The sequence below is a fragment of the Zophobas morio genome, unplaced genomic scaffold (genome assembly GCF_036711695.1).
Source record: "Zophobas morio isolate AGI-343-1 ecotype UQ-CSIRO unplaced genomic scaffold, CSIRO_AGI_Zmor_V1 ptg000140l, whole genome shotgun sequence".
Classification (NCBI taxonomy): domain Eukaryota; kingdom Metazoa; phylum Arthropoda; class Insecta; order Coleoptera; family Tenebrionidae; genus Zophobas; species Zophobas morio.
In genome coordinates, this window is record NW_026972244.1 from 76,453 (window position 1) to 217,500 (window position 141,048).

At 33.7% G+C, this 141,048-nt stretch overlaps 8 protein-coding genes and 6 long non-coding RNA genes across 19 annotated transcripts; 5 read left to right on the forward strand and 9 right to left on the reverse strand.

The window, feature by feature from the left end:
* Window positions 1–6,370: 6,370 nt before the first annotated feature.
* On the reverse strand, window positions 6,371–8,985 carry LOC135145293 (elongation factor Ts, mitochondrial-like). Its single transcript, XM_064077415.1, has 9 exons — window positions 8,741–8,985; window positions 8,594–8,676; window positions 8,444–8,535; window positions 8,297–8,387; window positions 8,126–8,242; window positions 7,997–8,070; window positions 7,824–7,942; window positions 6,882–6,941; window positions 6,371–6,435 (listed from the first exon to the last, which is right to left on the reverse strand). Exons 1-9 carry the CDS (start codon window positions 8,980–8,982, stop codon window positions 6,387–6,389), a joined length of 927 nt encoding a protein of 308 aa, XP_063933485.1. The 5' UTR covers window positions 8,983–8,985; the 3' UTR covers window positions 6,371–6,386.
* A 4,025-nt stretch (window positions 8,986–13,010) lies between these two features.
* On the forward strand, window positions 13,011–15,251 carry LOC135145292 (myosin-M heavy chain-like). Its single transcript, XM_064077414.1, has 11 exons — window positions 13,011–13,067; window positions 13,120–13,453; window positions 13,515–13,648; window positions 13,883–13,966; window positions 14,018–14,057; window positions 14,120–14,299; window positions 14,352–14,437; window positions 14,490–14,573; window positions 14,631–14,748; window positions 14,813–14,974; window positions 15,032–15,251. Exons 2-11 carry the CDS (start codon window positions 13,146–13,148, stop codon window positions 15,222–15,224), a joined length of 1,389 nt encoding a protein of 462 aa, XP_063933484.1. The 5' UTR covers window positions 13,011–13,067; window positions 13,120–13,145; the 3' UTR covers window positions 15,225–15,251.
* Window positions 15,252–16,773: 1,522 nt separating this feature from the next.
* On the forward strand, window positions 16,774–19,992 carry LOC135145289 (bifunctional polynucleotide phosphatase/kinase-like). 6 transcript variants are annotated; one of them, XR_010283394.1, is made up of 17 exons: window positions 16,803–17,036; window positions 17,151–17,263; window positions 17,315–17,411; window positions 17,483–17,532; window positions 17,581–17,636; window positions 17,687–17,734; window positions 17,796–17,869; window positions 17,931–17,988; window positions 18,041–18,138; window positions 18,187–18,252; window positions 18,306–18,381; window positions 18,443–18,554; window positions 18,614–18,691; window positions 18,751–18,813; window positions 18,861–18,959; window positions 19,762–19,849; window positions 19,911–19,992. XR_010283394.1 is itself a non-coding variant. In XM_064077412.1 (16 exons), the coding sequence occupies exons 1-16, from the start codon at window positions 16,812–16,814 to the stop codon at window positions 18,916–18,918; spliced, it is 1,224 nt and encodes a 407-aa protein (XP_063933482.1). In that variant the 5' UTR covers window positions 16,774–16,811; the 3' UTR covers window positions 18,919–19,225. The 6 variants fall into 6 exon arrangements, 4 of the variants coding, with proteins under 4 accessions (XP_063933482.1, XP_063933479.1, XP_063933481.1 ...); XM_064077412.1 differs by lacking the exons at window positions 19,762–19,849; window positions 19,911–19,992 and having other exon boundaries at window positions 16,774–16,850; window positions 16,899–17,036; window positions 18,861–19,225; XM_064077409.1 differs by lacking the exons at window positions 19,762–19,849; window positions 19,911–19,992 and having other exon boundaries at window positions 18,861–19,225.
* Window positions 19,388–20,015, reverse strand: LOC135145291 (uncharacterized). The gene is made up of 4 exons (XR_010283396.1): window positions 19,923–20,015; window positions 19,765–19,864; window positions 19,628–19,711; window positions 19,388–19,447 (listed from the first exon to the last, which is right to left on the reverse strand). It is a non-coding gene; the product is annotated as an uncharacterized LOC135145291 (long non-coding RNA).
* Window positions 20,016–21,400: 1,385 nt separating this feature from the next.
* Window positions 21,401–26,229, reverse strand: LOC135145297 (endothelin-converting enzyme-like 1). Its single transcript, XM_064077418.1, has 19 exons — window positions 26,202–26,229; window positions 24,474–24,618; window positions 24,252–24,378; window positions 24,004–24,058; window positions 23,844–23,943; window positions 23,652–23,777; window positions 23,516–23,589; window positions 23,375–23,457; window positions 23,194–23,320; window positions 23,060–23,139; window positions 22,868–23,004; window positions 22,716–22,813; window positions 22,564–22,659; window positions 22,404–22,488; window positions 22,258–22,346; window positions 22,114–22,199; window positions 21,967–22,056; window positions 21,820–21,916; window positions 21,401–21,761 (listed from the first exon to the last, which is right to left on the reverse strand). The coding sequence occupies exons 1-19, from the start codon at window positions 26,227–26,229 to the stop codon at window positions 21,715–21,717; spliced, it is 1,770 nt and encodes a 589-aa protein (XP_063933488.1). The 3' UTR covers window positions 21,401–21,714.
* A 1,006-nt stretch (window positions 26,230–27,235) lies between these two features.
* Window positions 27,236–29,106, reverse strand: LOC135145304 (uncharacterized). The gene is made up of 7 exons (XR_010283399.1): window positions 28,939–29,106; window positions 28,255–28,353; window positions 28,085–28,167; window positions 27,913–28,026; window positions 27,527–27,689; window positions 27,369–27,466; window positions 27,236–27,299 (listed from the first exon to the last, which is right to left on the reverse strand). It is a non-coding gene; the product is annotated as an uncharacterized LOC135145304 (long non-coding RNA).
* A 421-nt stretch (window positions 29,107–29,527) lies between these two features.
* On the forward strand, window positions 29,528–31,315 carry LOC135145298 (mediator of RNA polymerase II transcription subunit 27-like). The gene is made up of 10 exons (XM_064077419.1): window positions 29,528–29,635; window positions 29,684–29,744; window positions 29,820–29,923; window positions 30,009–30,069; window positions 30,158–30,348; window positions 30,406–30,440; window positions 30,517–30,601; window positions 30,653–30,745; window positions 30,808–30,930; window positions 30,989–31,315. Exons 1-10 carry the CDS (start codon window positions 29,528–29,530, stop codon window positions 31,184–31,186), a joined length of 1,059 nt encoding a protein of 352 aa, XP_063933489.1. The 3' UTR covers window positions 31,187–31,315.
* Window positions 31,316–34,873: 3,558 nt separating this feature from the next.
* Window positions 34,874–35,161, reverse strand: LOC135145282 (uncharacterized). Its single transcript, XR_010283389.1, has 3 exons — window positions 35,096–35,161; window positions 34,968–35,039; window positions 34,874–34,915 (listed from the first exon to the last, which is right to left on the reverse strand). It is a non-coding gene; the product is annotated as an uncharacterized LOC135145282 (long non-coding RNA).
* An 8,662-nt stretch (window positions 35,162–43,823) lies between these two features.
* On the reverse strand, window positions 43,824–46,082 carry LOC135145300 (vacuolar protein sorting-associated protein 37A-like). The gene is made up of 9 exons (XM_064077420.1): window positions 45,978–46,082; window positions 45,622–45,719; window positions 45,305–45,368; window positions 45,054–45,172; window positions 44,861–44,920; window positions 44,669–44,796; window positions 44,419–44,546; window positions 44,294–44,362; window positions 43,824–43,961 (listed from the first exon to the last, which is right to left on the reverse strand). Exons 1-9 carry the CDS (start codon window positions 45,996–45,998, stop codon window positions 43,824–43,826), a joined length of 825 nt encoding a protein of 274 aa, XP_063933490.1. The 5' UTR covers window positions 45,999–46,082.
* A 2,465-nt stretch (window positions 46,083–48,547) lies between these two features.
* On the reverse strand, window positions 48,548–51,007 carry LOC135145303 (cyclin-Q-like). Its single transcript, XM_064077423.1, has 9 exons — window positions 50,930–51,007; window positions 50,786–50,867; window positions 50,423–50,508; window positions 49,583–49,622; window positions 49,260–49,389; window positions 49,053–49,116; window positions 48,868–48,980; window positions 48,749–48,811; window positions 48,548–48,677 (listed from the first exon to the last, which is right to left on the reverse strand). Exons 1-9 carry the CDS (start codon window positions 51,004–51,006, stop codon window positions 48,619–48,621), a joined length of 714 nt encoding a protein of 237 aa, XP_063933493.1. The 5' UTR covers window position 51,007; the 3' UTR covers window positions 48,548–48,618.
* Window positions 51,008–71,120: 20,113 nt separating this feature from the next.
* On the reverse strand, window positions 71,121–79,346 carry LOC135145301 (uncharacterized). Its single transcript, XM_064077421.1, has 19 exons — window positions 79,241–79,346; window positions 79,096–79,151; window positions 78,888–78,986; window positions 78,752–78,819; window positions 78,313–78,416; window positions 77,305–77,397; window positions 76,665–76,711; window positions 76,442–76,484; window positions 76,293–76,390; window positions 76,134–76,198; window positions 75,929–76,073; window positions 75,751–75,880; window positions 75,495–75,682; window positions 75,311–75,440; window positions 75,131–75,246; window positions 74,562–74,615; window positions 74,058–74,144; window positions 71,281–71,303; window positions 71,121–71,238 (listed from the first exon to the last, which is right to left on the reverse strand). Exons 1-19 carry the CDS (start codon window positions 79,323–79,325, stop codon window positions 71,121–71,123), a joined length of 1,749 nt encoding a protein of 582 aa, XP_063933491.1. The 5' UTR covers window positions 79,326–79,346.
* Window positions 79,347–99,757: 20,411 nt separating this feature from the next.
* Window positions 99,758–100,426, forward strand: LOC135145287 (uncharacterized). The gene is made up of 3 exons (XR_010283392.1): window positions 99,758–99,845; window positions 100,093–100,164; window positions 100,355–100,426. It is a non-coding gene; the product is annotated as an uncharacterized LOC135145287 (long non-coding RNA).
* A 939-nt stretch (window positions 100,427–101,365) lies between these two features.
* LOC135145294 (uncharacterized) lies at window positions 101,366–101,774 on the forward strand. The gene is made up of 3 exons (XR_010283397.1): window positions 101,366–101,437; window positions 101,555–101,626; window positions 101,709–101,774. It is a non-coding gene; the product is annotated as an uncharacterized LOC135145294 (long non-coding RNA).
* Window positions 101,775–126,079: 24,305 nt separating this feature from the next.
* On the reverse strand, window positions 126,080–127,216 carry LOC135145305 (uncharacterized). The gene is made up of 5 exons (XR_010283400.1): window positions 127,145–127,216; window positions 126,922–126,993; window positions 126,782–126,853; window positions 126,453–126,524; window positions 126,080–126,334 (listed from the first exon to the last, which is right to left on the reverse strand). It is a non-coding gene; the product is annotated as an uncharacterized LOC135145305 (long non-coding RNA).
* Between the last annotated feature and the right edge of the window lie 13,832 nt (window positions 127,217–141,048).

Consider the following 141,048-nt stretch of genomic DNA (forward strand, 5'->3'; position numbering starts at 1 on the left):
CAATTTGGGTTCGCGCATGTGCTGTAGTGTAGTGGATGTTTGCAATATAGGTGATCCAGAGATTTTTGTATATTAGCCTATCCTTATAATCTTTTGTGGAAAGGTTTCTAAGCGAAAAATATGCTAACCAACTCATTGTTTTGTTTTGGGTCTCAATTAACTTCTGCAGCCTCAAGACTGAAAAGTTTTTAATGTTCGAGAGGAAAAGTTCTTTGTCCTCATGGAATGGATAAGTGTAGTCCCGAAGAGATTAATACACGTATGCCATCTTTGACATCTGAAAATAAAACTTTTATTTTATCTTTTTTAACCAAGTTCACAATGTCTTTTCATTTGAATTTATAACGGTTGTATCAGAAGGCTTCCTTTCTTTATCATCCTTATTATTATTAATATTAATATTATATAGTTTAATCATTTTTAACACCGATGGTACCTTTAATATTATTAATAGTAGTGTTAATATTATTAAAGTCATAATTATAAATATTAATGTCGCCAGCATTTGTATTTCTCTTGTCATAATGCTCTGTTGCCTGGCACTATTAATGCTGTTTTCTTTGTTGTCATTTTTAATAGTATTTTGGCCCATACTTATGTCGTGTTTATATATTTGGACGAGTTATCATAGGGAAGCGTAGCGCACTTGAAGTATACCAGGGGATATAATAGTTTTGATTCTTCTTATAGTATTATCGTTAGCTAGAAGATGCTCACAAGGGTCTATTTCTTTAAAAATTCTTCAAGTTTGTTTGGACATATTTAAAGCTTTTCTTTTAATTCTTCAACAGAAACATTTTTACTTCAAAACTCGGAGCTGTATTTCCCAGGTAAATAATGTTTCGTTAAAAAAAATTGTTATAGACTCAAGGTTCGCAAACTAAAAATAAAATTAAGTAAAGTTTAAAAGAAGAAATAGTGGCAAAAATATTGTCGCACGAATTTACGCCTACGTTCTAAAAGAAAACGTTGCGTTCCGTGGGGCTGTTCCTAACCAAGACAGGTATGATAGTAAACAAATTTTTTTAGAGGTAACACAATTGATAATAAAAGTAGTGCAGTAGTAAGCGATTTTGATGTTAATAGTAATACTGGTGATAATTATAGTAATAGAGTTTATGATGGCGCTAGAAATTGTAGTAACATTAATAATGAATGTAATAAAAATAATAGTTGGAAGAATAGTGATGCCGAGCCATTCTACTAGAATTTTTGTTTGTAGGGAAGTTGTACACGTAACCTCCATACCAGAAAAAATGTGAGTGTCACCGACGGGAATGGAACCGTGACCTTGAGAGTACGCGACAATGCTCCAACCGCTGAGCTAAGTGACGAGGCACATTCTTCTAGTCTGGTGGTTACGTGTACAACTTTCCTGCAAACAAAAATCCTCATAGATTCAACAGTTCAAATAAAAAATGTATGAGATAGCTGCCCATATGTTGACGTAGGATCCTCTCGAGGCCGCTACAGGAAAAAAAAGACACCAAGAAAGTACTTCAAAAGAAGGAGCATGGATTTGAGATTGAGCGGGTGAAAGGTGAAATAGAAGTGGTTAAATGCAAATTTTTGTTAGATTCTGGTTCTAGTTTTAATTTATTTCTAAAAAACCCCTTCACAAATATGGCCTTATAAGTAAACTTATTTATCAAAAAGATAATTTTTCTGTATTTGGAGGTGGACCTGTATTTCATTAGGTGTCGTTACGGTTAACTTGTCATTGAATAGCGTTTTTCGAGATATTGTGTTAAAAGTTGTGGGTAATTCATTAGGGAACAGGACTGGGCATACTACTAGGAAAATACCGTTTTAAGAGTCTTTTGTTTCGGATAGTGGGTCTTAAATGATACAAACCGTAATGGTAAACGATGCATAGAGGAAGAAAGCAAGGAAGAGGTCTTTTTCGGTAAAAGGGCAGATGTTCTAGTGGTCGCAAATTTTGATGTGGAAAGGGTAAACAGCCAAAATGGGCTTAGAAGATGTAGAGCGAGAGCTAATGAGCTTGAGAATGCGAAAGAATTAAAATAAAAGTTATTTAAATTTTTGACCGGAGGATATACAATATAAGTGGAACTCCGAAGTTAAAAGTGGTATGAAACTGGCACCGTTGCAAGTTAAAATTAAAGAAAAACTCTTCGCTGGCCTGGTCTAAATAGGAATTAAGGATAAAATAAGGGTCAAGGTCATTATGCGGGCGTGCGAGAAGCTATTAAAAGCGGGAGGCTTAGAGGAAACATTTAACATGTCATGGAATCGCGTGCTAGTTGTGGTGGAAAAGTCAACTGTTAAAGATGCTACCCCAGAAGAAATTCGGCAAACACCGAGGAAGTCATGAGAATGTGTGCTGCTTTACAAGGATAAATGACAGGTGTACTAATATTTCGGTGAGGTAAAAAAATATTTAGCACCTTAGATAATGCTAAAGGATTTTATCAAAGAGAGATGCATCCATCAAGAAAATATTTTGCCTTTACTACCCCGGAAGGTAGGAGGGTGCAATAGACTGTGATACCTTTTTTGGTTATGTCAATGCACCTTGCGAATACCAGAAAAGTATGGATTTTTTATAATGACTGGCCTTATAGATACATATGTTTAAGTTGACGATTGCTTAGTGGCTAGCAATTCCAAAGTGGAACACTATGAAAGGCTGTGTGGCCTAATTAAAAGGTATGAAAAATTAACGTTAAAATTAGATTTGAAAAGAGTTGTTTTGCGAGATCTTCAGTTAAATGGTTAGGAAGAGAGCTTACGAATGCAGGTGTAAGGATGAGTGAGGATAAAGTTCAGGCGTTTAAACATATGCCGACACCGAAAAATAAGGAGTTAATAAGTTTTACACAAGCATTGACTTTTTTTCATTATGTACCCAACAATGCATTTGTAACTGAGCCCTAAAAAAAAGCAAAAATTAAATGGAACAGTGAACAAGAAACTTCATGGGGGATCATATTACGGCTCTTAGAGAAAAGATTGTGCTTGGAGCACGTAAATAGTACTTACGAGTTAATTTTACAAACATTTGCGAGCAATGTTGGTATGGGAGGGGAGGGGAAGGGGGGGGGGAGTATTTTAAAAGTACGATGGACGATTGCATTACAGAGCTTTTGTCAATTCTAAGTTTAGTGATGCCAAGAAAAGTATAGTGTCACCGACAGGGAAGCCTTAGCGGTGGCATGGCGCACAAATAAACATGGATTACATTAAACTTACTAGCAAGACTTTGGTTATAGAAATTGGCCATAAAAGCTTTCGACTTTTCAGTGGTACCAAAACAGATAACTTTAGAACGGCAATCTGTTTTTATAAGTAATGAACTAATGACTTCTTTAACGGGTACGGAGTTGAAGAAGCATTACATTACCACTGACTACCATCGGTCTAATGGTCTGTAGGAACGGACAATACAAACTATCAAAAAAGCGTTGTTAAAGCCTAGTAGCGAAAGAGAAATAGAATGGACTGCTTTAGAAGATGATTAAATTTACAAACATTGAAGAATTCCCAAAGTGTTGGGTGTCACTCCTATATTTATGATATCAAGCGAGGGTAATGATAACTTCTGGTATTATCACAAAGACGTGGGGACACATCTGACGATAACATTATAAATTGAAAGGGAGGTGGGAGGTCAGACAAATGACTGAATTGAAAGGATAATGAAAAGCAATACGGTAAGGGGGCCGTTAAAAAAGATGGTGTTACTGTAGGCAATCACGTGCACATCGAATTTCTGCAAAGCGGATTAAAAGGCGAAAATTGGAGGGCCTGCTAGGTTGCTAGAAATTTTGGATGAGAATTTGAAGTTTTTGGATATGAAGGGAAAATTTTACCGAGACATAAAAATAAGGTTAAGAAAACAAAAATAATTAGCCGAAACCATGTCCGAGCTCTGGGTCATCTGTATTGAGGGAAAGAGCCAGTTCATAAGTTTTAACGCAAATTACCATTTTAGGCAATTTTTATTATTTAGATTATTTCATCGCTTAGTTGTTACTATATAATGTAGATTCACGAAAAATAAACGGCAGTCGTGTTAATTTTTTTCAGTGCTTTTTTTGTTTTAGTCACGTCTGTACGTCTCCACTATATATATACATTAGTTTACAATTAATTTCAAAAAACTTAAAGGTTTGAAGACCCTAACAGTCTTGGTCTAAAATGTACGTTCATGCATTGTTTAATAAAGAAGACAAGTGAATTGGAGAAGAATTTCATGCAAAAACTTTTGTAGGGTTAAAGGGTAGAAACTGGTGGGGCAGGGTGGCAGCTAGTATGGAGATACCAACTGAAGACGAGCTATCAAAGTTCCTAGAATTTTTAGGGGACATCAAGGATATTTTAGGCACGAAGAAAAATCGAAAATTGCTAAATAATAGGAATTGTAGAGAGCCACCATGACATAGGCTATTACAAAATATTATTTTTACTATTTTGAATAGTTCGATAGTAAAAAAAAGAGAGTGTGTGTTAACTATGTGCATTTTTAGTTAAATGAGCTCTAATGGGGAGTTCCATATTAATGCGTACTTAATTAAAAGTTTGATTTAAAGATAGCATGCACTTAACGCGCAAGATCCCATTATGCTAGTTACAACCATGATAATTATATGCGAATGTGAGTAGCGTATAAAAAAACCTTAACACGGCCTACCCACCCCGGGGATTTTATTTGTCGGGTGTAGGGCGGAGTAATTTAATATAGGAGCCCTATTCCTGCTTTCCTTTTATTGTATAAATAAGGAGCTATAGTTAAATCGTAAGAACTACGCGAATATATGTAATTAGTAATATGTATGTAAATAAGGATATGGACCAAATCCGTAGTAAAAATGAGGTTTACAACCACTTTTAAAGAAAAGTTGGTTTGTTAAGTGCATTGCACTAAAAATGAGAACAATGTAGATGTCTTAATGCTTATTTTTAGTATAACATTAAAGTATTTCGTTTCAATAACGTATAATTAGTAAATAATATTAATTAAATTTGGAATTTTACATAAAAAAAGGTTTTAAAAATATTAAATACATCTTTCTTTTTCTACGCCAAGAACTTTCCTACTAAGGCAATAAGGTCACGCTTTCAAGCTATAACAGAAGCTGGACTTTAAAATTTATCATCGCTTTTTTACCTATAAACAGTTTTTCTAGGGCTTGCAAACTTTTGCACTGGAGTTTATGAGCAGATAAATTTTCCATATATAATATTTCCTAACTGGTTATTCACTACAGTTTTTACCAGGTTTCTTCTCAAATGCTTTCCCTTTCCTTCTGCAAACTGTTTCGTATTTGAACTCTTATACCTGGAGTTAGGCAGACATAAGTATAGTTGTTTCGTTAGTAAAATATATCAACTAGAGGTGAAACGTCCTTCCGAAGTTGTGTATATCTCTAGGGTTAGTAACATTAAGCTTTTTAAATGTTTTCGGTTTGGCAAGCATCGGTGGCTGTATTATAGTATGTTGTTTATAACGTTGTCAGGCTGGAGAGGGCATTAGAACTTAGGAGGGCGAAATTTAACTACGCAACCCATCAAAGAACAAAAAAATAAGTCGCTTTGAAGGCCAATCGACCTTACGGTCCTGAGTTCTCGAGTCAAATGCTACCAGCCGCTCAACTTCGACCACTCGGATCCCCAATAGGATGAATTCCTGAGGTAACTTGAGAAAGGGGGCCCCTTCTTCAAAGACCTAAGAAGCCTCATCTGCTATAACAGGTTTGAAATGTCGTTGTTGCTCGGCGATTTAAAGGTTTGGCGTGTAAATTAAACGACTTAAATCAATTAAGACCAACATATGCAATGCCACAAACCAGAAGGAAGATAGGCTCTTTTAGCTTTTTTACCTGGCAACCGCTGTGTTCTTAAATTAAAAGAGGGTGTTTGTTAGCTGTTATTTTACACAGGGTACGTTTTAAATACTTTTAGTTCACAAGATTTAAAATTTTTTTAAGCACATATATAAGCAAACGCTGCGAGAGGCATCAAAATAGTTCACTACCAATGTGTAAGTATAAACTTTTTAAGAAGTAAGAGTCGATAAAAGTTTTGTTGTTCTTTCGAACTGCAATATACCAAACTTCAAACCCAGATTCGCAGGTAAACTAGTACCCTTCACCTTTATAAACAATTGCTTCTTTATGAGAACAAGTTGGTCTTCAGGTGGCTGCAATGAATTTGTAACTCTACACACACTAATGGATTGTTTTCTCAAAACCCTTCAACATGCCAGTGTACCTGAGCCAAAAATTCGTTGTCTTGTGCATCTGACTGGTTTCTTAGTATAACTTACCGAACTAATTTTAGCCCTGCAAAATTTCCAAGGCAAACTTATGTTTCAAAGACATTAAACTGAAGATACAACTTAGATTTCCCTAAAGTGAACTTTATTAAAATTTTTTGTCTTCTGTTATTTTCAGCTCTTCGCCGCAAGAAATTCTATTAGTTTGTTAGTAAAACTTTAAAAGCAAAAAAAATCTATATTATTAGAAACTTTAAATTGATATATACATATATGAATAGTCAGAAAAAAAAAAGAGAACAAAACAAGGTTAATAATTTTAAATTTAAAAAATTTATACTAAACAAAAAAAATCAACTTTTAAGGTAGCAGATCTTATCAATATCCGATAAAATATTTTAATATCGTTTTAAAAACTAGTAGATTTTTTGAACCAAGTAAATTTTTTTATTAAATAAATTTGACCTATTCAAAATATAAATTATAATCTTCCATAAATAGTCAATTGTTATAGAAGGTATTTCTACATATCTAGTATACATATATATATAAAGCAAAAGCAAAAATTCACGAAGGCGTAGCTTACTCAGAATAGAGTATATTTTAACTTAAACAACAAAATAACTTCAAATAAAAAAGTAACCTCATAAAATCTTGAACTTTAATTTTTTCTAAATCAAGAAATTCCTTAACGGTTAACTTGCTTTTAAAAGATAATAAAAATAAAAATTATAAACGTGTGATATTATCAAAGAAGCATCAAAAGAAAAGTAAGCCAGAATAAATTTTTTAATATTGAGCTAAAAGATTCTTCATAGTAACAATTTTTCGAAGTACCGTTTGGTAGGTCTTCTATCACATAAAAATAAATATCATAAATAACGCAAAACTAGCGCGATATGGACGGGAAGAAGTTACCCTCCCACAAGATGAGACGTGAAAGTAGTAATAATATTTATTACAGTAACAATTAAAACCGGTATTTTCTTAGGAATACACAATATAAACAAGATACTGAGTTTGCTTCAACACAAGTAACTAAAAAAAAGTTCTTTAACGTTTTTATACCGCTTTAAAGAGTTTAGAGCACAAAATCTCAAGCTAAGAATAGCTCTGCTTAAGCAACGGTCAAGGTGGGCCCTCTTCTAAGCTTCCCAAAAGGTAAATTTTTCTAAACAAGTGCCAAAAAAAAAGAACTGTCTACTAACTCGCTTGCTCAGAGCCCTTCGTCCGTAATAGATTATGTTTTTGCACGAGCTCTATTACCCCGTCTTCACTAACTTTCAAGTACCAATACTTATAGTGTGGAGGTATATACCCGGACCTGAGCTCGTTACTATTTCGAATTTGGTCGTCCAATTCTTCTAATATAACTTGAACATTTAATAGAACAATCTTTAGAGCAATAAAGGCTGTTAGTTTGTAGGCAAGCAGATGACTAACTGTTTTTGGAATTTTTAGGAGACTCTATAGGATAAGAGTGACTATGGAATACATGAAAGGGCCCGCCCTGTCCACCACGTTAAGAAAGTTCAAAAGGGCGGAAGGCTCTACGTGGGAAGTAGGAGTCTGTAAATCGGAATACTTATCGTGTAGGAACGGCTGCGAGTGCAACTCTTCTACTGTTCGAGGCTTCAGTCCAATCACGTGGGAGGCCAGATGCCTTCCGATCCGCACGCGGTACCTTTTTTCTCGCTGGCCATCCTTGAATCGATTTAAGACCGCACCAAGACAACATAGAGAAGAAGTGAAAGACACCTGCCGATATACAACGACCGCTCCCAGTTTTCCTTCGTGAAGATAGTAACCGGCCATCTCCCCTTCTTCTATGTCCTACAGTTGTGAAAAAAATTAATTCCTTATATAGCCTGTTAGCTTAAAGCCGTCCCATTTTAATCGCTCGTTTTATAACAATTTTTTCTCCTAACTTCAAAACAGCTTCTGAGATTGCCCGAGAAATTTCGGGAGAGGTTTTTATTGTTTCGAGATCGTTGCATTGACCCTCTAAGTTAAACAACGTAAAATAAGGTAATTACATTTATGGATAATGCAAGAGACCATGCAATTTGTCCACTAGAGAAGTGGCAATACTCGAAGTCAAATTTATAAATAAAGAGTTCTTACTAACAAAATCAGACTCGCAACTCATCTGAGCAATATATACGTCAAAATTTTTCTTTAAAGAAAAAGAAATGGAAATTAAACCTCTATCATAACAGCGTATCTATCCGTTATACAAATATGGATTCTCCCTTCTCGAGCGGGTCGGTTTTCTACTTTCGAAACTTTTATTTTGCCTAAAAAATAAGCCTTATGTGATATCAGGATTGTGTAAAATAAAAATGTAAAACAGACCTATTTCATGCGAGTTAAGAATAAGCCAATTTTTTGCTGAATTATAATTGCTGTTAAACTGAGATAGAGCGTGACGACATAAACTTAAATATGGCAAGCGTAAATACGTAATAAATTACACAGAGAAATTTTAAATATATAAATAACCTTATGGGTAAAAGGGTTTCCTTCTTTAACCTTAATAAAAGATTTAAATCTACTTTTCCTTCTTTTTGAAGTTCAGTAGCTTGAGAATTGGAGCAAAAGAACCGTGAAAAGAGGCCTTTAAAGAAAGTTAAAGGAGAATTCATATGAAAAACCCTCTTGTCATTTAGACAATTGTGAAGTGATTTCAAATGACGAGCGGGTAAAAGCTGTCTGAGAGATGAGAGGCATCTCGCTCTTGTCATGACTAGAAACTCACACCCACTCTAAATACTAACCCACTAACAGTTATCTAAAAGTAGAACACCTCGACGGGCCCCACAAGGCAACCACGTGCGTCTCCGCCGCTGAAAGTCAAACTAGATGGTAGAGTATTGGTTGCAAGCAGTGTCCGTAATATTTGCTTATTACAACAATAAACAGTAGTGCATAATAATTAAATGCCCCAGAAAGGGCAAAGGGATAAAATTTTATTGGCATTTTTATGTGAACCTCCATCTTCATTGTTGAGGCTTCTAATCCCTTATGCGAGGCTCAAAAAATTGTAAAAATAGAGAATTAAACGTATTTCATACTTTATAAGTTAAAATAATGTGTGGAACCTTGACGATATTTTTTTTAAAGGAAATTATGTTTTATCACATGTACATTAGTCTTTTAATGACCTATTTTATAACGGAATCAAAAGAAGTATATGAAAATCTGATAATTATGTTGGTTAATGACACAGTTCTGCAATCATAAACTCCATAGGATTTTTTTACTGTTTCTTATGAATTTTTAATCACTAAAATTGGAAAAATAATAAAAAAGTTATACAGGTCAATTTTTTTTGCAAAATTCACATTTTTAGTTTAATTTTGCGTGAATTTCCTTTTCAACATTTAACCTGGTATCCTCTTTCTTATTCTAAGATCATGAGTGAATCTAAAAAAAAATACAAATAAATGGGCGGGATGGAGGAGCTGTGGAAGGGAAGTAGGGTGTGTTTTACAAGGTGGGAGCTCAGGCGATCATGTTCCTACACGTTTACTTTGTTTGAAGCGAAAGATGAGGAATCTCGGTTTAGAGAGCAGTAGGAATGAGTGTAAACAAGCCTGCAGACATGCTAAATAAGTGCTTGATGCATAAGGCACTCAGTTTACGTTTTGCATTAAACGTTCTTGTGCTTGTGTTTTAGCTCTGTACTATGACTCCAAGAGGTTGAGTTATTCCCCTGGACAACCTTTGAACTATTTGTGGTGAGTACATAGTTAAAAGTCGTCAAAGAAACATAAGTAATTTCTTGAAGAAAGTGTATCTTATCTCAATTTGAAATTTGGGAACCAAGATAAACCCTGCAGGAGGTGAGGATCTTTATTTGCGGTTAAGGGTAAGAAAAACTCATATTGTTCCTTTAGCATTCCTATGGGGTGGTGTGAACAGCGAAATTACACAACTGGGCGTTATTTTAGTTGGTAGAAGTGAAAGGCCTTTAAACAAAAAGGAAAACCTCAAACCTTAATTCAGCTATTCGTCAAGAGTCTCATGGATCTGAAATACTAGTTCTTCTCCGCCCTTCCAGTTTTGATGAAATCACAGAGTGATTCGGAGGACAAAACTATATTACCACCCCAAGATGAATCTAGCTCAGATTTTTTTGTTGTTAAGAAACCACAATCACACCTGGGACATTTCTCATGTTACAGGCACCGAGGGAAGGAATTCACTTAGTTTTTATGAAAAGAGGGGATTCTCGTTTGTTGTAATGCTATTCCCTCTGAGTGGCGCATTTTATTCGATAAGTCCAATAGAAGTCTCAAAGTAGTCTTACAGTATGTTTGAAATAACTCTGAATCTTTTCCGCTGGGACACTCGCTGCACTTAAAAAAATTCCTAAATACTTTTAAAATTTTACAAAACGAGAACTGTTTCTAAATATTAAACTTTAATGGTTGAGGTAGGTTTTCTGATCGCCTTGTTTAATACTTTATAAACTACTGATTTATCTACTTTCTTTCGTTCTTTCTAAAAAGTTTTTATAGCTTTAACTGAAGTTGAACTGTTGTTGTTTTTCTTTGATATTAAAAAAAGGTTTTGGGACCTTGTAACGTATGTATATCAAACGGTAATGTAATTACTGAGGGTCAAAAAGAGCACAACGGTTAATTAGTCCTCGAAACTTACCATTGCATTTCGCTTGCGGAGATTCAGCTACAAAAAATAGGTGTGCTCAATTTGCAAGAAGTAATAAGTTCAAGCGGTTTATTAATGAAACTTGAAGTAAAGTTAAATTAGAATTTTCTTTTTTATTAATTTTTACGGGTTGCCTACTAATACAACAGTATGTAATTAAGAAAAATTTTGTTAGAAGGCGTCGTCTTAGAGTTCTCAAAGCAGAAACTCTTGATCTCATCTGGGGCCATAAAGCTAGAAAGTTGGCGTGAGTTATCAGTAAGAGTTGTTCGGGTATTTTACCTGGCTACGGTTTCTGACTTCTTTGTTTAATCTCGCTCTATTACTTTCTTAGAAGAAAATCAATTTTTCGCGCACCCTTCTCACTACGCTATTTAAATGTAATCATATATATATATATATATATATATATATATATATATATGTTAATTGAGCTTAAGTTAAAGATTTGTCACAGTGTGCCCAAGTTGTAAAGATTCGTACAATTAATTAATTTGCATAGTATTCATTTATTTAGTTAAAAAACAGTTTAAAAGCAGGTCTTAATGTTCCCAAGCCATTTCCACTCATTATATATCAACCGCACTATTGACAAATATTTTGTTTGGTCTTCATGAAATGGTGAAGTTATTTAACTAAGTCCGCTCTTTTGCATTTAACCTTAGTAGAGTATTTAAGTTTAGAAGCAATTTTTTTACTAGCTAAGGTAGGTTCTATGATTAAGTGCGGTTCATTTATTATAAGTGTATTCAGGTCTAATTTACCGCTGACACCAATGAGAGCTTTATTGTCGCTGTATATTAAAGTCGGAATGCTTAAACCAAATATATAGTAAAGCTTAGGTTTATATAAATCAAGTTTTTAAAAAAATATTCTGTAATGCATATGAATACCTATAAAATTAACTTAACCTATGTGTAATCGACTAATTTCTTCAGGGACAGGTACGTCTAACTATGCTAGCGAAAGGCATCTGTGGTAAAACGGATTTCATTAGTTTTTTTTAAAGGGTATACCCCTTTATCTTCAAGATTAACAAGCGCTTCCTTTTTGTTAAGGATCGGGGAGGTTTATGTCTACCAATGCACCCTTTAATGGAGTATAATAGCTGTCTCGACAGACTGAGGGTAGTGGAGACATAATGGGCTCGGAATTCCACTTTTTGTCTATTGTTTCGCAGAAATACCACCACTGGGAGAGGAGACCATGGGCGCAAGACCACGACCCCTTGAAAACCGGCGAGTTTAGCTGTCGGTCACAAAATTGATACATTAGATTCAAAAGACTTTTTACTTTCCCAAAAGATCTTTGAATAAGTTAGCAGCTCTTTTTAATAATGTCATTGGGCTTTCTAATACATATAATAAATGACTATTAGAAAAGGGTTTTTAAAAGCACGCTATACAGTGCTTACCTTCACATTCTGAAGCTACTAAAATGATGCTTGGTCTTTTCTGCCTTAACAAACGGAGAACCAAGCTTATAAATCCAGCATAATTTTTGTAAAAGCCTAACTTTTTAAAGTTTTAAATCGCATTAATAAAATTTATTGATTTATATAGAACTCATTCCATTATCACCTACCACATAAATTATAAACCCCCTTTTGGAAATATATATATTTTTCTAATCTTGGGATCTACAACAGATAGAATAAGTGATATAATGTAAACAATTAAAATTAAAAAGAAGGGTGATACAAGATCTGTCTTTTAAGTTAAGTGGTTAATACGAGGTCATTAGTAGGTGCCCTTCAGCTGAAGATATAGTAAAGTTATTACAAAAAATTAGGATCTGCTTGCGTATTATGTTGATATATATGTTATCCAACTGTTAAGGAAACACGAATAAATGATATTTACCCATCACTATACTTTTGTAGAAATTAAAAAATATTTGGTTTAATTTTTTTATTAAAAATATATATTTAAAAAAAAAGAATTAATAAAATATTAAATTCTCGATTCCCCGGTGATAGCTATATAAGGTATAGTAATGCTACGTTAATAATAAGGTAGTGCATAGGCCAGATTTGAATCTTTCACTTTTGATTGCGTGACCAAAGATCAGCGTTGAAGTCTGCTTTCGCCTACCATAGGGCGTTTTATATCTACTGTAACTGTCTGCCTGTTACTGAGGTTACCTTTTTGATGAGGTATTTCTTTCTATGTAAGTGCGCTAGCCTTCTTTAACTCAATCTTATGTAGGATGTTACCACCTTCTTACTGTTTACATGACTTCTGAAAAAAAACCTATTGCTCAGTCTGGGGAAGATCAAGGAGTTCCATCTTTTTTTTTAAATTTATTTAACTCATCCAAAAGGAATACCGTAATTGTCAACGAATTTAACCAAGGAGAAAGACAAGTTTCTGCGACTCCCCAGCCCTCTGATTCCTCTATTAAATGTGCTCCTTCTTCTCTTTCCAGTCCTTCTAGTCCTGCGTTTACTTCGGGCTTGGCTGAACTCCATTCGAAGCTATGGAAGTTTCAACCAGGCGTTGAAGCCGTTCTACCTACTTTATCTAAAAAGGAAATTCAAAGGTTTTCGTTTTAGTGTTTGATCCGCACTTGGTGTGTTTAAGTCATAACGCGTCGTCTCAAGGCAAGAGTGCATCCATGAATTTATTACTAGTGAAAGACAATATGTGAAGGACTTAGAGTTTATAATAAAAAATATTTATAACAAGCTGAAGAAATTACAAGTGTTGACGTTGGAGGAGACAAACCAGATATTTGGTATATTTTTATATGTCAATATACTGTATAAAATAGTTGTTCACCGCAGCTTCGAAAATGTTTGAGGAGTGTGGTGTTTTAAGGAGTAGGAGCCGCCTTGCTTTCTAGAAAAACTATAGAAAACACTCATTCATAGTTGACTGCTAGTTGTGACAATAAGTCCTTTTCATAAATCATTCGTTATTCTACAATTTTTTTTTTCTTGCCCGTTTAAGTTTTCTTAAAATATTTTAGGCCGCATAACCGAAATTCATAAGTGTAATGAAAAGTTTTTAACTGAGTTGGATGACTTTCAAAAACAGGAATTCCCTCTCTACAGTAAATTTTTTTCTTAACTTTTTATTTATATTATAAACCGTCTTACATTAGATGATATAAGCGTTGTATGTTTTCCCTTCTTCGAAAAACTGTAAGAGTGCTATATATATATATATAAATTTCTATATATGCACTAAATGTTTCTGTTTGCAGCTATGATAATTACCACGAGCAAATAGAAACCATTAACGAGTCCAACATGAAGATCTTGGCCCTGAAAGAAAACGAAGTTTTTACGTCGTTCATGAACGCTTTGGCATACAGCCACAACAGCAGCGTAGACAAGCTGGGACTCAACGCTTACGTCATTCGCCCTCTTCAGCGGATCACGAAGTAGGTTTGCGATCCGTTCTGAGTCATATTTCTCGAGCTTTTTTTGGTCGAGGTATCCTTTGCTGATAAGAGAAATACTCCACTACACAGATGAAAGCCACAACAGCTACAAGAATATGCTGAAGCTGCAGGACGTCGGTTTTTTTTTATCGAGAGATTTCTTGTGTATTTTTCTCACACTGCGTTATAGTGAACGATGCTGTGAATGGCATTAACGCGTACTCCAAGAAAGTGGGAACCAACAAAGCTGCTTTAAAAAAGATCGACTTTAAAGGCATAGACGGCATTCCTGTGGTTATCGTGCCTTTCTCATGGCCTGTTCTTGCTGTAGATTGTCCGTTCAGCGTCACGGCTCCGAGAGATGCTGAATTGCTTCAAGAACAGTATATATTGGTTAAAACTGAAGTAAAGAAGCGCGAGAAAATTGTTTACTGTTTTCTCTTTGACAAGTACGTTACTTCGCTGTTATTTATCTCACGAATCTGCCAGCGGGCTTCTCATAATCGTCAAAAGATATATATTATTCGCGCAAGCCAAGAAGAAGACGGAATTCGTGCCTTCGCTTAAGAGAAGTAGCAGTTTGATGGGGACTTCACTGGCTGCTAGGAGGCGGCCCGATCCCACCACCACGACAAGGAGGAAGCGCTCCACTGCAGAAGACATTCACTTGAAATGGTCAATGCTGCGGTAGTTGCCGTTTTTTACGTATTGTATTAGTGTACTTTTCTGTAGGATGACCGCTTTAATTCCTTTTGACCAAACTGTGAATGCCTTTTTGGGCGAAAACGGTACAAAGCTGATATTTGAATTCACGTGCGAGGCATCACAGAGAAGCATAACACTTACAACTGATAAAGAAAATCACGTAAACCACGACATTTATTATCCCTTAAAGAATATATACGACGCTTATTACCGCCAATAAAATATATCGTTTTGGTAGGTTTCCATATTTACAGATAGCAACGGAATAAACTAACTTGTTATGATAAGCTAACTTGCTGTAAATATTAAAAATATTAGTAAACTTTGCCAATAATTTTGTGCCATAAAGTATGTGCGTAGGAATTATTTTTTAATTTGCGTGCAGAAGCCGTGACTTTTTTCCCTTGACTATTTCTAGTCTCTCTATTAAACGCATCCTGCGGGATGGATAGACGAGTTGAATGTAGAACAAATTGATTCTTCGCCTTTACCGTATTGAGCCACAACCCATTTATTAAATCAAAATAAACGAGGAATCAATAACCTTAAAGTAAAAGTTTTTTAACTCGCAAGCTGTATTTGTTTTACTTATTGGGCCATTCAATATTAGTTTTTAATTAGATTAATGGAATAAATTAGTTTATTTAAAACTGTGAGGCCTCTATAAAACTTATACTGCTTTTGATTTTTAAAGTTTGGGGAAATTGGAAGTAATAGGCCCTGAATTATGTAGTTTAAAAAGTCAAACTATAAAACTTATTCGTTGTAAGTTGCACGTATAGATAATTAAACGAACTTGAATATCGAGTTTACATTAAAAGACGGACTGTTACAAGTTGCGCGTAAGAAACTCACCTAAATATTAACTGTAAAACCTTCAAACAATTTGATTATTTACGAAGCTCAACTGAAAGTCCTTTCGCTTTTAAGTGAAAGAAAAGTGGTGGCTTCAGCTCTTTGCACTTGTAAGATTTTGTGGCTGTTCATAGTAACTTTTAAGTTTATGGAAAATAAGCCTTTCTCTACAGTATTTTCAAAGCTAAAAAGTTACTGACTAATATTTTTCCTTATTAAACTGGCCATGAGTTATTGCTATTGGTATTTCTGTATAAAAGTCAGTGTATAAATGCTTGTCGGCTCTTACGCTTATTAAAACTTGAGCTTTCCCAAACGGAAATACTCAGGTCACATGGTGCTTATAGCTCTAACAAAAGCCTATGTGGGGGTGCAGTGATTAGGAAAAATGAGCCTGACCGGGGACTACATAACTAAACAGCATCGACTTTGAAGAAGAAAAATTTATTGAAGAGATATACACAAAAATTATGCGAGGGTTGTTTCTCCTGTCTAAAGAAAAACTTTCATCCCGTTTATTTCTTAGATATCAGTATATATAATAAAGATTAATTGGTGTAATAGTTGAGTTATTACAACACTCTTGGAAAGGAAATCCACACCTCAAGGGTCTGTTAACCGTAAATTTAAAAATATTAGTTCTGCCTAATATTTAAAATTATCCACAACGCTCATACTTTTATAGTAATACAGGGCTAAAGCGAAGTTATTTTATCGAATTGCATTGCACTTGGAATAGCTGTGCCCTTAAGGAAAAACGCAGTCTCAAAAAGCTTACACCATTAAAAATTACCTTTTTTGGACTTGCTTAATCATTCTATTTTCTTCCTAATTACACTACGCGCGTGTAAAAAATTTAGTTTATTGTGTGATCAGCTCCTGCCGGGTCCATTGGGTAAGCGAGAATCCTACTACCTTTGAATTTGTTGTGCTGTATTAACTTTATTACCTGATGGGCTCCCGTAAGTCTGCTTTAGCGACTAAAGATAAAGTTATACAAAAAGAAGTTGTAAAAAATAAATCTAAAGTACCTTTAAAGATTGACCGAATTTTCAAAGTTATCAACCCTAGCGCATTTACGGCGGACCTTTTTAAGGTGACATGGTTCAAAGAAGAGACAGTACTTATAGGAACCTGTGACGAAAGTCAAAGAAATAAGATTGCAGCCTTTGATTTGGTTTCTCGATTCTGCTGTAAACTTAGTCATGTGTAAAAATTGTTTAACAAAATTAAAACAATTATTGATAGTTTAGTTTCGCAAGTTTTTTTTAGTTACCTTTATCTTTAACAGGACCATACGCTGGTAACCACTAAGAGCGGTAAAGCTTTTTCGGTAAACGAAAATGATTGGAAATTTACATTTCCAGTAGTTGTCGAAAAGCTAGATTTTCTATACAAAAACGGGTAAGTGGTGCAATGCTTGTAACTTTTATTCCACTTCTATTCTTTGAAAAGTTATAAAATAGTTGTTATATCAAATCAACTTGGAATAACCAAAAAAAAAGTCCCTGAATTTTTTTTGAAGAAAAAAGTTGCGCAAATTTTAAAGGCGGTATATTTTTATAAGTTATTGCACTTTTTAGTTTCTCTTTTTTTAAAACTGTTTGCTTATTTATTTGAAAGGTTGGCGTACCAGTTCAATGTTTTCTGGCCACGGCATTAGATAAATATAGGTCTTCTATCTTTGCTTTAATTTAAGTAAAATTTAATTTTTATTAAAGAAAACCACTACCTGGAATGTGGTCTCTTGTTCAACTGTATAACAAAGTGAACATTGGTTTCCTCTTTACTATACTATTTTATGGTATTCTCAAATAATACTTTTAGATTTATCTAAAAGCTTTTTCTGTGGAGATGCTGCTGGAAGACCTGCAGGTGTTTACGAATTTATATATATATATATATATACGGAAATATTCCCGGAGATATTAACCAGCAGGATGGGAAGTGGGAGCAAAAAAGGACTTTTCCGATTCGGATCGCAAGTTTGCTTTTAACGTTGGACTCACTGTGTGTGGGAAATAACTATAGCCTGAACCACCCTCTTATATTTATTTTCCATATACGCAAGTTCCACACCCCTGAGGAGTTCTTCTTGAACGCGCCCCCGCAGCCCTTCCAGTGGAAAGGCGTTACTCATTATCCTATTTTAGCCTTCCTGCGCTTAATAGTTTCTTAAAGGGCCCGACCCAAAGTTGCTTCCTCTCTCAACTAGCCGCGCTCCTCCTTTTGTCCTTGAAAAGGACTCTTGTGAACTTCTTATTAACGTTGGCTCCCCAGTATAACCTTGAATATTTTTCTTTTAAGAAATATTATTTTTTTGGAAGGGTGCAGGAAAAACTTTTTTTACTGAAAACTTTTTAGTGCCTTTTGGATACCGTCGAATCAACCAGGTAACGTGTAAAAGTACCGAGCTTGATTTCTGTTGGCGATGATTTTATGAAAGGACACACTGAGGAGCCTGCAGAGATGCCTGGATCTTTGTGATCGTCTTCTTGGGAACAGAGAGAAAGTCGTGATTGGTGGCCTTCATGGCTGAGCCGTTCAAGCTTAAACAGCTCACTTATTACGTGCGTCGTCCAGATAACACCAATGCGGAATCGAGCAAGCGGGGTCTCTTTCTTGCCCTCGCCCGGAAGCACGGCGTTGCAGCGCGGTGTCTGTACTTCAGCACGAGTCGCGACCTCTGCAGACAGTGGCGTTTCCCTTCTGCTCTGTTTCTAATCCAGTCCGCCTTACTCGTTTTACCGGCAGCAACGACATCTTTAGGGAGCTGACGGCGGGCGGGCGACCTCGCGTGGGTGACATCGCTTTAAATGTGTACCAGAGAAGGTCCTCCCTCCCGTTCCTTCCTGCCCTCCACCCCTTTTTAACTGCTCTACCGCCTCTAGATTTGAGATGCCCACCGCTGACGAGGGTTTCGAAGCAGTCATCGAAGTGCCCTTCGAAGTCAGGCAGGTTTTGCTTATACCAAGTCGGTCTGGCTGACTGTTTTTTGCAGATTCAAAGCGGATCAAGTGCGTGAATACGAGCTCTACTGTAAGTATTTGACAGCTTAATGGAAAGCGCAACTTCACGTGTGGATCATGAACTATAAACGGTCAATATCGATATATTTCTATGCTGTAAAGAGACGGCTGGTGAGTAAGTGTGCTTCAGGCGGTGTGTGAGGGCTGGACAGCTTAATAAATCCAGGCTCCGCAACGCCTTTATTCGTAGTAAACACACACCCCCACGCGCTCTCACTGCTTTGCAGCGCGTGGTAAATCTCATATCGGTAACTTTGGAGTTGCAGCGTCCCTTCAAGTGTCGGGTGTTCTGTTATTGCACGTAAGCAACACAATCCGCAGCACTATATATAAACGAAACGGCGGTGTGATCATTAGTTCTTTAAATAATAATCAAGTAGTTAGTAGAAATTAGTTTAATTAAGCCGTATGTATATTAAATTTTTCATAGTAATCCGGAAATTCATTTTGCTTTTTTTGAAAAATGCGCATAATTCCTTTTAGCTCGAGAATAGTAAGAGTATAAAGGGATGATAAAAAGAAAAACAAGTGCAAGAATTCCATAGATAAACCATTCGGCCTTTCCAAATAGAAACGGACACATAAATAGGATAATTAGAAATATGTTTAGCGGTGAAAGAAGTATAATATTAGAGTTGAATAATTATAAAAGACAGCCAAGCTCAAATGCCTAGAATTGAAAATGTTTTCACCAGAACATTTTCAGTACAAATTAGCTAATGCGTTTAATATAACTTACCAAGTGATTATTTAACTTATGCATAAAATAGTTTTCCGAAACAATTATTCGCTCTTGTGGTTTACTTGTTAAGGCGGTCACCGTCTTGTAAAATATTGGTCGCTATATAAATTATTTTTAAAACCTTTAAATAGAACCTCCTCTCCATTAAAGTATGTGAAAGAGGTGGCAGGGGGCCCTAATCTTCCTTCTTTGGCTTTCACAGTATATACTATTGCGTGGGTAAAGCTCTGACTTCTTTCGTTGAAATAGATTTTGTAGTTAAAACTAATACTGACGTGAGAAAAAGTGATACTTTCTTAATCTTGGGATCTCGAACGACTCTACGCCAAATTTAAGTTCAAAGTCCGGCTCTTGAAAAGATTCTTCATGGACTGTAATTTCCGTTGCATCTCTATATATTTTTTAACTTAAGAAGAGAAGGATGCCGAGGATCACATAAACTTACTTTGAGCCAACGTTATGAAAAGTGTAAAGCACAGTCATGTCCTTATTCTGTGCTACTAAATCATTAATAATATTTTTTGAGGCCAATAATATGGCAGGACTATCCCCTTCAAAGTTGCAAACAAAAGATTTGGAGAGAAAAAGTGTTACCAAAATATGATGAAAGTACGTCATTACCAAAACCTTTAAGTTTCTTATAAATATTAGAGTGATGTATTAATATTGGCAATTTAAAAGTAATTTAGGTTGATAAGCTTGAAAATGATTACGCGGTAGACCTTTTCAGCAGCTAAAGAAAATGCTATCGACTAACATATCACTACAGAAATTTATAACAAAGCTAAGCTAAGCGTGATCGTAAAAGGGGGTGAGGGTGTATTGAGGGCAAACTAAGAAAAAATTTCTGGAAACACGAGCATATCGGGTAGAAAGTACATTTGAAAAAAAGTACGACGGGACTTTATTTGCTTAGGACCAAAGCTAGTTGCTAAAGGCAGTTCAGGAAATTTTTTAAGATTCAACTAAAGTACCGAAATTCTAGTTGCTTGACCTACTAGTGATTTTTAAGCCAATGTGTATTTAAACCTGCGGTTACTCGAGATTATACCGAGTTTGCAATGGCCAGCGGGTTATTTTCGGCGGCAACTCTTAACCTTCGTGATGATTAAAGTATAAAGCCTGTTACGTAACTTTCTTTGGACCAAACCTTAGAAGCATTAATAATATTTTATGCTGCTTATTAGCACGGAATTTCTAAAAGTGTTCTTCACTTTAAGTTTTGTTAAAGATTTCTATAAGCTCCTTGCGAACTATATATTTTCTCATGAATCCCTGGAGCTGCATTCTACATAAAATAGGCTATAGTAAATGCTTCTATAAAATACGCTTAAGCGAAAAAATCCTGTTAATACCTGTATATACTAAAAGAATTAGTATAACACTGCTTCATTTTTTTGGGTAACTCTTATTAATGCGGAAAAATAACTTACTCTACTTACACCAAAAAATACTTTAATTATTTTAGGATAACCATAAGGGAACTTTAAATAGTTAACCTTTATTAAAAAAATATAAGGGATATAGCAGTTGAAAGTAAATTTACAGAAGAAGGTAAGGTATGTCTTGAATCTTTAACAAAGTAAAACTAATAAAAAAGCTTTTTTTTGCATATATCACAACTTTAATATAGTTGTTTTTAGGGTAGTTTTTTACAAAATTTAAAAGGTTTACTATTTTAATTCCCGAATAGTTAATACACGTTATATATTTGTGTATATATAAATTCTCACTACAGTTGATAATAGGCAACTTGAAAGAATTGGAGAGTAAACATAGTTTAAGCTTTTACCTAAAGATAAAACCAATTTTTCCGCCTGCGAGTAGAACACTGGGTAATTCAAAATTTATGGGGGCGAGTTAAATGTAAAACCAGCAAAGACCGAAAAGAAAGTCGGGTTGGTGGGGATGGAATCCCCAGCCACGAGTATGCGCGGCAATGCTACTAGTCACTAGGCTACTACAAACCCTAAACCCGGGAGAAGGACAAATCTCGCTCTTTAATGATTAGCTAAAGAGTAAAAGTAGCTTTCTAGATTTCCAGATAAGGAAATCCGCCTCATTATGTTGTTGTGCTTAATAGTTTAGTAAATATTAACTCTTAGATCCTCCTCAAGAAACATTTCATCTCCTTTCAAGATAGGAAAAGTTATAAAAAGAAACTGTTGCATAACATGAAAATTAGGCACCTTCTTTAACGTTAAAAGCCTGGTAAAATTCCTCCAAGTTTTTCAGTGGCTGAGTTGCCCGTATTCTTAAGGGTGAATGCTGACTTACATTGAGCCCCTACTCATCAGACTCAGACAAAGTAAAAGGTAATATCTAGTTAACCAAACGTGAATTAAGAAAGCTTCCCGAGACTTTTCTCTGGCAAGCTGGCACCATGAGACGAAAAACCGTTGCTCAGGAGTAAAATTATCTAGAATCTATGCGATATCTATTTAAAAGAAAGGAAAAGCGAAAAGTGGACTAAAGGACACTACTCTGTTCGCCTCCGGGTGCTTTTTAAGAGCAGTCTGCATAGCGTGGTAGGCGCATTTGAGTCCTCCAATGTCGGCAATGTTCTCACCTAAACATATAGAATATTATGGATGATGGGGGTTTATAAGAAACTTCGTTCTGCGTACCCACAGTGAGTTGGCCGTTTATAAAGTGGTTCTCAGTAACTTCTATCGAGGAATACTGCTCTACAATTAATTGCACACGCCTTTTATACCTTTGGGGTGTTAGAAATAATGAGCTGTTAAGAAAATATTAAAAGTGTCGGTATTACCTTATAGTATCTGCGTAGGACCACCAATTAACCATATTTCCTCTAGAGTTTACCTCCTTTCCACTCTCATCATATCCGTGTATGCCTATTATAGGATGTTGAACTTGAGGAATGGAAGAACATAAGGGAAGAATAACTGTCAAAAAATTATTTCCAGTACATTCGTGGCCGATCACCGCTCCAATAGCTCCGTAGTTGGCGCAAAGGTCTCTATCCGGGTCGTAAAAAAAGCCTTGCAGAATACCCGCGGGAAGAACTGCACGTGCGTATCTTATGTGGTTACTGTTTAAAATATTTGTTATACTGCTGTACTGAGCTCGTTCCTAAAGATGTGGTAAAAGCCATCGGCTTCTTGAGGCGCCACCAACCATTTTTCTCGATCCGTGGGTTTATTTGCAAGAAGTAAGTTCCTTTAAATATTGTGATTTACTTATATTCGCTTATTATAATAATAAAACAGAGACGTTTTCATGTTGAACACAGAAAGCTGGCGAATGATGGCTACAAAACTGTCTTTTTTAGAGGGTGTGAAGGTGCTGTAGTCTTCATAATTATCTGGGCAACCAACTTTTAGCAAAAGGTTATTCAACTTCTCGTGAGCCTATAAAAAATGAGTTATCCATAGAAAATTGAGGGAATGAATAATAGAGTCCAACATGGGCCTTAGTGTTGTCTTCCATCCACTCAACTTCAGAAATTAATTTTTTCTGCTCCTCGATGACGGTCCTTGCTATTTCTTTAGCAACGCATTCAATTCTTTATCAGTAAACATATAATAGTAGCAAGTCACCCATCACGTGCTCCTTGGAGGACGAGGGAAAGCACGCATCACAGTACAGTTTCCCAAGTAGATGGCCAGCGTGCTGATTTAAATAACCTAGTAACCACACCCAGCGTTCCTCGGGCTCCGGTTGACCCTGGTTGAAACAGAAGGTCGAAAGCGCCACTTAGAGAGTTAAAAAATCAATTACCCTTAGTTTTTCCCCAAAAAACCGGAAATGCGCAGCAGAAAAAGCCTTCGTGAGAAAAGGGGAGAAAGTAAGAAGTATCTTCCCTGCAAAAAGGGCCAAAGTTCCATGTCGCTTTAATGCACGATCAGGAAAGCATGGTACATTTAGCGTATTTCTGAATCAACTCTAAGCGATTAAGCTTCTCCCCCAGAAGGCCGCTAACAAACTCCAGAAATCTTAAGAAAAAAAAAACAAATTAAAAATAGGGACAGCAGTAAACTAAAGTATGGTGAATTACGTTGGATTTATGACACACAGTGCACTAATCCTACTGTACTCAAGGTAGCCCTCACCTAAAGTTTCAAAGTATTCTTGCCACAACCAACTGGAAGGGAGCTGGTCAAGCGTTTTTAAATGAAAGTTCCTGAGCCACGGATAAAAGTTAAGTTGCGCAGATTATTTTATAATCATTGCCAGAAGAGATACCAACTTTTTAAATTGCTGTTTCTCGAGTTTTGATAGCGTATAATTAGCAATTTCTGTTTCCAGCTGTATTATCTCTTGTGCAACCGAATCGCCATTCCTCAGTTCTATTTAACGACAAAAGACAAATTTCTTTGTATATATATATAGTTATATAGTAAGTGAACCAGCCAAGCTAAGAACCTCACTAATGTAGGCGACATAAGCGTTGCGGATCTCCTTCTATAGTATATAGTCTTGATGAGTTTTTAGAATGCTTAATATTCATAGGAAAGATGACTTTTGTTAACTAAACTAAGTTGTCATCACTTTTTCTAGGGCTACGTTAAACATATATCTTTTCCGCTATAGTTGAGTAAGAGTCTTTTTTGTAACAGCCATCTCCTTCGGAGCTTTAGAAAGTTATAAGGCATACGTGGTCTGGATCGAGGTAGTAGTCTTTTGGTAAACTGAGCTTCCCTTCGTGGATCCACGGAATGGTTGTTTGACTATCGTGGGGATTCGTGTCAGCCGTGCACCTAAAAAATATTTCGACGCCGTTTCTACATAAAAACACATCAATTTTAGTATATTAGTTTAATAAGTATCTCCTAAATAGTCAACTATAAATAACACAAGGGCATAAAAGAAGATTTGCCTGTGTGCTTTGGCTACAAATTTTACGAAATCAGTGAGAGAGGAAATGCTATCGAGATCTTCAAATAAGTCCGTTATCGAGGTCAACCCATCTAACTCAATATTAGTAACGTTCATCGCACGTGTCCAGATTAAGGCGATTTTTCCTTTAACGGATAAAAGCAAAGATAGTGATCATATCTTTAACACATCCAAAAAATTAAAATTTTTTCACATCTAAGCCTCATTTTATTATAGAGCATTCACCTAAATCAGAAGAGGGGTCAGTATGTCCCTCATTGCTGAGATTACCTATTATATTTCTTAAGTTATGAAGAGTATTTAATCGTGCAAGTTCAAGAGCATTCTATAGTTTAAAGTATAGTATTATTTTTGGATTAAAAATTTATATTTTACAGAATGTAAATTAACTATTAATTTTCTATGAAATAGCAGATACTATAAGTAGATGAAAAAATAGAGAAATTAAAAAAATTTACCCAGGTAAAGCTAGCCTCTGGAATTTCATCTTTCCAGTTGCCATTACAAAATTGGCTTAAAAAGGAGATTATTACAGAAAAAGGTTTTTTAGGTGAGAAAAATACTTTTCCTCAAAAGAATATTGACTTTTTAACTTAAAGTTAAGTCAGTTTATATAGAAGAAACAGTATAACCATAATTTTTATATAAGCAAAATGTAAAAGCTACAAAATTTAGAGAACTTACTAAAAATTATTTTGTGGTCGACTGGAGAGGTCTAAAGAAGCTAGGTTCAAACCACTTTCTGAGCTCTTGTCTGTAAAAATATTGGAGCAGCTTTGCAATGTAATATCAATAAAGCTTAGGCATGGTAGTGGTAGCCCAACTACACAAATAACTACAAAAGAGTAAGCAAGGAATTAAAAAATTTTGTATTACAAGAAATAAAAAAGTCTACCTAATTTCCATAATGAAAAATGTGTAAAAATCATTAGAAATAATTAAGAGTGAACCAACTATAATATTGCTAAACTTGCTATTGCATTTTAAATAATATTATTATTTTAAGAAAGGTGACTACATAATACTTATATATGCTTAAAACTTTGCTACAGGTCAACATTATAAAATGTAAGTTTGATATGGTTTATTAACATTCAATTACCGGTATATTACAAGTTATTATTAGTCATTTATTAATAATGACGAAATGGCCAGTTTCCTTTTGTAAAACTAACAGAACTCTATTTAATTTTAATTAGAGTTTTCTTTTAGTAACTCTCTGTGATTTTGAAAAAAATTAATACCTTAATTTTACGAAGCATAACTTTAATTTTGTAGCTTAATTTTTGTTTTCAACACGACCTTAATAGTTGGACTAGTCATAAATAAAGCGACAATTGATATTACTTAGAAAAGATATAATAAACTTGCTCTGTGGAGTATAACGTTACCAAAAAAACAAAGTAATATTTTTAGTGAGGTCATAACCCTTGTTTACTTAGCATTTCTGACGATATATTAGTTAAAAACTAAGAAAGACCTACAGAATGTTTTAGCGCTCCCCTGAGTAAAATTTATAACAAAATTAATAGCGTCAATAGAACCACGCTTTCGTTAAAAATAATTAATAACAATTTCATGACATAATTAAATGAACTTTGTCTTCAAAAACACCTAAAACCGCTTTGAAAGTGTATACAATTTTAAAGATTTCATAAAGTTTCATTAATTTATTAATCTGTGCTTTCATAATCATTAGTCTCCTTACCTATTTTTGCAGCTCTTGAACCTACCATTATTATCAAGTACAGTACAGTTTGGTTGGTAACAAAGGCACATAAGCCCAACAGGATATATGTGGAGTACTTGATCATGTATACCAGTATTAATACACCCTTAGGAATATAAAGAAAGGTGTAAATTCGCAAACGCTTAATATGATATCAGATATCTTCTATTCTGGTCTTTTCTTAATCCTATTTAATTATAGAGTATAGCATAAGGTAAAATATATAATTTCTTCACAGAAACCTTTAAAGCAAAATTTTTAAGGCCTAATATAAGTAATTCATAAACTGATAGGGCCCTCTCCCTGTGATATACATTTACGTTCAGGATCATTTTTTATTGATGAGCTGGAAATTGGTGTTTTCAGTGAGTTTATTCTCATAAAAGTGGAATGTTTACACCTCGTGGTTCTGTTCTGTTTTAATCGTGTTCTTGTTATGATTAAATAAAGTTGTATATAATGTTTAACCACGTGCTCTTACTACATAATTTAGTCACTTGAGAGAGCACATAATTTCTTTTCTTGTCCCATTTTGTGGTACTTCTTTCCACTTCGGGACAATAAATTTAAATACTCTTTTTTTCCCGTCAAAATTTACTTCACCTTTTTACTTTTAGTTGAAGTAACGTCGTATTCAGTCCGCCATAGTATAACTCTATAAGCTAAATTTTGGTCTTTTAATATTAAAAATTCTCTGTTAAATAATATGTATCTCCTAAGTTCATTTATTAAAAATTAGGTATTTCTTGTCAATAAAAAGGCTTTTACGACGTAACTATCTACTATAATATAAAAATTATCGGTTCAGTTAATATTAGTATTACATTAAACCGGTAAAATCACTGGTAATACTTAGTCTCTTTTCAAAAGCTTAACTACATGAAAGTTTTGCTCATACTACTATATTTAAAATACTATTTAAAAATCTACACTGCCGCGCTTAAAATCTTGTAACAGCCCATGAATAGAATAATAGAGTGTTCATGAATAAGTGGTTAAATTCAAATTTAGACCTAAGTTTTGCACGGATATGTTGGGGTAATGAAGTTCAGCTAAAAAATTTCATATGAAAAATACCTGTAGTGACAGACAACAGAAGTAAAAACTAGATGTCGAACCTATGTACTCTTATAATGGATTAATCACCTCCAACTGGCGGCGCTTTTTTTTGAAGTTGCAATCGATCATGACAGAACAAGGGTCCATCGCTTGCGAGGGGAAGGACGCGTTTAATTTCCCGAAGGCTGAGAAGTTCAAAAAGTTTCTAAATCTAGAGGGGTTCAAAGAGAAACCAACTCCTGTACCTTTGAGCTCATCTAAGACCTAAGTCCAAAGGGATCTAGTGGTCCACAGGGTCTCCGAAAAAAAAGTAAGGGTCCGGGCCCTCAAACCTCCGAGCTATCCTAGTTAAAAGGTCAAAAGTTTCCTGTACTTTAAGGTGGGCTCCCACTTAGCGTGGTGGGAAATCTAAGAATTTTTTAAATTAGTGAATTTAAAGCAATTTTTTTAGATTAACCAATGCCAGTCTTATTTATCCTTTTAAGTTTAATATACCATAAACAATCTAAAATTTTAAAATTTCTAGTTTGGTTTCATATATCACTGTTGACTGAATATGGAATGAATACTTTTTTTTAAAAAAAAAGATTAAGAAAAAAGAAATGCTCAACTACTGAACAGAGGAGAGAACCATTTTTTTATTATTATAAAAGACTGTTTCATTAGCTGTCATGTTCCCTTTTATATTCCTTTTAAGGGAGAGAGTTAAATTTAAACACTTGCATTATGCTCTACGAGATTACATCTATAAAAAATTATTGAGGAAATCGCTAGGTAAACTGGTTAAACTAATAAATGAAGACCTTATAGAGAAAGAAATGTTATTGAGTAACGAGTCCTAACATAGCAGAAAGCAGAATAAAGTTTCTAAAATTCGCCATATAATCTAATTATAGCGAACCACAAAAATTAATTAGAAGCGTTCAGAGTTAGCCGACAAGGATTGCCCGCGTATACTGACTCGGTACTCGACCTAGTAGGCAGCTTTCAAGTAGTTTTCTATAACATCGGCAAGAATTAAGTTTTTAGCTAATCCTTCCTTTTCCGCAAAACCCACTGCGGGAATCCATGCCTGGGATTTACAAAAAAAAAGTTAGAAAGTAAACATATTTAATATGTCCGATCCTATTATTGTGACAAAAAAATCAGCGCACTGTTTAAATACCCAAATATTGATATTTACTTGAAAAATATTTTAAAAATGAATGAATTAACATCACATTCAGCTAGTGGTGCAATTTTAGATTAATAAAGTCATACATGTGGTTAAATTAAAATAAGTTTTAAGTCCACAAAGTTAATTAAGTTTTTACCACATTTTGTTAGGAGAGGATAACTTCAATGAGTGTTAACAAAATTTTTATTTTACATAAAAATTGTATTGTAATTTATCAACATATTTTAGGCAACTTAGTAAATAGTTGTTGGAGGCCGTTTTTCTAATAAAAAGATATCTATTGTACAAAAATTATAAAGGCTGATACTTATTTATATAAAAGCAGAAAAAATTTGATTTGGAGGAGGTACAATAACAATGGACAACTTTATATATAATAAACGATCGAAGGTTAATCAACAATAAACAATGGGGGCAATTAAGAGTGGCTAAAGAGCCCAGATCTGAGAATTTAATTTGGGAGTGGGACAGGTTATATACCTAAGTCTATTCTCACCAGGACTGAAAGTTGGTTCAGCGCTAAGAGCATTTGTTTCCCGACTACATGATTTCATTTTGGGTCTTTAATGGATTTTGCATAAAGTCTCGCCCTCAAAAATACCAACGTAGTTCTCTAGCCAAGAGTTTCCCAGCACAACGGTTAGGTGAAATTTTTTTTGTAGAGAATAATACGTATTATAAATTATAAGTATCAAAATAAATAATTTTAATTATATTTCGAAATGAATGACCTTCTATAATTTGTTATTCGGTGTTGGTCGTAGGAGGTTCTGACTTTTGACACTACTACACCTAATATCAGAGGATTTGTAACTAGCCCAATTGAAAGGGAATTAAAAACAGGCTGAAATAAATTAAAGAACATTAAATTAATTTAAGAAGAATAAAAAAAAGAGTATGAACATAGGCGCTCTAAATTTACAATAACGGTTCACGGTGGGAGTCCATGAGCCTGGCAACTTACATTGCTTGAGGTCCTGAAAAGAATTTTGAAATGACTGGGGTTAACTTCGCATGTAAAAGCCTGCTGATAAAAGGTTAATCTTAACGCTTGCAAATTGGGTAAATTATGTTTGAGTACGATTTTTTCTCGAGTCCAAGTCTTACTTTCGGGGATTCTTTCGATAGTGATTCTATTCAGGGCACCGGTTCCACTCCACGTGATATAAACTCAGAAGTAGGTCATAATAACGTTGTTCTTAAGACCAATTATGAACAATTTCAGTACGTTTCAGTTTTAGAAAAAATAAATGACTCCTTAAAATTAATCGGTGACTTGAGAAAAGGTTATGTCTTATTTATACTGTAGGTAGTTTTATATCTTAGTCTTAACTTTTTTAGTTACGTTTTTATAATAACAGGAGTAGCCGCCGTTTTTTTTGAGCTGGATCCTTTCAAACTGTCTTCAAACACATTAAACACGTTAACAGAGAATTTTACTGAATCTATTAATATGAATCAAGAAGTATATTACTAATCTTTTTTTCTTCTCTTTTTTTATAAATGTTTGAGAATCGACTAAGAGTAGTTTGGAGTTTATATAAAATTAGCTACTTAGGAGGCTGCTGTTTTCGTTAATAAGCATTACAGAGCTACTTAAAGGCATGAAAGGTATTATGCGTAATTAACTTATTATTCAGTACTCTTCCTTTCCCTTTTTGAAGCTTTTAATATTTAGAATTATGTTACTAAATACAAGGTCTCAATTCCAAAGGAAAAAAGAAGAGTGAGTTTGTGCACCAACTTTTGCTGAGCAAAATCACAGAGTCTTATGAATTTAAAAACCTTCTCGAGTTTACTACAAACATTAAACGGACTGAATCTTTGGCGACCTTTGCTTTAGATTCCCTAAGAAACTCGTTGGATGACTATTTTCCTTCTGCTATTAAGGTTAGACTGAATCTTCCGGGTTTATTGTTATTTATGTTTATTTCTGCAAACTATTAGCTTTTAAATCATCACGAGAACGCCGATACTTCGAGGTTTTCTAACATTGTCTTTCAACAAAGCCTGTACATCCACGCGATACAGGCTCTTCTTTTTTAATCTTTCGTTTAGGGATGAACTTCTATGGGATGTACTTTCCTCAACTTCGAAGATTAAAATTGAAAAGAAAATGTTTGCAGCATCGTGCGTCCTTGTGGTTTACTACTGCGCTTTCGTACTTTTCAGTTGTTGAGTATTTATATTTCAGGTGCTAGTCGATAGTTTGTGGAGAGCGCATCTTCTTCTTCGACCGGGAGCTACTACTGTCAAGAGGGTCACGGTGTGCGCCTGGGAAGAGTCGGTAGTGGCCACCTCAACCCGCAACTTCCACCCGCTTTTGCCTTGCAAGTTCTTCTCTTATAGAATGTCGGGCTCCGGGGCTCCTCAAGGTTTTTGGTGTTTCAGCGGCTCTCGGATATCTGGACTGCAGCGGTTTGGTCTTACCGCGATGGTTGCAAGGATAGCTCCCCGTTGAAGCTTTTTCTGGTTTTGGTGTAACTTCGCTCCCTGTTGACCTCATTACTATTATTATTACTGCAAACAGAACTGGATCCAAAGCTATGAAAATTTATTCGAGAGTGTCTGTGTGGTGTGCCAACGTTGCCTGGGCTTCGACTCTGCCGATCATAAACTGCTGCCGCCCCTTCAGCGTTCATATGTCGCTCCATTCAAACCTTACCACACACATTGCTTGAACTCTACACACTCCACCCCTTCCTTGGTTGGGTCTCACTATAGTTAGTAGGGGCTGTCCCAATCAACTTCTCCTTCTCACTAAAATCTGCCTGAAGGTGGACTTCTAAATCGCGCCACGTCGGTTTTACATTCGGTGTCTTTGTGTATGTAGACTGAAAATTAGAAAATAAATTATCGTGAGCACAAAACTGTCTTCATTTTTATAAACTTAAGGATATGCGAGCCTTTTAATAACTTGGAAATAAATTAAAAAAAACTAATAATTTTTTTTGACAGCTTTTTTCAGGTGTATTTCCTTTACTTAAACTTTGGGGTGAGAGCTTGCGGCCCTTTAGTAGCGCGTTCAACCCTTCGACAAGTTTATTAATTAAAATTTGAGGGTGTCTGTGTTTACCATACTTTTGTTATAATTCCAACACTTCCTGCTCTTAATTTTATTGGTAAATAGAACATCAGTATAAATAGCGTTGCTGTTGGTAATGACTTCGTATACATCTTGAATAACTATAAAACTTTTGTTTACACATTTTAAGAGTTTTATTATCGGTAAGCCTATAAGAGCTCTCACAAAAGCACTGGCAGGGAACAACCCTCTTACAAGGTAAGAAAGTGAAATAGTAATCAGAAAGATGCCAGTTTACAAGGATGATAAGGTGGAGGAAGGATACATACAGAAAATACAGAAAATTTAATTTTTCCGATAAATTTTAGTTTAATCCGCTCAAGTCCAGATTTTTAATAAGTTAGCTTGCCATAGTTTCATAACAAAGTCAATATTTACCTTTCAAAGCTCAAAAATCTTTTGCGCAAGTGTTGAAAGCAGTTTTTACTGAAATTACATATCTTTGTAAGCTATACACTACTTATCAAACAAGTATCCCTGGTATCTCAACAAATTTGATCTTTTATAGTAAATATATTCGTTATGTTATTAATAACAACTTGTTACTTAATTTAAACAACGTCTTGTTATAATATAAATAATTGAAGCATTATATATATATATATATAAAAAAGCGCTTGACTTCGCTATTGGAGTAAACTCTTATTTAAATTGGACACACACCTCCTCTACTTGACTTGCTTTTTTTTGAATGCTATTTACATGCGAGGGGGATCGCCCAGACCCTTGTAAGAGTAGCGAGAAAAAGAAAACCTTAAATGATAAGTCTATATAAATAAAGTCGAGGAACAACTCCTAGCTAATTTTCGGAAGGAGTTCTGCACGTCCTAGCATAAACTATAGAAAGTAGTATTTCATTCACGCAGGCGTAAACTCAAAATGTTGGGAAACTCATAAGTTGTTATCAACTCCATATGTTCGGGGAATCAAATACGTTGCCTTAATTTTAAATATGCATATACAATCCAAACAAACTATAAGCAAAAGTTCATACCATTTATAACATCGGCGTTCTACGTAATCAAGTCGGGCAGACTTTGCGTTGGAAACAATCTTAAAAGCAATGGTAGTTGGAAAACCCAAAACAAATAGGTGAGACACGTTAACTGCAAAGCGGCCCGCTCTTCACTCTGTGGCGACTTCAATTCTAAGTGCGTTGTGTAGCACGTCGAGTAAAAAGTTCAAGTAGAATAATACATGAGAACTCGGGCCTACGCATCTTACGAGTCTAGTCAGTTGATTCACAAGGCAAAATGGGCAATTTAGTTTGTTTAAGATAGTCGTTATAATAACCGATTGTCCGTCGGAAGAAATCAAAGCATTAGAGAATCTTTTATTGGGTCACTTGCCCCCTGCTAGAGTTAAGCCAAGAATACAGAAAAGTTTCGGGCGCATACAATCTAGAGGGAAAAGTGTATAGCTATACTCAAAGCAACGCCTTCTTTAAGCTGTCTTCTCTTCTAAGAAAAGCACTACTGTCGATGCAGTCAAAATTTTTAAGTGGGCGCTAACAGCCATTCATTCTTTTACCAAGTGGTGCATTGCCCTGCCTTTTAACGATATACTTATTGGGCCTCTTTCCACTTGATTACCAACTGATGCTAAACCCTCTTCATAAAAGCTTTAAAAAAGAGCTAATTACTCTGTACAACGGCCATTAAGAAGTGGTACTGCAGAAGTCAACTACGCCACTAACGAGAGGCAGGCGTCTGTTCAAAAAAATAGCGTGACGGGGGCTGAGCGGTGAAGGTAAGGTTACATTCTTGGCCAAGTAACTCGCTGCTCCGTGCGCTCCTTCAGCTGAGGCTGCTGCTGGAGATAAAGGCAGAGACAAGGTATCCCGGTTCTTTCATTAACCCGAAACCTATTAAATCGAGCTAGTGTATGTACTTATTTGGCAGAAAATATCCGGCCTCGACGTCTACATCAACGTGGAACCAAAAAAAAGTTAGTTAGTGGCGATAAACTAGGTAACCCGGCTTGAGATGCTGTATTGCCGCGTGAACCCACTTTAAGAAAAAACTGTAGTCTGTTGCGCTGCGTTACCTGAAGCGTTTCTAGAATTGCGGAATATGTATTGCTGGGAATCCAGTTTAAATTTAAAAACGCTTATATAACACAGCAGCTATTGCGTCTTTTTAAGTGATTATTCATAAAGCTGCGAGAGCCGTAATTTAAGATGTTGAAAAGGCGTTCAAGCTCTGGGTACACGCAGTCTTGCTGTATAAAACTACGTGTACTGGATTCACAGGGTCTTCTACTACGTCCTTGAGTCGTTTGTTATAGGCCAATCCTTTTCCTGTCTTATCCACCCTCCCAAGCCGCAGGGACACATAAAGACCTCTGCTATCCTCACAACGTTCAGGCTATACATATAAGGCAACCCATTCACTGCGATCAGTAAACACTCCTCGCTCCATACACCGACACAGCAGTCTACGTGCCGTCGAAACTCTGAGGCTTATACGTCCGCGCCTGCCGCGTAATTTGCAAGTACTCGCTTTGCCATGAAAGGAGTATGGTAATAATTAAAGTGGTAGAGAGCAGGGAAGCTCATATTTCATAAAAAAGTTGCGAGTGAGGAGGTTTAAGGATCGTTATATACGTTAATGCTTATCTTAACTGGTAAAAAGACTAACTTAACATCTCAATAAGTCTTCCTTGGCCACACTAAAGGTAACTGCTATCCGATTAGGAATAGGACCTTTGTCTCTGTGGACGTTGTCTTGTATGTATAGAATGGCGTGTGAGCAGGGGAACACCGAAAAAGCTGCCCCGTGAAACGAAACGTTTATTAGCAACAGTCGTACTCATTTAGTGTGTTAGCCCACCACGTGCCAAAAGGAGGTAGTTTGTTTTCTTCGTATCCATCAATCCTCTGCTTGTAGGCGTACTGATAGTGCATAGGGGTCCCCTTGAAAGTGCACAGGCTGTACTTCACCTTAAACTTTGCAAATAATTTCTCGTGTACTCCCAGTGACTCACATAAAAAGTTCTTTGACACCGTGAGATGCCTGTTATTCAAAGTTATTGCAATATTTTAATATAATAAGAGGAGAAAAACAATGCAAAAAACTTACAAAGAGTTTAAATTTAATAAATTAGTAAAAACTTCCTTCTCTATAAATAATAGCTTATTCCTCTTCAAATTTCTAAATAATGATACAAATATTTAAGTATAGTGTACTATATTTTTATAATTAATACGCGATGAAAAGTTGCCAGAAAAATTTTTAAAGCGTAAAAAAAAATTTATGGACTTATTTTTATAGAAAGCGAATTAAGAAACATAAAAATTACAGTATTTTCAAATTTAATAAGTTTTTAAAATGGGAGTTATTCAAGGATGTCAGTTCGTTTCCTTCAAAATTTCTAATAAATAAAACTTAGTAAATAACTGAAGCAGTAGATAGCCATTTTTTACAAGTATGTGAGACTGGTTAGCGCATCAAACGCATTTGACTCGATAACTCTAATGTTGTTCTCGGCTAAGTTCCTAAAAAGTTTATAATAAAAATAGTGCAATGCAAAGAAATAAAGTTTCCAGCTTACAAGGTTTTTAAATTAGTCAGGCCAACAAAGTTGGAGGCTTCAACGGAGGTTAACGTGTTTTCACGCAGATCTCTTCAAAAAACATTACCAATTTCAAAGTTATTAATAGCAAAAAATTAAACGTTACTAATAATTTTTTTTGTTTTCCAATATAAAACTATAATGAAGTTTAGATAAAACAATGATTGCTTCAAGAAGCCATGAATAGCTTAAAGCTTTATATAAAACGTAGTTTATAGTAGTCCTAAAACTAGTAGAAAGAATAATATATGGTTAAAAGTTAATGAGAATAAGGATTGCTGCTCATCAGCTTAAAGGCGAACACAGCCAAACAAGAAATGAGGGTGAAGGGCAGCAAGACTGCAACGCACTAAAGTAAAGGCGCGCGAAGGGGCTTACAACATAGTCAGTTTCCGCATTCCGCCTAATAAGCCAATGGGCACCGAGTTTAATGACTTTCTTGACAGCTGCCTGTATAAAGAATACAACCAAAAATTTCCACTAAAGTTATTAAAGATACAATGCAAAGCACCGAGGATTCTTCTGGCATAGTATAACCGAGCAATATATGCTCTCTTGTAGACTTATAGAAAAAGTGTGGTAAGAGAGTGAAAGAAGTAAACAAAACAAAGAGGCTTTTAATATAGGGATCATCGTTTAAAAAAGTATATATTACAAGTGCCTAACCTTAATTAACAAGAAAAAATTTAATATTATTTAATCAAATAGTTAAATAAAATGTTGCAGTTTTTTAAATTTGCTCTGAAAGTTCAAATAGCTAAGGAGGGCTAAGGGGGCCTTATTTCACTTAAATACTTATGGAATTTAATAAACAATACAATTTAAGAAAAGAAGGTATGCAAATATTTTTGATTTATCTTTACATCACTAATTTAAATATATTATGAAAACCTTCATTTCAATTAAAATTAACATATGGAACTAGCGAATATTTTCGGCGACCCCGGTGGCAAACAAGTTAATTACAAATATATGTGGTCCTTTTTAGAGAAACACATAACTAAGATATACGTAGTAGGCTGTTATTAGTTTAACTAGTTAACTAAACTAATTTATAGCTTAAGTACTTAATTAAAACAACTTTTCTTTCTATAGAGCTATATTCAGACTAATTCTCTTGTAGTATTCAGATAACTTATATTTTAAAGAAACAATCGCACCGACTTCTTTATTATACTGTATATAATAACTCAGTCTCATATTTATCAATAATATTTTCATGTCAGTATAGTTGTTAGCAAAAATCTTGTAATTATATTTAAAATAATCTTACTTATACATCTTTATAAAAAAAAATAGGATTTTTTTGGAATAAGATGCACCAAACTAAACAGAGTTTATGATATCTTTTTTTGATTTTATATTTTAATAAAAGTTCCGCTCATTTTTAACGGATTCCTATTAGATAAACTCGTACATTTTAATCTTTAGTACCCAATAGTTGAGCTGAAAGAAGAAGAAACCTAAAATGACTTTAGTTTATGATAAAGTTAAAACATGTAATCTTTAAGTAGCCTCTAGTTACATTTTTACATTTTTAACGAGTGTAAACCATAGTGCAAAGGTATCCTAATATTTATAAACCATAAAATTATTTTTTTTATACTATTAAAAATTAATTTGCTTCGGCTCAACGGGTTTTATTCTTTATGTGATGAGAAGCACGTTTCCGCAGTGAAATTGTACTTATTTTAATTTCAGAGATGTGAAACTTGTCCACCCTATAAACATTGATGCTAACTTTTTTAAAACGTTTTGTAAACAAACAAAATTACGTTATATCTTCCGATTTATTACTTTTCCCATGATAATAGTATATAGAAAGAAATTCGGGTAAATTTTAAATTTTGGTTGCTATTTATTTTTGCAAATAATTTTATATTGTAGAAATTTTGTAAAAAATGCATTAGTGCTCATTATAGCCAACGACAAAACCATTTTTAAGCATTCTTTTTTTGGTTAAGCAATTATGGGCACCTCATACTTAACTTTATTAAACAAGTTTTTTTGTGACTCAAAAAAAGAAATTTAATATAATATCTTATGAAGAACCGTCTTGTTTACCTTTTAGGTTTTATATTTTTATTGCGATAGCGTAGATAAAAAGTTTTCAGACGATTAATAAAAATTCGGTCAAGTTATATTATCAAAAAATGTATATTCTTAAAGTAGACTGCAGATGGATTATTATTTTGTAGAGAGACTCTTTGTAAATAGTAAGATATATAATATGCTCTTTCTTTGCTGCTTAAGATTTGAAATAATTAGAAGCTCACAAGTTCAAAAAAGCTATGACACTAGTTAGATAAATAAATTATAACCGAGTACTACTTTATTGTTATAAAAGAAGTGGAGATGCAAAGATCGTAAACTATACATGTTTATGAATAAAGCACTAAAGCGAGAAAATCTGGTAATTCACCTTCTTAAACTTAGGGGGCTTCAAAAAAGAAAAAAGGAGTGTAAGGGGCTTGCCCCATAAAATTGGAAAGTAAGTTTTCATTAGAACTTATAATCTATCATTTACAGTGCCAAATTAAGTTGGTGAACATAAAATATTTGTTGAAGGTATGATCCAGTTACAGTGCGCAGTTAAATAAGATAGACAGCGTTTTAATTAATTTTAATTGGTAGAACCAATCTATCAAAATTATTTTCAAAATTATTTTCATAATTGTATGTATATATTCATATCAACCTGTATAAGCAATAATAATTTGTTCTTTACTTGTGGCGTCTTTTCAGTCTATAGGGCCTTAAAGCCCCTAGTTTCTACTTCATACATTAAACCTTTAAAGATTGAGGCTGACTGACCCGACTGAGTATTTCATATCGAAGCTTACTTTATAAACATTGACGCTATTGAGGCCGTTACTGATATAAAGAGCAATAATGGAAGCAAACTTGCCTTTGCATGGCAACTATTACCTCAACCATTGACCCCACTTTGATAAATATAGCCAGAGAAGTCCTCGGAGCTCACTTAACTGGAGCTAAGTTGAACTCGTATGCGTTGCGGGCTGGCTTGTACAACATGTTTTATGTGATAACAGAAGGAATGTTTTTTCCCTTAAAAGAAGAATGACTGATATTAGAAAAGGGGACGATAAAAATATTAAATACTTAATAGATAGAATTAATATGTCGAGCCCGCGGATAGGGCAATAAGACTCCGAAGCAAAAAATAACTGACCAAAAGGCCCTTGGTCCCTTCCTTTTTGATGTAGTGTAGACCAATTGTAGGAAGAATGTTATTTTAAAAAGAAATTGATCTAATGACAGACTAATGCTATCTGATGTAGGTAAAGCTGTTATCTCTTTGGAGGTGACGATGAAACAGTCTCAAGTAAATACAACGGAGCTAGCACTAAAAATGAATAAGCTTTCCCTTAAGCCGAAAACAAATTTTTCTTTACAATAATTAAATCAGGACCGATTCATGTAAGCACTAGTAAACCCAATCATCGTAGAGCCCGGTGTTATAAATATAATAATGAAAAGTTTTGCAGCTGTTGTACAAGAAATAACCATAACTTCAAGATATGTTTAAAAAGAACAAGAGTTTGAAAGAATTTATAAATGTGTTATCGCGTCGGATCATTGCCAAGAAAGAGGAGTATACACTAAACCAACTCTCGATGTCTAGTGCTCGGACCAGCCTTGACTCTGGTGGCAGCTGCCTCGTTTTTAACAATATGTATATTAGGCCCTACTTACAATCATCTGAAACATATTAGTGATAAATGAGTCACTAAAAGCCCATGTTACCGCACAGTACCTAGATGGAAAAGCACAGCACGTACCTAAAGTTTTGAAAAATTTGGTCAGGGTTAGCTTAATATGTGATAGGATAATGTTGTAATTTTTGACTCTGAAGGGACAGTCATTAATTGTTGCTTTTATATAAATGAGAACCATGCCATGAGTTCAATACTCGAATGGCATGATATTTTGGGTCATATTAAAGTCGAAAAGTTAAAAGAATTTTTTAAAAACTATAAGCTTAATGTTTCCATTGAAATAAACTAACAAAAAATCTGTAAGAAGAACAAAAAGACCAATCCGATGATTTTTTAGGTCCCAGATCACATTTAGATTTGAGCCTTCACTGGGCCTTGGCTGTTAACTGTTAAAAAATGCTTGTAGAGCAATTAAAAGTATAAATTTTATTAATAATTAAAGATTAAAAGATATAAACGGATATGTACAGAGATCAAGATAGAAATAATCCACTTCACCAAGAGACTAGTAGATAGGTGCAGACACACTAAGGATATCCTCTAAAATACCCAAGACCTTATTGTTCCAAATTGTAAACTGCCTTTTAAATTCCAATTTAGAATTTGCATTGGATTGCATTACAGTTCCATATATAACCCTAACCCTTAACCCTACACCAATTAACGTTTTTAAAATAAGAAATGTTGCCGATAGCTTCAAGGTTTTTCACAGTCTCGAGCAAGCACAGCAAAGTAGTAGTCAAAATTCCTGGTTAGGTCTTATTCTTATATAGGAAGCATGAGAATTAGTCGTGGTCACGGTTAACAGAGATAAATTATATATTGCCTTCTTTTGCTCCTTTTGGAGATTGAAGAACTATTTGTAAAAAAAAATTTTAATAGCATATTTTCCAGTGCATTTAAGCTCCCTTGCTAAACTATCAAGGACACATGTTAGTCTCTACAAACTTTAAATTTTTAATAATGTAATTTAAAACTGGAGTTTTTGTCATTATTAATAAAATTTATTACTGCCGTCACTGTTTTCACTATTTGTTCTACAAATAAGTTCACTATTATAGTTATTACAAATAAATTTTATCATTACTATAATATCTACTAATGTAGCATCAATAATTTTCATTAATAGTATATATACGGACTTTGTTAATATAACTGTCACTATTACTAGTGGCATTTTTAAAGTTACTAGTAATGTTATTCGTTCTATAATAAAATTTTACTAGATGGATGGTAAAATAAGAATTGATATTATTATGATTAAAAAAGTATATTCATCCTTTTCCTTCCAAATTCAAGTAGTTTAAACATCAGCTGTCGCGCCTCCTAAAATTTTGTCAAGCAAATTAGGAATTTCAGTCAATTTTTAAGATCGCCGTTGTGCAACGACGGTAATGCAGCCGATAGCGCTGAAAACAAAGCGACATTTTTTTGTCCGCTGATTCCTTGCCCAGTACAACCCCTTTGACTTTCAACTGTCATAAACAGCTCCGCGAGCCGAGTTTCTTTAAGCTAGAAGAGATGATTCGCTTGCGCTGGTCGTATCAGAACAAATTAAGGCGATCATCAATACGAGGCTAAAAGCCTCTAAACCTCAGTGGCATTATAAACACACAGTTACGTTCATCTGTGCGGTTTCTTTCCTCAGTAATGACCTCGGTGCCTTTCCTGTAGATGAAAACGACGAATCTCATCTCAACTTGCAGTCGGCGCTCAGTCAAATACAGGCTGATAAACCTATTCTCAGCGCCTTACAATGCGGCCAAGGGCAGCTTTACAGAGTCTCTAGAAGGCGATTATGCACGAGAGGCCTTATCTGCAAGGAAGGGCAATATAAGACCCTGCATTTTTCTCACTCGATTAAGCAGAGACGAAAGCAAAAATGCATTTTCCCTCGGCGTTGAGAGAAAAACGTTTTATATTATCAAAAGTTGTTCTGGAGCCAAACTTGAATTAGGTGGTGGATTAAAGTTATAATAATAGTCATGCAGCAACAGCAAACTTACCTTGCGCTAAAATCGAACAAGTATGTATTTGGCCAATATGACATTTCCATTAAGTACCTTAGCTTACGCCGCGTTGGAAATAACAAACGGGACAAACAAACTGCTAAAAAAAAGTATTTTGAGGGACGCGCCGTAGTCTGTGTGGAACGATACTTTGCAGAGCGCCTTTCAAATAAAGCTACAGCTTACAGTTTGCAACCTCAGTGCCATCGCTTTACAACTCCTTGTTCTTGTTGACAGTTGTTAATAAACATTTTTATAACAATATAATATTTTTAATATCATACTATATATATTAAGTCATAATTTACAAATATTTCTTTTTTGGTTTGTTATGGTTCCCTCCCCTATCCGCTTTGTTTTTCTACTTTTGTCTTCTAAGACTTTGACAACAAGTTTTTAAAGTATGAGATTACCTTTCAACCCCTTTGACAAATATGAATTTAAGATCTTCTTTACATTAAATAATTATACTATAAAGACACCGTCTAAAAGCAATACAGGGAAAGACAGGTTCTTTGGTTAAATTGAGTTTTTAAAAGATTAGGGATACTGTTAAACGAGAAGTGGGAGCTTTTCGTTACACAACTGGAAGATTAAACTATAATCATTAAAATTCATTTACAAATGACAGAAGCTTTAAAACTGGAGAATAAACTACGGAAAGGTCGTCTACACAAATTTTAATAGAACAACCTCTTAGCCGAGAATTTCTACTGACAAGTTACAATACCATTATCGTCATATTGCAAACATGAACTGCACATACAAGGACAAATTTTCCCTTTTCCTTCGCTGTGCGGACCCCACTAAAGACTTTGAAAGCTTTCCCTAATAATACTGTAAACAAAAATTTATTAACACACCTAACATCAAGTCGTGGGCCTCGACGAAACTTTGAATATATTGCTTACTGTAAATAGTTACCTAGCAGTGCGTTAAATTATTATTCCTATTTATTTTTTATTAAGGTGAAAACAGGCCAAATTTGTTTTTTGAATCGAATGCACCCCAATAATCAACTAGGCAAAGGACCTGGAGCCCCATAATTTTCTTTTTTCTGCTAGAAAAAATTGCAGTGGTTGTACTTCTTTTTAAAGTTGTCTATTATTAATACCTTACATCAGCATTCAGTTTAATATATTCGAAGAATCCATTCTACCATCAAGGAATCTTAGGGTCAAGGGAGGAGCAGTCTTATCCCCCAATCCACATGAAAATAGCATTACGAGTGTTTGACACCCTATGGCATTTCCCGTCAATTTTTGGCAATGGATCTTTTATAGCTTGTGTAAGCCAAACTATTAAATTATAAACTCTTAACACTAAAAAATTCCTGAAGTTTTTAATATCATCAATTTTATTCTTTTTACACATCTGTTCTGCCTTCCCAATCGCTCAAACTTCTTTGATCTTGTATGCCAATGCCACTGTTATTTACAGTAGCTCAAAAAAACGCCACCATTTTACTAAAATGAAAACTGAATGTTAATACTCTCTTAGAAGAGCTTCATGTTCTTTAAAAAAAGGATGTAGTTAGAATTTTATCTCTTCTTCAGTTCAGTTAAATATCCCTTAGTGTCACAGCAAGTAAACTAAATTGAACAGTTTCCCATGCTGAATGTTCCCCATATTATAAAACAGGGCACTTAACTTTGATAAAATATTAGAGTTACGCAGCAGTAGTTTGGGTTTACTACCAGTTTTTCAATATTAATACACAAAGCAACCCCTTTAAGATTGTTTATAGGGGCTTCTCAGTATACAAGACTATCCCAATTACATTGTGATGAGGACCTAAACCCCCTTATAAAGTGAACTAAGAGCTTTGCTGGGAACGTGTATGAACCAGCTGAAAGGCATTGTCATGGAATACTAACTACTTTTCCAGTCAGCTTACATTGTTATCCTCGAATCGTATAAATTTAATTTTTGTCCCGAGGTCACTATCAGGCAGCTGCCCTTTCTGAATGTGTGAGATAGCTATAAACTGTTCAACGACTGCACGGAGTTTAACGTTATAATACCATTAAATTAGAGCTTTCTTAGTTGAACTTTGAGAGCTTTTCGCCTATAAAAAAATTTTAAACCTCTTTGAACATAAGAAGCTTCTGTTAAATAAATTTAACAGGTCGCCCCCACTCAAAGTAAATCTAGCCTACACGGTTCTCAGAAAGGATCCTAAATTGTTAGCCAAAGCTTAGATTACGGTGGTCAAGGAGCACGGATAGACTTTAATAGTACTACCTACATTAACAGAACATTTCTCTACCAAATGACTTAAATATTACTTCCTCTACACAGAACACGTTAAACATCTATATTATTTTAAAAAAAATGTTGGCTATAGGACCTTCTGGGCCACTTGTACTCACAGGTGCCTGGGAACCGCAGTTGCCAGCAAGTTCTTACTGACCTGCAGGGTGTACGATACAAAGCGAAGGATCAAAAGGCACGACCCAACAGTCAACGATCCCTATAAGATCGCCAACCTATGCAGTTGCCAAAGGGCTGACTATAAAGCCATAATCATAGCCTGAGGTTTTATCTTACTTTGTGTGCTAAAATGCTAACTAGAGTCTACTTGTTGTTTCAACTAAAGCCAAAGCAAGCCTCAGACTATAGTTGTTAGTGATGTATTTTAAGGGTAGGCAGACTCCGGTAAAATTTTTACTTTTACACACTTCTGAAACTACCACGGGTGGCTTAAGTAAATAGTTGTAAACGAATTGAAGGACTTGTCGATTATATCAAGACAGAAAACCAATTGTTAAGCATGTAGGGTTAAGGTAAATTTTTTTAATAATAAATACTACTATTATGATAAACGATTAACAGAGAGTAATAGTAAAAATTAGTCACATAAATATCAGTAATATTGTAGCAATTAATTGCCCAAATACATAAAGGTATCATGCAAATCTTTTCTAAAGATGGAGTTTATTATTATGGTAGAAGGTATCAGGAGTTTGATTCTAAATATTCTTTAAACTTTTCGTATTTGAATAAGCGAAGATAATAGATTGTCCGAGCTAATTCATATTTATCAATAAATTCCTGAAAACCCAAATCTCCAGAAAGAAACTCAGTTGAAACTTCCTACATAATTGTAAAATAAGATATTTCTTTAATGAAAAAGTTACGAATACTATAAGGTTATTTTAAAAGTTTTAAAAAAGCATTTAAAAACTACTACGCATTATTTAAAAAATAATGAAGGCAAAGAAATTCAAAAAAACACAAAAATTTAATACTCTATAGAATTGCAAGTATAACAAGTTAGAAAATAAATTAACATAAACACGACTTAAAGAAAGCAAGTAAAGCGGGATAATAAGAATCAAAATTAGTGATAATCTGTGCTACAAACCAAAATTAAGGTTCATAAAGAATATACGGATATGTAATAATAATAATAAGTAAAAAAGAACGTCGGATTCTCTTTCTGTCTGGTCAACGAACTCTTTGAACTCTTTTAATAATATTTTGGGATTTCTTTCCTACAGGCGAATAATATTGCCAATAGACTTTATTAATAATCGGGAAAAGGAAATGCCTTGATCACCGCCTGGACTTGTTCGTAAACATCCTCATAACTCTCCTTCTGCTTTTCAAGCTGTTCATGGATAGCAAAAAGTTGCGCCCTCGTCTGCTCGATAACTTCTTCCTTTTCTAAATTTTTTCCTGGAGAGAAGCACATGAGTCAATGCACGTGCTGATGAGGATATTACTCAAGCACGCGCAGGGTCAGTTTTAATGGTGCGTTTGTGTTATTGCACGTGACACATTAGGTGCGGGTCACTTACGTGCAAGAGCCTCGTTGGATTCTTTTAACTCGCGCAAAACGGTGGCGCCGTCCCGCAGTTGTGGAAGAGCAAGACAGAACTCCATAAACTTATGCTCGTCGTTTAAAAGTACTTCGAGCTCTTTTTCACTAGTTAATATAGAGGTTTAAAGAGAGAACCTTTTATAAATAATATCTAATTGAAAGAAAAGACTTCAAGTGGGAGATCGGGAACTTTAGTTCGTAGGAATTCAAGTCGGAAGCGGAGTTGTCGCTGCATAAACATGTTATGTCATGCAGAATGCAGTAACTTTAAGATGTTAAAGCAACAATAATTTTATATAATTTGTAAGCAAGCCTTACTCAACTGCACTAAACGCAGATCAAAGTTACTTAGTAAATCTTACACAAAAGTTCTCGAGGCAAATATTGAAATCAATTCTTTTATTAAACCAATCAATGATTTAGTGTTACTGCAACGGCTGATAACATTTCCACGTTCGTCAATTAAACCTCGAATGCCCCCCTTGAAAAAAAAATTAACTTTTATAACTATATAAATTACAATTATGTCCTTTTAAGCCTGTTTATAAATATTTATATTTTATTTTTAATACATTTATTAATAATACTAGATAGATGAAAATTTTAAACGCACAGGAATGGAAGGTAACATCTTAAGTTCAGGAGCATGTTTTTCAGGAAAAGAAGGTGGAAGATAACTAATAAATTTTATGAAAAGGTAGCTGTAATATTAATAGACACTGCAATATACAGGCCGCCTAAAAAAATATAGTTTAAGTTTGCGCAACACTCAATCACTTATTACTTTTGATTAAGGGAATTACAAAGAAAAAGATTAAGAAAAATTAAGTACTAGCAATATATTTAGTGATAAAAGGATAGTAAAAGCTAAGTTATAAGCAACTATAAAAAAATTAAACTTATAAAATAAATTAAAGAACTAATATTTACAGTTGCAAATAATGAGAATTGTCAGGCATTACTAGTCTGAAAGTATAACCAAATTCAATTTCTTCAAGGTCTTTAAATTCGGTTTTCAAGTTTCTAATCTTTAATTTAAGTTTATTTAACTAATACAAATCGTGAATAGTACGATAAAGAAGCAGAAAAATCTGATAGTTTTCATTTTTAACAAATAAAAGTTGAGTTAGAAAGAATTTCGAAATAGGTTGTAACTAATGTTTTTTTTTACTTAAACTAGCTATGACATAATTAAAGTTTTTATAAAGAGATGATTTTAATATGAAAACATTACGTCAAACTACTACATAGCAAAGTAAAAATAAGCATGTTTTAGTATTCCTTACTGCGCTGTCCCTGCTAGTCATTCTTAATCCTCTTCTCAACACAGAAAGTTAAACAAACTTAAGCATTAAAACGACAATCTGCAAGGCACAAATGCTTTCGTGCTGTATGCTGCCTTGACAAGTTTCTCACCACGCCGAAAAGAGGACATTCCACATAGAGGGGGTCATAAATCATTTACTGATAGGTACATTCACCTCAAGGAACCTCCAAATGTTACCATTCTTTTTGTTTATTAAAATGTCTACTCAAAAAATAGACTTTGTCACGAAATTACTCGGTAAAAAAAAAAAAACCAAAAAAATAGCAGTTTGTATCTTCTATACTAAGCTGCATACAGTCGGCATCTTTTTTGTCACTACCTTAATATGATGGTACATTATCGTAAAGCCTCTAGTATATAGCCTTTTATTAATGTTTAATTTATATAAAAATACATTAGATGGTTCATCTTGTAATTAAGCTTTGAATTTCTCAATGGTTGCAACTCTTATGTCATATAAATATTAGGTCGAGCTGTATATTTAAGGCCTTAAAGTCTCTAAGGCCTGAGTTGTAGCACGTTCGGTATTGAAAAACGTAAGTCGGTCATATATTGTATCCTACTAACCTGTTCGAGAACTTGGTGTTTGTAACCCGATCAAATACCTAGGAAACATCGACTAATAAATTTAACAACTATTTTCAGCGTGGTGTAAACTCTTAAATTTTCTTATTTCTATTCTTTTATTTAACTATATCTCCTCTAAAATAACTAACAGAAAAAACTTGTGCAGAATCGATCTTTTTTATTGAAACGATTCGCACTACATCTGAGAGATCTTTCTCTCAGAAAAGCACGTAACTGCATACACCATACATACGTAAGTCTTTTTGCATTTTTAGCACATCCCTTTAAGGTCATACTTTTACAGACATTGGCTCTCTTAATCGTGCTTAATAATTATTGCACCTCACAACCAGACTGGTCTTTAAACCGTTTTAAGCTTCAGACGTACTTGGTCGACACTTCGACAATTGTTATTCTAACCCCCTAATTTGCGTAATCCTTATAATTTAACTATAGCCACCTATTATACATAATGAAAGGAAGGTAGACTAGAAAATTTTTTTTAAATTTACAAGCACTACACCGGAAAGGTTTTAATCGCTTAAGAAACTGTGTTATCTTATGTTTTACCATTAAAGTCAGTTTAGTAAAACGCACATGGTTAACATAACGCAAAAACAAAAGTTTAGAGTATACTTCCGGCCACCACCCATAGTTAAAAAAAGTGTAGCCTCACTTCGCTAACTACCTCAGACAGACTTCTTTTTACTCAATAAATTATTAAACTTTAGCTATTTAAATTTATCTTCTACTTTTACAGTACTATGACCTCTACATTACCGTTAATTATAGAGTTTGTATTATATGGTATAAAATAATAACGCCAGAATGCCACTTAAAAATTATATAGTGGTAGAGGAAAGAATACTTCAGTTTTAGTGTTTATAGCTGCATGTTTTTAAACTGTTATTATGGGTTTTATAAATCCTAAGGTACTATTATTTGTTTGTTAAAAGTATTAATAGCGTCGTAAAACTCTATAAATAACGAGCACCCTTAATTTATAACAAATTTGGAAGTAACTATACAGCCTGATTGTACTTCTTTGTTGCGAATATTTTTAAGGAGCTTTTAAAGTTTTTTTTTCTCGTTCAAAGCCTCCTATAGTGAGGAGATATGAGACTTTAAGCCCTTTGAACCTAAAGTTTTAACGATTAATTTACTCTTTGCGAGTTCTAAAACACTTAACTTTTCTTTTTTACATTTTTCCAAATTTGATTTAAGCCGAAGAATCAAGTTATATCACAGTTCACTCAAACGGGGCGTAAAATACTAGTTCTGTTGTTACACTAAGGGTCGCTCATATAAAATGGGACTCAAGCTTAATAAGGTATAAATGTTCTAAACCTCACTGTAAATAAAAGATTTTTTAAACATAAAAAAGAGAAGGCAAGGGCGCTAAAAAAAAGGATTCCAGCAGAGCAAGTAGAATATATATATCCGTTGTCTTGTAGAAAAGTGATTTTCTTCCAGCTGTTCTATACCTAAAGATTTAAGACGTGACTGTAGCTAATAAGAAGGGAGCACTTCAGCTGTTATTAATTTAACAAATTATTTTAAAATGCATAATCAGTGATATATCGGTTTAATCACTTTCAGGTTAAAATAGCTTTATTAGAAATAGTAAAAGTTAAAATTTTTTTTTAAATCGGGAAAAAAAAGTTTAGATGAGAATTTAAGTGTGTCAAACATTAAAGAACTACTACTCGTGCTTTCGGATATATAAATACCAACCCCAGCGACAAGGTCTACTTAGTTTTAAAAATTGTACAACAATGCATGGGCCCCTTCAATGATGCACTAGTATATGTTTGTATGGCTCACTATCATAATTAAGGTAAGTAATAGTAAAGTAGAAAACTCACTTAGACAGCAGATAATAATTAATAATAATAGCCCGACAACACAATTTATTAGCAAAACTCTTCAATACGACCCTCACAAAACTCCGCAGTCGGGGTGATAAACACGTGAAGTCGGCACGTGGGGGCCTCATAAACATATTATAACGGTGTACTTTGTGTAAGGCGAGTTTATTGGGTCGACAGGCGGTCTTGCGTTTCATAGAGGATCAATAATGAGGCGCATATTGCTAGTTGGCAAACATCGCAAGCAATACAAGCGCATCAGCAAAGTTCCTTAACTAGCAACTTGTAAGTCTACCTTTGCAGGTACTTTCGCTTAGAGAAAAAAAATCGAATATAGTGTAGAGCTCGAATTTCGGCTCTATTGTGAATTATAATAATATTTTGTGATGCAACTACGTTTACTGCCAGCAGAACCGTTTTTCGTGATAACGCATTCGGAGGTCAAGTTTAGAACTTCGAGTGCAAAGAAAAGGCAGCCGCCGGATATTTCAAAGGCTGAATAACTGGTACACAGTCTGACATAGAAGCTGTAATAATATTATAAGTAGATCATTTAAAAGGATTCAGGATGGGTTACAGAGCGAAAGTAAAAAAAAAACCAATCATTAAGAAGCATCCATCCGAGCTGCGCCACTGACACAATCCATTTTTCGGCGTTGACGACTGCACAGAAGCATGACAAGTAAAAGAAACGAATGCAAGGGTCATGCAGCGCTCAGAAGAAAAAATAAAAACGCTCTAATTAGATATTCTAGTTAAGTAAAGAATTCTCATACTAAATTCTTTTAAAAAAATAAAAAGTAAACCAGAAGAAACAATGGAGATGCAGAAATTGAAGAAGTAGGCGAAAGGCAAATCAAAGCAGATTTCAAAGTTGAGAGTGCGGAGCAGTATCATTTCACACTTGACAACGCTCTCACGAAGTAGCCAATACTCCTTCAGAACAGAAGTAAGGGTAGATAAGATTGGTGGAGATAAAACAACCAGGGCCAATTAAACAATTAATAGAGCAATTGATACTGAAATAAGGACTTCACCAATACGCTTTAACAAGTTATAAATACAATTGTTTATTTTTTTTTTTAATTTAAGTTAATACCAAAACGTATCAGTAATTATAAATAAAAACCGTTCCAATCTTGAGAAACGGCACTTCGGGGTGGAGAACTCTAAAAAATATATTTTAAACAAAAACCTTTATAAAAGTTTCCTTAACAATATTACCAAATGAAGAATATAATGAAGCCACAAAATAAATTTATTTTTTGATATTATTAAAACTAGAAATACTTGATATATTTTAAAAAAGTAAATTTGTGGCATAGTTTAATAAAAATTTAACAATAAATTCTCAAACTCAATAATAAAATCTAATTTAAAAATTAACTAGAAGCCTTTGTTTCACAATAGAGTAGTTGATATATTATAAAATTTTTAGGACAAGTATAAATCAAAAAAATTAATAAGAAGTTATGAAGAGATAGAGTTTTAATTAAAAGTAACGTTAGTAGAAAAAATCAAAACAAAAAAAACAAGAGCAAGTTGATAATTTTTAAATATTTTCAAATCAAAAATAAGTAATAGATATATAGATTTATAAAAAAACTAGAAAAAATAATTTTTCTTTTTAATTTATTCTAAAACCAATTTAATTCAATTGTTCAGAGAGTTATTGAATTAAATCCCTGTACATCAAAACTACCCGGAAAAATACAAGAAAAGATTTTGGGGGGGGGATGCTACAAATATCGTTTAGCAACCGAATTAAAGTATAAATTCTGTTTACAAAAAACTCTTTTTTGTAAAAAAAAAATTTAAGTCATTTAAAAAAGTAAAAAATAGTCACACCAAACTGGAAACAGAATCACTATGAAAACAATAAATGGATGTATAAAAGTAGCACTTTTTTTTGTTTTACATTTTATAAAATAATAAAATAAAAAAACAGAAGTATATAATAGTGACTAACCTAAAACAAGTTGTGATTACATCTCTGATTTTGCAAAGGTCCTCTTTGATTTTACTCGCCAGGTAAAGCGAAGTCATTCCAACCAGCTGTTCACACCCACAATATAGAATTAAATAAGAACAATGGGTAATAATTAATAATAGCTCGATCTTTAAATAAAATTTAATATGGGTAAACTTTAATATTTGCCAATACCGGAAAATGACAAATTCAATAAATAGAAAAGCCAGTGCATAACCAGATGCAGGCTAAAATTAAGCGTTAAGGCAGTCACAAATAATATTGTCAACCGCGATAGTGATAAAAAAATAAGAAATATTTTTTTAGTAAAAAATATCATAACTATAATTTTAAAAAATTTACGTAAGGATCAAAAACGTAAATATTTCGGGCGGCATAGAACTTATGAAAAAGAGCTTTAGCGACGCAGATAGTTTCTTGTGGTCTAAAATAAAACCATAATCCTTAAATACCAAAAAAAACATTGAAAACAGATAATAAACATACAAATTTAACAATTTCGCTGAGTGTGTTATATATAGCAAGGGTTGGTAATTTTGTTGTAAGTATTCATAATCATTCATACTTTATAAAAAGATTTCTAAAAACGACCCCTTCAGAAGAAACACGCAACAGTGCGGTCGCCAGGTTTAGAGTAAACCCTACTTTTGAAAAAATAGTTTAAGTAACAAAAGTATATACAATTCTTAAACTTTTTAAGAGAAAACTTTACCCAAGTACGCCCAAAAAGTTTACTTTTAAATATTTAATTAATTTTTTTAAGGTTTATTTGTAAATATAATTTTACTTTGACTATTTGAGTCGTCCTACAACATCGGGCGAATAGCACACTAAGTTACAAGTATTTCAATTATTATATGAGAAACACAACAGTATTTTTTTATTTAGTATCCTTTCTAATATATGTACTAATTTTTATTTAGTAAACGTTAGTTGTACTTCGTTAAAAAGACAGTTTACAGTGTTCGCTTCCATCATTTTATGTACTTCTCGAGTCATTGTGAAACGCCAAGTTTATGCATTGGGGTCCTCGTTTTTCACTTTAGTCAATTATTTTTTTAACCCTCCTCTCTACCTATAGAGTAGTTGTACATTTTAACAACTGGTAAATTACTTCAAACTTAACGTAGTGGGTATCAAATTATTAGTATATAAATAAACGTAATGGTAGTATAGCATTAATTTTCAGTTTTTGAAGCAGGTGTGAATATCTTAGCTCATTACATTTCTTTTTAAAAGTCCCGTACTACAATATTACGCTTAGTTCCATTTCAAATTACTTTTTTTAATTTCGAGTTAGCAAAAATTGTATAGACGGTGAAATAATTTTCAAAATTTGTAATCTTTTATATTAGTTCATTTTATTTTCGAAGCATCACCCTAACCTAAACCTACAGTAGTCCAAACAATTTTTATAAAAGTATTAATGACATTGGCGTCGGCTAATTATAAATAGTAGAACCGTTAATAGATATAATTAAGCTTATTATAGATGTAATTTTAAATGTTGGAAATATTTAACCCATAAACATAAGGGTAACCCAGATTATCGGTTATAACTAAGGATTTTCCAGTAGTATTTATGTTTATTCTTTGTAAATGAAAAAAAAGAGTAAGGAAGACAAAATTAGTATAGTTGAGCCTTAAGAATTTCAGCGGGGGTAACCATTCGAATTTCAAACATATTGAATTACGCAGCATATAAAGCCCCGAAAACGTGGGGCCTGGGCTGTAGCTTAGCGTTATAAAAGATAAATAATAAGAGGATTTTTGTTAATTTTATTAACAGTCCTCTTGTTTTCTTGTTAATCATCCTTATTATCAGAGGCTCTCGCGTGAAATTTAAATTCATTATAGTAGGAAAAATTACCCGCTTTAAAAGCTTTCCTTTCCTGGCTTGTAATATTAAATCACTTACTAAAAAATAAGAGGTTTTAATATTTATGGACTATGGGAGTATAACAGGGTTAAATACGTAAAGTCATTATATCGGGCTCGAGGGTTGCCGTCGTAGCTCAGCAGTTAAGAGCGTTGAAGCGCATACTTAAGGTGGTGAATCCGACTTCCTTTTTCGGACTTTTATGATTGAGTGTTAGACTCCGCCCTCATATATTCTAATGACTGTGTTAAAAGTGTGTTGCTAAAAAATCTTTAGGACAGTTAGAATGTGTCGAAATTAACCGCTACTCCGAGGTGGACGCCCCCACAGTTGGGTGCGATTAATCCGGTTCGACATCCCCCCTTACCCTTATGACAGGTTGGTTGTCAGAATCCTCTTTGGTCACTAAACTAGGGTAATTTAGAGGTCCGAGACCGACCCTTTTTCTTCCGCTAAGACTCTTTTTTGATTTCAAAATCCCCTCTTGGAACTTGACTCACCGGCGAGCTCAGCTGTTTTAGAAGTCTATCTCTTTCTTAAGACGCTCTCGAGCTTAGAAAACTCCACAAACTTGTCTGTCTCTGGTAGTTGAATTCGTGCCTCCCAAGAGTATTGTAATATGATAACACAGTATACCAAAACGCCTAAGACAAAGTTTAAAAAAATGCAAAAATACAAAACAAAAAAATAAGAACATAAAAAGAAACAGACCATACAAGTAAAGTATGGAACAAACATAAATAGTACAATATATTAAGTATAAAATACATTGAACATAAAACACATAAACGCAAAGCACAAAATACAAAAAACACAAAACCTAAAAATACAAACATACCAAAACACAATACACAGAATCCCCTAGTAAATTACAGGAAAAATTGCCCGTGAATGAACTAATCAAAAACATGTAAAACAACCAATAAACTACGCAAAGAAAATTATATTTTTTCCCGCATGGCAAATTATTTCACACACTTTACTAATTGGACCCAAACTAAACAAAGTAAAACTTCATAAAAACTACTCTGGTTCAATTAAATTTATTATACATATATGGAAGTATTTTTGACCACTTCTAAAGCTATAAATTAAGACTGGTTACCGGTCAAAAAAAAAGTATTCCTTGCTTTAATATTTTTAGTATCTTGGATAATATATATTTTATTTTTATAAATTTTCTTATTTACTTAGTTGTAAGACATTAATATATATAAATATTTCATTAACTTTTATACTTGGTATACTCTCATTTTATATACATTTCATATAAATTTTAATACATTGGACTCATAAAGGTAGGTCGAAGTGTCGAACGTGTACCCTTATGAGGAGTCCTCTATTGGAGTTGCAGTTAATTTGATAGATTGCCTCATTCGAGGGGTAACAATTTTTCACAGATGCTGTATCCGTTTTTTTTCATGTAGAGTATACTCTTTCATATGTCATGATCAATTCTAAAGACTAAGTTATCGCCCCCAAAAACTTCATTATAATATAACACAATAACTTAGTATACACAACATTTAAGACATAATTAAAATACAAGATACAAAAAGACAATATACGGAAAACATAAAAATATGAAAACACAAAACACAAATAATAAAAAAAATAAACGTAGATTACAAAAAAAATATTTTATAATACATTAAATATAAAGTACACAACCATTAAACACATACACATAAAAAATATGAACGCAAACAAAAAACAAAACAGAAGCACAAAACGCTAACCCTCTTAATTTTCAGAGGAAAATATTCTCGTGATTAATCCAATCAGAAACCCGAGAAACAGCCAATAAAAATACAAGAAAAGAAAAATTAAATTTCAACAAAAAATGTTCTTTGACATCCCTTACTAATTTGATACAAACTAAACAAAGTAAAATTTTAATCTGATTCAATTAAAGTTACTGTACATATATGGAAGAGTATTTCAACCTTTTGTAAAAGTAAAATACAGACCGAAACTGGTCAATAAAAGATTTTAATATACTTCTTTTATACATTTCTTCACACAAAAAAATTTTGATATAGTACCTTCAATTTTTTTAATTTATAATATTTACATACATCTAGCTGTGGAGCCCTTTACGACCGTAACGCAAGCTCTTGTCTTCAGCAATTCTTAAGTGCGGAGGGCCACCTTTTCTGGAGGGGGTTTTAGCGATTTTTAACAATTTAGACAGAAAGGTGGACGACTGGAACCAATATGTATTTCTCCGCAACCCCTCAATCCATAAAGAAAGTTTTGATTTCCTTCATGAGAAGTGCTACTAGTGAACACTTACGCATCAAATCTTTAAAGATATTCAAATACCGATTAACCGTTAAATGTTTTTTAGTTCAGGGAGTAGCATTCCAATGAAAAAAAAAATAAACTAAGATAGTTGAATTTTTTTACTCTCCTATGCCAACTTTTTATATCCTTGAGAGACTCTAATAACTAAAAGCGTAATATTATTAATATACAAATACCTATAACAGTTAATATACTTTAATCTTTTTTTTAAGACAGTTGGCACTCCTATGAAAGGTTGAAGTATAAAGAAGACTGGTCGAATTGGTCTATTTAGATGGAAGCGTTATCGATCGGAGCTAATGCCTTAGTTAAAGTGTTAAATCCTATCAGCAAAGACAAAAGAAGTTAAGAAAAGGATGGAGTTTGACCTCCAGCCTTACTTACGTTTGACGATTACAATATAATCTTAAAAAATTAACCAGTTTATTTTATTATGCGCAATTATGGATAGGTTTTTATAATACTTCAACAAAGTAACTGATAGTATAATAAAGATGTAAGAGCATTTGACAAAAAAATTGGGACTTGATGATTTATTAAAAGTGTTATTATAATAACAAGGTTACAAGCATTTAAGTAAAGTTTCTGTCGGTAAAATTTACAAGAGATGCGCTGTTTAAAAAAAAAAAATCTATAAATACACGCTCGACACTTAGCATCACATAAACAACAACAAGCATATTGTGGAAAAAGAAAATTACGCATGCAATATTTGCTATGTAAAACAAATTTTTTACTAAATGTGGAGATATTAAGACATTTTCTAAGATTGCCGTTTTTGAAGAATGAGAAAAATTAAATTTATATAAAATTTTATTAGTAATCTTTGTACTGCAGCTTGGACCTACGAGTTCACTGCAATAGAGTCGGCACTACAGGTGTGCGAAATGAAGTTCTTCACCGGGACTTGCAGCTGGACCCATTTGGTGTCATCTTCCAACATAATGCCTATGCCCTTTACGACATTCTAGCCAGGCACTAACCACCTGCTGGTGGGTGACGCGCATTGGTGCTAGTTTTTATATAAATGTCAAGAAAGTAATGACAGCTTTTCAATTAAAAGCTACTATGTAACATGTCTGCGATCACTCCTGATTGAGAGCCCGAGAATTCGGTTTTTTTTGACTCGATGGAGCACAAATAACTGTCATTTATACATAAATAAATAAATAAACAAGCAGTCGCATTAATTTTATTTCTGCGTTTTCGCCTTGGTTCCGGCAGTACATCTGTACTTTATATTAATATATATCTTTGTAGAATTAAAAAAACTTGAAGGTTTAAATACTATTTTCAAAATTCAAATTACCTTACAACTATAAATTACAAATTCATTAAATAGACTAGATTTAGCTTTTCCACTATTTTAACGTAAAAATATTGCAACAGCTTGGACTATTTTATGCATAACATTAATTTACAAGTATTAAAAAACGTGTAATACACCTGTCCATTCTTTACCTCTTAGAATTTTTAGTATCTGATACGTTTTTTAGACCCTATTATTGTTCGCAGTGAACGAAGTGAGGTGGAATCTAAAAGCTTACGGCTGTAAATTCGAAGGAAGCAAATATAATTATAAATATGTTACTGCCTTTTTTGTCACAAAAAGAATTAAAAATTATTCTTACATGGAGTAGTGGGGGCTGAGCAAAATAAAAGATAGAGACTCAAGTTGCTAGTATTAGCTTAAGATTGTTTAGAACTTAGCCATCCAAGAGAGCAGACAAGCTTTACTGGGAGAGACATGTATAGAGCTTGCAGAAAAACATGCATCTTGAATAGTTAGTTCTTACTTAGTACTGGTGGCTACGTGAGTTTAACTAATTTGACTCTAATGGTACAATACGATAAACGCTCGTTTAATTAAAAGTTAAATATGAAGATTGCGTAACATACCATGTGAAAACCAATGACATTATTTGAAAACATCTTTATATGCGAGTGCGCATGCAGTAAAAAAACGTCCTGCCTAAGAGATTGAAATCTTTCGGGTGGAGTGTGAAGTAATTTAATATAGCGTTCTATTCCTACCTTCCTTTTATTATGCATAATTAAGGCGCTTTAGTTAAATCGTAAGAACTACGGTAATGGGGGTTTAAAACAACAATACTTAAAATTAACCACCATGCAGCTTCATTGCCAGCAATTATAGTGGTTCATGATTATTGCGATATAACAATAAAAAAGATTATATTATGTAATGTGGAAATTTAGGTGGGGTAACATAAATTAAAAGCAACGTAAGTCCCAGTTAATGCCAGAAAAGTTATAAACCAAAATGCCAGGATTCCTTTTAAAGCATTGATCAGCATGACTATTAAACAAATTAAATATTAAGTGGCGTCCAGAAAAAATCACTTTTTATTATATAAAATATAAGTTAGAGTCCGCTGATCTTTAAGCTTTTCTGTCCTAAAATAGCATCTTGTATTTCCTAAACGAACATTAAGGGAGTACTGACCCAATTTTAGTCGAGTATTGTCCACGAAGAAACTTTATGTAGTTACCATAATGAAAGTTTACTTAAGAATTTTTTTCTTTCTAATATTTGACGCAATATTAATAAATAAGCCATAAGGAATTATTACTTTATAAGTGTAATATCTTAATTGGGCAAGCCAGTGCCCAAGATCGCTGAGCTACTGGCTATTTATAAATTATAATTTTTTCGTCGATGTTCTACATAACTTGGTCAGTTGAATTGCTTTTCGTTTTTTCTTCGTCCATTTTAATAACTACACATTCCAAATTTTAACATAGTAAATATATTCACCCCTATAGGGAGAAAGGGCACAATGCGAGGTTAGTGTCTCAGAAGGCCTGAAACCTATACCTTAAGCCGCTCCCTCACGTTGGTTTTGTACAGCGGTGTTCCAGCTTGACTATGTCTAATGGTCACTTTTTTCTTTCATAAAATATAATGGTGGCACTCAGACTAGAACGACTCAGAAGGAAAAAACAAAGAAAATAGTTTAACATCTCTTAAAAAACTACGGTGGTATGCAAGTGCTAAAAAAAATATAAATTTAGTCATGTAGTATTCCCCTCTTGACCTGCGGATATTACTCTCAGTTTTAGGTTTCTAATAAATTTTTGAACTCCTAAACATATAAGCCTGAAGATGTACTCCTTAATCAGTAGCATAAATAAACACAAACTTAATTTAGCGCTACAAATAAACAGGAGTTCCAGGCATAGTGGAAGAAAGAACTTTTTTATAATTGTTAAATTTAAACAGATATAATAAACTGTTGACAATAGTAAAGGAAAGATTATAAACATAATAAAGGGGTAATTAAAATAACAAAAGTAAACATATTATATAGTAAGAAAATAAGCCTTATGATAAAATAAGGGATGATATAACAATGACAAAAAAAAAGGGATTATAATAAAGTTATAATTATATAATAACAGATAATAGCCAAATATAAAACCAGTGTGATATCCGTTCACTTTCGTTCGCAGTGTAGGTAGGTTAAATTTGTTGCTCATTTTGCATACTATTGGAGATGCATACGAAACTATATCTAATAGAAGATCCTGTCTAAATTGCAGTCAACTGTTAAGAGTAGACAGGATACATACTTTTGGAGTTTGGTTGCCTCCTATTACGGAATTTAAATTATTTGTGGGACGCTTTTAATTATATATGTATGTCATTTGAAAGTCCCACCCACCACTGCAATTTCAAGCTCTGGTGCAAGCGCAGGCTAAGTTAATAAAATGCTTATCCATTTTCAACTATTTTCTTGACAAGCGCTATAGTTTAATCTTAGTGAACTACTCGTGGGAGATTAGGAAACGACAATATTAAAAAAAATTGAACTGGAGCAAGAATATTGAAATATAAGTCATACGAAATAAGGCCAGTTTATGTTTGCATAAGTTAGATAAGTTTTGGGTAATTAAAAGTTTTATACCAAGTTGTATGATAAAGATTCGTAGAAACAAACTTTTATTAAGCAAACTTAAAATTTTTCTTCTCCCTCCCCTTCTTTATGAGGTTTTTTTTCAATCTTACCTGTGTCATCTAAGTTAACTCTAGTACTTTCTTCCATGCTCTGCCTTCTCCGCTTGGCTTCCATGACGCATATCATACCCACCACATAGTTGTCGCCAGTAATATTGACCACAGTACTCATTCTATCTAATATCCAGTCAATTGCTATGATAAGAGCAAAGCTCTTGGGAGTGCCAGTGGTACCAAAAGTCGTATTAAAAAAAGTGATAATTAACACAAAGATAGAGGCCGGAACAGGTGCTGATCCCACTGAGCCAATAGTTGAAAGCAGCACCGCCATAAAGTAATGAAACGGAGTAACCTCAATACCTTGGCTAATTGCCAAAAAAATTATTGCTGCAGGAAAATATACTGCATTTCCGTCCATATTGACTGTAGCGCCAAAGGAAAGTACGAAACTCGCTATTGTCTTATCTACGAAATCAGATTTTAGTGTACATTCCAAGTTAACAGGTATGGTGGCTGCAGAAGAAGCACTTGCAAAAGCAAAGCACTGCGCTGGTAACATATTTTTCATATATTTAAACGGACTTTTCCTAGTCGTTAGATAAAATAAAGTTGGTAAAAATAAAAACAAATGACAAAAAAACCCTAAAAAAGTTGTTGATATAAGTAATCCCATGTCTTTAAATACCTTAATTAAATTTTTTTCCTCGCTTAAGGCCCCTGTTATGAGAGATATAACGGACAAGGGTGACATGTAAACAATCCAATTGATTAGTATGACTAAGGCCTCATTGATATTAGTAAGTATATTTACCATTAGATTCGGTTTTGAAGTATTATTTGATTTCTTTGACATAGTTACTAAAGCACACCCAAAAAAAATCGAAAAACTGATTACTCCTAAAAAGTTTGCATCCAAACCGGTTTCTAAGAGATTCTCAGTAAAAATTTTTTTAAAAACACCCTCTTGAAATGTTTGAGTTACCGATATATCATTTTTTATTGCCGAGCTATTATTTTTCTGAAAAATATTATTTATATCATATAATAAAAATGATGATGAATTTTCGACGGCAAATTCACTCTCTAAACATCGAAGTGCACCCATAGAAACAAACTCTAGCATCGAATGATTATCAGCTCCACAAAAAATGTTGAATATAACCCGAGAATCTTTTTCTTCTGCTTTTGATTTACTATACCATCTTTTGAATACTAAAACCATCATTAAACCTTGAACACTAGCACAGCACGTGCTTAAAGCGTACAATCCAATAGTTCTTCCGCCAATGAAGACGGCTTTACCAGTTTTTTCCATTTCGACCACAGCAAGTATCATACTGGTAAAGACCATAAGGACGACAGTGCACTTTAAAGACCGTAAAAATAATTCACCAGGAAGTTTAATCCAAGTTAAAATTTCTTCCTGTAAGTTAACCTTTGATAAACTTACTCCTAGCGCTAACCCAAGTAAAGCACTTGCGATAATTTGAACGGTTCTATCCTTCAGTATATTAAAAATTTTTAGTCTCATTACTTAGAAACACTAAGGGCCAGTATTGACTGTTCCAAATAATTGTTAATTATCTTTTTATCATACGAGCTTGCTCAGTTATGGTTTCAGTATGATTGTTAACCAAATTTTATCAACATCCTAATCCAGTACTCCACTCCCAAAACAAACCAAGTTTCCGTGGATAATAATCTAAATTTAGTGAGTTTCAAACTTAATGAAAAAAAAATAATTTTTATTGTGCTATCAACTTTTAAAATATTTTAAAAAGGAATTATATTCTAATTCAAGCAACCTTCTATTTTGTATTAACTATATTAGGCAACAAGTTAAATAAATTTTTGTCTCTTTCAGTTCTATACTTCAACGGTTTATAAACTTAATACACCATTTTTAGTTATTTTAAAGAATCAATACTTAGACTTTAAACCTTGGACGTTTTAAATTACATAATAATATTTGCTGTTCTCGTTCAATGTCTAAAACCCGTGTACGTAAATAAAAGATATAGATAACTAATTTTTATGATACAACAATCTCTTAACTTTTCTAGCTGTCAAAGAGAACGAGAAAATATATATTTCTTAGTAATTATTTTAATATACTAAAAAAAGTATTATAACTACTAAATTTTTAATTAAAGGACAAACGACTTCCTTTAAGTTAAACAGAAAATTTATTATAGGTTTTTCAGTTTATTTAAGTGGTGTAGCTCAAAAGCTTATTCTAAGCATTCCTGGCTAAAGCCTTGTGGAGTTGTATAAACTGTATTGGTTTGTGACCCTGACTAACCGTATTAAATGGTTTTAAAGCGGGCTCTCTATTATGTTTGAAAATATATTAGTAAAGCTAAATAAGGTTTTTGTCAAAAACATTATATAAAAATAAAGCTGCTTTTGCTAATGTGTGTTGTATACTAAAACCATTTTTACTGAATAAATTTCTATCTCCTCCTTAGCTGTCCTTTTGCTGTTTTACTTAGGAAAGTTGTGTATTTTACACTATAGCCTAAGGGCACGATATAGAAGGGAAGCAAAAAGAAGTGTTAAAGTTAAATATACGAACAAGCTCTCTACTTTAGAAATTAGGAAATCTGTTAAAGATTTAACAAAAAATTCTAATCATAATTTTAAATTGTTAGCAAAATGGAATGCTACGAGAAAAAAATATACCAGTATTTTTCTATTACGTAAGCCCCTGCCTTTAAGTCAGGTTTCAAACTTTATTTAGCATTTGTTATATTTAATAAGTTCCTTATTGTAATTAGTTGTAATAAAAAAAAATTTTAATTTTTTTATTACTTGGCAGTTTAAAAAAAAATTGGATAAGTAAAATTATCATGGCGGCAGTGTAATTTTAAGTCGTTTCCAACCCTTTCAATAATTTGTCACGAGTAACCTTTGTCACTCATGTTATAACTTCCAAAACTTTGAAGTGAATTAAGATTACCTTTTAACTTTTCTGGCTTTCAAACGGATTTACTCCATTCTTATTTTAAGATTTAAGAAGTTTAAACAGCGTAACTAAGTGTAAATTAGGTGTTTAATATAAATCGATGGTAGAGAAAAGAATGGACAATAATTCATTTATAATCATAAAATTAATAAAAAGAAAGATAAAAACTGTAGCCCAATGACTAAATCAAAAGGTGCAGGCGCACTCAAGCGAAATTTGGTTCCAGTTGTAAACGAGCTATTATAGTCACTTTTATTGATAAATAATTATTTCCTGGAAATAAAGTTGATTTCCGAGAAAAGCACATAGTTTCAACCAATCGGATTTGAACTATGTTTCTATTTTTAGAATCCATTTCCATAATTGTAAATAGTTTTATTTAACACCATGCGAGTGGGCACTGATTGCGTGTTATTTTCACATTAGGGCCCAGCTCAGGTTACAAATTATAAAGAAACCACGGGTGAGTTGCTAAAACCTACTTCTTATCATTTACCTCTTATTTTTCCTATAAACTTTCAAATTTTTTTAGAAAAGAGTCGGTAGCTTAAGCCCTAAGCATATTCTGTAACGCACCAAAAGGTAACGTCACTTTGAAGATGACTGGGCGTAGTGTATAAGAATAATACTCAATAAAACAAGTAAAACTGAATAGAACTAGTGTATAGAAAGACAAACAAGACAAACAGACTGAAAAAGTGACTAACAGAACAAAGAGACAGATTAAAAAAGAATGAAACATATCATTCGAAAACAACATACAGAACAGCGCACCGTAGCAAGAAAGGAAGTAAATATAATTTGGGTTTCTCCTTGTGCGTGTAATATAGTGTGAATATTTGTAATAAAAATAGCTAAGTATCCACGCACACTAATGAGAAGTTAAAAGGAGGTGAAACTTAGGAACCGGGCATAAGAGACTTTACTAGTTGTATTGCTAGTTGTTAGCTATTCATTAGCATCTTCCCTTCTAACTTTTCCACCTTTAAATAGACTATATGTTAAGGTTTCATATTCTTTAGTTTTTTACCGAAAACAATTTAGTACTCTTTTTAAAAGTGGTGTACTTCACCGCTTTTTTAATTAACTCCCCACAAGCCCAGAGAGACACTATACTACATTTAGTAAATAATATTTTTAGTAAGAGTGAGAGTAACAACTGATTATAATAGTATCCATAGTACTACTTATAAATGAACCAATAATAGTTATATTAAGCTTATAAAAAATGTTAAATACTAATCTTTTTTGAGGCAATACTTGTGATAATAATACATTCAACACTAGTTTCAATATCTTCTGTGACAGCACCTGTAAAATTTGATAGTAAAAAATAGCAAGCACTACTACTAGTAGTGATCTTAGTAATTCTAACAGTAACAACAACAATGATAAAAGTGTAAAATTTGGTTCATATTTGTCTGTAGAAATTGGTTAAAGCTCAAATTATAATCAAACAAAATAAACTTAATTAGTGGTCTAAAGGGAGCCTAATAACTCGGAGACTTATTTATCTGAACAAAACTAAAACTTTACAGTCCCGTAGGCTTAAAGAACGCTACAAAACAAAAAAATAATATTTTGTTATTTATTAATGTTGTTATTTTTATCGTTATTAACGATGTTTCTTGGTGCTCGATCAAGGAGTAAAAGGAAACACCGAATTTTACGAGCTCTCAACAGGGTGATAACGTACACATTAGCTTTAAGCTTGTGTTCAAGCAATCTCATACATACTAAAAATAATTCTACCCCAAACTCGTTTACATTTAGACCCCATGGCACGGTCGGCGAAAGCGTGCGCTGGTCCAGATTTCGTAGTTGACCTCATCTGTCAGTAATCGATGGGTGTGCTGATTAAGCCGATCGTAGGTAGCGACAGCATTGCGTGAAAAACGTTACTCAGAGTTTCAATCTGGAGGTCTTGATGTCGTAGACTAGGGCAGTAGACTCGTATTTCATGATCGGTCGGTCGAACGCACAACAAATACAAGCCTTGTTTGTGATGCAGCGAGAGTTTGCTTCGGGCACAAAGTAAAGGGTAAAGATTTTGAACCGCCACCTAGGCCTTTGCCCCGATTTTTACATGCGGCAGCCACGAGAGTTTATTGTCGATAATGACCCCCAGGTATTTCGCCTCAGAAGACCAAAGAATTACCTTATTTTTAAAGGTCTGCGGCGGCGGTGGTGTAGTGTGCTTCTTTGTGAAGAAAAGGGCTTTGCTCTTTTCCGCATTAACAGTAATTTTCCACGACCTCAGTTGCCAAAAGTCACTAGGTAGTACTGAAGATACTAGCGCAAAAGGGCAAGGAACTATGACGAGTAACTCTCTGTGTCATCCACATGTAAGGCACTTCGCGTGTGGGGATCGTCAGCCTGTGGCACGTCGCGTACATAAAGTGCAAAGAGCAGGGGTGATAAAAGAGGTCCTTGTAGGGCTCCGGCTGTTAGTGGATTTAGTGGAGAGCGCGCATCGCTCACACATATATTAAAGACGCAATCCTTAAGGTTACGATTTGATCTTTTTAAAAAGAACAGTAGGGAAGGGCAATGGCACGTAATTTGTGAAGCGAGCCCTTGTGCCAAACCTCGGTCAACGCTTTTTCGGCATCAAGAAAGACGGCTCCCGTTGCCTTCTTTAATTTGAAGGGATGTGTCTCCACTCTGTCAAGCGAAGGAGTTGTTGATTCGTGGAGTAACCTTGTCGAAATCCCAAATTAGAACTCTGGCAGGGAGTAGCTTTTGTCCACAACTTCCTTCAAGTGGCCTAGTATGACCGCCTCAGTTACTTTGCCAAAGGCTGACAATAGGCTGATTGGCCCTTATTTTTCTGACGTAGATGCTGGGAGCATCACAATTGTTGCCGTCTTCCGGCGCAATGGGAAGGTGCCGAGATCCATCGTAGAGTTGAGGAGGCAGCATAGTGGTTCCACCGCCCGCAGTGGTAATTGCTTTAACATCACATTAGTGATTCCGTCGGTGCCAGGTCTTTCGTCTCTGTAGAGCGTTAATAATCTCTACGATTTCGACTATGGTGATTGGATAAGTTGTTCCTCGGCATCAGCAAGGAAGTTTGACTCACAAAGCACTTCTCCAACAACTATATAAGCAGGTGGCACACACTGAATAACGAGGTGATCAGCAAAAAGCGTCGCTTTATCGGCATCATTTTCCGCCACAAATTCGCCGTCTCACTTAGTAAGTAATGGTAAACGCGCTCGGTTTTTGTAATTCCCTATAAACTTCCAAAAAGACGCGACCGTTACCGTTATCATCCGATATATTAATTTTTTTGTCTCCCACAACGTTTATGGTGCGCCGACAGCTCACCTGTGTAATCTATTAAGCGCTAATTTTTTTTCTTCGATGAGTTGTCACCGTGGACACTTGAATAAGCAGTCGCCGCCCGCAAATAAGGTCCTCTAATTTATCAAGCAAGCGGTTAGGGCAAAACTCTAAATCACGTTTTGTCGTGGCGGTGTGGCGCGCTTTGGTCAAAGCTCCCTTTAATTTAGCAACAGCAACGCCAAGTAAGGTGGGCGCCCTGTGTAAAGCGGAAAATGTTGAAAAGGTTATATCAAGAGCCTCGGGGAACTGACCCCAATCCGTAAAGTTCTGGTATATGTCCTCAATAACTACTTTTCGTCGCCCAAATCAAGCAGAACTGGCGGATGGTCTGGAGTCCATTTCCGTTAAAATATGAATATTTTCCAAAACGGTTATTACTAATACGTCTGACATCCCTGCCCATGTGCGTTGGGTACTGTGATCTAAGACCCGCAGCCCGCGATCGTCGGTGTAAGATCCGAGGATTTAGCCGTTTGGGTTATTGACACGGCTGTTCCAGGCGGGATGCTTGAAGTTAAGTTTCCCACATATAATAACTGAGGAACAAGCTATGAAAAGGGCATCAAGATCTGAGGTAAGAAATGGCACGCTGGTGGACTTGTAAGCTGCAGTTACCGGCAGGGGCCCCTGGCTGGTTAAGTTGGAGGGAAACTCCAGCAGCCTCAATGCTTTGCAGGGCTGGGAAAGATATCACATTGTGCTGAACGTTCCGTCTGATCAAAATAGCTTTGCCTCCGCCGCCCCTATCAAGGCGATCCTGAAGGTACGTCGAAAAGTTGCAGAGATTGAATGCAACGCTGGGAAGAAGGTAAGTCTCATTAGTAACACAGAGATTAATTCTTCCGCGTTGCATCATTCCTGTAACTCTTGCTTCCTATGTAGAAAACCATCGGCGTTCCAGAACAGAAGACGGATTGGACGAAGCACTCTTTCACCGTCTCTAAAATTTGTTGACAGGTTTGTCGTCAATATGGAAGTAGTTGTCCAAGAGTTGGTTGCGGTTTGTTGGGGGGTTGTCTGAGGGAATGTCTTTGTGGCCAAGCGAGCGACATAAGAAATTGTTGGAGACATTAGTAGGGGTCTGTTTTTGAAGTGTTAATAGAGCAGTTTGATTGGATGATGTAAGTCTTCGCAAATAATGATTGCACCCACGATAATTGACAGTGTGCGCTTAACCGCAATTAGATTAGAACAACTGGCAGGACTTTTTCGTGCTTTCGTACACTGTGAAATCTAGTGACCCTTGGCACATCTGACGCAACGGAGGGCCGCAGTGCAGTAAATTGCGCTGTGTCCAAGAAACTGATAGCGGTGGCACTGTCCGACTCGAATACTCTTACCGTCTTTAATTCCAAGAGCTTTTGTCGATCACATCTTGGTATATGCGCTCCCACCATCGGTAGAAGTCGATTCGTGTTTTTCCAATTGACAGTGTTCTCCGTCTACATCCTTGCCACGCGGAGGGATGAAATGCCTGCGTACGTAAGTTTCCCTTGGCGGTTTGGACGTCGAGAGCGCAATAGATTTATTAAGATTACAATGAATATTACATATATATATTCAATTTTTAAATTAAGTTAGGTAAATGAAATCTACCACTTTAAAATACTTTCAGCGCAAAGGCATACCGCGGTTGCTTAATCTAACTTATTTAACTGGGCACTGTAGGAGGACCATCCCGCCAACACCTGGTTTACAAAACTTTGCAGATACTCCATATCAACAGGCAACAGGCAATAACGATTTCTCTAATGAGATGCGTAAACATTTAACTACATTAAATCTCCACGCCTCACTTAACTGTTTACTTCAGTTTTATTTAACTTTTACCAATTTTACCATGTTACAAACGGATAGTCCTCAAAGCGCGCATTTTAAAGACCTCGGCGTGTTGGTCAAACTAAATTGGTAAGCCCACACCACCCCACGTCATTAATGAAGTGAAAGCTTCTAAAAAACTCTCTACCACTTTCTCTAAGAAAAAAGGTAAGAAGAGCCTTAAAAGCAGGCTGATACTACACAAACTCCTGGTTAGAACGGTACTTAGTTACGCTTCAATTGCGTTAGTCTATTCAGTTGCCAGAATTAATCGACTTCAAACCCTACAGAACAACTTCCTTCTTATGCTAACCGGGGTGCCATTCGCCAGTTAGTAAAGGTAACTTACGCTAAGACTATTTAATTGAGCCTGTCAATGACTTTCTTATTCATCACTAAATAAATGTCGGATTTTAGTACCTAGCCAAATTTTTTTTACTTTTGCCCTAAGCTACAGCTTACGATTTAATCTACTACAGCAATTAAAGGCCCCTAGCATGCTCATGGGAATCCATAATTCTAATAATAAAAATAATATAAATAATACTAAATAGTTATACTATTAGCAATATTTATAATAATAAAAAATTAATACTGGGAGTAAAGGTTATAATAATAACATTGTTACATATTTATTAGTGAATAGTAACTATTATAGCATCTGAAACTAACTGTAACTATTAATATTATATGGCGACTACCTGATAGGTAAACAGGGATTAAGCGTTTTAGGCCTTTAGAGCTTCACTATGGAATGTTACTTCTGTCCAGCAGGAGTGCGTGGTTTCTGTGCGAATTTAAGAATTATTATTTACGTAGTATCACTTTTTATAAACTGCACGCCCAGATCCTCTCAGCCTTGCCTACTGAGTGCAGTAGCAGAATAGTACATAAAACCGTTAGCTCTCCTTATATCAATTCTATAATTATAGGCGCCCCATCCAACTAGTGGGGCCACGCTTGTGGGGGCGATAACTAACCCTTTATATAAAAAACAAAAAGCAGAAAGGCTTTCTATCCTTCAGTTTTTTTTTTACTTTTAAATGCTTGTTAAATGTTTTGCCCTTGTCTACGGCTGGCTCCTTAGAGGGGGATTTTATAGGTTGGGTTTAAAGCAAATATTTTGTAAATTAACAGAGAGTGATAGAACATCTAGATATTTGACCGACCGCATGTAGGATAGGCATATATAATAAGCACGATCGCACTAGAACTAAAGGCAGTAAACCCTCACCTAGCAAAGGGGGTAAGATTTTTAAAAAAATAAGGGTTTAACCAAGGTTGTATATGTAATTTACCGAAAGAAGATGTGGGTTGTCACCGTAGCTCAATGGTTAGAACACATGTAGGTAGAAAAAATAGAGGAAAAAAAAGTTTTGTGAACACCGCAAAAAGATTCCTAATTGAGTTGGGCCAATGAAATGAGTGAATAAGAATCTAATAAATTGGTAAGCAGGTTTAATCTTTAAACATACACCCTCATCCTTGCTTATCTGAGGGCTTTCTCTATATTAAACAATGCCACCGCTACAATTTTTATCTCATAAATGCACCTCTTAGAGAAGGCCTTCATACATACGCGTTTTAAGGCATGTGTATAGTTTAGTTGACAACTAGTTGTGTATTTTTTAAACGAGTTACAACGAATAATGCAAATATTAGTTAATATTTTATTTTTTGCTATATATAGTTATAACTTATTACAGTTTGGTGCTCCTTTCTTTTACTTTCTTTAAATAAGTTTAGGCCTCGTACTACAGTTTCACTGAACTTGTTGCATTCAATGATACCAAAATCTGTTTGTACTGTTTCTTTAAAGATAAGAGTCCAATAAGTAAAAGTCAGAAGGCGGAAATGTAAACAACAGGATGCAAAATTTAAAAAAGCTTGGTTAAATAAAATTTGGGAAAACTTGATCACTATATTAGAAGGTAAAATAGTTTATAGAAACCGAAGAGAACCTAAGTAACCACAGAAGATTAGACATATGAGTGAAATCTAGTAAAATAAAAAAAAATAAACTGAGAGTACCGCAAAACCACTTGGAATCTTGAAATCAACAGCACTTTTTTTTTAGAAACTAATGGGGACTAGCTACAAAAAGTTGTTCAACAATAATAGCTGGAATAGCAACCAATTAACTCACGTCGACAGAGTTTAAAGCAGTAGTCCCAACCTTTAAAATGCAGAGGACCACAGAGCAAAGGTATGAAGTATCGTGGACCCCCTTTTGAAAAATTCATCTAATTAGAAATGATTAGTTCATTGGTTGTTAAATACATAGTATAACAATGCAATACTCCATGTTAAAAAAAAAAAAAATTGAGATTTTTGCGCTTGCAATTTATTTACTAGTTGCGAAATTCGGGGACTAGTACTGCTGCTCAAAGCTACACGCATGTCACCGATAGCGTCCAAACGATTCCTTTGCTTGTTTTTTTTTGATCAGAAGCAGATTGGAATAGACCTCTTCGCACAAAAAAGTTGTCGGAATCTAACAAGGTGCCAGGAAGGATTGTCTCGAGGTATGAGATTGCTTTTTTGCACCAGAACTTTTCGAGGTTATGCCTAACTTAAGCATATTTGTAGTTGCTACCATTGTGCATTTCGATGACTTCTTTTTAGAATTCAGCAGGAGCTCTTCTGCCACTGAATGGGTTTTAAATTAAATTTTGAACAGCTTCCGTCTCGACAATATTATATACCGGAAGGTACCTTGTAAACTCATTAAGTTCATGGAGCTTCGGCTGTGGTATGCTAGTAATTTTTCGTCGTCAATAAAAGTTTTGACCGTTGGGAACGCAAAATTATTTGTTGCTTCAATTTTTCCTATCCAAAGCTCGAGTTTGCAAATAAACGCGCGAAGTTCGTCTTTGGACACGAAGAGATGTTTGAGCGACCCTCCAGTTTCTTATTGCCAGAACCTTTTTGTAGTTACAAATTAAGTTTGCCCAAGTGTCCAAAGTGTCTTCAAGTTAGGCCGATCGCCTCTCAAATTTTGGGTTACAAACCCACAATTCGGTCATTTCTTTCTTAAATAAAAAACGATTAGCTCTTCCCACAGCTCATATAATCTTCCCAACATTTCCTCTCGTTAGTCAACGAACCTCAGTATGGAAAAGTAGTGTTTCGTTCTTGGAGGTCCAAATAAAAGCATAATTTTTCTCTAATTTGCGTATAAAGCACACGGTTTTAGACTGCATTCAAGATGGTATCGCCAATTTCATGGTGTTCACCGATTACGGCAACCTTTTTTTAAAGCTAGTGCTTAGGGGTGAATCCTACAGTGTGTTTTTACTTTCTGTAATTTTTTCTTTCACAAACGTTGCTAGACAGGAGCTTAATCCTAGCACAGCGGTAGCTTCATCCGTACAGAAGCTAGCTAACTTTTTCTAACAGAATATCGTGTTTTCATGATAATCTCTTATTATTTTCATTACATCCATCCCTTTGAAGTAGTTTAAAGTTCTCAACCTTTTTAATTATTCTATCCTTGTTCAAAACCCTACAAAGATCAGTAATTGGCAACACTGTATAGCGTCGGTCTTCTGTGCGCACTGTAAGGCAAAATAAGGTGAATTTTTCACTTTTACCTAAAGTTGTTCTTCAATTTCGTACGACGCCTTTCCATTTCGCGTTTTTACCGTATTGTTCTTAAATTTTTTTTTTAGCCTGCTCACCTTAAACTTTTTCCACCGCTTTTAGCAGTCAAGGCTCTACTAATGTTTCAATAATTGTGTGTTTTTGTGGACTTTGCCTTTAATTGCGCAATTCAGAAAGACGTAGACAGTGCACTTTGAGACGACCCAAATCTTGTACCACTTGTTCCAAGCTTCATTTTTTTAAGGTTTACTTATTTTTCAACTAAAAATTCTCACGGCCAATCAGTTAAATTAGGATGAACGCCTCGTAAATGACTTTCCAACTATGGGTTTTAAAGCATCATTGGCTGAGAATAGTTCTACATATCACATACTGAGGCACGTTTCCCTATCTTCAGTGGCAATGGATCCATAATTAAGATAATTGTAGCCATATTTTATCTTAGGCGGTGCCATTTTTAGAATGCAAAACTGTTAACAAATAAAGCAAATAGCTCACACACTGCACGTCTCACTCCAATCCGAAAAACTACTATATACGCAGCGAATGTGCGTCTCTTACCGGGCTCGAGCTCCCTTTAGTTGTTACACATTTAATCGTTTTTGGAAGTTTACGCTCCTACTTTTAAACAGACGTTTTAGAAGTTGTATGTGTTTTCTGCCAAATGCTCGGCTCAACGCTTTAAAACTGACATTATTGCCCCTTTTTAGTTATGATGATTTCGAGGTCCACTTTTTGATGTCTAACGGGCCATCTATGGTTCATGAACCACAGTTGGGAATCACTGGTTTACGGGGAACCGGATAATAATAATATCGAACTGCTTGGGTCTTTTCTCGAATCTCGAGAAATAGAATATGGGATAGTGACTGGGGTTCAGCTGGAAGTAAGTGGCTCGTCTGTTAAGAGACAAAGTTACTTTTTTATTAAGAACAGCTTACACATTGTATAGATAATTGTTTGGCTAAAAGTAAACAGCTAAAACAGTAAATGGCTATAGTATTATTCGAAAATAAAAAACACCTAAAGGGGTTAGTCAGATAGATAAGACGTCTAAACCGAACTAATAAATAGATAGTTAAAAAACTAGATCGTAGAAGCACGATTAACAGTCAAGTTGCGCGAATTAGTAGCTCTTATAAAGGGGTTGGCAGATTTTGTTTAGGCCAAGAGCGAGCTTTGACTTATATACCCTTTAAAAGATGTTACTGAAAAGCATTATTAATAGCATAACTTATCACAAATGAATTTAGTAAAAATATAGTTTAAGTCGCTTAGTTACAAAATTAGCGTATAGTTACGCTAAGTACAATTATTATAGGAAAAACTTCATAACACCACCAGTCCTAAGTTCAATAAAAAAAATGCTTTTTCCTTATCTCTGTCTATTAGTTATAATGTTGATCAAAAAACAGTGCTCTTAGTTATAATTTTTAAAAAAATTTAAATTAGTAATGTCCAACTCTAATTTGTTATTTTACTACCTTCAAAGGATAGTATGGTTTTTCGGTTCTTAAGGTAACAAGCCTTCACAAATTAATTTAAAAAACTTCCGAGACCTCTAAAAAGCTAGGCGTCATAGTCTGTTTTAAATATTAAATATTTACAAGAGTTGACGTTTTTTAGGCTTCATTTGGTCTACCTTGGATCACTATTTTCTATTACAGTACTTACAAACACATAAAACAGAAATAAAAGTACTTCTGGCCACGTTCGTTTATATCTCTTCTCTTCTTTCAGTGTAGCTCTCACTTACTTCACTGAGTGGGTGCATGTACCAATCTACTTACTTTTACCTTGCTTTTGCTAAAAATTACATTTTTCTACGCTCATGGGTAAGCTCGAGTTTCATTCATTTTTCTGCATCGTTTAGGTGTCATTTGTTGTCTCCGTGGTTTTCCTTTTCTGTTCTATTTTTTATAATTGTCTTATAATTAATGTAGTTACTTATATTTAAATTTTAATTTAAATTTTCAAATCAGCAAAATTTAAAAAGAAAGATTACATTTTTTAGTTGTGCAATTTGTGCATGTAGTAAAATAACTTGCTTAGCTTAGCGATAGGTAGTTTATAGAATATTTTAAAGATTTTAGATCTTATATATCATTAAAGAACGAAGTGTATATGCATCTCAAAATATCGAGAAGCTCTTTAATAATTTATTTAATAACTTTGGAGCCAACTGAGAAACCTAGCATCTGAAAATAAGTAAGAGAAAAAACAGTGGTGGAAGCCATTAATTCCCATGCACAATTAGACCTTAAAAAAATTTGCATATAACTTAAACTTCAATTTACAGTACTAGCTTAACTAAACCGAACGTGACACTGCCTACCTTAGCGTTGTAACCATATATTATTTTTTTGTAGGCAAGTGGAGGTTAAAAGATCATAACTACGAAGGAGAACCTGCCGTACTACTACTTTGTATTTTAGGCATATTAGTGTTTTAACGTACCATAGCGAAAAAGATTGTAAAATCTTAACTTGTCCTAAAGTAGGACCACCATACAGTAAAAATATTGGTTTAAAAATAATGCAGTATTTTAACCTTGAACCTCGTTATTAATAGTGGCATGTTTATTAGAATTAAAACTTTTTTTTTAAGCTACAGCAACTATCGTAAAAATTTGTTAAAAAAAAATTACTATTATAGTTCAGTTCCAGTCATAGGTTACAACTTTCTCATGGGTTTAAATGGCATCAATTTGAAGATTCTGCCTCTAAGTTAGCGTGATGAGAGAAGCAGTCGAACATATAACAGTTCTTAGCTAGTTAGTCTGGAAATGGTACCTATAATTGTTATTAACAATACTTTATAGTTATGAACAGGGAAGCATTTAGTTACTATTTAGTTCTCTGTAGATGAGCGATCGGAACACTTGGCCTCAAAAGGGCTCACATAAAAACAACACATAATAATATTGAGATGTCTTCTTACAAACGAAGAAAAGGAGGAGGAGCTATCTATTTATCGCCTCGGAGAGGAAAGGTATACGAGGGCTGTTCGGTGGGGATAAGCATAGGGTAGTAAGACAATTTAAAAATTCTATTTTTTAATATTTCCAATATACCTTTTACATCGACCGTGCAATTGCTTTTTACCCGCAAAAAATATTTTAAAATTTTTCTGCAGTGTTAATCTGCAGCCGACCTCATTACTTTTTATCGGATAATCTATTAACACGTAACTTTTTTAATAAATCTCGAACAAGTAAAAACTGCTGTAGCCAGTTCTGGACTATAAGGTGGATGGTTAACCGCATCAAAGCCTATATTTCGTTTAGCACGCTTTGCAACTTGAGTTGTATTCACCGGCACATTGTCTTGTAATAGGAAACTTCCTATGCCACGTTCACCCCCGCCTTTTTCAATAAAGGCTTGTCGAACTTATATGATTAAGTCAGCATAATATTGCTCGTTCATCACTCTTCCTCTAGAGAGTAATCCACCAAAAGTATATCTGCGCTATCTTAAAATATCGTTGCCACAAATTTAGTAGCAACTCCTGAAACCTTAAACTTGCGCGGTAGCTTTTCTTCCTTTTATATCCATCGTATGGCTCTTGTTTGGATTCTGGTTGGTACTCATTAATCCATGTTTCCTCCAGGTTAATATGCGATGTCAAATGGCATCGCAGTTACTCTTACATAAACGAAGAAATTCTCGCGAACTTACTATTTTTCGTGCCCGATTTAGCGGAGTTAAATATTGAGTACCCAACGCGCGCTCACCATGATCCTTCGTAAATGACAATAAGGGATTTGTTCAACACTATCCTTTCTAATCTTTACTTCTTCTGCTATCTCACGAACCCGAACACAAACGGTCTTTGAAGACTACTCTTTGCACTTTTAATATTTTCTTCCGTAAAAACCGTACAAGACGGTCCTGGGAGGGTGTCTTTAATTGGTTTTCGTCCTTCTATGAACAGCTGAGTATTACCTTTTGCCAATTGCATATGATGGAGCACATTTTGGAAAAGTGGCTATTAATCCCTCGTTAGTTTCTTTGGTACATTTACCTTATTTTATAAGGTACTTTTTCATCGCATGATATTCGAATTTTTAAATTGACGAGGTTTTGCAAGAAGTGTTTGTTTGACGTTTACTCAATAACTGTTACATTAATCATAATAAAATTTGACACGTCAGCGACTAGCATTATGTGTGTACACATACAGTCCAATTTTTTTTTAATCTCCCCTTCTAGACGAAACTCACCCTCCGCCGGGCGGCCCTAGTATATACCTTCAGGGAGGCCATAAGAAAGTAGTTCTAAAACAAAGCACTGCAGAGCCAGGCGATACACTAACAGAGTGGTACAGACATGTGGTATATAGGCAACTAATATAATGTATCACGTGTTTTAATCACGTGACTTTCCAGAGTCGACTCCAACACCTCAAAAATATTGAACAAAACCCTTAAATAGGAAAATGATAGAAAAATAAATTTATAAGGTACAATTGAACCTTTGAGAAAAAAATTAATATCCTGTTTAAATTCTTCTATAAATATATGAAAAAAAGTACATACTACTTTACAACTTGATAAAAGTTTTATTATCTAAATATTATTATAATCTATATTAACCAAAGTTTTTGATTCTCAGCCGCTAAGGTATATAACGCGTGTTCTAAAGGTGAAGATGCTCTTCCCTCTAAACTTTTTTAAATTAAATTAATATTACCATTAAAGTGTGCCCAGAAAATTTATATTCAAATCAAAACACAAATACAATCATATTGAGAGTAATAGAAAATCAAAAGCGGTCAGTGGCTTTATTTTACAGCGTAGTATTGGTCCAAAACTTTGGGGTCGATTCTTTTAAGCATTTCTCGAGGAAATATACGAAGCAATGACCAGCCGATATCGAGAGATTCTAGTATAGATCTTTCCTCAGTGCCTGACCAAAATATAATGAAGTAGTAACGCGAAGAGCTGTGTTCTGGCCATTAGTATCAAGACACCTTGATTCACAAACAGGGTCTCAAACTTTTCTAAGAACTCGAGATAGAGCAGATCTTTGGCACTTAGCGCCTCCTCGCCCATCACAACTTTCATAGACTGCACATCTCGACCAATCGCATAGTTCGCATACTGCACAGACAATGATCTTGTAAGCATAGGTGACACACGCTAGGGTTTGTGTACCAGTTGGTTAGAAACATCCGCATGGTCCTCCCTGGTCATACCTTTCCCAATCGCCGACTTCATTAGACGGGAGAGCGATGGAAGGACGTTAATTGGTGGGTAGAGCTGCTTGTTATGCAGTTGTCTATCCACATATATTTGCCCTTCTGTGATGTATCCTGTCAGGTCCGGTACAGGATGTGTGATGTCTTAGAAGACAGGTATGATGATATTAACAATAATGGCGACCCCGTCGGTAACATAAAGGAAATGAAACCGTCGTTGGGCATCGTAAGAATGGGTATCTGCGTGATTGAGCCGTTTCGCCCGGCTACGCGTCCTGCTCTTTCGTAAATGGTGGCCAAATCCGTGTACATGTACCCTGGAAATCCTCTGCGCCCCGGCACCTTCCATACAGTAAGCATAAGAATCTAATTGGTTAGAATCAGTCGAACCTCTTCTCTTGCAGCAGAAACTTCACGAAGGGCTTCAGCGTAGGACGTCATGTCCGTTAGGATCACCAATACATGTTTTTCACACTGATAGGCCAGATACTCAGCGGCCGTAAGGGCGAGTCGCGGCGTGATAATACGCTCAATACTGAGAAATGAGAGCACCAGTAAAAGTAAAGTAAAGTTATTGCATAAGAATAGTTTTTACGTCGGATGATTGGCCAAGTTCATAAAAAGAGTCGTTCGTTCTAAAGAGCCGGTTTCTTTGAAGTCCTAAATTGGGGTTGTGCAGGAATATTAGTGTAGTGTTTTTGTTAATGCGAGCGACTCGTGAATAAGCCACTTAATATAACAAAAAGGAAGGAACTTGCTGAAAAAAAGCCGCAGTGTCGGCATCGATGCCCACTGCGCCAAAAACAATGGCAAAGTTGTCCTCGTGGTTGTCCATAATGGACTTTGAGTGCTCTAAAGAACATCAATTAGAAATCTCAGTAAAACGATAAGAAAAATATATACTTTTTTTGACCAATGCCGCTTGTCTACATATTTGCGCTGCTATCTAATAACAATAAGATAATATATTCAAGAGCTTCATAAAGATATTGATCAAAATTTAGAGTGAATGGAACGACATGAACAGGTCAGAAGTACACAGAATAAATCCAACAAAGCAAACCTTCCAACAGCATATAAAGAGCCAATGAGAGGATACTTACACATAGAAAAATGTAAAAAGTACTTTGTTATGAGGCAGACCAGAACCTGAAAAAATCGGAATTTTTTGACCTGCCGCAAAAATTAGAACATTATTTACTAAAATGAACTTTATTTAGTAGTACCTTAATGAAATAATGTGTAGAAATCTATAAAGTCTTTACTGACTTAAATTATATAAAAGAGTAACCAAAAGAATAAATAGATTATTGCTGTGCCATAATAAAATAAAAAAAGAAATGACCTTGCTGAGAAGCTGAAATAAATAAACTCCAAAGAAGCTTAGATGAAAAAAGTGTTTAGCAAATATTAGTTACAAATTATTAACTAAAAAACTCTCTATTGCATATACAAAGAAGAGCTATTACTATTGCTTTTTATGGGCTGCGAAAATAGTATTTACGAAAAATTAAAAAAATCGGCTGTTAATATTTTTATACAGAAGAAACTAGAGGCACTATCAGTAGTTCTTATTTTAAAATATATAAAGGAGAGTAAAACTAGTTAGAATTGTGCTTATTTTATTCATATATTTGCTGGGTCCCGAATAAGGTATTATATGTTACTTCAGCAAAAAGAACAAGTAAATAAAACCATACGCAAAGCAGAGGAAGAAAATATAAATCATTGTGCAAATCTGTTGGTCAACGAAAAGTCCAGAGTACCACGTGCCACGGAATTCATGGTGTCGATGGTGGATATGCCGGTTTGTATCATTTCTTCGGGATATTCCCGTGCAAAAGGATTTATTGGTTGGCCTGAATTTACACGTTTGAAAAAATAAATAAAAATTTTTTATTATATCCACTAATGGGTATTGAAAAGTTATTCAATAAACTTAAGAGACTATTAGAAAATGGTAGGAAATATTTGTAAAGTAGCTCTAATATATATTTTTTTCACAGTCCGTCAAGGGAAGGCCATAGGTAACAAGAAATTAACTATAAAAGCTACCACTACTAGTAATAAAAAAAGAAAAGAAGGACTTTAAAGGGTAGTTATTAATAATAAATCAAAGCAATCTATTGGGAAAAAAGCAAAAATGTCACCATAATCTGATAAGTTGATAAATAAATAAAAAACTTAAATTTTCATTATATAGTTTAATTTAAATAATATTTAAACGTTGCGCGAAGGCAAATTTTAATCTTTTCAAATTTGGTATCCACGATATTTACTATAACTAGCAAAAAGAAACAAATTCAACAATTTTATAAAAATTAGTACATTTTCATTTTGAAGTCTCGGGAATAAGAACTTGGCATATATATTTAAAGCGCAAATAAATAAGTTAACCAACAAAAACGAAAGTAAGAAAAAAAGATTGTAGTAAGCTTACAAAAAAAAGGCCCAATTAAAAAGCAGAATAACGGGCGCAACTATTTTATAAGTAAGAATAGTTTGCTGTTCATGACGCACAAATTACTAAAGCCAAAGAAAAACTGAGCTTATTCTTTAAAATATAACTATTGCTAAAACTATGGGGGAAAAAAGTGATAACACTGAATATATAGCAATATTTAGATCCAAAAATAAAATTAGGAACTATTTTATAATATATTATTAACTAGGAAAGCTACAAAAGTAAAGCCTCTTTTAGTAAATAGTACTTTATTTAGAGAGATAAACAACCCTTCAGATTATATTATTAAAAACAGTAGGAAAGTAGGGACCCTGGATGTCCAAGTAATCTTCCGCTAGAGTGTTTGGCCCACCGTCTACCGGTTTGCCAGAGCCGTTGAACACGCGGCCGAGCATATCTTCGGAAACAGGCGCCCTAATAAAGAAGAAAAGTTTATAAATATATGCATAATTGAAATGTACGATAATAGGACTTGCATAAAAATAAAGTCAATCCCATAAAGTCACCCAAGTACTACTTAAAGCAAGTCTTTAAAGTATATACATACAAAAGTTTTTGTGGTATAAAAAACTTATATATTATAAACGAGTTAGAGATAATATAGATAAGGTAAGAAATATAAAAAGTTATTAATATAAAATGAGTTTTAATGGCTTACATATTGTTCTCTACTAAAAAGTTTTTATAGTGGTAAGAGAATATTAAAAGTTTGTCAGAAAGCAGTCTATAATAATATTTTGGCTAAATGCCTCATTATGTCGCCTGAAAAGTCAACAGAGGTAAGATGAGCATCCACTCCAGAGGTTCCCTCAAACACCTTAAGTAACTTTTTTTACTACTACGCCTTAGTAACTAACGGTAAAGGACTATAAGACTCCAACGCACCTGAACAACGGCTTTATTCCCTTGAATTTCCAAAATCTGTCCCGATCTACTTGTGCCATCAGGAAGAGTCAAGGTTACTATTTCTGAATATTTTGCTAGCTAAGGTATATAATAGTGTAGTTGCTTATAATTTAGTAACTAAAATTATAAATTCGGCGAAAGTTATCTACCTAACAGCATAAATATACGACCAATACAATTAATATACCTTAACCCTCTCCAGAATTACTAACGGGCCATTGACTGCGCGTACAGTCTTATAACCTTATAGTGAAAAAGTTAATAATAACGAAAAATAAGTTTAAATTAGTTTATAGCAAAGATTATTGTAGTTATTGTACGTTCACTCTTACTTAGCCTAGGCTTTGCCACGTAATCTCTTATAACAGCACTCTTGTGAACTAAATTAAAAGAAAAACCATTTGATGATTCTATCATAACCTTAAAACAATAATTTAGACAAACTTTTACAATACGTTTGGAGTGTAAAGCTTTAGCAAGTCATTACATAATCTTATGAAAACCCTCGCCAACTCCTGGAAGGTAACGGGGTTTTTCTCTTCCATGCAAACCATTTTTGGAGGTGTTATATTATGTAATTAAGGGTTGCTATCTGAGGGCGTAAGCCTAATTACTGTCAAGGGATACACGAGCGCCGTACTCTTGTTTCTTTTTGGGGTTGTCGTGTTAGTCAGTGTTTATGTGGTAAGCGTTGTGCTATACTCAGGCTGCCCAGAGCAATCATATAAATTATACAGCTCTTTTTATTTTAATTAACTCTATTTTATTTTCTTTGTTATATTATTGAGCGTATACACTCAATCTGTATATAATATATTAGTTCTTGAAGTTATCAAAGTTGTAAGATCAATATAGGGTAAAACTTCTATTTTACTGAGCTTTGGTTTGCGTCTATGCAAAAATTATTAAACATACTACAAGAGGGGGAACTCCTACAGAATGCAGAGAAAGAAAGGGTTAAAAATTACTGAGAGCAAATTCGCTTGTTTTTTTAGTAAAAAGTGAGGCAAGTGAAAACACAGTCGATGCCGAAGGCATTTATGAAAATTTTAGTGCGCACATTCCTTTCGGTGGGAGAGACTTCCCCCAGCGGACTATGCCTATAATAAAGCCTTGGCACGAAACTTCCTATTTGGTCTTATATAAGAGTTTAGATTTTAACCTTAAGGGGTTCGGGAAATATCATTGTCCACAAGTTTTCTCTACTTGTCGATTCTTCACTTACTCAGAGCTTTAGGATACTTGCGGTTTCGCAAGAAATTCAGGGTGTTGGTTTTAAAAGGTCAGGATGGCTATCAGCTTTTTCTTTAGGAACTTTGATAGCGTCACAAAGACTGTGTTAAAGTTATTCACTACATTTTAATAAACAGTATTTGACTTGTCATATGTTCACTTAACCTATAGGGGTATCATTTTTGTTCATGTTATGCTATGCATCACTCATATATAACAAAAATATCCAAACGTTTTTACAATGATAACAATGATCGCTTATTATGTGTTAATATAATTTTTGGTAAAGGCGGTTATCTGTTATGGTGTTTTAAGAAACACTAACAATGAAAATTATCTAAAGAATCTTAGGGCCCTAAATGAAAAATGAAAGAGTTTTTTGTTCGAGGTCAAAGTTTTGGGAGCGTAAAGGAGATAGTTTGAGGTGTATCGTTGGTTAACGAAAACCTATTTATTAATAAACTGTCATCAATACTTTGAGGTCGTAAGTAAGAGATACAAATTAGTAACCTGTTCGCTAATGCGGCCTCAATCTCTTCCTTTTGGATTGCTTATCTAAGTTCCCGTCTAGGCAATCCATTCGGATCATAGGGGAATTAAAGAATATTTTCTTCTTTATAATTTTAACATTAAGGGCATTTTGTTCGATCTAGTAAAAGTACTCCAAGATAATTTTGAGTTATCATCTTTCCTGCGTAATCCTTATTACAGTTCCGTCGATAAAGCTATTAATAACTTAAAAAAAGTAGGTGCCTTTGTTTTACTAGAAATATTTTCTTACTAGTCCGGAGATTAAACCTTAAGTATGCCAGAAAGGCGTGCCGTTTGTATAGCAAGATATTAATATAAGTTTAAATGCTTATTATTTGTCCTGCAACAGACTTTTCTGTCAGAAAAGAATAAGTTCAAGTATAAAAATGTTGAATTTGGTGCGAAAGACCCTAGGTTAACCTTCAAAAGCCGGGAGCCTTGTTCAAAAGCTCCAAGATTTTTAAAATGGGCTTACCCTGGTTGCAAAGTATCACTAGTCATTTATCCATATATCTTTGGTAGAATATAAGGTGGGCTTGCATACTATTGCTTAGTCGTTTTGTCCTCGAAATAGGCGACATAAAGTGTAGCTAGACAAGAAAGGCTATAGGATTCCCTACAAGAACTCCAATTTTTTGCTTACAAATTACTTGATCAAACTCATAAAAGTTTCTTTTCAAAATGAGTTTAAAACATTCCAGCACAACATTGTGTATGTTATGTGGTAGATATATATTAGCATACTACCTCAAGACTCTTTTGACGGTTCAAAGTTGGATTGATATAGCGCCTTCATGTCTAATGTAAAAGTCTATTAATCCCCTCCCAAGGTGGTGCTATTCTACTCTTCCATTAACTTCAGAATCGTGGAAGAACGATTTCACATTTTTAGCTATGAATCAGAGCTTATGATGAAGCCAATACGATAAATTACAGAAGGGATCTTGTGTCTAAGACCTATAGGCCTTACCTCCAGAGCGTCCCAAGGGAATCCTAATTTATATATTTTTGCAAGCCCAAAAAAATAAGCAAGATGGGTGTTATCAAGATCGTTAATAATCATTTTCCCATCAATATTATTACAAAATAATATGTAATAGAAATCCCTAACATGGTGAACTTTGCGTAATAAGACCTTTAAGTCAATGTATGTGCGTTCATACAAGAATTCATTATTTAAATAAGTCACGCACCATATTTGGCACTGGACTTCAATCATTATAGCCGGTTCCTGATTATAATCCGACTGTAATAAAAAAATACCAAGATCCCATAATTTCCTCAACATTTTTTTTTTATCTTCAATTCTGTATGAGGTTAAGCTTAAATGGTTTGTTCTGGTTGACAGTTCGTTCTAAGTTAGACCGTGTGTTGCCTAAGAACATCTTCAGGCGGTGCCGGAGGTGGACGAAAACAAGTATTAGGGACATAGAGTTTATTATAAACTTTTATCATTTTAAAGTCGTAAATGTCAGCCCACGAGGCATCCACAGGAGCATTCTAATAATATTTTACGTGGATAAATCTCAGCTGAGGTTAGTATGTTCTTTTAGATGTAATATAGATATTGTAATGTCCTGCCTGGGTGCACTTCATGTGCTCTCCATTACTGTGATGCTAAAGCCTCCCCAACGTTGAACTGTCCACGATGTATATCCAATTAGGATGTAGTACACGTCTTAAAGTGTCTTCCTAAGAGAGTTTTAGTTTAACGCTGGTAGGAATTGGCACTTTCAGTTTCGTTTGAAAACTAATATGAAATTTAGATGAAAGTTGTTCAGTAATTTCGGTTAGATTTGAGACTCAATCCTCTTTATAGTTAATTATGTTTATCCTTAAGATTTCTTAAGTTTCTTGCATACTTTTATATTGTAGACTGCTTTCATTTTTTTTAAAAAAGGATTTATGATCTAAGTATAAGACAGGTCGCCTACACATATACCAACATATGTATCGAATTTTGTAGAGTTAAAACGCAATTAAATCCGTACCTTTTTAATCTTGATTAATCTTTGTAAAGAAAATGTCTTACAGAATCTTTTGAGCCTTATTGAACAACGTTAATCTCAGAACACATTTCTTATTCTTATGGTTGTACCCTCTAGTAGACCTCTTTGCTTAAGATGCAGCTCGTTTATGACTAGTATAATTCTTGTGGAATATGGACACGAGTTTTTGTAACTGTAGGAAAGTAGTAGTTATATCGGCTGAATGTTTAGGTATATTACGGATGTTAGATATCGCCAGTAGGAGTCGAAAAGATGAGTTTAAAAGTGCAAAAGACGTGACACTCCAGGAGCTCGTTAATATTTTTATTGATTACTTTTTTCTACGAAATTAGAAAAATTAATTTTTTAAAAACTTTTTTCTTTTAAGTTTCAGAATTGTCTTTTATTATTAAAAATGTATATAATTTTTTTTAATTTTTTAAAGTTTACTATAGTAAAATATTACTAAATTAAATTAGATTTTTTATTTGTAAAATCTCTAATATAATATTCTTAAATTTATATATTAAATTTTTATACGAATTTAAAAAAAAATATATATATTTTATTAAAAAACTTCTAAGTTTATTAGTTTTTTATTTTGTAAAAAAAAAGGATTCACATTTACACTCATTTATATTTTGTAAAGTTGATCTAAAAATGTTTGTAGTTAAATTTATTTTAATCGTACATTAATTAATATTTTATATTAATATATACATTTACGTTTTAAATTTTTTTTTTAATTTTTAAAACGAAATTTATAAATATTGATCAGTACTTATCATATTATTATAAATAAATTTTTTTTTAAAAAAATAATCGTTTGTGAAAATTGTTTGAAGAGTAATATTTATTTTTAGAATTTTTTAGTTCGAATTTCTTTTTTTTTAATTTTTTGGGATAAACAGATATTTATTATTTTATAAATTTTTTTAAAAAAGATTTTTATATAAATTATTAACTATGATTTTTAATTTAACTTTAGTACCTTTTTTAATTTTAAATAATATTTAAAATTAATTTTTAATTTAACTTTGAAGTAAATTTTTTGTTATAAACTTAAAATTTTTATGATTTTTGATATTATGCTTCAGTGTCTTTTATGTGAATTATTTAATTATAATAATATTAACGGAAATAAAAGTAATATTTCGAAAGTAAAAAAGTTCGTATGAAACACGGCTGCGCAAACCCTTTTACCTACAAATTTAAAAATATATGACTGTGGGCTTTGAAATTAGTTGCTCGTGGTTTCTGCTGCCGTTTGTAAATAAGCGAAGGTAGCCTAATTAATTATAGAGTTCAAGTTGAGTTTTGCTTTTACTACTAAATACAATATTCAATACGGTTAGAGTTTACTTTTGTCCACGTCGAGATTAAAGGCTTTTCTACTGGCGGCTCGACTCACGTTTTTCTACTATACAGGCTTTTTTCATGGAGTTGAATTTTCTTCGACAAAAGCTTAAAGCTTTCGGTGTCTGTTTTTTTTTAGTTTCCCCTCATGTCATAGCAGACTTTATTTTAGAGGTGAGGAGAATTTTTATTAAACGAAATATATATATAAAGTTTAAAAAGGTTTGACAGAAGTTGCCATAGAGAATAAACTTGACGGGCAAAAAGGAATTAATTTTACTAAAGCATCTAAAGAGCCATTCAATTAAAATTTTTGTACATGTAGTTGGGAAGGTGGAAGAAGGCGAGGAAGAAGGAGAAAAAGTATACAAGATATACAATTTCTATAGTTTTTGGCGTATACTTTAATGCTTGTGTAGCCGATCTTATTTTTTTAGTAGTGCCACTTCTATTCATACTTTTTATATGCGCATACACCCTTCCCTACCCTTTTAGCTATACCGAGTAGCGAAAAGGATGTTTTACTTTTTCCCTTTTTTAATAAATGAAATATCTACAAAATTTTTTTAATTACAAAAAGTATGAAACAAATGAATATTATAATAAATCTTAACATTAAAATCTACTAGACACTGTAAAACTATTATAACACTTTATTATTAAACACAGAAAACACATCAATTTGTTATTTGGGTATTGTGAATAAAGCTTATGTCCTAAAAGCAGTTGAAATGTTTACTTATATATATTATTCGAGTCAACGCTACAAGTCTAGCGAAGTGCAATATTTAATTTCATTTATAAAAGCAATTTTTAATATGAAACAAACCCTACAATACACGGTAAGTTTTTTTCTGGCATAGCGGTGAGATTTAATAACTCCAAAAATTTCACGTACGAGTGAACAGGATGAATGGTAACTTTGGTAGGTGAAACACAGAAAGATTCAAGAAAAAGCTTATGAGTAAAACCTTTCTAAATTTTGCGAAATCGTGAATTTTTGTTTGTGCCATCAGTTCTTACAATCGAGCAAACTGGTGTAATTCGCCTTTATTAAACTTTTCTTCCAAAAGTATCAGTTTAGAATTTAAAGATTAACTCAAGCCCGACAGATTAAGAAATGAAGTTTCTTCAGACTTGCAAGCGCAAACTTCAAGTCATTTGAAGGTATAGGAGTTAATTTGCAAACATAAAAAAACGACCCGCTATCATTTTAATATAAAGTATGCAAAAGTAAAATTTAGAAAATCTAATGTTAGTTAAGGCCCTGATTGAGTAGTACGAGCTGACTGTAGCTTTTATAACGATAAGCCTGATATAAAGAGAGGTAGCAAATTTCTAAATTATTTTGCAACCCCGTGAGAAAAAAGAACAGAACAAGTATAAAATATTATAATAATAAATAGACTATATAAAGCTGTTTATAATAAGTGAATATTTTTAATTAGATTATATGAATGCTATTATATTCTATTTAATTAATAAATTAAGAAATGTGCATATAGGGGAACATAACTTTTGCCTCACCTCCATATTTGGATGGTTACCGTACATGTACGTTCATGAGCGCTGTTTACTAGTGTTATATTGGGGATTAGCAGTGCTCTTCGTTGTCAGTATGCATTTCCCTAGTGAGAAAATCTTAATGTTTTTTTTTTTAATGTCGTCCTTAAAGTAGTGAAATATCACATCAATATGCCTTGATAGTTTCCACTACAATTGTGGGAAGTATATACTGGGCTACTTACCAACGTATATAGTTCCAGTAGCGCTGTAAGAATTTACTTAACTTATTTGATAGTTTGTCTACAGCAATTTGCTCGCCCTCTGGGGGGGAAGGTGAAATTATTTCCTATTTCTTTGTTTCTCAAAAAATGGGAATATCATTCAAAATTGTTAATGTAGCAAAACGGGATTTGCAATCTTTTTCGGAGCCATAACTTACATCTGAGTAGATATAATTATAAAGTGTATTCTCCTGGGGACCTTAATAGATGGTATCATGCGCCCTTAAGGTCCTCATAACGCATTTTTTTTGACCCCCAGTGTTCTTTTTCATGCGAATTAAGGTGTTGTGACAACTTATCTGCTGCCAACTATATGTCTAGTCTGGTGCATGTTTCCCAGTTTTGTAATGACTCTACTAACTCTCTGCACGAATAATGTTTTCAGATATCAACTCCCGCTTTTTCAATTTTTTTTATAGTTGTGCATAGGGTATTTACTGGTTTTCACTCGTTTAAACCATAGTTAAGGGAAAGATCATCGATGTACTTTTCTTGGGTCCACTTAAATGTTTGAATAATTAAAATTTAAACCCAAAAAAACCGAATTGGGGGCCTCCTTAAAATTTTAAATTTTTATATTTATATCGAGGGCCCAACTATCCTCGATAGTATAGATTGGATTTTCTCGGTGATTAATAAAAAGATAAGGCTCTTTTTTCACCTCTTTAAAGTTAAATACCTTCAGCTTGCGCACTATCTGCTTAAATCATAATATTCTAACTTTTTTCGTGCCATATAATGTCTTCAATAGTTTAAGGCACATACTATTATTTACCGAAGGGTGTATTAATAAAAAACCTACTGGGACTTTAAGGTATATGCTGTAATCTATGTTAGTGTGCATATATGCATTTTAACTGTGGTCGTTGGCAGTTCATTTAATTCGACCATGCTTCGATAATAAGCCTAATCGCCTCCCTGGAGATTACGGGGCGATTCAAACCCCGGAGGTGAAATATGGACTTTCGCCCCCAGTCTGATTTATCGAAAACTGTTATGTGGTCGTTTTAAGAGGTATATTTTCAGGAACCTCACTAACACCCCAAATACCAGCCAGATTTAAGGCTTTAAGTTCCGTTAGCATCGAAGACCTCCATTCCTTGGAGGTCTTTGTTTCTTGGTATGCTCTAGGGCACTGACTAACAGTAACTTTGCCATTGTACAACTCTTGTATTTTAGCATTTTCTGGTAGATCTCCAATATCCCCACCGTCGTATATGAAGGTGTATTTGGCCTTTCCATCTACGACTTAATTTTTCTGTAGCCTTTCAAAAATCACTTAGGTTTCCATGTCTTATTAGGAAAACCATTAAGTACAACACCGATTTGAAACCTGTTCTTACCTTTTTTGTGACCTCAATTTTTGCCGGCAAAGCTTCTTTTCTCTTCTTGGGCGAATTCGGGGATCGAGTCAATGACTAGGTTAAGCGGCACAATTTGTTCAAAATTGGAAAAGCCATTGGGTTAAGGTGGCATTAAGAATCGAGGCTTTTCTGTTGGTGCAAGATCGGCCGCAAAACTATTATCAATTATCTTGAAGCTTATGCTCCTTATAAACTTTTAAATTGTATAACTATAATTTCGTGCGCATCCTCCATAAGTGTTTTTTTGCGGGACCCAGAAGTATTTTCTTTCTAGAGTTGGGGTGCACCAAATATGTATTGTGGGGTTATTTATTTTTCTTAGTGCTCGATGGAGTTAATAACTTCGAATACTCGAGCTCTCAGTCAGGATAATCGCATGTTTTTCCTGTCATTCCCATTTTGCATATACGGTAATTTCTCTTTGTGAACCATGGCCTACATTGTAGCGTTTCACAATCGGGTTATAAGATTGTGTTAGAGATTTAAATTATTTATTCTTCTTTGCATACAATTTTCACGAAAAGTTTAATTTGTAAAGTTGGTCTAGTTATCTGAGTGAGTATGCTCAAAGAGGAAGTCATAAAGAAATTTACGAAACTTCATGACCACTATAGATTTTGAAGCAACTGGTATAATAAAGACAAATCTTGTGCCTTTTGCATATTACCATAAGAATGTAAAGCTAGGTGGGATTTGGAAGGGAGCTCATAATAGCCTTTAAATTTCGATCTTCGCACAAATTTTATATGCAAGCTCCTTTCTGCACATGAATTACAGGAAAGTTTCTCCATAATGACGTAAACGTCGTATATACAAAAGAATTTCTATTAGTTTCTCTTCCTTATAATTTCACAAAATATCACGCTATTCATGTATAGTGAGTAATGCTCTAACTTCAACCAGGTAATAGCAACCGTTGATAGTTCTGCTAGCAGTCATAACTGGTGACACTTCACATTAAAGCTGGTCAATGCTTTGTTTGACATATAATTTTCCTTTTTTTAGGGTTAAAGATTACTATTCAGTCCTCAACAGATAATTGCTCACACTGACCAGATTTTTAACGCCTTGGATACATAAAGTGCCTTCTTATTGCATTATTTCCAGGCACCTAAAGCTGACATATGGCTTTTTAGACCCAATGCTCGTTCATTAGAGAACGGAAATCCTTTATAAGTTCCAAGTTGTTAAGTATATGGCAGATAGCACCCGAATTCAAGTTAATTTTGAGAGCTTCCGCTTTAAAGTCCACTCTCAAATTTCTTTGTCTCTGCATGGTTTTGTAATATGCCCAGCCTTTTCCACAATCGCTGTTCTTGTAGTTAGTTCACTGCAATACTATTGGTTGTTCCATTGTCCTTTTTCTTCAGAGACAGCTTTGACAGGCTTGTACTCAAGGCTACATCATTATGTACCCCACACCTTTTTTGAGCTGTCATATCCCATTTAATTTCAGAGGGTACAATGCCCTCCAAACTTAATCTGGGCCGAGAACCACTTCTTAGCAATACGTTCTGCTTAAAGGATGCTCATATCCCGTCATTGGAAGGGCTCCAAGAAATCTAGTTAGCATCCCTTTTTTCGCTAATTTTTGCAATCTTATCTTGAAATTCAATCCTAGAGCTTAATATAGCGATGCGGTTCATTAATGATTTAATGTCATCATAAAGTTTACTTAAATTTTAAAACTCTTTTTCTAAAGTCAAAAATATGCTTTCACTACAAAGTCTTCCCAAATTGATATGGCTTCATAGGCTTATTGTGAAAATGAATTTTGTTGCCATGTTTTTTTATATTGAAAATTTCTGTTTATATGCACCTTTAAAGAACTTAATCGTGTCCATTAAATCCAATTGAATATATATTAAGGAAATACTGGCTTCCAATTAATATATCTTTTCTTCTATCTTTTCTTGCTCCTTTTCTCTGTATTCGTTTTAGTTCGGGTGTGTAAATTTATTTATCTTTTTTTATTAATTAATTTAGGTACTTTATATTATAGCACTGCCCAGCTTGTACAAACCGCGAACATCCCGTACGATACTCGTTAAACTCGGGTCAACCCTAGAAATAATGGAATGGCATGACAATTCGAGCAGTAAGCGCTTCCATAGCATCTATACCGATCAGGTAGAAAACCAAATAGGTACCTTAGTTTACCCAGCCTTACCAGACTTCAGTTTACTTACTACAAAAAGCTGGAGCGATGTTTTGAAAGGATATAGTTGTTAATAGAGCTTGGCTGTTAACTTGTTAAAATATGAAGAATTTAAAATAATTAGTAAGAAATATATTTATACTAACACGAACATAAACGAATATAAAGAAAAGGAACACGAAAAGAGAGAAGAAAAGGTGTGTTTACTAAAATTTAGTTCTTTTAATTAGAATATACGGATGCGATTGTATTCTTTTAAATTGTAAATAAAGCAAGATATGTCCATATAAGGAAACATTGAAAACATATTTCGGCGGCGATATTTCGTAAACTTAGCTTACGTCATAGCAATGCTAAGATTAATCAAAAGTTAATACCAACTCTATCTTAAGCCATGCCACTGCCAACAACTACTACCAAAAGCGTAATTTATCAGTTTTGCTTCTCTTATATATAGGCGAATTCGTTTAGAGGAGGGTGCCGACGAACAAGAGTTTTTGGAGCTCTAGTCCTTTAAAATAAAATTTGTAACCAATTACAATAAAAAAGTAAAAGTTATATTAGTGCAGAGAAATACATGTAACCTTTTTCACTATGCAAAATTGCGTTTAACGGTACAATTACCCTTTTTTCTGAAAGAGAAAACGAGTGACAATTGGAAAAAGACATTTTTTAATGCATTTTTGTTTCATGTTACCACAAAACTAAGATCTAGTTTAAAACCTGAGTTACAAAAGAATTATAAACTTTAACACCTAAAAACGGTTTTTTGACATATACTTTCCTTTCCTCTCACGCGCTAATTAAAGATTTAAAGTATAAAGGAAACAAAATTTTCAACTTTTACATATCGGGTAATTTTTTCTACAAAGGGAGTTAATCATAAAGCTAGGCGGTGACTTGATACAGCTGAGCACGAGCACACAATATTTACTGGTAAGGACGAAGCCACAATTAGCAAAAATAATGAAATTATGAACATTTGTAATAAACAAGAATAGAAACGGCTCATAAGTTATAAGATAAAGTTTTTCAGCACTTATTAAATCTGGAAAGGAAAATCAAGACATATACATAATACCCTAACGTGTACTCAGAAAAACATACACTTGACCGAACTAAAAATAATTAGTGCAGGCAAACTAGTCATATACATTATAACCTAAATATTTCTAAGGAAAGCATTTTTAATTAATTAGGTAGATACTATTTTAATCAATGTTTTATACTTATATGGCAATTTCTGGTTGAACTTTTTTATATAGAACCAGATTAAACAAAAATTAAACATGGTTATACAAATATACATATATGGAACTCATTTTTAACTTTTGGGAAGGTATAAATAAGGTCTACTTAACACTAAAAAAATTGGACTTAGGCTTTACAGACAATTTAAAAAGGCCACTAAAAATGTAAAATTAATTGATAGCATCTACCTTCCTAAAGATTTGTGACCCGAGATAAACGACCAAAGTCCTTGGGGTTTTATAAATAACTTAGACAACTGTCTGCAACTCAGAGCTTCAATCAGGAAGGTACCATAATCACGATCCTAGGTTGATAAACAGTTATTTAAACGAGTCCATGCCTCATATCGGAAGCTGGCCATGTTGGTCTTAGGTTAATGTACATTATCCGCCTAAGCAGAGGGCCTCAAGGATATAAATTAAAAATGTAAGGAATTAATTTACCTTTTTCAACTAAGAAAGTTCAAGTGACTTGTTTATTTTACTTAAGTAAGATTTTTAGTTACTCCTTGATCCGAGGATGCAAGCTTGTTCTTTCGCGGCGTCTTTTGGACGCTTCAGGTTCAGGCTTGTACTAGTATCGGTACCATAGTACCTGTGGCTTGTGTCGCCTCTTCGGCTTCGGCTCTGGCTATTGGCACTCTGAAAAGAGTGCCTCTACTAGGTAGTCTATAGGTATCTGTACTATATATACACCGCGCCGCTCCCCAGAGATTAAACTGTAGCAGCTGGGGAAGGAGTTTCGCCGGCCGCCCTTTCCGCAGTTAGTTTATAGCGATTTCCTGCCGCGCTGGGAGTTTGGGCTGTATATCTCCCGCTTTTCCTCTCTTTTTTTTACAAGGCGGTCATAATAAACGGCCAAGAGGAGCCTAACCTGTTCAAAAAATAGTTGAATTTACTTGTGTGGTTTTCAACAGTAAGGAAAACTTTAAATAAAGGAGTAGTGATTTTTTCATATCGAAATTGTCCTTGTCAAATTATATTGTTGCAAGTTATAAATTATTAATTTTTAAGATGGTCAAAACTTTATTTACTAAGAAAGCAAACTAATAGACCTGTAATTAGCTGCATCTTGTGAGGGTGGAGATTTTTGAAAACAAGTATAATTGTAGCAACCCTTAAAGAGTATGGAATACTTTAAATCTCAGAGATGGGTTAACAATGTTTATAAAAAATTAAATAAAAAACTGAGGTAGGCACTTGACGAAGGTGTTGAAATTTTCATTTAGGGCGTTTAAGCATTGTTACACCTAAAGATGAAATCCATAAGTCTACACCTAGCGATGCCAAGGAGAAAAATTGGGCTCGCCGCGCTCATACTAGATATATTCTAGCTGATAGCACTGTCTAGAATAGTGCCTCCTACTATAGAGCATCACTACCCTATAGTTGGAGACACTATCCCGCGCCGGTCGAGTCAACCAGAAGGAACCAGGAGAACCAAAGGAAGAATCCTCCCAGCACCAAGCCGACCAAGAGAGGACAATGGTACCAATACTATACATAGCTTTTCACTATATCTAATACCAGCACTAATATCTAATCTTTAGTCAAATGATTTCATCGACTTTAGTTTAGTCAGTTAGTCATTTGACTAGACCGGCGGCTCATGGACGAGCGCTAGTGCCATCATGTTGCTCCTTATGCAGACCTATGCAAGCGAAAATCTTCGCACGCAGTTAGTGACTAGAGGATGCAGTTTGTATCAAAATTACCTGGTGTAACCAGGCTACGACTGGAGCATACATAAGAGAAACTTCGTTTTTTTTTCCTTCACAGTAGGGAGGTTTTATTGTTCTACTATTATAGAACAAGTTAGTTAGCTAACATTCCTAGATTGGTTGTTAATAAGCTTTCTTCTACTAAAGTACAACTCTTTTTAAGGCGAAACGGTCTCCTCTCCTTTAAAACAGGTGAGGAACTAAAGACTTTAAAATAAGAGTAACCTTGGGGTGCTATTAATTGAGCTTCAATTTCTATCGTCGATTCGAATGGAGAGTATAGCTTATTATTATAAGTTCCGACTTTATTTGTGTCTATGGGTTATATAGATTTAATTTCTATATTTTTATCCTTAAATCTTTCTTTCTATCTAACTATTAACTCTTATCTTACATCCTTCTAATTTACTTATGCCTTTATATGTGTTTATAATTCTAATTTATTCATTAAACTTGGAAACCTACATCCAAACTAATACTGCGAGCATGCTAACTTTCTGGTGGAAAAACTGATATCTATATTAGTGTAATGGGAACAAAAAAAAAATGCTCTTCTTGTGGTTGTTACACTTTCAGGCGTAACTATTACAAGTATTTATATTTATATAAAACAAAGACTATAATTTGACCTTTTTTCCAGTTACTTGGATTTATCTTTTACCATTAACTTACTAACGTTATGTGATCCTCAAAATTGATTTATATAACACAAAGTTGCTTGTTAGAAATTTTCATACTTAAAATTTGCTCTCTAAGGATTAATTTATTTCTTTACAAATTGTATTATAATTATAAGGTATTAAAAAGAGGAATATACGTAGGAGTGTAGCCTATAATTTGATTTGCACTTCTATTTTATAGGACTCATTTTTATTTACACTTATCAGTTAACGCCATCCGAAAATTTTATGCGTTCAGCGTAGTTTAAATGTTTTAACCAGGGATTAAACCTTCACCAGTTTTCACCTACAGTTTATCAAGAGTTTAGAATTAAAATATCTAATATAAAAATTTTAAATTATATACTTGTAGAGAAATAAAAAGTATATATTTTAATAACTATAAGATTTAAAGATATATGTATAAAGTTCAAGATAGGATATAGTCCACTTAGCCAATCGACTAACAGACAGGTGCAGAGGCATTAAAGGGGGCCCCCCGAATACCAAGAACTGGTTATAGTTCCAAATTGTAAACTGGCTTCTATACTTCAATTTAGGATTAGTCATTTCTAGTAACTGGGAACTGTTCCCGAGAAATAATTCCAGTCTTTAGTTTGCGTTCAAACCATATGCCAGTATTACTGTCTAGTTCTATATATGGTAACCGTTATGCGGTCATGTATACAGTTATAATTGGGTTGATATTTTCACGAAAGATACAACAAAATAAGTAATTAATTAGTTAAGTTGTTTTTATTAAATTGGTATTGTTGCTAATATTTAATTTATTATTCTACGACAACTTATTCGTGGCATAATTTCTTTGTAGAGCGAAAAACCTAAACTGTATAAGGAAACCCTCACAGACATATACTGATAAAGAAAAACAAGTTTACAGGAGTCGAATTGTATGTCCATTACAGTATAAGCTTAGCCTTAAAAAAGTTGAAAACTCCGTTACATCTACTTTTAAAGGAATTAAATTTAGCTGTTCTAATAGTAGCTAATAATATATTTAAGATAAAAATTAAATGCGTTTTAAATTTTTCAAGTTATTCTCTACGCACTTTTTTCAAACTTTCGGACGAAAATAAGGTGAGATAAATTAGTAGAATTTTTCTGCGTTAAGAGCTCAAGTTTTCTTTTGCATCAGAGGTCAAAGTATCAAATGTTATAAGTGTAGTCTTGTTGCACTGCTTCTACTAGGAAGAGCGATAAATTTAAAAGAATAGGAAAGAATAAAGTCATAAAAAGGCCCTAAAATAGCTTAAATAAAATCATAGGAACCAGAGTAGATAAAGAATTAGAAGCTACATTAAACACAGGAGTACAAACTAAGAATGAAAACAAAACAGACTCAAAAGGATTTTTGAAGTTAGAATTTGAGCTGGCAATTTAGTGGTGTAGACATTCATAATTTATAAAATACTTTGGATTTATTAGTTGCAAGAGCAATAAATTACATAGGAAGTAGATGAAATGCAGATAAATTAATGCTGTTTCGTCAGCGAGTTTTGTAAGCTTGTGTAACACTAAATTATAACTTTTTGAAAACTTTAAAATCAGTTATTATTTTTATTACTAGTACAATAAAATTAAATAGCTAAGTTATCATAGCGAGAAAATAAAAAATGTTATTATATCGCATAAAGATGAACCTTTCAAAGTCTAGTCTCTAGCGCTAATAAGTATCTAATGGGAATATATTACATGCGTAGGTTGTAATACATAAATAATAATAAAATGTTATATTTATTATTTTATACAACAGTTACTTTTGATTCCTGATTTAGCTAACCTACTAGAATCATATTATAATAAATACACAAAGTATTACAACAAATCTTTTTTTTTATTAAAACCGGAAAACCCTCGAATTTTAACTTATTTTGTACAACGTGCAATCGTGATTAAATTAACTTTTATAGCATTTATTGCATGCCATTTAAAAAAATTTAAAAAGTTAACATAGCATATAAAAGGATCAACCTTCCGTACCCCCCTATATAGCATAGCTTTGCTCAACTTGTGGAGATGCCGGAGGGAGGTGGTGGGTTTTTTAAATTCTCGATTTATTGCACGTTGTTTTCTTGGCGTCTGCCTGTGTGGTCCAACGCTTTTGTCACAATTTTACAGCTAACTCTCACCCTTTATATGTAGAGAGACCGGGTACTGGGAAACATCAAGGGCCTGGAAATGCAGGTTAACTATTCTTCTCCATTCATGTTTTACATGATCAAAAGAGCTGTAGCTAAAGTGTTGTTTTTTGAGATGAAGTAACTCTATAAATCTAGGCCTTACTCTTTATTTAAAAGTGGTCTCATTTTGAACACAGTCGAAATCTTATGAGCATTATATGCTGCTTTTATAACGCTGAGTTGCGTGAGCTATAAGACCAAAGCTTAGCGGTTATGAACTAGAGTATGATTAATGGGTTTGTATTACAACTGCAAAAACTTTGTAGAATGGATTTTTGGAGTTATTATAACCATAAAATCAAGGTTTAAGTTCTGTAATTTTCTAATTCTTATTAATTGAGTATAATTCATCTTATGGTGGTATGTATAACAGGTGGATGGCCATCCACGAATAAGGGTTCCACAAGTGGTGGAGGACGCAGCAATAACCCTCCGAGAAACAAGTGATTTTGCTTAGTGAAGCACGTTTGATACTCATGCTGAAGGGTATTTTATTAATAAAATTTTTATGAGGGTTTTCTTGATTAAATTGTTTACCAGCTTATAAACGTTTTTAAACTTTTACAGGAAGATCTTTACAATATAAATTTAACTAATTGTGGATGCGTAATGCAGTTGTTGATAAACCAAGTGCTTGTGTTTCTAGGATCTAGAGGGTTTCTAATGAGGGGTCTTGTAGAGTTCTAGATTAACTTAACAGCGAATAAAATTGAAGCAAAATTTTTAAATTTTAGCGAATATAGTCACTGTTTTGGTAAAAAATTATAATTTTTAGATGATAGATTAAAGTACAAGGGAGTAAAGATAAGAATTTATTGACAAATATATAAAGCATCAAGTTGTAATTTTAATTAAAAAAAAAGTATAGAGTTTTTGATGTTTTGAAGTTCTTAAGACTCACCTATATAGGATAAGGCTTTTAACCAAAACAAGGTTAAATAATTTAGTGAACTTAAAACTATGATTTGATATCAAGTCAGATTGGTTGGAATTTTTCCTACCAGTTTGAATAAAAAAGTTCTAAAACTCCTTGTTAAAAGTATTATAGATTACCTAACCTACTAAAGGCCTCCGCCGAAAAAAAAACGAGGTACAAGGGGCCAGCATTTAGAAAGAGTAAGCTTTTTACTTTATTATAAAATTAGGGTTTTAATACATGCACATGATAGTAATCCTACTAGATTTTTACCTCCAATGTAAACGCATTAATTAAGCAAAATGTAAAAACAAAAATCCAAATATGTAAACTGCGTGTTTTTCATTTTACCACTTCTGAGCAAGAGGAAGGGTTTTTTTTAACACCCATATTGAACAGGTGTCACTACAACATTTACAAATTCAACCCGCAGAAAAGATGAAGGGTCTTATTCCTCATAAGCAAAGTGACAAACTATGGACACTTTAACAGCGCCCTCAAGAATTTACCTAACCAATGATAGGCGTCAAAGAAGGAAAGCTTTTTTGCTGATACTAAAACATTCGTGTGAGAAGGCAGCTCTTTCCGTACTAAAAAAGGTTGGGCGCAAAGCGAAAGGCAAACGTTGAAGAAGCGAAAAATATAAACTTTTCCATAACGGTTTACTAAACGCCATCCCAAAATAAAGAGAAAGCGGTACAGGAGTGAACAGATCTTTAATTCCTAAAAATGGCTTAAAGAGGTTTGACACTTTTAAATCGCCTAAGACACATCCTGGGAAAAATTAGAAATTTCTACCGGAATGAAAAATTGTGCAAGCAGAATTAGATTCAACCAAAGTATTTTTTTGAATAACTTTAGGAGTTATGAACGATTCAAAGTATTTAATACAATTGGATAATATAATCTTGCCTTCGTGGCAACATTCTTAGTATGTGATTGGTGCCGAAACCATTTAAATAATGAAAAAATGTTACCTTAAAGTGAACTTATATAACAAACAAGGAATACTTCATTTCAGTAAAAGTAAGACCCTAAATTTTTATGATAATGTAAGAAAGTTGCCTAAGAATTACGTGATAAGAGCATCACATGACTTTAAAAAATTTTCGAGTTAGCTAAACTTCAACTAAAAAGACTTTCAAAGATGCGAATCAGATATTTAACCGTTAGATGCGCGTGTAAACTGTAACCGGTAACAGCTAGCATCCTTTTTTTTTTTTTTGATATTCGGAACTGTTTATTCCTTGTTATTTTAAAAGTTATTATTATTATTATTATTATTAATTTTAACTGTCCTTGGTGTAGAAGGGCTAGAAGTGTTTAACGAAGCGCTTACGGTGTCAGAAATTAAATATTGCTTTTACTTCTCGGTGTCCTATATTTCGTGTTTAGTTACCGAGGGACCTGAAGTGACATTAGTTAGTCTCTATTATCGCACGTAATTTTCCAGAAGTTTTTTCATGTAATAAAGTATTTGTTTTTATTACATTATGATCACGGGTTGTTGCCGCATTTATGAAATAAATGTTTTTATAGCAAGGATGTCCCTTTATCTGAGTAACTCGGATTATATGTATATTTGAAATAATTATCAGTGGAGTTCGTATATATCCCAATGCTCAATCATCGGACCTTTCTTTTATAATTATTGTCGTACACTAAAAATTTGCGAACTAAAGGAGTGTATGGTCCTAAGTTCCGGTATATTTTGTTTACTTGCTACCATTTTAAAGTTAAGATACTGAAAACCTGTTCGTTTAGTTACTTTTTCCTATTAAAACATAAAGAGCATATAGAGATTGGGTTAGTCAAATACTTTGATACAAAAGCACTGAAAAACGCATATTTTGTTTAAAATAATGAACCCTAAAACTTACAGGTTAAAGATTAACTACATTTAAAAGCGAGTAAATGTTTAACCACAAATTATATAAAAAACCTAACCACTTTTACAAGTCTGCTATGGGCAATTCAAGGTGAGAGCTTTAATACTGACAGTATATTGACGGACCTTTGCTCAACGGAATATATAACAGCAGGCATGTCGAAATTTAAGTAGGGCCCGCTATCTTATTTCATTCAAGTAAATCTTGAGCTTTTGATTAGTCTAAAAATACCAAACATTATCGCTAATGTTAAAAGATTACAAAACCCTACCCTAGAGGTCCTAAATAAGTCTGTTTTTCGCGTAAGTCATGGAGGCTGTTCTTCTGCGTCCGACATCGTCATTGTGCAGGCAAAAAATAGTAGGCTCATCAGACCGGTGGTCATGTCATCATGTTACCCTCTATAACTCACGTCCTCATTTGGTCTAAAGCTACTGCAACTCCACTGTGTTACTGAAATGGTTAAACCGCTCTTGAATAGTTAATGTTTGTATGGAACCTTTAATCGGTTGGTCTTAATGAGCTAATTTAATTTTAAAAAAAAAAAAAATTTATATGTATATTTTCTAACGATTATTTTGGGTACTTACAAAAATACTTTATTTGCAAACATACTGAAAGCTATAGAATTTTGAAGCCATTTAAATTTTTAACATTAATGAGTTTGATCACTCCAAGACATAAACTTAGTACGTTCGCATAGGCATTTGGTTAATGTAACACACATTCCAATATTTACTTTTTTATTTTGTGGTAGTTTATAGTGAGACTAATTTATTATTCTATACCAAATTTTAGAATTGTTAATGCTTTATTATTAATTTGTAGAAATTAATACTAAATGGAAAAGAACCTTTACTTTGTTAATTATAGTATTAAAGGCCGTTTTTTAAAATTCGCGTATCAGGAATACTGATATAAATATTAAAAAGATCTTTTAAAACAAGATTTAGCTTCTTCATTATGGATTACTAAACCTTGTTTTACCATTTACAAAGGTATAGATTTAAAACTGGTCAACTTAATGCATGGCCGAGCCTCAAATTTGTGAGCTGCTATGTAATGGACTAGCAGGTGCCCTAATAAGGTCAAAGTGACTAAAAATTTTAAAAAAATTAAGAACTGCGCTAGAGTAAGGAGCTACAACGGTCTATTTGTGTTTTTCCAAAAATCTTGACTGACAAAATGGTGCTACTTGAATAGCTCTAGCATTATTCTACTAGGAATTGTAACCAAACTCGAGGTTGAATAAAATAAAATGCGTTATAACTGCTTGTTAACGCCTTCTACCTATAATAATGTATTACGTCTTTGTTCTCAATTATTAATATATAAGCAAAAGGCTTACTAAAACTTATTGTGTAAGTTCTGATATATATATATATATCTTATTAAAACAGTAGCAGAGAGCATACTTTTAGGTGGATAAATATGTTGCACTATATTAGAAAGCCAATTATAATAAAAATAAAAGAAGGTACAGGTTAAAAATTTTGATAACAAAGGCACCTACAATGTAGTGGAACAAAGTTGTTTTTATTTTTAATTTTTTTTCAAAATTATATGAACGCTACAATTTTACCAAATAAAAATTAAGCGTTATGAGGATAATAACCGTAAGTTAAAAAATTTGGATTATCTTTATTAAGTGGTTTTAACTGGAGGCCCTAAGCAAAGAGTCTTAAAAAAAAAAAAAAATATGTACATGCATTCACTTGAAGAATGGTATACATTGGTAATTATTGATCCGCCTTTATTTCCTCATTCTATAATTTTTAGACCTTCCATAATGACTCTATATTTTTTTCTTTTCATTTTAGCGTTTCTTTCGAAGAGAGTTATTGCTTTACGTTCTTGTTTAAATTTTACAAGTGACCACCTCATGTATGTGAACCATTTGACTTTATTTTACTATATATTACATGGAAAATGATCGCAAATTAGAGTATTTGCAAAGGCTTTATTGTTCATTTTGTTGTAACTACTTTGTACGATATTTCGCAATATCCGCCCAGCAAATTTTACAAGTTTCATAACTAAAGTAGAGTTCTCTTTTCAAGGCCGAAACTTTTACAACATTATTAAAAAAAATAATTTTTTTTCCTTATCAACGATATATCGTTAATAATAGCACCATGCGACGATGTTCATTAACATTTTACCCACCGGATAATCAAATTCTTTCTCCATCCTTGAAATCTGTGTAAACTTTTCATTAAATATTATTTTCAGCCTGTTCTATTATCTATTTCAATTATCTTTTTTTTATTGTTATTATTTTTAACGTTGGCTTTTTGAAACATACTTATAAGCTTTGTTTACTATAACTAGATAAGAGCATTTTTTACTTAATTTCATAATAACACCACAAATAACACTGCTTTTTACCATAGGAGCCTTCGGGGAAATAAAATAACTTATCTTTCCTCGGAAGCATTTGCCCATCTTACTTTGCTCATATCTCTGTAAATGTTAACGTCATTTTCAATATTACTGTGTTTCTAGTTATTTTTTTCTCTTTAGCGATTTAGGGGAAAACAAGATTCCGTGGATTGACAGCTATGTTTTTTCAGACCTTAAGAACCTTGAATACTTGTAATTATATAGTAGCTTAGTTTAATTGTGAGCTATTCGGATAATATAAAAAAATTTTGAGTAATAAAATCACATCGGAGCAGGGTAGGAGTGAGGTACTCATGTTTTAGCGGATTGGTTTTTCGTAGTGAGGTTTTTCCACCCTTGCCTTCGTTAATTATATACATTAGTTTTTTTTTGTAAGCGGTTACTTTCTGGTTACTCTTTGTAAAACGCCTAATTAATTATGCTTCTTTTATTATGGTTTATTAATTCCCGAGAAATACCGCTTTTTAACCACGTTATATTTGGAATCTTCCTCACTGCCAACTGGCTATGCCATGTGCTCATACCACGCGGTTTTATAGTACCGTGTGCTCTTCCCGCGAATATAGTCACGTGTTACGCATATGCACGTGTTTTGTCCCGCATTCGATTTTCTCTTTTCTACCCCTCCTTAGTGAATATGATAGGTTGATGGCTCCTCCTCTTGTACTCCATCCTATGACACAGTCGCATTGCTAATATTATTTTTAATTAAAGTAATCTACTATTTTTTAGAATTCTTGAAAACAATAAAATAACCTCAATAAGTGATGATGCGTTCAGAAATTTAATAAATTTAAAATATTTGTAAGTTTATTGAATTAAACAGTTATTTTTATTTTTTATTTTTTAATATTTGTTCATGAAAGAGGCTTACTAAAATTTTTTCCCATAAGAAATTTTATCGAAGTTTATATAATAGTTGCGTTTATTTTAGCATTATTATACAAAGGACTAAGGATAAAACTATTAATTTTATAAATATCATGATTTATTAAATATAGATTAATGCACGCTAACCCTCTCAAATCGATTAAACCCATCTGGTTTAGGAAGCTTGTTAGTCTTCAATATTTGTAAGTGTCTAATATTCTTTTCATCGTTTAAGAATTTTTTAATACATCATTGAACAAAAATGCTACTGTTGCATAAATTGTAATTAGTTTTACTTAATTTTGATACATGGCGTACAGAGATCTTTCTGGAACTCGTCTCAAAGTTGTTCCCCCAACCTCTTTTAGCAAACTTAACGCATTGACTTATTTGTAAAATATTCTTAATAATACTATTTATTATTATAAATATTGTCTCCAAAATGAAACTTGAAAATTAAAGATAATACAATAGAGATCTGCGGCTTAATAAAATTAAAAATATTGGACATGACGCTTTTAATGAATCTTTAAAGAGGATGTAAGTAATTGTTTGATAAAATTTTGATTTAACTTAAGACTTTAATTGCTACAGTGATATTACGCTCGATCATACTATTCATTGTTGCTCGCGTATTCATTATCAAAATAAGCTTTTATTTTACAACGACCAATGTACTTATAAAGAAAAATTACTATCGGTTAAGAACTTTAACAATGAATCATGCACTAATTGGTTACTAAAAGAACCAACACTGCCAGTTCGTTAAGGTAGTGCAGTTTATAAAAAACCTCTGTTACTTTATATAAAATCAGTACTAGCTTATTTATTGAAACTTCTTACTTTTTTAAGATGAAACTAAAAATAACCGTTATTTTTCCTTATCTTTGATAGGGACTTGGTAGGCACATAATGTGTTTTACTTTGAACTACTACCATAATAAATAAAAAAGCTATTTGTAATTAATCTCAATGTTAGTCAAAACGTTATATTAATCATCCTTCTTCCCGACACCACATATTATATGTTTGCCATGTTAACGCTACTTTTATTTTGACTACCCCGCTGGTCATGGTAAGGCAGCTTTAAAGTGTAGTATTATAGTCCGAATTTGTACTGTTAATGATAGTAAAATATCTCCGAAGATGCTTAAGGTGAAAGTCATTTATTTAATTTAAGGGCGAGTTAGTATTTTAATTGTGTTAGTACAAGGGTTACAAATACACCTTAATTATAAAAGAGGGGCACCATATTTATACATGAAGCCAAAGGGCATAAACGGCATGTCTTTCTAGAATGTATTTATCTTTTATTTTTAAACCCTGGCATACTAATGTCCAAATTTAGAAGCGCTTTAAACTATCTAATTTAGCCCTTAGGAGGTTATGGTATTATTTCTCACTGGTGGCTTCTCCCAAAGGGTTATCGTGACTTTCCCAAATAACTGAGGGGTTGCAGAGGCGTATTAGGTCGGGATCAGGGACGTTCACAGGGTATATACTAGTAAATGACTATATTGGTAAAACTGTACTTTCCTAGTACTATATTAGAACGCTACCATTTACGAGAATAAGCACCCTTTAGCTCTCCACAAGGAACTATACAAGTACCCCAGCCCGGTCTTGAGCAAAAAAAGTATGCCAAACCGAGTTAATCTAAGGAACAATTTTCTGAGATAGCTAGAAAGTTTCTCACTATGATACTAATGCAATTTCAGCATAATACCAGCCTACAGTACTATTTTAGAACTGGTTCCAAGCTGATCCTAAACCTCTAGGGATCGATGCAAAGAGTGATATTTAATATTACTAATGATAGCAACCCTCGAAGTTCGGAAGGTAATAAGACAAAAATAAAATAGTTCAAGAGGACACCACAGGCTTTCAGACGCTGCCTATGTACCCAAGATGCAGGCATTGCTACCACTTAGCCTTTAACTACCCAAGGACAAAAGATCAACCTACACTGCTGTTCAAGAAGAAAACGGATCCGTTAGACCATAATATCAATGGCGATTTGGTTATGGAGAGACCATCTCTTAATCTAACGGGTAAGATGTAGACCATTTCTAGCCTAATACTAGTCGGCATGATCCTTAATGAACTGAGAAATGGAAAGATCTCAAGTGCTTGTGTTTTCTTATTTTTAAAAGCAAGTTCGTCGACCGTGGCGGATTATTAACCTTGGATTAGACCATTCTTCCCTAGGACCCTCCAAGGAGCACTGTAATCCTGATCAGCACGCTAACGCCATACATGCGTTACAGTGTTTGATCCTTTACTTGGAAATAGAATTATTAATTAGAGAGCCTACCGTATAATTCCAGTGCCAGCCGAGTGAAGCAGTTCGACGTAAGGGGCTATTAACCAGTACCTTTCAGCATAGTAACTACATTTAACGTGCAGTCTTCCGTTGGATGGAAAAGATAACTGACAGGTGCCGCGTCCTCGGGGGGAGTTTGAAGTCAGCCATTTGGAACTAGAGGTAGAATCCAACGAAGCATTTTTACTATAGGGCGGAACTTTTTTGGTCGTTTAATAACAGTAACCTGGCGGGGGGTTGAGTGTCTAACGTTGAAGGAAAGCAGGCAGGATAGCTAAGAGCCAGGTCACCCAGATAGAGGCCAACTAGCACGGCCTGAGGTGTAGCCCTAATCTTTCTACCTACATAAATTTAACTTAAGACTAAATAAAATAGTCTAGATCGCTTTGTCTACATGGCAGTGAACGAGAAAGACGAGCGTTGAAGGTGTTGAAAAAAAAGAAAACGGTGGCACATGGGGGGGCATTGAGAAAGGAAGTCTCCACTCTCTTTATGTTTTTTGGAGGGCTTAATTATTAAGATAGCTCCTTTGGAGTGGGAAAATGGTGTTCTTACCGAGGCTAGTTGATGATTCCTTTCAAGTTGAGATAAAGATGCTAGACTTTAAGATATTAACTTTTTTATATAAATTTCGAGATTAAAATTTTTAGAAATATTTTACCTTTTAATATTTTTTAAATAATCTATTATTTGAAACTGGTGATACCTGGCACATCCTTATTATATATAGAACCGAAATTCTAAGTGGTCATTGAGGGGGTGGGGGCTAAGGAGCGTGGACCCGATGGTTGGTACACTGGCTTTTTTTGCGAGTTTTTGATTGATGTGCTGAAGAAGCCATAGGTCCTTCATTGATGGTGTAGCAATGGATGTAAAGTAACGTTATGGAATAATACACGGGGCGTCCGTCCTCAGGAGTGGGCAGGCTGTGTTGAGTGTAGTGCAGTGAAGGGGCTACTTTTAATGAGTGATTGGTTTAGACAGCAGGTGCGTATGTTATGATTGGCCGGGGGCACAAGGCATACTAGCGTGGCAGGATAGCTTGGTTGTGGGTCAAAGTAAAGGATATGGAAGCTCTATTGGCGATAGAGTTTAGGAGCGGTCACCAGAGGTGCTTATAAAAGTTAATATCAACAAAAAAAAAAGTAATCATATATATTAAGATTAAATTTTAAGTAATACTAATTTAAAAAAACAGAATTTATATAAAACATTTTACTTGGTAAGTACTTATAAAAGTGTAATAATAATAAAAAGAGAATTATTTAAAAAAAATATAAATGTTTACATAGTAAATATATATGAATTAATATGGTAGAAATAGAAAAAAGTAAATAGGAATAATCTATATATAATAAATATGCATAAAATATTCGAAAGGAGTAATATAAACCCCATAATAATAAATAAAGGATATACGAATATAATATGTTAGAAAAAAAGTTATTACTACGCACAAGTCTATAAATAAAAAATAAAATTTACCTCATATTTTCACATGTTTTTAAAACCTTTTTTTTTTTTAGAAAAAAACTTAGGTCAAACATTTTTTAATTTTTTCAGTTCTGGCTCTCAGCATGTAATGAAAAAGTTAACTGTAGCTCCAATAGATTCAATGTTTCATTAAAGAGGAGAAAACTAATTTTTTGGATCGTAGAGCTGTAATAAAGACAACGCCTCGTTTATACGGCCGTTTTTTTGAGAAATCGAAAGTAACATAGAACTTATTATTCTGTACTAGCAAGTCTCACCCACATCTCAGCAGAGGACAACAGGCTCTGCTTGATTACCTACTAGAATAGAATACTTTTACACGACAAGAAAATGTACGGCGAGCAGCTCAAAGAGGGGTTATTTACCTCGCTAATAAAAACTCATAAAGAGCGCCAGCACGAACTGACGAAGATGTTGCCTCTAGCATCAGAGGGAAGATAGCACTTGCTAAAGAACTAAAGCACACAGGAGTTGTTGCCCATGTATAAAGCAGATTTCTGACCAAATTGTATGGCTTCTCGCCGCTCAAGCTAACCCTGAGATCAGAGCTTGGCCTATGAAGATACCATATTTACCGTCCACCTGGAGTTGCCATAAGAGAGGTCAAGTATCAAACCGCGTACAAATCATATTTGGCCAAAAGTAGATACATAAATCAGAGAGCTTATTGGAACATCCTCCATAGCATTGCCAAAGAGTAGAGGGTGACATAAGCTAAAAAAAGATTAGAGTAGGTTCCAAATGTTCTCCACTTGCGAATGGCAACCTTTTAATAGCCCCGGATACGTAATTCAGGGGGAGCTGAAAGGATAACATCTATGTGCGGTACATCCTGAAATGTGGGGATGACCTTTTTCGTGTTTACGATAACGGCCAGAGACATTTTTTATAAATCCATGCTCCGCTGAAGAGTTGCAACATTGAACGAAAACTACCAAGTTAGAATTTAAAGTGAAAACTACGGTCAAGCGCCACCACGAAGTTAGAGCTGCTTAGTCCCCCCCTTCTGGTAGGTCAACCAATATGCTTCCTTGGAAAGGACTTTAAATGATGTCTGACGCCTACATCGCGGTGATGCAATTCAATATAGGAGATGGAACCAATTTCCGCACCAAAAAAGAAAGTAAGAATGAGAAATGCTGCGTGCAGGAGCAGGCGCGCGCATCGAAATACTACCCTTAAAGCTCGTACCTAATTTTACGGATCGGTGAAGGCCTTTAGCTTCAACTTCTATCCAACGAGCTACTTACTTGCTGGGTAAAAAATTACTACAACTTTAGTTCAATAGATGGCCTACAGCCGGCTTTTCTTTCTGCGTAATAACACCATTTTACTTTTAGAAGGCTCATTAATTGACAATTAAGTCCAAGGATGCTAAAATAGTATCAAATCATACTAATGACCTCTGAGTTAATCAAGAGACTTACAGGAAAGCTGCCACAAAGATATAGGGTTTACTAGAAAAAAATGCCATTCCATATGTTCATTATCAAGTACTACACCAAAGTCGTAGTATATATTAGTGATAAACCTTATTTTCAATGCTATGAAAAGCTAAGCGAACTCCTATCCAGCTAAAAAGTATTATTAGAGTCATAGCCACATAGCTATCATTAGCATTAAAGCCTAGTACCGAATTATGCTATTTTAATGAAGCATAATACCAAATTATACTACAAGTCAAGCATAATACTAAGATTTAAGTACCTGTAACGCAGAACCAGTTAAAAACACGGCGAAAAGCCTTTGTGAGCACTGCTAGAATTTATGTATGAGGGTTATATACGCAACCATCGATGACAGAATGAGAGAGTCGCGTTTGCGAAAAATGGAACCTACAATCCTGAGTTTGCGCGTCAATCCTAATAACCGCTGTTAGGTATTTAAACCGTGAAGCACACCCCCCCCCCCTTACTCTTTCGGTGCACTTTTGTAGCGAGGTTTTCTTTTATATTAGTTGAGCGACATTCTAAAAAGACTTCCGTGGTTTTTACGGCTTATATATTTAGAAGTCACACTTAGTTAGAAAATAAGGTAAACTAAACGCATGGCTTATGCTATAACAAGGATTAGGAAATTTAAGCTTCTCTCTGTATATGTCTAAACCAGACAATAAGTTTTTTACTATAGTACTACTTGAAGATGTACAAAATTATGATAAGAGGGGCTTTTTTGCCCCAAGGTAGGGTAGGGTTTGCAACTTTATAATATTTTAAAACTAACGTTAGCAAGATATTATATATAAGTGTAGTTACTATTTTCAGTTATATGTAATTGAGGCTCGACTGTCTGAGGGCACGATCCTAATTAAACATTTATGGGATGTCGTGAGAGTCGTGCTCTTTTTTTTTTTTTTTTTTTTTTTTGTCGTTAGTGCTTGTTAAGTTGTGAGTTTTGGGTTAATCAGACGGCTGAAAAGCAATTGAATAGATTATACAGCTCTTCTTTATTTTAACTAACTGTATATCATATTTCTCTGTAATATAATATAACATATTATTCTCAGTTTGTTTATAATATATTAGTTCTTGAAGTTATCAAGTCTGTAAGGTCAACAGTTTGTTTTTTAAGCTCTCTGGAAGAACTTCAAAAAATAACAGTTATGAGGAAAGGTCAGTTTCTTTATTTAGAACGTGAGCTAGAAAGTGATATATCTTAAACTAAGATGAATTGTCAGAGAGACCTTACGGGGGTGTAGTTTTAACTATTTTATGTGGTCTTTTGAAAGTTATTATTAACTTGAGTGTAAACTTGAGTGTAAATTGGAAATTTTACCTTAAAAATTACTTTAAATTTTTCAAGACTAGAGAGAATTCTCTGTTAAACTACTCTGGGATAGTATGAGTGACGGCGTCACCGTTACAGGTGAATTGAGCGGAGAACAATGAATATTTGGTTTAGACACCATGGCAGAGGGCAGTTTTATATCATATGAGGGTTAAGAAGCATTCTTCTTTTAAAATTAGTGAAAGGAGCGTTTATTGTGTATTTGGAGAGACACATCACTCGGCACTGTTAAGTTACCGGTAGATGTCAACAGAACAAGAGGAAAAGTACGATTAACTGTTGTAAAGCACCGGTTTCTTAGAAGTATTGAGGTACTGTTAGGAAGGAGAGATCACGAAAAGTTTAATTATAGACTGGTGTATATTAAGGAGCGGGCATCCTCTCTACGAAGTAAGCAAATAAACAGGGAAGACTTTAAGGAAAAGAAGCTAAAAAGATAATGTAGATAAAGTTAAGCGATATAAGAATTGCGAAGTCAAGAAAGTAGTCGAGACTGAGTGCAAGGAAATAAGGGATGAGCTTCGTATGAATGACTTTGACAACGTTGAAAGAAAATTGATTTGTGTTTCAGCAAGTGATCTAGAGATACAGTTAAGCAGTTTACAAATAAGGCGTATGATCAGAACATTAACCGAGCATATTTTTAGACTATACTGGCGTCCCAATTAAAAGTCAGTGTGGAACTGGTTCCTCTAAAAGTAGAATTAAAGAAAAGTTCTCGTCCTGCATGACCTAGTTATGTTGTCAAGGACTAGTTAAAGAGAAGGGGGAGCCAAAGGGAGTGTGGAAAACGCACAAAAAAAAGATATAAATTAAATTAGGAGAATATATACAAATGTGCGTCACAGGCTGAAGCCAACAGCGTATGGTTAAGCGTTATACCGCTCCGAACGAAAAACTTATCAATTTGAACGAGAGGAATAGCAACTATTTTGCTACTTTAGATAACGCTAAAGGCTTTGTTATTGAGATAGATAAAGAGAGTAGAAAATATTTGCTTTCTCATTGCCGGGCTGATGCAGGGTGCAGTAAACTGTATAATACCTTTAGGTCCTGCGGATGCTTTATTCGAATACCAAAATGGCATGGACGTCGTAACAGCTGACCTTCAAGACACACATGTAATCCTCGATGGCTGTTTAGTTAGTGGCGAAACTTAATTGGACCATTAAAAGGTACTAGGCGGTTTCATTTTCGAAACAAAAAATTTTACGTAAAACGAAGACTTGAAAAATGTAATTTTGTAAAGAATTGTAGCTTGTTTGGGAAAAAGGGTTAATAGAGGAGGCTCGAGAGTGTGTGCGGAAAGGCTACAAGTTTTCAAAATATGAAGTATCCGGAAAATAAAAAAGAATTTTGCGGTTTGATGCAAATGCTTAATTTTTGGAGTATGTATATACCGCAGAGAGTCACATTATTGAAGCTTTTAAGCATGCTAAAAAAAAAAAAAAGTTAACAATGTGTGGGAAGATGAACAGAAATCTGCTTGGGAAAAGGCCCAGACGATTTTAGAAAGAGGGTGTACGTGGAACAGGTAAAACCCGATGAAGAATTAATTTTACAGACTGACGCTAGTGACACAGGTATGAGTGGCGCCCGATTCCAACGATATGGTGGCCAGGCAATTAAAGGAACCAACAGTAAAAAAAAAAGACGGACAGACTTAAAGAGAAACACAAACATAACAACAGATCACTAGAACAGGATAAACAGATCATATAAAGTTGACAGACGAAACAGGAACTCGAAGAAGAAAAAAGGCAGGTCGATCTGTGAGTGCATTTGTAAGTTCTAAATTTAACAGTGCTCAAACAAGTTTCAGTACTACTCATCGTAAAGCCTTAGCAGTAGTTTGGTTCACTATAAATATTATGGACCTAATAAAATTGAGTGGAGATCAGTTTAAGATGTCTGAGAGGGCTTATAAAAAAAATAATGAAAAGGGCCATAAAAGATAAGAGGTTGAAAAGATGGAAACAACTGATGAATTCGTTTACGTGGACATTGCGATATTTACTGGGAGTTGAAACTGCAGTATCTGATTGGCTCTCAAGGCTCATTAAAGAGGATAGTCAAGTTCGCAAAATTCATTGGTCCGAAGCTGTAGCGGCGGTAATAACCAAGATAAAATTGATAGAATTGTTATCTATGCTATTCATAAAAACTTGTTTCGTCCTGGGAAAAAAAAAACTTTACCAAATGTTTAAAGGCCTTCAGGAAGCGAGAGGAGTATCGTCCAATTTATATATATAGTTTCTTGGTTATAAGTTTGTGCCGAAAGTTAGCAGAAGGAATGAAAGTAAACGGAACCACAATTAAAACTTGCGACACTTTCGCAAGCTCCTTCAAATTTAGTAAATAGTCTACTTATACTTTTTGAATTGTAATATATAACTGTCTGTTTTTAAAAACATCCCTATCGTTAGAGTACTTTCCCCTATTCATATATCTTATTTGACATTGACAGTTATAACTATTCGGTTTAAAAACATTTAGTAGCCCATGAAAGGAAATTGCGCTTATAAAATTTTCTAGTGAAATCATTAGATTATAGCTAACGGTCTTATTGTAATGCACTTTTCCCCAAACCAAAAGCAAATAGTTTAGTTGTTTGCTTAAGTTTCTTAATAAATAAAGGTCGGTCTTTTTTATGTAGGGAAATGGTAACTTAACTGTGTAAACAAAACAGAGAAAAAAATTTAAGGGGGTTCTCTTCCTCTAGTTATTAAAAATTTATCGTAGCCCCCAAAAAGAAATATTAATATTGCTGCCCAATTTGTCGTTTTAATAAAATAAGCAATTTCGATAAATTGCATAATGAACTTTTGACAACTTTAAATATTATAATCAAAGGGGAAATTCACACAGTTTTAAAATATATTTTATTATTCTTATGTTACTATAAATAAAAGTGGTTATTCTTAAATACTCAGTGATTATCAATAATTCCAAATAAACTTTATATAGCAACTGACACTTTTTCATCTTGTTTTGATTAAATATTTTAATCTCTTACCTATAGAAACAATAAAATTCTATTTCGCTGTAATTTAATTATTATTAAATTATCGAATTTTTTGAGTTTTCTAACAGCTTATACAAATTAAATTGTTTTGATTCAAAAAACTCATTACACCCTTCTCTACAGGGCCGAATACGACTTTAAACAACTATTTTATTATTACGTTAGAAGGCTAAAAAATCTTTGATAATTATAATAAATCTTATTTACTTACACGGTGTAAAACTTATTATCGCAATTACTCTATAACCACAAGTAGCTAATTTGCAATACCGTTTATAATCGACTTTTATTAATCTTCTAATGTTTACTGATAATTACATATATTTTGACTATAAAATTATAAAGGTTATACGCCCATTCTTATTCTATATGTAAACTAACGTTTATTCCTTATATAATTTTTTGCTGTTTCTTATCATTCAATTCGTTGGTAAGAGCGGTGTCTAAACGCAATAAAAGACCCTTACGACAACAGCATAGTACATGTTAATACTCCGACCTCAATGTTTATTTACCATGCGAAAATTTTGACATAAATGTTTAAATAATGGCTGAACGTAATACTCGTCATTTATTAAGTAAAAAAAAACATCTATTTCGTCTAATTAATAGAGTACTATACTTTGTTTACTTTATTAACGTATATTTATAAACTATATGTTCTAGGAAACCAAACAAACTCCGTACTTTTCACCAAGTACGCTACAGAAAAAGATAACGTTGATAATCTTTTCTGGTCTTATTTTTTATTGTATATTTTACATAAATTAAATAAAGTATAAAGCACAGGCCCTTATATATTTAAGTATGACCTGCAAACCCAAAACTTTTTCGAGACTTTAACTATTTTCCTTATCTCATCAAATCTTTTAGAGTATTTACAAGTACTTAGCTTGTTCAATATATTTTTTTTTTTACATTTTATATAAATAAATGCAGGTTTTAAAAATAGAAAGTGATTAAAAAATTATATGGCCTACTGAAGAGCAAAGGATATTAAAACTAGATAAACGTTTCTCACTAAATTTAACCCCTCAACGTACTAATTTCTAACAACGAAAGTGTTAACAGGGTTTGTTGCTGTTAGTTCTCTTACAGTAATCGAAATCTTCTCTACTGTAAAATTAACAATCGAGCCACTACTTATAAGCGTTAAAAAGTCCTCATATTAGTTGATATTTCAGGTTACTATCTTTTAGATCTAGTAATAATTCTATGTTCTTTATCTGGAAAAATATTTATATGTACTTCTCTTGGCTTTTTAAAATTTTTAAAGATGAATTCGTCATTATAAAAGTGAAGTTAATTGGTATAATTTTAGAGGTAGTAATATTGAAAAATAATTACGTTAACTCGACTTTAAAATTTAAATGTAGTTAAAAAATTTTCATAAAATTTTTTAAAAATTAAGTTAGGCTTGGAGGTTTTATTGTATAAACTTAAATTTTAATTTGTTAACTTTACAAAAATATAAATTTAGCTCTTTTCTCTCGCAAGGCAGAATAAATTTCTTATTTAAATATCATGACTGGAAAAAATATACTTGTTATTTTTAACTTTATTAATAATTTATACATATAACAGCGCAGAGAGATGAGCTCATTTTTGTAAGTTAATAGGTATTTTCCATATAAATTTTACCAATAGTTATTTAAAAATATAATTCGGAATAAATTAAAGGTTAACCAGTTTAGTTAACAGAACGCAATTAGCAAGTCGAAATGAATTTTTTAAGAATTTTTAAAAAGAATAATTGTATTATATAAAAAAAATTACAATACTAAATGTTAATGAGTTGAAATATTTTAAAAATTGCTAGTCGACAGTTGCCTGGATAGGATACAGTATTAAAGTTAATATTTTCGGCTAAAAGATTTTATGGCTCCCAAGTTTACCAACCACCGGGTTGAGGGTGTATTGTCATGTTCATTATTGCTTTTATAAACCGCCTAATAAACTTAGTATTTTTCGTCGTAAACGGAAGATACTATTATACTTAGCAAACTAACAATTTCCAAAGATTGGGTTTAAGAAAGAATATCTTCTTGTTAGTATATGACTATTGAAAGTTGGGCCACTACTTTCATTAAACTCTACAGGTTAAAAAGGGTTTGGCACCCTCGCCTAAATTCGCTGACTCGAGTAGTTCGCGCCTATCTCAGTCATTATCTAGCAAGCAGTAAGCTACATTTTAAACCGTTATTACCCCGTGAGATAGCTTATTTTTCCTTGTTGCGTAAACCGCGAAGACATATATCGCAATAATGGCGTCAGTCTTCTCATAAAAATTTAGCTTTTTTTTTTCCTTAAAATTTTTGCTTTTTGTAAAGAAAACATAAATAAATTTCAAAAGGAACTCCTTTAAATAAAAAATAAATATAATTAAACATATATTGTAGTGAAATTTAATTATAAAGTAAATATGCTACTTACCGAAGCCGAAAATAAGCAAGATTAGATATGCTGCTCTATATGTCTCCTTTAAGCAAAGCATTGCAAGCGTTAAGAACGGTCCTAATGATTTGGTGAGGACTTAAACAAATATAGAATTAGGTTGCAAAAATTACACTTCATCAATCTAAGTTTATTAGCGCTTGGTTTTACCATTCAAATAAGTTAATTTTCTTAGTTTTTAAAAATACATACTGAATGTCGAAGTCGCTCGCCCTGCTGTACTAGCATCTGCAGCGCTATCTGATCTTCTGCGTTAATTAGAAGCTTTACAATTATGCATTTTTAACAGTTACACAGTTTTTAAAAGAGTGCTGGTGAATAAGAAAGTAAAAAGCAGCAAATTATAAATACAATAACCAATATGTTTAAAATAGAAATTTTTGTCTGCTTCTGTAGGATGCCCTAATCCACAACCCAACTGTTTTCACGGAAACCTAGATTTGTCGACTGATATTGTCGATATACTAAAGCTAGCATTGACACCCGAAGATTCTTCCCCCCTCCTCCTATTTCTACGCCTAACTACCATTGTTTGTCAACAACTTTTCGCTCCGGTGTCCAAATTTAATTGAAATATTTTGATTCTACCAAGTATTTATAAAACTGAATTTTTTTTTTCTCTGTAAAATAGCGGTTTTAAAAGCTTATCTTAGGGCCTCGGCGCGCTCTCATATATATATATATACATACTAGTAAATAGCAGTCTTTTATAGTACTAATATCATATTTTTACACTAATCATACGATAACAGCACTACTATCACTGGCAAGTCGAGATAACAATACTTATACTATACATATATAATACATATAGTACTAGCACTATTCTCCAGCCATCGCTCAGATTTGATTCCGGATGGCACCAGCGGCTCATGGATTGAGCAAGCGCTATTTCAGTTACACTCATTATACAAGCCTTATTCAACAAACGCTCTCGCGCGGAGTTATTAGCTAGAAGCTGAAGTACTTGTATAACTTAGCTGCTTCTCTCAATATATTTGTAGCGAATATACTGATTTTCACAGATCTTTCTACGGAAAGAGTTTATCCTCTTTTGTCTATCTATCTCATGGCATAGACCTTCTATTTACCCGAAAACTAGCAGGTTATCAAATTGTTTAGCATCAGTGTATATTACTTCATAAAATTCTTAAGAAATTTGCTATTACCTTCAAAGATTAGTTTTTCACTGCTTTTCCCAAGTCCTTTAAGTTCTTGCTACAACAATAAATTAACTCTCAAAGAAGTAGCTGAGGAAAAGGTCAAAAGGCTTCGAGTTTATTGAAGTACACCAATGCTGTTGACTTAATTCCCTTCAAGTTGTATGTTGGCTTCTTCAATAACTCGCTGACTCATTATGCAAGAGTTATGAAATTATAGGCCTTAATATGAAGTTTCATGCTCTATGTCCCTCCCTCCGAGGGACTCCTACATATTTTCCTCCACAGTAATTTGCGCTGAGATACTAGATAACAGCTATAAATTTTCATTATTGTCTAACCTACTATACTTTATAGGCGTGTGTAAAGAGTATCAGTTTTAGTAATATTAAACTTTTAAACCAATTTTCACTACATATAACTAAAAGGTTAACTATGTTTCGATTGGAAATAAAAATTTACGTATTAAACTAAATAATTAGTATTAAAAAGTAATTGATGGTTAATCAAAAATTTTATCATATAGAAGTTCATAATTATAAAAATATAATTAATTAACTTATAAAGTTTTAATAAATTTCCAAACGCAAACTTTTTTAAAAAAATACAAGCTGAATATTGGAGTTTGCAACGATTATTATAATTAATGGCTTTTGGGGTTGCTCGGTGAGTTAAACTCAGTCATTAATTTAGGCAGTATAAATATGTTTGAAAAGCAAATTTGATCATTTTCTAGCAAACAATGAGACTTCATTTCCACTTTTTAGGATGTTACCATTACCAAATTTATAGCGTTGTGGAAAAAAACTGTTTAAAAGTTTTATTATACCACCTAAAACAATATATTGACTTTGTAGTCCTCTAAGCTAACGTCAGCTGTAACAAGTATAAAAGAAATGAGAAGCAAACTAGTCACATAATCCTTTCGTATGCACTTGCATGCTAAAAAAGACCTTTTAGAAGTCATTATAATGCTTAAAATAATTCCCTCTTTTTTTAAAAGGGGTGGAAGAACGGTTGCTAATTAGTATATATTTTCGGAGATGTATCGAACCTGGACTGCTTAGTGTGGTGGAAAACTGCAAGAAAACCACGATGGGAAGAGCCTCTTCTTGATTGTCAGCTTCTCTTTCAAGGGGGGTACCAGAGTTCCACAAGTTTTATAAAAAATATATATAAAAATTTGCTTAACAAGTTTGGTGCTCTTGTTAGGTTCTTAGGTTAACACCAGATGACAAGAGCCTGATAAAAATTATATTTTATATATTATTTATTAAACTAAAAGACCCATCCCACACAAACGGATATCGTTCTAAAGAAAAGAGAGAGAAAAGAAAAAACTGCGTTCTCCTTGAGACATCTATATTATCGCTACACTATTAATAATACTACAACCTTCACTTTAATAATTAAGTTTGCAATAAGAAGATTAAATACTACTAAACAAAAATTTTGAATAACCCCATAGGAATATATAAATATCTCTCTTTGAGGCTTCCTTTCACATCAGATTTTATATAGCTCATTCCATTGTATCATTAGAACTGCTGATTTCAAAAGCTGATGGTTTTTCGTAAAATAGTTTATTAGGGGTAGTGAAAAAGTATAATATAGGAAAGGCGAAGGACTAAAAGAAACTGCGGTAATTTATTTGACAATCTCTAACACCCCCAAAAGCTTTACCACCTTAAACTCAAAGCGAGTGAGTGGAATACAATTATAAAGCAACGCTTGCCGGCTCGCTTATTATTTTCAGTGATAAGCCCTTTCGATAATTTAAATAAAACTGAAGTATTTTTAAGGTTTTATAATAAGAATTTGAGTATAATAATTATTTTTAGCTAAAGTCAATATATTTTTCTTATTAGTTGCACGTTGCAGCTATTTTTCTTTGGTTAAAAAAAGGTTGTATACGAAGAGACCCCTTAACGATTACGATCTTCGGTCTTTTGTAAGTTAACTTTAATCATAAAATTAAGAAGTAAACAGTACTAATAAATTAAAAATATTTTTTAAGGATCCTTGATTTTTTTAGATATATTACAAAAAATACTAAAACTTAAATCTTTTTTGGTCGTAAACTTTGCCAAAGGTCATCCATGTGTAGTATTTCATAATATATATTTCAGTTGAGTTTAAGCAGTAGTGAAGTTATATCTTTAGATCCACAATCTTTTACAGATTTTACAGAAAAGAAGTAATTTTTTAAAATTATTTGATCAGCTCTTCACAATTTTATTTTTTTTTGTTTTGCTATAAGTTATATAAATTTGCTAACGAGCAGACTCAACTATGAGCCACGCACGAGGCACTTTATAGGAGCCTCAGTAAAGTGCTTTAAATGCTAGTTACTGTTTCTCAGGTGAAAAATATATTAAAAAACCATATCAACCTGCAAACACTCGTGGTAAATCCGAATAGTAGCTAATAGTAACTGTTATAGAGTCTGGTCTATGAGTTAGAACCTAGTATATGTTCCTATTAATGAATTATCCGAAATTGTTGTTAGTAAAATTGTCTAGTTATAAAAATATCTATAATAAATTAAGGCTTGAATTAAAACGTTTATCCCCACAAAGTGAACTATTTCTGCTTGGTTCGCAGTTTCTTTGATATAAGAAAACTGTATAAACCAATCAACCAGGTGAGCTTCAGACTATTATGAATAATTAAGAGGGGGAACTGAAGAGGCGTTTTATTACATCATTGGTCCGTATACATGTATACAAATAATTTCTATTGCTCCATAGCAAATATCCAAAACGCTAGCTGTAATGCAGGGCTACCGAGACAAGTTTGATCAACTGCCGTCAGAGGTTCTTGCTCGTCAATCGAAACTGTCGACTTTAAAAACAAAAGTAGGAAACGCTGATAAACAAACGCTGAGGTGTTTAGAGTGTCAATAATATCGTGTGGAAAATTTCATAAAGAATGTGTGAAGTGCAAACAAAATTATTTTATTCAGGAAGGAAGAAACTGAGAGAGATCTTTAAAGAAAGCAAAGAAAAGGAGCTATAATAGACCCTGTGGGTAATGGCTGTGTCACTTGTCCAAAGTTTGCTAAAAATTTAATGTTTAAAAGGAGCCTAAGCATATAATAGTAGACTCAAAGAACTATTTTACAGTTTATTAATGGTTTGTAAAAAATTACCCAAGACTAAAGTAGGCTATGATTGTGTTCATGTAATATTAGATAGATATTCATGGTATGTGTGGGCAAGAGAAATTAAAAAAGATAGCTACTTTCAAAGCACTAGATTTATTAGATTTAAGTTACAAGATGCAGAAGCCGGAGGAGATGATCACAACTCCCCTTTCTGCTCAAGGCGTCTTTTAAAGTAAAAAATTACTGGATTGGAACGGTTTAAGTTTACAAATTTATTAGTTTGGAAAGGAAAAATTATTAAAAAGAATTGTATACCTGTAGCGCATCACGTTATAATCGTTGATCGCCACTAAGGCAGTGAAATTGCGGAAAATGCTGTTCAGAGCATAAAAAGGCTTTAACAGAAAGGCATTATGGATAGCACGTAAAATTGGACGAAGTGCTGGACAATACTAATTTTTAAAAAGGGGCCCAACATGTTAAGGAATATCTCCTACACTATTGCTTTTTAAATGCAGGTTAATTATTCTGAGTTACTTTAAAAAAAACCGGCAATTATAAAGAATAAAGAAGAAATTAATTACGGCTAATTTATTGCAACATACTATCGATATAGTAAGCTAACTAAAGATATGGTAATATTTTTTGATGTAAGGTAGAAAGCAGAAAAACTAATTGCTGGAGACATAATTTATTTCAAGAAATGATAACATTGGGTGGGGCCAGCTATTATCGAAAAAGTTTATTTAAGTACGAGAATACTGAAACGTCACTGAGTTCATATCATAAAACATGGGATGAATTTCAATGCTAATGGAGAAAATTTAGAAAAACCTGGAAATAAATGTGTTAGTGAATTTTTAATAAACCCCATATCGCAACGACGGAAGATAAGGAAATCAACACGATTTTAAGTGATAAATTCGATTATTTATAGTTAGACAGAGTGTCAACCTCCCTGGATGAATGGGTAAAATGAAACAAAGCTCAAGATCTAAATCCTTTCGAAATACTTAATGTTGATAAGCAGGTAGAATATCAGATAATACTTGAGGGTCCAAACAAAAACTTAATGTCAAAAAAGTCTAATATTATTGCCGCGTGTAAAATTTTAAAAGAATATCAGTTTAAGAAAGCATGCTTTTGACCCTTCATTAAGTAATTTCAATCTTCTCTAAGATATAGTTGAAAAGGAGGACTTTATCCACGATTACATAACCCTCGAGGGTACGTTGCATATACATGCCTTGCAAAGTAACAGTTTTTTAAAAGCTAATATCTTAAATACATGTAAAATAATCTGATGATGTGAGTATTGTAAGATCTAAGGTTTAAAAAATAGCTTTAAAATGTTAATAAATATAAAATGTTAGATACAAGTTGGAATAAATATTATTTGTTTATAATCTATGCAAAAAATGCTTTTTAAAAATGTTAAATTCATACAAGCCACTCATAACTGTTTTTATTTTAGTATTTTTAACATTGTTTTAAGTTAATTTTAAATTGTTAGAAAAAGCTTCATTAAACTTTAATACATTCATTTCATAATAAAAAAGGTACTATGTCGTCTCACTTCCCATAAAGATGAGATTAAACAGTCATAAAGCAAATAAGTAAATCTTTTACAAAAAGTGGAAAAACATTTTAGAAATCAGCGTTGCCTTGTAGTATTATTAAAATTACTAAATCCCAAACATGTTAAAAATTCTTAGAGTACCTTTATTAAACTTATTTATAGAAGTCTACTATTAGAATAATCAAAATTTTAAACAAACCATTAAATGTATCAATTTAACCAAAATACCATAAACTGAACTTTAATTTTGTTTCGAAGTAGAAGCAGGTTATACGGAGATAGTGCGCCGCTTAGTATACTCACGTGGTTATCGGAAACTACTTTCAGTCGAGCCTTAGTAATCTATATTTTTTCAACTTTATCTAGTTTTACTTCAAACAATTGTATTTAAAAAGTCAAAGTAAACTAGCATTAAGTAAATAATTACCTAAGTAAAATTTCACTACTCTCAAACAGGAAAAATCATTTATAAGTAAATTAGATATAATAATTAAAATAGTAATAAGTTATAAAACATACACCAGTTCATGGCAGTATAACTATTTAAAGGTTTCTGACATTATTTGGATAATATTAAGTAGGGGTTTTTTTTGAAGAGGGAAAAAAAAGTTAAAAAACATTAAAAAATTTATTATTTACTGTACATGGTTTTCGTTTATGTAAGTTTATTCTTTAGTTAGAGTGACTTAAGAAAGTTTAACTTCCTTTCTTTATTTTATTCCTTTTTTTTATTATTATTATTAACAAAATATATGATAAAGTTTTGTTGAGTAAACTTAAATAGACCTAATTTTAATGGTGCATAACTCCTTTGTTAAAGGAGTTATCAACTTTTGTTCTTTATACTTAAAGTTAACTAAATTACTTGAACTTGGTAATTAAGAGCTTGTTTATAGTATCCTATTAAAAAGGTGGACACCATTGTTAGTTTAGAGGCACGCGGTTTTTTATTTGGCCTACTCCTGCACTTAAGTTGGACTGCGCTTCTTTCCTGCCCGGTTCAAATTTTGTTTGCTATAATAGCGGGGCTAAGCCATTACTAAATTTTTACCGTTTTACTGCATCTTTCCTTGTTCCTGCAGAAAAGACGGTAAGTTACATGACTAAACTGTAAGCGTAGAGTACAAGAAGGAGTATGGTAGCGACAAACTTGAAATCAACGCTGGAATCATCAGCCTGGGGATAACGTTGTGACCAAAGATGACGTTCTCGCTATTGGCGGGGATTATGAAGGTTTTTACGACCTCATGCTATCCTCCTTTCTCTTATAGGGTTATCCTAGACTAATATTCTTTTTATTATAAGGCTGCTGAAGACCTGAATAAAAGCTGGAGTAAAATGTTACGAAATACTCGATGCTTATCGAAATCACCGAGTTAAAGGGAAAAAAAATATCGACGTGCCTTTTGAAGAATAATGGAATATATATACAATACTTTTAATCCCACGTCCTTATTTTCCGTATTGATTAGCACTTATGAAAATATATTTTTAGCGCATCAAGCGCTCTTTTTTGAATTTTTTCGCTAAAAAAAAATTTCTTTTTAATTTTTTGAAATAACTTAGTTGTTTTGATTATAAAAATTACAAAATACACATATAAGCTTGCAAAATATTGAACTTAATTTTTCACTATATGTTCAAAGTCTAGCGAAGACGAGTTTACACGTTTAAGGTAACGCAAAGGGACTTTTTGTAAATGTAAATAACCTCAAAGGGGACTACAAATTAAATTAACAATTAACAATTTTTCATCGGAAGAGGCAAACATATTTAAAGTTCCTTATTTAAAAGAATAGAAAAGGTTTGAGCTTGAGAAGTTTAACTGATTACAGGAGAATTCATTCTGCTTTTGCAGTGTGACATTTCCTTATGGGGCAAACACACCAAACAACACCCTAACTTGTAGTTCAAAATGGTAAGACTCGACCCCTTGTTAAACCATTTCCTATCCCATAAGAGGGCTTACACTTTCCAGCAAGCTGGGAAAAATCCAAGATGTGTTAACTTCCCACTAAACACTATACATAGCTCGGGTAGCAAAAGTTAATTAAAATTAATGTGAAGGGGGGGTGGTGGTTCAAGTTAACCTACAAGACGTTAAAGCTTTCGTATAAATTGCCTTTTTCCTCACTTGTTCGTTTAAAATTGCGAGTAAATGATGTAATTTTAAAGATGGTAATAAGCACATCGCTAAAGCAACTGAAGAATTATTATTATCCAGTAACATTTGCCGGTTTTCTCTTTGCCCAGTGTATACTACGTAATCCACCACCTATCTTACTACCGTTGTTAATAGTCGACTTTAGTTATAAATTACGCCCTTTTTCCTTTACTTCGCACCTTAAATTTAAAATAGATATTTCGATGTCAGCTTACCACTTCAGTAACATTTGTAGGATGTTCAAGGAGCAATATGTTGTCCAATACTTAAACAATGTTTACTATCGTCCTTAAATATTTTGTTTTTAAGCACGTGGTTTCTGTGCGATTCTATAATGGTGTTGCGGTTTCTCAACTTAACCTACTCCTCTTTTTTAATAAGTTATAAAGTTGTTAGGTACTATGAGGTGGCGAGCTAATAAGAAATAATACTTTACGACAATTTCTATTTTACCTGCCTGTACAAAATAAATCACAAATATATTGATTATTATGCCCTTTGCTTACTACTTAAGTTGCAATACGGCTCCTGTTTTAAGATTTATTTTATTTCCAAATCCCAAGTGCTCGTAATATACAACATATAAACCACGATTAATCCTTTTTTAGAAAAGAATTAGCGGTACCTATTATTTGGATATAATCTTGAACAGTTTTTTTTTTAACAGTTAATAGATGGATAGATGCCTTAAAAAGTAAAGTTGTTACCATCTTTAGAAAACTTTTGGGATTATGTTTATACAGACCCCTTCATAATAAAACATTATTTCCTGTATCCTCTTTCTCGCTAGGACTATAGTAATCTAAATGAACTCTACAAAGCAAGCTTCTATATGCTTTAAAAACTTTGTGACTCCCTATACTTTCTTACCTTTGCATATAGTGATTGCACCTAGAACTTAAAGTTATATTCTTTTTTATAAAGAAACGTCAAAAAGTGAACGCCGCCTATCCAAAACTGCTGTTTCTTTCTGTTCTTCGCTTCATTAATAGTTGTTCAATGACTCTTATCATCGTACTTATTTTAATTCCTTAAGCACTTTATAAATATAGTTTTAGGTTATCACCACAAGCTTAATCTTGACTTTTAACTACTGTTTTTATAAGACTTTTTCATTGTGCCCTACTGCAATGTATAAATTAAAATTATTTTAGTGTAACGTATTAACTTCCCTCTTATTATTTTCTCGATTTATGCTCTTTTTTGATATGCCGACATTTCATCCATCTTTAGAAATGTTTAAGAGCTTTTTATTGTATATATTATTTAAGACACTAATATACAGTATAAATATCGCCAAGCCTTATATTACCTCGAGCCTATTTGTATTACGTTGCATTTATGCAATATGGTTGTGAATTGAGTTGTGACTCTGCTTACTGGTTTAATTTGGCTGAAATAGAACGTTTGTAGTAGTCGACTCTACAGCAAATTAAAATCCGCCATCTCAATTTAAATTATTTTCTGCTTAATAACGTACCTAGATATTAGTATAATAAGCTTTAGATAACTGAACTTTATAATTTCGTATCGCAACTGCCTAACACTTAAATAGACCTTTTAAAAAGTTCCGCAATATAAACTGCTTAACACATTTTTATATAGAAACTCGCTGGAGCCCCATAACTTCGAATACTCGAGCTCTCAAACCAGGAGTGGTCGCAGACATGTTACATAATAGCTTTTGATCGATGAAGGGTCATTATTTTCTAGACAATAACATACACTAACTAGCGCTTATGGGAAACGTGCCCCCTCCTAAAGCTCCTAAAGGGCCACGGCATGACATTACGTTGGAAGTCATTGCTTTGGGGGCCCAGCTGAAGGTCCCGGTGAAGAGCATCATTTCGCACAAAACTAAGGCGCAACTGCATATAAAAGGGGAGGGAGAAGTGACCCCTGAGGGACCTCTGCTGTCAGAGATCGAAGCGGCAACTGGGTATCTACCGCGCGCAAGCTGAAGACGCGAATATTCAGATATGATTTCAGCGCCTTACGAAGGTCATGAGGGGAGGATCACGAGCGCAGTTTGTGCAACAGACCTTCATACCAAACTTGATCAAATGCCTTCTCAACGTCAAGAAAGAAAGCGCCTGTTGCCTTCTTAAGGTTAAAAGCGCGAGTGGTCCATTCAGTTAAGTGGAGGAGCTGCTGGTTCGTTGGGCGCCCTTGCCGAAATCCAACCTGAAATTCTGGTAAAGCATTCCAAGCGTCAACGACTTCTTTAAGACGGCGCAGTAAAACGGCCTCATCCCCTTTGCCGACCGCTGACAGTAAGCTGATGGATCTGTACTTGCTAGTTGCTGATTCTGGTGCAAGTGTTTTTGGTAGCCTCACAACGATCGCCGTCTTCCATCGAAACGGAAAGGCGCCAAGGAGAATGTCGAAGATTTTATAAGGAGGTAAAGATAGGTCTTCCCTATCACTGGCATTTCTTCAGTATCTCATTAGTGATGTCATCGGGGCAAAGCTCCTTTCGTTTAGGTAGCGCTTCGAGAATTGCTTGCCCCTCGTTAACATTAACTAGGTTAAGTAGTTCCTAATTAACGGGGAGAGGTAAGCTCGGCAGAGAGAAAGGAACGCATCATCATTAGCAGTATAGTAAGCAGCTGGCACGTTTTAAATAGCAAGAACATAGGCAAGAAGCGTAGCTATATCTCCATCACTCTCGGCCACTATATTTCCTTCACAAAGGGGTGGTAGTGGTGCAAGCCCCCAATTTTTTAACCTTTTAACAAATTTCTAAAAGGAAGAACGGCTTCTGCTGCCTGATTCTAAGATACGATGCAGGTTTGCTCTCCATTTATTGTTAAAATGGACCGTTAGCTTTTTTATAATGTACCTGTGAAGTCGATTAAGAGCAGGTTTGAGGGCGCTCTGCGACAATATGGCTACTCGAATAAGAAGTCGAGGTTGGCGGATAAGGGTCTTTAGTACGTCAGACAGGCGATCGAGCAGTTCGTTACTTCACTAGTTGTCGTGGCAGTAGTGTGAGCCATGTTTAGTGCGGTTACGAAAAGGGCAAAAGCATTTTTCCGGCAGGGGAGGGGGCGTGACAGTAATGACTGCACCGCGGCAGCGTGGTTTCTAGTACCTCTGTATATTTTCCCCAGTCACTAAAAAATACAGGAAATGGTCTTTGATGTGCCCTTCTCGTCCCCTAAATCGAGAATAACTGGGGAGTGATCGGAGGACAGCTCGTGGAGCGCTTCAATTTCCGTAGAGAGACGTATATCTTTAAGTAAGGCAATATCCTGTATGCCCATTGTGCCTATAGTCGCCAAGTGTGTTGGTTGCTGGGGACCTAGCACGGACAGCTTTCTCAACAGAGTAGGCCAAGGGTGTGCCCATTCGAGTTATCGGCTCGGCTGTTCCATGCAGATTTGGCGATTAAGATCCCCGCACAAAACAGTAGAAGAGACAATCCCAAGGATGGTGTCCAAACCGGAGGGCGGGAGTAGCTCCCAAGGGGGTTTGAAGACAGTGATTACAGAAACGGGTGCCTGATCGGCTATACCTAGGGAAATTCCTCTGCCTCGACACTTTGTAGAGCTGGCATAGGTATCACCTCTACTTTATTAATCGTAAAATATAATATATATACGAAAAATTAAATTAAACACACGAGATTAATTAAACTGTGTCAACTAAATTCGGTGTCAACTAAATTGTACTCTGCAAGGAGATCATATAGTTGATAACTAATGTCTTGTTTTTTTATTTTTTAACTTTATACAGAATTTCTTTTTTACTATTAAAATTTATACCGTTTGCCTGCAGGATTATTAGTGACACAAAAATGTGTCCACAACTTCTAAAATCTAAACTATCCAATTTAAAAGAAATCCTGATAAAATTAATTATTTATGCCCGTTGCATGGCATTTTCAAAGGCGCTGACTTTTTTTTTTTACATATTTATGTTATTTTTGGTCCAATCAGCCACCTCAATCAAGTGAAATGCTTTATATATAAAACTAAGATAATTCTGCGCATCGTTTTCAGCTTGGGGCCTATCACCACCAATAAACAGATTAGCTTGTGCTCTTTTAAAACATTAAGCAATTAGATATATCGCAAAGAATGAGTTTGGAAACGATATGCATCAGTTACGAGGACGAGAACAAGAATGAAAATCAAGAAGGTGAATGAGACACAACTCTGCAATTTTTTTCTTGGTTTTTTAACTATTTACCTTACAGTTCTTTACATTTAGATAAATGATTACCCATTTTTAATTTCATTTTTTTAATTAATTTTAGTCCCAAAGTTGGAATTAATAATATAAGCATTAATATTTGTAATATTTATAAGCTAAGTAAACAATGCAGTTCAAAATTTTAACTATTATGATTAATACATTATAATATTTTAGTAGACAATTTTTGGAGATTGTAACTTAAACTTTAGCTATAAGAATCTATGATAGGTTATTTACTTTTGTTTCCACAGTGCAAATTCGATGTTAGCACCAAGTTATTCTTTTTTCAATAGTCTGTTCTTAAGTTACCGACTACCCGCCAAAGCCTTTAAAATAAAGATGATGACTACCTCTTCGTTAAGGACAATAAAACGGGTTCTCTTTCTTTTTTCCCGAAGTTCGTAGTCATCATTCGCAAATTTATATATCCAGAGAAACACTTTGTTTTATAAGACTTAAGGGAACAGAAAGACTAGGTAAAAAACGAATTTGTGAAAATACCTAATTTATTATGTATGCTTAAGAAAACCAGGCAAAGACTAAGCTTAGCGCTAGAAATACATAACAATTAGAAATTTTACATGCTGCCGCCGCCCTAGTTGGTGAGGGAGGAAATGAAATTACCGGCTTAGTGGCTTGAGTGCTTTGAGCAGTAGGACATGTAGGCTTCAAAGCAATGCATTTGTTTTTATCAAAAGTGTTGTATTCGTTAATTTCCCCCTCATACGTGCATCGTTCACTTTTATAATTTAAATTCTCATAAAGAAGACGAGAGCAGCATAGAAAATTTTCATCAAGAGTAATTAATCTTAGAGATATTAGATTATAGTTAGAGATAGGAAAGAAAATAATAAAAAACAACGAATTATGCACAACACAAGACTATCAGTCATCAAATAAGAAAATAAATTTAGTTAAAGGTTAACAATTTTGTCGATGCGCTTAGGTAAGAAAAGAAACCACTCTCTATTGATGAGATGCGATTATTTCTAAGTTCCCTGAATTAAAAAGTGTAATAAGTTAATGTGAATATCGGTAAATCATTCATAAAGCAAAGAGAAAAGGTAAGTAGATACTTTTACACTTTTTACTAAAAGTATACTTTTATTTGTGGTAAAATGGATTAGTACATTTTTAAAAGTTTTCGACTTACAAATGAATTCAATTATTAGTAAACATAAGTTTTTTACAAGAAATGGATTCCTTTTGTTATCCATTCTACCACTTATTTTTTTAGAGTTTTAACCAAACTTACAGATAAATTAGGTTTTTCAGGGGCGAGAACATTGCATTTCCAATAGAAGTGAGTTGGTTATTATTTAACTCCCTTTAATTGTAGAAGGCAAAAGCAGTCAGTCTAAAAATTAGAAAATAAATTTAGTTATTAAGGTTAACAATTCTGTCAATGCGCTTTGTTCGGCAAAGGAACCATCCTCTATTGAAGATATGATATTATTGTTACGTTTCCTGAATTAAAAAGTGTAATAAGTCAAGGTGGATAGGGAAAGCATTTCTAAGGTAAGGTAAGTGATATTACTGTTACCAATTTATCTTACTAAAAGTATACTTTCATTTGTGGTTAATTGATTTTGTAGGAATTTGACCATTGTTTACTTACAAATTAGTCAAATTCCTGAGTCTTTGTAAGTATTCTCTTTTGATGATTGTAAGTTAGTTTTCATATAAATTTCTTTTAAGAAATTTATTAGGAATTAGATAACGATATATATTAGTATAACTTTATCAAATCTCATATATTCACAAAAAATTGCAATGATGTAAAGAACTCTTAACTTGAAAAACCAAAGAAACAATTGACCCAGTATATTAAAAATATCAATATCTAAGTTATTAATTTTTAAGCTACAGTTCAAAAATTCTACAATTACTATCAAGAGCCCTACCGCAGCCTGGACAAAATTTAAATACCGTTTATGTCAGATAATAACTTAGAAGCTTATCAGAGCAAAGGGCCATCCGTCGCTTGAAAAAGTTGTTAAGTCGCACCTTGAACGGTCCCTTTTCAATATCCGAAATAGTCAAAAAATTACATAAATATTTGTAAATAGGGTCTGTGTATGTAAAAATGGGTTAATTTATTAGCAATCAATAGTGGTTAATCTCATACACTTTGTTGGAAAAAGCTTTATAAACATAAAAAAATAGAACATTAAATTATTTTAAATTATATTGAGACTTAATTATCACGCAACAAAAATCAATTGCCTTCCTTTTAATAATTTGTGCAAAGTACTCGAAGTGTACTTACAAAGTGCCGGCGTTGACGATCGTTTCTTGACAACGTAAATGGGCAACCCTTGGGGAAAAAAGTGCGAAATAGAATAGAAGCATATTTTCGGTTGTTTATTACTGCAGTTAGTAATTTCCGGCTGTTTTAGACAATTTTTTAATTTAACCATTCATATTTCTTAACCTCTTTAAAAAGTAGAAACCGGAACTATATACTAAGTAGTCAACCTCTTTACTTCACTAGTCCCCGGTTTTTATAATAAAAAAAATATTTTGCCTTATTCCTTCCTAAAGCATTGTTAAACTGTCTTAACTCGCAAATAGTATTCACTAAACAATGAAACTTTTATTTTGAAGCTAAAGGTGAGCAGTTAAATGACGTAGGCATGTTATTCTTTGTATAGAGATCTTTAAAATATCACTCCCAAGAAAAAACATTACATAATTAATATAGTCTTTTGGCTTCAAATAGAGGTAAGTATTATAAAGCAGAGTTAAGTGCTTGAAAATATAAATTAAAGTCTATTAAATTCCACACTCGAAAAGTAGATGCCCCATCGTAAGGATTATAAAAATCAACTAAAGATGTACCGAGGCTTACAAAAATTAATAAATAGTTGTAGGGATGTGAGCTTATCTTACAACAGTCTAGTTTTAATTCTACATTTTACTCTTCTACTGGATCTAAAGGCTTTTTGTAAACCCTACATTTACAATTGTGATGAAGTGTACTAGGCCAACCTCCCAAAGAACCACTCAACCATCAAAGACGACCAACCACTCATTAATAATACCTTCAGGTCTGGTGGGCTATTCAACTTAACGTTTATTGAAAAGTCGCGATGTATATATGGCGTAAAACAAAAATAATAGTAAATTATTACTTATGTTTATGGCCAACCACAAATAGTTACTTACTAGAAATTTGTAAGCTTTAATAAGTTCTTATCTACGCCTTACAAATTTTTTTTAAATTTATTAATAAACCTTTTTTCTGCATTTTTTACCGGGTTTAATGCTTTTATATATAAAGAAACTGTACTATTATAAAATTTCAATCTATTTTTATTTAAAACAATTTCTGATTTATAACTTTTCATTAAGTTTAAAGAAATAAATTTTATATATTCTATTTAAATATATAACTTATTTTCTGGGATCATACATGTAACCAAGCAGACCAGATAAGCATAGCTGTACCGAACGTATCTAAACTAGCGGTCTTTAAATTAGTAAAAGGCCCCACTTGAAAACTAATAGATATCGACTGTGCTACATTTTTGTTTTTTGCTGACCTTGACTTAAACAGTATTAACAACAGTATAATTGTAAATTACGTATTAGCTTGGCACTCTTTACATGTAATTCAATAAAAATGCATGTTCTTGAGGTATACCGGAAACACTGTTGAATTCTAGAATATGAACTAAATTGACTGAAGTGGTTCAAGTTTTATTATTATTATTTTTTATTAAGTATAATAAACAGAACAAACCCGAATCCGAGTCTAAATAGCGTATTTATTTTCTACATAAAATTATAATTTATTACAATTGTATAGTTATAAAGTACTGTGTGATTTAATAAGGTTGTGCTCGTTATCATGTATGTATATAGTGAAGGCGCGTAGCTTACATACGACAGGTCATTCGTATTTACCTGCTTAACAGCAAATCCTTCCTTTTCATAAAACCTTAAAGCACAAATAATTCTTTTTCAATCCCTTTAAATGTTACTTGGAGCACTTTAACTCAATGCTGTTTATTGTGCACTCTGGCTAGTTAAAATTACTTTAGCTGTGTATAATAACTTCATTTTAGGAAAATCATGGACGCCAGCAGCACCTTCTGTAGTTTTCTACGTACTCCCATGCAATATCCTTTTTTTTAATCCTGTTTTTTTACCCAAGCAAACTACTTACCGTGTTAACGACAGAGGAATATAATATATGGATAATGAATCAAAAAGTAACAAACCCTAACCCTCAGAGAAACCTGGAGAGGTTCAATTATTTTTATTATTGGTCGCGAAGTTGCGTATGGTCGTCTACCATAACATTTAACTGACTATATTCGTCCACGGCGCCGGTGGTTTTGCTTAGCAGGTGTTTACACAAAGCCTCAATAACAAACTCACCGTCTCCACAGACACTTTCTCGGGTTATCGTATAATTGAATTTAGTATTTTCCGCTATTAAATACTTCCACTTTATAATACATTCGTTATTAGGGTATAAAACGGTTAGTTTTCTCGTCTTTTCTTAAATTTTCTCTTTTGCGTTAAATTTCATTATGTTACCCAGTTTTATGATCCCTTGACCGTTGACGGCGAGTTTATTAACTAAGAAAAGTTGATAAATATTGTTTTATGATCCCTGCTCTTCCGCACCTGTAAGCACCGGAACTAATATGCTATTAAAGTTTTTGTCTGTGGCTTCTAACCATCTCTAATGTTTTGCATATGCCACTAAGACCCGCGCCGATATATATATACTAGTAAACCACACTGTTTGTAACAGTACCATTTGTATACAACTCTATTCGAGTAGTATTCCATAGCACTAGTATGCAGACTCACACGGTTCGTATTTCTCTTCAGTTACTTAGCCGAAATTGCTTCAAAACCGCGCCAATGACCCGGGAAAAGGCAACAGTGTAATTTCTGTTACTTATTCAAGGAGTCTTTTCATGCGAACTCTTTTAGAAGCACTTGGTAGCTAGAAGCAGAATTACCCAAAAAACTTTGCTAGTTTTGCCAAGGATTCCCTCGAGGCTCTACTAGACCCTGTTAGGTTACCTCTCAGAAGAGATAATGGCTACAGGCGACGCTAGTATACTTTGCGAAAGCGTCAAAATTGACACTTCATAAGCCATCACTCAAGGTCTGCAGTCTCACTTACTCGTAGCTAAGTTTAGCCCGAGACGCGATGATCTAGCCGTTAGGATACAGGGGATGTAGCATCTGCCTCTAAACTTACGCTGACAAAGAGTTTTTACCAGTTGAAAGAGCAGATCTTTCGACACGTGCTTCGGGCACCTATAGCACTCCGCAGTGCAAGCTAACGCTCAGTCCTCCAGTACCCAAAGGAAGTCACCATAATCCCGGTTGAACGTTGGTTATTATCTAGATCATTAGAGAGTTGCATTAGCCCACGGACATTAATAAACCTTGTCCCCAGTAGAGGGCAGCATGGCCAAAGGGAGGAGGAATTGCATTTAATATGTATTTTTTTTCTCCTGCGGTTGGTAACCTTTTTTTAACCTTCGATATTTCTACCTACAGGAAGACGCGAGGAATAATTGCAGAGTCAGACACCTATATATAGGTCAGATCTTGTTCGCTCGCTTACCTTTAGAAAGAAATTCTTGTTCTACTAAAGATGTACTTGGCTATCACGTAGCTCGCAAAATATTAGCTAACAGAATCTACACAGCAGAAAATTTTATATTTTTTAAGGATCGCCGACGGGAACCTTGCTGTGGTCGCGGCGATAGAAAAGGTTGCCTGCGCGCATGTCCCCAAAAAGCGCGGTCACAAGAGAGGAAGAGTATTCATTTTATTATCAAAAATGACACTAATAAATTTATAAATAATTCTTATAACCAGTAGCTTTAATTACCTAATAGCGTTCCTTTATTATTCTTTCAAAGGATCAAAAAGGCTAGTATTGAGCAGGTTAGCTTATATGCCTAACTTAGTAAGTTTCGCCTACCCTTAACACTTGCATATCGCGTTGTTTCTAGATTCAGTTCCAAGTCTCAAAGAATGACTCTTAACCTAGTCTTGTTGGACATGAGTCACTTAACAAAACAGTCAAAACATGCTCAAAAGTTCTTCTAGTTTTCAATGTAACAGGGGAAGTTTGCATCTAACAGGTTATATACGTAAAACCATCACACCGGGATCGAGAGCTGTCGTCGTAACTCAGCGGTTAAGAGCAGTGACGTGCATACTCAAAAACGTGGATTCGAGTTCCCACCGACGCGACTCTCCTTGGTCGCGTATATAACCTCGCCCTCATAAATTCTAATAGTATGCAAGATCGCACTCATTTCAGCACTACTTATGAAACTTATTCTGAGTAAGTATAAGAATGCTACCTCATTAGAACTATTTTACGTCCAGTGGCTACAAGGACAAAGAAAGAACCCACTATTATATGCTCGAGTTTTAGTTTTCCTATTTTGAAGAACAATTGTCCCGAGTTTGTCAAGCCTTAACTAATATAGGGAGGATAACACTTATTACCCAGTGAAGCAGATATTGTATAAGTTAGGCCTAGGAAGATGTGCTAGTAATAAAAATCTATTGGGAAAACGTCTCGATAACCTCTATTTGAATATAAGAGATCTATTTGATTCAGTTACACTGATAAATCCTCAAAAATTGTCTCCTTGGTTTAGTATTTTAATTATGGCCTACAAGCATGAATGTTTCAAAGTTAGCGAAAGCATCGATGATTCCTCCTTGAGCTCTTTTATTTAAATTTTAACTTAGCTGAAAATTATAAAAGGTTATTTAAGCAATAAGAATCCTAGTTTGACTAGGAAGGACGTTCGATTCGTCTGCTTACTTATTGTTCTAAAATCACCTGGATAGCACACGGTTAGCTACTGGGACAGGGTTGCCCATAATTTTAATATCACTGTTGATAATTAAAGTAGAATCTAAAAGATTGTTTAGTATGTACTATGCAAATGGAAGTGCCTACTATTAAGTTAAACAAAGCCCATAATACTCATTGATTTCTTTCCTTATTGACTGAATTTCGTAAAGTTTTATTATCAGATAATTAATTTTTTTTTGTCTAGCTCAAAAAAGATTTAAACCATCTTTAATAATAGTGTTTTCGAACCGAGCATAAAGCATTTATCACAATTATGAGCAAAGTTTATCCTTTAACCTAGAGTTTAGCTATGGAAGGTACCATAGTTTCAATTTATTATTTAAAATACCCATCAATTCTATTACAGAACCAGTGGAATCGATACGAACAGCCATTCTTACAAACCAGCTCCAAGTCATATTATACAGGTTTCCATCAGAAAGGTATCGTTTATCTCTAAACCACATGAATAGTATGGAAATGAGTAAGGTAGTATTGAGGCGTTAGTTAAAATAGTAGACCAATATAAGATGATATTAATCACCCAACTAAGAAAAAAAATTTAGACTATCGAGCCTTCGATGCAAGGTTGAGCAATAATACCCCTGAGTAGAACGAGAGAAAGGTTGCCATGACGGCTTGTCACCCATTGTAAAGCCAAGTACCTGTTCCCTAGGTACCTCTGCTGCCCACTAGGAATCAAACTTTTAATCTTACTATGAAGGAGTAATGTTATAACACTTAACTACACAAGAAGTTTATTTCAAGGAGGAATTGAACCTCAAATTATTTTGTTATGAACAAAGATAATACCATTATACAATTGAAGGGCTAACTAACCTTCTATAAAGGTTAATTAGCTTGTTATGTAGGCTTTGAAATCGTGCGTAATGCTACTATGGAAACTAATAGGAGAAAAAGACTCGAATTTTTTAAATACCTCCAAAAACTAGTGCCTTATCCCTAGGCTAACTCCTATTAAGGCTAAGATACTTATCAAGCAATATAAAACTTGAATCTATAACACCAAGACCTAAAGGAGTTCACATTAAACTGATTACTTTTAACCCGAGGATGGCAAATAAGTAATGAGAGTTAAACTCCGTGTTTGTTTGGGGTTGTTTCTCTTTTGCCTGCTTCAAAGATTTGGACAAAATTATTGGGATCAAGCGCAAAAAAAATTATTTTCAAATCTTGAAAACTAATGCGGTGAGCATGGAAGTGCAATTATTCGGTAATATGTTACCTTTATGCAGAACAATAACCCTAAACACACAGCCCAGGTATACAACTCCTACAAAATAAATTTCTTTTGTCACTTAAAAATTTTATATTTTAAAATTGTACAAAAAAGTTTCTGTTGCATAAATTGAATTTACTATTTTTTTTATTTTGGTACATGGCGTACAAAGATTTTGCTAAAACTCAGATCCGTTTTGTTCTAACCACTTCAAAGAAACTTAACGCACTGACTTATATGTAAACTATAATTAATAATAATATTTATTATTGTGAATAGTTACTCTGTGTTTGACTTTTTTAAAAGTTGACGCTAATGCAACAGAGATCTGCGGGTTAATAATATCAGAGAAATTGGACTTGATACATTTATGAATCTTTCAAGCAAATGTAAGCAATTGCTTGATAAAATTTAGATTTACTTAAAGAATTTAATTGTTATAGTAAAGTTACTCTCGATCATACTGTCCTTTGTGACTCGCGTATGCATTATTAAAATAAGCTTTATTTTACCACGACCAATGTACTTATAAGAAAAAATTCTTGTTGGTGATAAACTTTTTAATGCTCTATGCACTACCGACTACAAGAAGAATAAATACTGACAGTTCATAAACAGCTCCCTTACTTTATACTTAATCAGTACAAGCTTTCTTATTTAATATAATTTATTCTTTTTTAAGTATTAATATAGAAATAACCTTTTATATTAGTTTTATTATCGACTACATTAGCACAACTTATAAAATATTAGTAATTTAACCCACGTTTAATTCTAATACAGTACTAATTGAAAAGGTTATTTTTAATTAATCTTGTTCTAGTCGTTCGGCAAAACATCCTTATATTAATCCTTCTTGCCAGACATCACTTATTCTATGTTCCCGAGCTTAAGGCTACTTCAAAATTTTACGAATACCCTGGCCATGGCTTTAAAGGGTAGTATGAAAGTCACAAGTTGTAGTGTTGATAAGCAAATAACTTTTTCCAAGCGGCGTAAGGTGGCCAGTTTAGTAATTAAAGGCCGGGTTTCGTATTTTACCATGTGTTAGGTCAAGGGTTATGTTTTGAACTAATAAACTTTACTTTTAAAAAAACGAACACCAATATCCTTATAAAACATAAGGTCGGTGGGCCCTTGACGGCATGACCTTTCAAGGATGTTTTATCTTTTTTTTAACATTGGTATGCTACTCTCAAAATTTAGAAGCACTTTAAACGGTCTGATTTTAACTTCACCTCCTTGAGGAGGTTAAGGAATTATTATTCTCCAGTCCCTTCTCCCGTAGGGTTATCGTGAACTGTCCAAATGACTGAGTGCTTTCGCAGAGGCGTATTAGGTCGGGATCGTTCACGTTTAAAATAGTATACACTAGTAAATAATACTATTCGTATACTGTAAGTTCCTAATGCTATTCTAAGATGCTAACGTTTAAGAGAAGTAAGCACTCTTTAGCGCACCACAACAAGCTATACAAGTATTCCGCTCGATGTAGCACAAAGTAAGTCAAACCGAGCCAATCTAATTAAAAACGTTATGATTTAGTTAATAAACATCTCACTTTGCTGGAACTAAAGCAATTTTTAGCGTGATAAAAGGATTGAGTGCTATTTCAAAACCGAAATCAAGCTAATCCTAAAGCATCTAGAATCGATGCAAATAGTGTTATCTATAATACCCATGACAGCAACCTTCAGAGTTCCGAATGGTAAAAAACAAAGATATAGTTCAAGAAAACACCACAGGCTTTCAGACGCACCTATTCACTCCAGATGCAGGCATTGCTACCACTTAGCCTTAAATTACGCAAAGTGTCGAAGGACCTACCTACACCTTTGCTTAAGAAAAAAACGGTTCAGTAGGCAATAATTCTAGTATATCAACATCGATCTGATTATCGAGAGAATATTCGTAAGCTGACAGCTAAGCTGTAAACCATTTCTAGCCTAACACGGTTCGTCATAATTCTTAATGAACTCAAAAGGATGGGACCTTTTTTAAGGATCTCAAGTGACTTGTTAGTTTTCTCATTTTCAAGAGTAATCTATTGATCCAGGACTTTTGACTGTTAGACTAGACCATTCTCTCCTAGGACTTATCAAAGTGCACGGTAACTCTGACCACTTTCTCTTACAAGCACGATCGCCATGTTCTTGTCGACTGTGTTCCGAACATTTAGTTGAAGAGATAGAATTATTAATTACGAGAGCCTACTGTATAATTTCAGCTCAAGTCAAGTCAAGAAGTTCGAAATATTGTTATCCAGCATCCTTCAATATAGTGACTTCATTTCACTTGCCGTGTACCCTTGGATGGCGTCCGACACGTACATCATCGGGTGAAGTTTTGAAGTTAAATCGCGGATCCTATAGGTAGAGTCCCACGACGAATTTCACCTTAGGGCCGACCTTCTTCGGGTCGCTTAAAAGATAGTAACCTATGCCGTTGTTGTGTTGAATCGTTACTTTTCTAAAGGAGTGTACAACACTTAGATGCTTAAAAACACCGTATTAAGAGAGCAAGTTAATTAACTTGCTCTTTGTTGGGCACTTTCTCTCGTGCGCTTTACCGGTGCACGAGCTTGTGACGCAACTGATACTTGACTGTGATCCCAGCTGGTAAGACCATGCTTTATATAGTTGTTAACCGGGGCGCCTGCGTAGGTTGGGCTCGCAATGGGAGTATTAGGAACGTGTTCTGTCACGGACCTTGGACCGTTAGTCATATCTTGAGACTTTCGTCATGTATAGTACATTCTTTGTAAGTTAAGCTTTATATCTCATTCTAAGCTAATACACCGAAGCTCAAAGTTTTAAACAAGCCTTGGTAAGCAATATTTATAACCTTATCTTGGCTCCCTGTGTTAGGTTTGAGACACCAAGGTGAAACAACTTGCTTCACAACTTTAACTAAGATAGAATACAATAAAATATAATACAATAGAAAGAGGTAGAAACTATTTATCATCTTTACAACTAGGGGGTACAGGAAAGCGCCGAGGATAGCCAAGAGTTAGTTCTTCTACGCAGAGCCCAACCACCTAAGCTGAGGTATAACACTGGTCGTTCGATCCACCTAACCTTAGATGATGACCAAGTATGCTAGATCGCTGTGACCACATGGCAACGAAGGATGCTCCCGCAAGACAAGCGTTGAGGATATTTAAAAAGATAAAACGCTGACACATGCGCGAGCATCGAGAAAGGAAGTTTCCCATTCTCCTATACATGCTTTTTGGAGGGGTAAAATAATGTTCATACTCAAACTACTTAATCATTCCTTTCAATATGAGATAAAAATGCTAGATATTAATATATTATTATCTTTTTTATATAAATTTTGATAACAAAATTATATAACATATCTTAATTTAAGTTATAAATATTAATACGTACCTTGTTACCTCTCGCCCTCCCTTATTATACGTACACTAACTCTAGGGGCCTACTGAGCGGTGGGCGCTAACGAGCGCTGGCTAATAATTGGGACATTAGCTTTTTTTTGCGAGTTTTTGATTGGTGTACCGAGGCAATAAGCCGTTCATAAATTATATAGCAATGGCGTAAGGCATAGTTTCAAATAATTCACGGCGCCTCCGTCATCGGGCGGGGCAAGCTTGTTTTGACTCATGTATAGCGAAGAGGCTACTATTGGCTTAGACAGCAGACGCATATTTATGATTGGCCGGCTTTACAACGCAACTAGCGTGGCACGATGGTTCGCTTCTGGCACAAAGTAAACGATAAAAAAGTTCGATTCGCTATAGAGATTTACGTGCGACCGCCACGCGTGCTTATAAAAAGTTAATCTTAACAAAAGAAAAAAATATAAATATCAAAATTAAGTTTAATAATAACAACATTATAAAATTTGTAATATATGTAAGTATATTACATAGAAAAGTATGATTAAGGGAAAAGGGAAATGTAATAATATTTATTAAATAAAAATGTATATAGCATTTTTAATAGAAAAGAATTTATAAACTTTACAATACAAAAAAAAGATATACGAATACAATATATATAAGATAAAACCAGTTATAAATATGCGCTAGGATATAATTAAATAAAAAGCTAGCTATCGAGCAAATTTTTATGTGAAATATAAATTTACTTTAACCTTTTTTTTTTAGTTTCAATTCTATTTTAATTTTGATTATTAATTTTTTTTTTAATTGCTTTTCTTATTAGTTATATTTTTTTATAGGCAGTTGTAAGCCGTCACTCAAACTCACTTTCACTATACTTATGAAGCCGAAAGTATATTTAGTCCTTTGGGGCTAGAGCCATTTAACTGTGAAGACCATATTAATTCAAATCGAAATTAATGTTGAAATATTGATGGGGTTTTATCTAAAGTCTGTCTACAAGGTTTTTCTTAAAACCAGTATCTACGAGGTTTTACCTTAAACTGCACCTATGCAATCCTTCTTTGAATTGCCAGGCCGTAAATAATAAACAAGCAAGGCAAAATACCCCGCGGACAACTACAGGCACAAAACAGGGCTAAAAGAGGAAAACCCTCTGCTTTATTAATCGTAAATTATATATATACTTAAAAAAAAATTAAATTAAACACATGGGATGAATAAAAATGTACCAATCAAGTTCTCGGTGTCAATTAAATTGTATGGTTTTTTATGAAGATCACATAGTTGACAACTAATGGCTTGTTTATTTATTTTAACTTTATACAGAATTTATTTTTTACTATTAAAATTATACTGATTGCCTCGCAGGGTTAACGGGTGGCACAAAAATGTGTCCACAGCTTCTAAAATCTAGCTTACGAAAATCAGGAAAGGACTAAGCTTAGCGCTAACCAAACATAAAAATTAGAAATTCTAAATGTTGCCGCTGCTTTGGATAGTGAGGAAAGAGGTGATATTACCGGCGTAGCGGCTTGAGTGCATTGTGAAGAGGAGGGCAGGCCCATCGGGGTGTTATCGGGAGTAAACGTACTTTGATCAGAAGTATTAGGAGGCTTCAAAGCATTACATTTATTGCTATAAAAACTGTTGTATTATTTATTTTCCCCCTCATAAGTACATTGTTCACTTATGTAACTTAAAATTTCATAATGAAGACCTGAGCGGCAAAGAACACTTTCATTAAGAGTAATATATCTTGTTGACGTTAGATTATAATTAGAGATAGGACAGAAAATAATAAAAAACAACGATTTTGCTTACATTCTAGTCTTAGTATTAAAAGCTTCAGGCTCAATTTGAGTTATTGGGTTCCTATTTAAGTCCCTATTATTAGTCGAAAAATAAAATTAAAAAGATAAATTTTTTTATATCTTTCCTTTAAACAAATAAATCAGGAAGCGTACAACCATACAAAAGACTTTAGATTAGTAAATGCTTTACTACTAAAACCAGACTTATTCTTGCTTTTAAATGGTTCGGTGCGGTTTAAGTAGTTGTAGACTTATAAGTGAGTAAATTTGGTAGAAAACTCAATTATTACTAAAAAATGAATTCCTTTAAATATAAAATCAACCACTTTATTTTTGATGTTCACTTACAATTCTTTTAAATTTTGCAAGGAGGAGAACATTGCTTCTTGGAGGGCAGTATATAGGTTGTCTTTTAAATCTCTTTTTGTACAATGCAAGAGCAGTTAGTTCGCCTTAATATTAGAAAATAAATATAAAAAGCTATTACAAATATTCTAAAGCGCTTAGTTCGGCAAAGGAACTATCCCCTATTGATGATATGCTATTTCTGTTAAGATGCCTAAATAAAAAAATGTAATAAGTTAAAGTAAATATCGATAAAGCATTTATAAGGCAAAGAGAAAAGAAAGGTAATATTCTATCACACTTCACTATTACTAAACTAGACCTTTCCTAGTTTTTAAATGGTTCGGTGCGGTTTAAGCAGTTGTGGACTTATAAAGTGAGTAAATTTGTTAGAAAACTCTAGTTATTACTAACAATGAATTCCTTTAAATATAAAATCAACCACTTTATTTTTGATGTTCACTTACAATTCTTTTAAATTTTGCAAGGAGGAGAACATTGGTTTTCGGAGGGCAGTAAGTTGGTTTTCACTTAGATGTCTTTTTGTACAATGCAAGAGCAGTTAGCTTTAATATTAGAAAAAAAATTTATAACGAGCTATTACAAGTATTCTAAAGCGCTTAGTTCGACAAAGGAACAATCCTCTATTGATGATATGCTATTTCTCTCAAGACACCTAAATTAAAAAGTGTAATAAGTCTAAGTGAATATCGATAAAGCATTCATAAAACAAAGCGGAAAGTAAAGTAATATTCTATCACACTTCACTATTTCTAAACCAGACTTTTCCTTGTTTTCAAATGGTTCGGTGCGGTTTAGGCATTTGTAGACTTATAAGTGAGTAAATTTGGTAGAAAACTCAATTATTACTAAAAAATGAATTCCTTTAAATATAAAATCAACCACTTTATTTTTGATGTTCACTTACAATTCTTTTAAATTTTGTAAGGAGGAGAACATTGGTTTTCGGAGGGCAGTAAGTTGGTTTTCATTTAAAATTCTTTTTGTAGAACGCATTAAATATTAGCCTTAATATTAGAAAATAAATTTATAACGAGCTTATACAAATATTCTAAAGCGCTTAGTTCGGCAAAGGAACCATCCTCTATTGATGATATGCTATTTCCGTCAAGAGGCCTAAATAAAAAAGTGTAATAAGTTAAAGTGAATATCGATAAAGCATTTATAAGGCAAAGAGTAAAGAAAGGTGATATTCTATCACACTTCACTATTATTAAACTAGACCTTTCTTAGTTTTTAAATGGTTCGGTGCGGTTTATACAGTTGTAGACTTATAAGTGAGTAAATTTGTTAGAAAACTCGAGTTATTACTAACAATGAATTCCTTTAAATATAAAATCAACCACTTTATTTTTGATGTTCACTTACAATTCTTTTAAATTTTGTAAGGAGGAGAACATTGGTTTTCGGAGGGCAGTAAGTTGGTTTTCATTTAAAATTCTTTTTGTAGAACGCATTAAATATTAGCCTTAATATTAGAAAATAAATTTATAACGAGCTTATACAAATATTCTAAAGCGCTTAGTTCGGCAAAGGAACCATCCTCTATTGATGATATGCTATTTCCGTCAAGAGACCTAAATAAAAAAGTGTAATAAGTTAAAGTGAATATCGATAAAGCATTTATAAGGCAAAGAGTAAAGAAAGATGATATTCTATCACACTTCACTATTATTAAACTAGACCTTTCCTAGTTTTTAAATGGTTCGGTGCGGTTTATACAGTTGTAGACTTATAAGTGAGTAAATTTGTTAGAAAACTCGAGTTATTACTAACAATGAATTCCTTTAAATATAAAATCAATCATTCTGATGTTTACTTACAAAAATTTAAAATTTTGTAAGGAGGAGAACATTGCTTTTCGGAGGGCAGTAAG

Excerpts from the sequence above, each read along its gene's own strand:
- LOC135145303 (XM_064077423.1), bottom strand. The coding sequence starts at position 51,006 with ATGAATGATTATGAATACTTACAACAAAATTACCAACCCTTGCTATAT. Across the intron at positions 50,509-50,785 it reads TTTACGTTTTTGATCCTTAC|CTGGTTGGAATGACTTCGCT; the intron begins GTAAATTTTTTA and ends GGGTGTGAACAG. Across the intron at positions 49,117-49,259 it reads CATCTCCATTGTTTCTTCTG|TCGTCAACGCCGAAAAATGG; the intron begins GTTTACTTTTTA and ends GCTTCTGTGCAG.
- LOC135145293 (XM_064077415.1), bottom strand. The coding sequence starts at position 8,982 with ATGACAAGAGCGAGATGCCTCTCATCTCTCAGACAGCTTTTACCCGCT. Across the intron at positions 8,243-8,296 it reads TCTAGTGGACAAATTGCATG|AGGGTCAATGCAACGATCTC; the intron begins GTCTCTTGCATT and ends TGTTTAACTTAG. Across the intron at positions 7,943-7,996 it reads CGGTCGTTGTATATCGGCAG|GATGGCCAGCGAGAAAAAAG; the intron begins GTGTCTTTCACT and ends AATCGATTCAAG.
- LOC135145289 (XM_064077409.1), top strand. The coding sequence starts at position 16,812 with ATGGGCTCCCGTAAGTCTGCTTTAGCGACTAAAGATAAAGTTATACAA. Across the intron at positions 17,412-17,482 it reads TTGCGCAAATTTTAAAGGCG|GTTGGCGTACCAGTTCAATG; the intron begins GTATATTTTTAT and ends TTTATTTGAAAG. Across the intron at positions 18,814-18,860 it reads GAAGTGCCCTTCGAAGTCAG|ATTCAAAGCGGATCAAGTGC; the intron begins GCAGGTTTTGCT and ends TGTTTTTTGCAG.
- LOC135145298 (XM_064077419.1), top strand. The coding sequence starts at position 29,528 with ATGTTTGAGTACGATTTTTTCTCGAGTCCAAGTCTTACTTTCGGGGAT. Across the intron at positions 29,924-30,008 it reads CTATTAATATGAATCAAGAA|CTACTTAGGAGGCTGCTGTT; the intron begins GTATATTACTAA and ends ATATAAAATTAG. Across the intron at positions 30,746-30,807 it reads TGTGCGCCTGGGAAGAGTCG|AATGTCGGGCTCCGGGGCTC; the intron begins GTAGTGGCCACC and ends CTTCTCTTATAG.
- LOC135145301 (XM_064077421.1), bottom strand. The coding sequence starts at position 79,325 with ATGATAGAATCATCAAATGGTTTTTCTTTTAATTTAGTTCACAAGAGT. Across the intron at positions 79,152-79,240 it reads CGTGGCAAAGCCTAGGCTAA|GTTATAAGACTGTACGCGCA; the intron begins GTAAGAGTGAAC and ends TTTCACTATAAG. Across the intron at positions 76,199-76,292 it reads CTGCGGCTTTTTTTCAGCAA|GACTTCAAAGAAACCGGCTC; the intron begins GTTCCTTCCTTT and ends ACCCCAATTTAG.
- LOC135145292 (XM_064077414.1), top strand. The coding sequence starts at position 13,146 with ATGACTTCTGAAAAAAAACCTATTGCTCAGTCTGGGGAAGATCAAGGA. Across the intron at positions 14,574-14,630 it reads AAAAAAGATCGACTTTAAAG|ATTGTCCGTTCAGCGTCACG; the intron begins GCATAGACGGCA and ends TTCTTGCTGTAG. Across the intron at positions 14,975-15,031 it reads GAAGACATTCACTTGAAATG|GATGACCGCTTTAATTCCTT; the intron begins GTCAATGCTGCG and ends ACTTTTCTGTAG.
- LOC135145297 (XM_064077418.1), bottom strand. The coding sequence starts at position 26,229 with ATGGTAGGTTCAAGAGCTGCAAAAATAG. Across the intron at positions 23,778-23,843 it reads GAGAAACAGCAATTTAAAAA|GAACTTTCATTTAAAAACGC; the intron begins GTTGGTATCTCT and ends TCCGTGGCTCAG. Across the intron at positions 23,458-23,515 it reads GATTCAGAAATACGCTAAAT|GGAAGATACTTCTTACTTTC; the intron begins GTACCATGCTTT and ends CCCTTTTTGCAG.
- LOC135145300 (XM_064077420.1), bottom strand. The coding sequence starts at position 45,998 with ATGACTAGCAGGGACAGCGCA. Across the intron at positions 44,547-44,668 it reads ATCCAACGAGGCTCTTGCAC|GAAAAAATTTAGAAAAGGAA; the intron begins GTAAGTGACCCG and ends GCTTCTCTCCAG. Across the intron at positions 43,962-44,293 it reads AGACAGAAAGAGAATCCGAC|GAAGTTTCAACTGAGTTTCT; the intron begins GTTCTTTTTTAC and ends ACAATTATGTAG.